Source organism: Moschus berezovskii, chromosome 11 (assembly GCF_049115385.1).
Source record: "Moschus berezovskii isolate FMDL1 chromosome 11, NW_MosBer_1.0, whole genome shotgun sequence".
In the NCBI taxonomy this organism is placed as follows: Eukaryota; Metazoa; Chordata; class Mammalia; order Artiodactyla; family Moschidae; genus Moschus; species Moschus berezovskii.
In genome coordinates this window covers 59,527,648-59,671,346 of record NC_142470.1, presented here as the reverse complement: position 1 = coordinate 59,671,346, position 143,699 = coordinate 59,527,648, and the positions used below count along the sequence as shown (strand labels likewise).

The window sequence follows — 143,699 nt, the reverse complement described above, 5'->3', positions numbered from 1 at the left end:
TGACTAAACGTGCATGCATAGAGCATAGTAATTCAATACTTTTACAGACTATATGCCATTAAAAGTTATTACAAGATAATGACTATAACGCCCTGTGCTTTACAACTTATCCTCACTGTGCATCTGTTTCATACACAGTCGTTTGTACCTCTTAATCCGTATCCCTGATTTTCCCCTCTGCCTTCCCACTCCCCTGTGGCAACCACTCGCTTGTTCCCTGTGTCCGTGATTCTGTTTCTGTTTTGCATATACGTTCATTTGTATCTATTTTTAGATTTCACATGTAAATAATATCAAAGAGTAAATATTCTTGCTGTTCAAGAATTCTTGATCAGTAGTATATTTGTGTGTGTGATTTCATTTGATAATTTTTTAAAGGCAGTTTCTGCACCATCTGTCCGGCCACCTTAAAAGTAAGTCCACACATAATTTTACAGTCTGCATTTGTACCTGTGTTTACAGTTGCAAGCAACAATATCACCTCAATTATCACAAACCAGTAAGGAGAGGCAAACAGATGCAAAGGTTACATGACATCACAACGAACTGTGCTTGGGATGTGTCCCCATGTGTAATACACAAAAAGTGATGGAGGAGAAAGTTATTCCACCGCTAAAGGGAGGTAAATACACTAACGAGTGAGAACAATCATGTCTAAGGAGTGCAGTGCCCCTGTCACAGGACACCAGAGATTTGAGCGCAGTACATGGGAGATCACATACATCAATGGGATTACTTTGAATTTTATTGATTTTGTTTGTAGATTTGTTCTCGTTTAATTGGAATGTTTATTTCTGTTTCTTGTTGTGTGGGCGTTATCAGTATAACAGGTTCATAGGTAGTTTTACCTTTGTATATGTTTTAGTAGCATAATTACAAAACAAAAACTATGTAAGACAATATTGGAAATATATGTGATACACACATTATATACATATTTAACTTTTAAAAGAGGGAGCTCCCAATATTAAATTTGAGAAGCAATGAGCTAAAAATAAAAATCTCTGGGGCCCATCACCCCTCTGACCTTCAGGGGCTCTAATTTCTAGAGAACAAAGTCAGACCTGCATGCCTGTGGGGTGTGGGGGTGGGGCTGGGGCTGGGTGGGGAGATGTCAGTCATCTTTGGAAGGAGAGAGACTTCGGGTGTGTTCTGCTGCCCTCTGCTGGCCATGTGAATAATCGGCTGGACTTGGAGAAGAATTTGGAGGGCTCTTTGGTCCGGAGACGGCGAAGGAAAGGGAAACCTGGCGTGCTGCAGTCCATGAGGTCGCAAAGAGCTGGACGCGACTTAGCAACTGAACAACAAATTGGTCCAGAGGTTGAGGGGGACAGGGGAAGGGGGCGAGAATGCAGCTTGAAAGGACCCGCATTTTCAGGAGCATTGCCCAGAGCTGGGTCTTGACTGTTCTGAACGCTCAAGACCTCAATTGCATGGGTTTTATAAGTTAGCGCTGTCCCTGCCTCGGGATGAGGTCTGACTCGGGGACGGTGGAAGACTGTGATCCCGGCGACCGAGGAGACCAAGGGGAGGCTGGAGAGCGGGCGCTCAGTAGGTCCCCCTAGCGGCCAAATCAAGGAGACTCCGGGGGCTTCACCCTGACCGGACCACCCGGAGCCCGGCCTCAGTTCTTGGCTCTGAACACTCCACAGGACCTTGGCCTTGGTGACTTAGGTTCTGCGCATTCATTCAATGGGAAGGAGGTCCCCTCCCCAAGGAGCAAGTACACAGATTCTTTCGCTGCAACAGGAGGTCCCTTACCTTCTTGTAATCAATCTCTGTGATGGCTGAGGCTTCCCAAGTGGTGCAGTGGTAAAGATCTGCCTGCCAAAGCAGGAGACACAAGAGATGCAGGTTCAATCCCTGGATTGGGAAAAGCCCCTAGAGTAGGAAATGGCAACCCGCTCCAGTATTCTTGCCTGGGAAATACCACGGACAGAGGAGCCTGGTGGGCTACAGTCCATGGGGTCGCAAAGAGTCGGACACGACTGAACAGGCAGGTACTTTGATGGCTAAACCATTGAGGAGAAGGAGATAGTCCTGAGTCTAGGAGCATCAGACGCTTGGAGACCCAGCCCAGCCTTCTTCGCCCTCCCCCACCCTCTCCAGCTTAGTCATCTTTCCTCCTCTCGGCCCTGCAGCGCCCCCTGCCTGTTCTGTTCTATACACTGAGTACGAAGCTCTATTCAGGAGTGGAGGCCGGAGAAGGCAATGGCAACCCACTCCAGTACTCGTGCTTGGAAAATCCCATGGACGGAGGAGCCTGGTAGGCTGCAGTCCATGGGGTCGCACAGAATCAGACATGACTGAAGCGACTTAGCAGCAGCAGCAGCAGGGTGAGTCAGAGATAAAGAATCCACCTGCCCTTGCAGGAGACACAGGTTTAATCCCTGGCTCAGGCAGATCCCCTGGAGGAGGGCATGGCAACCGGCTCCAGTGTTCTTACTTGGAGAATCTCGTGGACAGAGGAGCTTAGCAGGCTATAGCCCATAGGGTCGCACAAAGTCAGACATGACTGAAGCAACTTGGCACACACATGTGACCCCCAACACTGCCCTGAGGGCCTCAGAAATATGGTAGAAGAGAATAAGGAACCACTGTCTCTGGCCACACGCAGCAGGTCCTGGGTGCCGGGATAGGGGTGGGGTGGGGGTTGCTGTAGGCAGAGACCTGGGAAACAGGTTTGCAGAAGCCTGAAACAGGCCTCCTGGAGCAGCACAGCTGTGCTGCTCCCATGTAAGGAAGGGTAGAGGAGGACCCAGCAGAAGGGCCACGGTCTGGGGCAGGATGGAGAATGGCAGACCAGAGCACACTGTGACCAGCTTCTTATGACCTGGGGAGATGAAAAATGCACGCTGAACTTGAAGTCACATGGGGCTCAAGTCCCATCCCTCTGCTTCCTCTTGGTACCATCCTGACAAGTTACTTCAGCTCTGCTGCTGCTAAGTCACTTCAGTCGTGTCCGACTCTGTGTGACCCCATAGACGGAAGCCCACCAGGCTCCCCCGTCCCTGGGATTCTCCAGGCAAGAACGCTGGAGTGGGTTGCCATTTCCTTCTCCAATGTGTGAAAGTGAAAAGTGAAAGTGAAGTCGCTCAGTCGTGTTCGACCCTTAGCGACCCCACGGACTGCAGCCCACCAGGCTCCTCCATCCATGGGATTTTCTAGGCAAGAGTACTGGAGTGGCGTGCCATCGCCTTCTCCGACTTCAGCTCTAAAACCTGGTTAATAGTAACATGCATTTCACAACTTGCCGTCAGGATTAAATTAGTTGACTTGATGAAATATCCCCTGGTGTACAGTAGGTCCTCTCAGGGCTGCATTATGACTTTGGTGGGCCCTGGGCAATTTTGCTTTCAGTGGGCAAAAATATTAAAAAATTTTTGTACTACTGTGTTGGTATAAACACGAATACAATCCAAGCCAGATTATACTCATTTGCTTCCTTTTGTGTGCCGTGCTTAGTCACTCAGAAGTGTCCAGCTCTTTGTGGCCCCCATGGACTGAAGCCCGCCAGGTTCCTCTGTCCATGGGGATCCTTCAGGCAAGAATACTGGAGTGGGTTGCCATGCCCACGTCAGCTTTTAAAAGAAATTAAAATATCTTCATGGACCTCTTAAATATCTCATGACCCTGGAGTATCAGGCCTGTCATGCTTGATGGATAAGTGGGTTCAGGGGGCTCCATCATGTTTGCTCTTAAAGTGTCTCAGAAGCTGTGAAGTGCTGTGGCTGTAAGGATCATGGTCATTCTTTTAGGAGGCTCCCCCATCCTCCTGTGTGTCCAGCATTCCTGCTCTCTCTGCACTGAGTGTCATGCTTCAGTGTCAAGTTTTTCAGTAAGAGGGTGCCCCCTGGCCTCTCTCTTCAAGCCCCTGGACACCACGGAGATGCAGGCCTGGAAGTTCTGATGTGGGATGGCAGGCAGAGATCAGCCTGGGCAACCAGAAGCTCCTGTAGACCTCAGGGCGAAGGAAGGCAGCTTTTTAACTTTGAATTTTATATTGGATTATAGCTGACTAACAATGTTGTAAGTTTCAGGTGGACAGCAAAAGGCCTCAGCCGTACACATACATGTATTCTTTCTCCTCTGAACCCTCCCATCCAGGCTGCCACATAACAATGAGCAGAGTTTTCTGTGCTATACAGTAGGACCGTGTTGGTTATCCACTTTAAATACAGCAGTGTGTACATGTCCATCCCAAACTCCCCTTAACTATGGGGATAAGACAGCTTTGGTGGCTAGATGGCCACTGGGTCCTTTCACAGCAGCCCTCAGAGTAGTTGCAACAGTGCCCTCTAATGGTCAAAATCTCTCCACACTGTGCCTGCCTCACCTGCCATCCAAAGGGGCTCCAGGGTCCAGGGTCTGAGGGTTGTGTTGATATTGGAGTCTTTGTGTTTGTCTAACCCCCTCCCTCAACCCACATGAGATTTGAACCCAATAATATAAGTAAATCCACAACTATCTGTGGTGTGTTCATGTACACACAAAGCCAAGGTTAAGCTCTAGATCACTGCTATCTCTAGAAATACCCTGGGAGCCACAAGGGCAAGCCCCATCTACAACTTTAAATGTCCTTAGAAGAAGAAAAGGAAAAAGATGGAATTAATTTAATATTATATTTTATTTAATGTAATGCATAAAACACCATCCTTTCAACAGATCACTGATATAAAATTACTAATGAGATATTTTAGATTTTGTTCATTAGATGTCTTTGAAATCCAACATGTAATTTACACTTGTGGTACATCTCAATCAGAACACTGAGTCTTCTTGAAAAAGAACAGACACATGTATATGTATAACTGAATCACTTTGCTGTACAGCTGAAACTAACACAACATTAATCAACTATATTCTATATCAAACTGTTTTATGTACTTCATAAGTTTTGTAGCTGAAAAAGCAGATCCACATTACCTACATTTTTCCAGTCATACTTAAAAGTTTTCCAATAACTGAATCAAGTAAGAAAATTTGACATTTAAATGTAAATTAATTAAAAAATTTAAAATTCAGTTCAGACTATTCACATTGCACGGACTCAACAAATGTTTGGTGGTTCCTGAATTGGGCAGTGTAGGCTAGATCATAAAAACAGTAGCAGGAAGAAAGCATGCCCTTGTGGAAACAAAGCATATCTCCCTGTGAAAGACAATTATTTATAAACTTAAAGTACTTAGCCAGGGTTTCCTGAAATTAGAGGGCGGAAACTTAAGTGGGGGCATTTATAAGAACTGAAGACATTCCACCTATGTCCACAGATTTGCTGTGCTCTAGGGTGGGGGCTGGAGTTTGCATTTTGGGGAAACCCAAGGACCACACTTTGAGAGTGATCATACAGTATCTGGTAGATGTGCAATCACAGGGGAGCTATGCCCCTGTTCCTGCCAGTTCCAGAATGCACCAGGCACAGTGCTCAACCAGGACTACCAAAGACAGGGCCACAGGCAATCCACTGGAGAGGGGCGAGAAGAGATAAATATAAGTGCTGTTATTATTTCTTCATGTCTGTTTTAGCACACAGTTTGTGTAGTTTATATATATATCTTTTTTTTGCCATACTATATGAACTTCCCCGACCAGGGATCGAACCTGTGCCTCTGCATTAGAAGCATGGAATCTTAACCACTGGACCACCAGGAAAATTATACATAGTTTAGTACACACATGCTGGGCTTCCCTAGTGGCTCACATAGTAAGAATCCACCTGCCAATGCAGGAGACGCAGGTCCGATCCCTGGGCTGGGAAGATCCCCTGGAGAAGGAAATGGCAACCCACTCTAGTATTCTTGTCCAGAGAATCCCACGGACAGGAGGAGCCTGGCAGGCTACAGTCCATGGGGTTGCAAAGAGCGGAACACAACTTAGCTACTAACCACCACCAACAAAGCCCCTGACAAGGCAGGCCAAGGCCTTTGATCTGGTTGGGGGACCAGACAAAGTAAGACTCAAGCCAGAGCTGTGCTAATGGAGTCAGTGGTCCCCACGTGCATAGGTTTCGGGGCCTGGGGTCCAAAATCTTAGAGCTGAGGGTGACCCTGAACCCCAGACTTTCCTTTCTTTTTTAAATTTTTATTTATGTATGAATGTATTTACTTATTCTTTGCTTCTTTGCTCGGGCTTTCTCTAGTTGCTACCAGCGGGGGCTACTCTTCCTCGCAGTACACAGGCTTCCCAGTGCAGTAGTTTCTCTTGCTGTGGAGCTCGGGCTCCAGGCACCCAGGCGCAGTAGTTGTGGGGCAGGGACTTTGTTGCTCCCTGGCATGTGGGATCTTCCCGGACCAGGGATCAAGCTTGTGTCCCTTGCATTGGCAGGCATATTCTTATCCACTGAAACTTTCACAGGCAGCAGCAATGCTCCTGCACTGTCCGGCGGTGGGAGTGCACTCCCAGCAACATCTACAAGAGCCCTCCCCACCTCCCAGGGGTTCAGGCGCAACACCAGGTGGTAACAGCACAGAGCACCCTGGGAACAGAGCACAGCCCGCAGGCTCCAGGCCCCCCACCCCTAGAGCAGCCCCCTAAGAACCTCCTGCACAGACTCTTAATGGGGAGACAGTGCACCAGGAGGCTCACAGGGGACACCTCCCGGGGCCCGAGGCCTAAAGGAAGCCATCTCCAGCGGGGCTATGCTGGGAGATTCACGAAGCGCCCCTGCCACTGCTGGCTCAGGTCCTCAATCGTGTCCCGGAGCATCCGTGTCCAGTCGTCACCCTTCCGCATTGGGGTGCAGCGTGCCTCCTTGTGCTCCAGGGCGAGGATCTCTGCCGGGGTGTCCAGGGTCAGCCTGGCAGCCAGCACAGCCTCCGGGAACTTGGCTGCAGAGGCGGGAGCCAGACAACAGCGGGGAGGGCTGGGGGGAGATGAAAACAGGGGGTGGCAGACAATAGATAGTGGGGCAGGTGCCGGAAGAAGGTGAGGAGGGAGAAGAAGGAACAGCGGAAGTTTAGAGGTAGGGTGGAGACAGAGAGGAAAAAAAACATGTTTGGTCCCTTGAATTCATCTCTGCAATGACTCTGCTAGCCAACTACTCCTCCTTTTTGGAGTTCCAGCTCCCTCTTCTGGGACCACAGTCTCGGGACTCACCTTCACTCAGCACCCACTATGCTCATCAAACCCATTTTTGGGACTTCTCTGGTGGACCAGTGGTTGAGATTCTGTGCTTCTACTGCAGAGGGCCTGGGTTCGATCCCTAGTCAGGGAACTAAGATCTCACATGCCATGTGGGGCACCCCCCTCCCCAATAAAAGCAAGTTGTTCACATTCCTGTCCCCCCTGCTTGGGGAAGAGGATAGGCCCAGAGAGGTCCCAAGGGGTCCCCCCTCCCCGAAACTCAGGCGCCCACCACCGCTACCTGGGCTGCTGCCTGTCCACCCGCTGGTAATGGCAGCTCACGGCCACAGCCGAGTGAGGGCACAACAGGTACTGGTTCTCCCGCCAGCAGCGGCCCATCGTCTGGGTGATGGCCTCATCTGACACTGATTGAGATGTTGCTGACTCCAAAAGCTGCGGGGAAGTGGGGAAAGGGTGACAAAAAACCCACCACCCAATGCAACCATCCGGATATACATCAGAAACTCAAATGAAATGTTCAGATTGAATGGCTCAGATTCAGCTCAGAGAAAAAGCTAGTTTCCCATGTTTCCCAGTTGTAAACAGATTCACTCAAGTTAGAGGAAGGACACGTTTGAGTTTCAGGTCAATACATTTAGTTAGAATTTGGCTCTGAATCAGCAAAATAGAACATATGCTTGTTCAACAACCAAAGCAAACACAGGCTAAGGGCACTCAAGCATTCCTAGTGCTTTGCTGTTAGTGCGCCCCCTCCCTGTAGGTGTGGGAATAGCTTCCCATCAGTTTCCACCCAGATCTCCAGCTTTCCTTCAGGGAAATTGCCCACTAACTCAGAAAAAGGAAGACTCCCTTTTCAGTCTCCCTCGGTGTAGATGCTTTATTTTATCATTCTCTGAAAATGCACTGCATGTGCCAAAAACCATGAATATAATCAACTTCAATCAATAAAGACCATGTTGCTGCTGTTTAGTTGCTAAGTCATGTCCGACTCTTTGTAACCCCATGGACTGCAGCCCGCCAGGCTCCTCAGTCCATGGGATTTTCCAGGCAAGAATACTGGAACGGGTTGCCATTCCCTTTTCCAGGGGATCTACCCAACCCAGGGATCGAACCCATGTCTCCTGCATTGACAGGTGGATTCTTTACCACTGCGCCACCTGGGAAGCCCAATAGAAACCACAGGGTATCATAAATTGTTTAGAGGTCTTCCTGACCCACTATGGATCCCAGCAGACAATGAGTGCTTTATTTATATTTGTGTCTCTAGCACCAAGCACAGTCCCTGGCTCGTGGTCGGTAAGTAACACGAATGAATGAATGAATGAATGAGTGTTGTTTCAGCAGATGGAGTAACTTCTACATGGACAGCAGGGAGAGAATGAAGAACCAGGCGATATGGTGTCTGTCTTCACATAGCATCTCACTTACATGAGGAAAAGGAATATCAAAACAAACTGTTAAATAAGCTGGACTTCAGTTGTATCATGGTCTTTATAGTCGTGTTCCCACCAAATTTATATGTTAAAGCCCTAATCCCAATATGAGGATATCTGTAGGTGAGGCTTTTGGGAAGTAATCAGGTCATGAGGGCCTTCATGAATGGAATTAGAATCTTTATTAGTGTCTCATATTCCCCCACATGAGGATACAAGAAGGAGGCCTACTACCACCCAGAAGGGGACCCTCCCCAGAATCCAACCACTCCAGCACCTTGACCTCGGCCCTCCAGTTCCTGGAACTGTGAGAAATACATTCGTATTTTTCATAAGTCACCAGTCTGTGGTACTTTGTTATAGCAGTCCAAACTGATTAAAACAGGTTGCATCGAAGAAGCATAGGGAGACTTCCCTGGTGGTCCAGTGGTTAAGACTCTTGGATTCCAATGCAGCGTAGGGGCAGGGTTGATCCCTGGCGGGGAACCACAGGCCATGGCCCCAAAAAAAGAGAGGAAAAGAAGCACAGATTCCAGAAGACAAATTCCACACCAGTCTGTATGAGTGACTGAGTCCACGGAACTGTATCTAGTTCTGGGAACAACTCTTTAAGATGGACATTAACCACTCAAAATTACGCCATGTAATTTATACCATGTAGCTCAAGGAACCAGGAAGGCTTAGCAGGTAAAGGAAGATTCTCTTCAAGTACGGGAATCAGCTCACCAGTACACAAGCTAGAAGGAACAGATTCTGGCTTGACATAAAGAACTTTGTAATGACTACAGCTGATGTGAGGTAGTGAGGTCCTTGTTGTTCAAAGTATACACAGTCTGGATGACCAGTTGGTAGGAATGTGGTAGAGAAAATTAAAGTCAAATTCAATATATGAAATCCTTTTTTGATATTAAATAAGTTTCCATCACCAGGTTATATTAAAATAAAAGCAATCCCTCCCTAGAGGGCTTCCTAGTAGTTCAGATGGTAAAGCATCTACCTGCAATGCAGGAGACCCAGGTTCAATCCCTGGGTCGGCAAGATCCCCTTGGAGACAGAAATGGCAAGCCACTCCAGAATTCTTGCCTGGAGAATACCATGGACAGAGGAACCTGGAGGGCTACAGTCCATGGGGTCGCAAAGAGTCGGACACAACTGAGCAACTGAGCCCTAGATGCCTATCCATCTAGGAGACAAAATTTCTCCTTATTCTTTATTTTTTTAATTTAATTTTTTGGCAGTGCTGTGACTTGCAGGATCTTAGTTCCCTGACCAGGGGTCAAACTCAGGTCCCCTGCAGTGGAAGCAGAGAGCCCCAACCACTGGACTGCCAAGAAACTCCCTCTCCTTCTTTTTTTTTTTTAAAGCTAATTGAACAATAGTCTCTGCATATACTGGATGGAGAAAGTGGCTTCCAGTTGTTATTATTGGAAATCAACGACAATAATGGCTCAAATAATGATAGTTAATATATTAAGCCCTATATTGCCAGGCAGTATACAAAGCGCTTGATGGACTTAAATCTTCAACAATGCCACGAGCAGGCATTCTCATGATTCCCATTTTACAGATAAGGAGACTGAGGCACAGAGTTTAAGAAACTAATCCAAGGTCTCATAACTGGCTTGGAGTTACATGCATCTAACTCTAAACCAACCACCTCTCCCCATTCAAAAAATAAATCCTCATAATTTGACTGCAGAAGTGTGAGGCTCATAGCAGGTACTCAAAAAAATACCCAAGCATCTCCTTTCCTTGAAAAGATTTTCAAACCCCAGGTCTGGTCTCGTGGCTGTACCCTTTCCTTTCTCCATGGTGTGTGAGTGGTAACTGACCTTGCTGTGCAGCTCCTTGGGTAGACACACACTTTTTGTCCTTTCAAACTGCTCCATGAGGGCTCTTATCACCTGGCTGTCAGAGCCAGACAGCAGCCAAAAGATCCTCTCCATGTTGTAGGGAACCTGAGCAGAGAGGCAGGGTCCCAGGGGTCGTGCTGACCTCAGCCCTTGTCCACCTCCACCCAAGCAACACCTGGGGCGGACCTGCACACACATCCCACCTGAATGTCCATGGCTGACGCCAAGGTTGGTTTGACCACTTTGGACAGAGAGAAGTCTCCCCATTGGACGGTCCTGTGGATGATGTCATTGCTGTTCACTGCCACGACCAGGTGAATGGGCAGCCCCATCTTCTGAGCGATGCACCCAGCTTATGAGAGGAGAACAATGGTTTCTTAGATATGACACCAAAATCACAGACAACAAAAGAAAAAATAGATGAACTGAACATCATCAAAATTAAGAAGCTTTCGTGCTTTTTGAAGCTTTTGTGCTTCAAAGGACACTATCGATATATCACTATCATTTATCCCTATAAAAAGACTACCCATAGAATAGGAAAAACCATTTGCAAATCGTATATCTGATAAGAGACTTGAACCAAGAATAGATAAGGAACTCTTACAACTCAACAATAAAAATACAAATAATCTGATTAAAAAATAGGCAAAGGACTTGTGCAGACATTTCTCCAAAAAAGATATACAAATAGCCAATGGACACGTGAAAAGATACTCAACATCACTGTTGCTGTGGTTTAGTCACTAAGTGGTATCCAACTCTTTTGCAACATTTGTAAACCACCAGACTCCTCTGTCCATGGGATTTTTCAGGTGAGAATACTGGAGTGGGGTGCCATTTCCTCCTCCAGGGATCTTTCTGACCCAGAGATTGGCAGGTGGGTTCTTTACCACTGAGCCACCAGGGAAGCCCACTCATCATCATCAGTCATCAGGAAAACACAAAACAAAATCACAATGATACACCACTTCATACCCACTAGGATGGTTAGAATCAAAAAGGCAGATGATAACAAGTCTTGGTCAGGATATGGAGAAATTGGAACCCCCATATACTGTTAGTGGAAATGTAAAATAGTGCAGCTACTTTGGAAACCTGTCCAGCAGTTCCTCAAAAAGTTAAGTACAGAGTTCCAGTACGACCCAGAAATCCACTCCTAGTTTGTATCTACTCAAGATAGCTGAGAACAGATTCACACAAAAACATACACAAATGTTCATAGCAGCATTATTCATAACTAAAAAACCAAAGCAATCCAAATGTCCATTAACTCATAAATGTATAAACAAAATGTGATATGTCTATACAATAAAATAGTATTCAGCCATAAAAAGGAATAAAGCACTAACACGTGCTACAGTATGGGTGAACCCTGAAAATGTTATGCTAAGTGAAAGGAAGCTAGATATAAAAGGTCACATATTGAATGACTCTATTTACATAAAATGTCCAGAATAGGAAAATCTACAAAGATGAAATAGATTAGTGACTGCCTAAAGCTGGAAGAGATGAGGGAATGACTGCTTCATGGGAACAGGGCTTCCTCTTAGGGTGATGAAAATGCTTTAAAACATTACGGTGATGGTTGCACAAATCTGTGCACTAAAAATTATTAAGCTGAATACTTTAAACGGGAGAATTGTATGGTCTGTGAATCATAGAGCAATAAAGCTGCTACCAAAAAAAAAAAAAAAAGGAGGAAAGAGTAGGAGGGGGTTACTGTGCCCTGATGCTGTTCTCCATGCCAAATCCTGCCCCCACCAGGTACTGACACACATCATTTGCAGAAGAGAAAATGGAGGTTCTGAGAAGTTGCAATGACCCACCCAAAGCCTGCTTTGGGCTTCCCTGGTGGCTCAGATGGTAAAGAATCTGCCTGTAATTCGAGAGACCCAGGTTCAATCCCTAGGTCGGGAAGATCCCCTAGAGAAGGGAATAGCAACCTATTCCAGTATTCTTGCCTGGAGAATCCCACGGACAGAGAGTCTGGTGGGCTACAGCCTATGGGGTCGCAAAGAGTCAGATACGACTGAGCTACTTTCACTTTCAGGCCTGCTAAGTGGCAGAGTGAGGATGTGAATTTAGAGGTCTGTCTAAGTCTGGAGCACATGCTGAGTCCCCAGGGTAAGAACCAGTGCTTTCAGGCTGAATCTCCTGGGAAGGGCCTGAGGGAGGACAGAGCAGCAGCCACTGTCCACCCTAACCGCAGCTCCTGTTTGCATGAAACAAATAAGGAATGCCTCACCCCAAGAGATGGAGAGCCCAGAAAGGTAACGAAGTTTAGGAAGGTTCTTATTTCCATGAATAGTTTATGAGTAAGTAAAAGAAGTTAGGGATACCCACACCACCCAAGGTCACTCAATTTTGCAAAGCACTTTCAGTCTTATTTCATGGGATCCTCAGTAAATGCCATGATATCCTTGTATGACAGGGGAACAATGGAGGCTTAGGAGGTCCAGGGGCTTAAAGTCAAGCAGCTAGTTCCCGATGGAGCAGGGCTAGATCGCAGATCCTTCTGCAAACGTTGCTTTTGTGCCAGGCACTGTGGCAGATACAGGGCAGAGGCAGGTAGTACCATTCCCTGGGGGGTGATGCAAATGGGTAATGTGGTGGGCTTCACTCCACGGACGGGGAAGAAGGCTGAGCCATCCTTGTCTAACAGCCAGCTCATTTTTTCCATCCCTGTGTTAGCTGAAGTCAGAAATACTCCTGAGCACTAAGATGCTTTCATGGTCTCACCTAAGCCAATGTGGGCACCCATCAGAAGCAATGCCACTAACAGAACCATCAGAAAAAAGTCACATCCATCAAGAGGCAGCCTCATAAGTTCAAGAGGGCGAAGACTCTGAAGCCAGCTTGCCTGGGCTGCCATCCTGGCCCTGGGACTGACCAGTGCATAACCAAGGACAGGCTGTCCAAGGACTTCTCTGTGCCACAGCCTCCTCGTTGTAAAATGAAAGTAACAGTATTGTGCCCCTCATAGGCCCATGTGAGGATTAAATGAATTTATATGAGGGAAGCATTCAGAGCACTGCCTGACACACAGTCACTGCTTGATCAATGTTTCTAGAAATTATTACAGGAAATGATTTTCATGCCACGCAGCTTTATAGCACTTGACCTTCACAAAGTTCACACACACACAGAATCTAATTTGCACCTCACACTCATTCTGAGAGATATGATAAGCGGTCCAATCTCCCTTTGATAGCCGAGGAGCTGAACCTAAGGGACAGCCATTCAGCTAGTAAAGGACAGAACTGGAGCCAGAAGCCCAAGTCCAGGACTCTTTCCACATCACACGGTCTCTGAGGAGAACACGTTGTGCCAGGCGAGCCCTTATCCTCAGAGCAGGGAGCTGGCCAGGGCTGGGAGGAAAGTCCACGTTCCTGGCAGAGGGCTCTGCTGTCTGGGAACAGCAGCTGGACCTTCACCTCATCTCCCCACGCTCTGCTGAGCGACACATCAGATCAGGCGGCCGAGCACACTGGGGTTAACCCATTACTCTCCCCCTGTGGCAAGAGGCCGGGATGTCCTCCCAGGAAGTCAGGGTGACATTTTCTGGAAGGTTCTTTTGTGTAGTTCCCCATCACCTAGGACCCAACCTGGGCTTCCGTAGTGCCTCAGTGATAAAGAATCCACCTCCCAATGTAGGAGACCGAGGTTCAATCCTGGAATTGAGAAGATTCCCTGGAGAAGGAAATGGCAACCCACTCCAGCATTCTTGCCTGGGGAATCCCATGGACAGAGGAGCCTGGTGGGCTACAGTTGGGGTTGCAAAGAGTTGAACATGACTAAGCGGCTAAACAACAGCAAAGGACCCAACCTAAGTTATAGTCAGAGGGTGGCTGGCAGGACAAGGACCGTGGGCATTTTTCTGGAAAGCCCGTTTCCGTCCAGGGGTCTCCTCACCTGCAAGGTTACCGGCAGCCCCCGTTGGCACTACCACCTCCACAGGGGGCAGGGGGTGTGTGTCTAAGGATGGCGCACACCGGAAATAAGCGAAGAAGTAGTGGGCTATTTGCACGAGGACCCGGGACCAGTTGATTGAATTCAGACTCATCAGGTTGTGCTTCTTGACAAAGGCCGCGTCGGCAAACACTGTCTTGATGGGCTCATCCAGCTCATCACTGTTACCCTCCACTGCCAGGGGAGAGAGGAGAAGGAGCTGTCAGGAGCATGGAGAACCCCCAGATGGTCAGCATGTGCCCACCAGGCCTTTCAGACTGAGCCCGTCCCACTGGGACCGTCACTCAACCCACGGCTCATATTCTTGGGGTCACATTTCCAATGTCTCTACCAGCACCTCAAATTAGATACTGAATGTCAACCCTCTGGGACACTGGGGGAAGAAGCCCTCTTTGCAGTCCATGCCCTCTTCCCCAGGCTCTGGGAACAAGGACAGGATAGTTTATCAGGTTGAAAGACGGTGAGAGCCTGAGCTTTACTCCATGGTCCTCCATCAGGGGCTGAGGGGAAAGAGTTGCTCTTTCTGTGGGGTCTGCCCTTGTTCCCTCATTTAGATCAAAGGGTGGAGGTTCTGCCCTCGGCTCCTATGTGGCAGGGAAGCTGGCACGGGCAGGATTTCTCCTTAAGCTGGGTGTGCGTGCACACTTTAATTTACGGATGAATTATCGGGTAATTGTTGCACAAACTGGCGCCTAGTCCAAGTTGTACCCCTCAACCCAGCCCAACCAGCAATCAAGCCAACAGTAATCTCTTATCTAAAACCTGGGTCTGTTTCTCCACTGAATCCAAACTTGGAGGCCAGAGGGGGATAAGATTATTGGGGGTAAATGCCAGGGTAGGTGTGGAGGTTACCATTCATTTCACCTTTTATCGTGGAGCAGTACGAGACTGCAGGACTAACTCTATATCCAGGTTACAAGGGGGATATTTGCTGGGGTTCAATGAAAAGATTCACTGCTTTCAACAGATAGCCACAGGAAGACAGACTTGGTTACCTTCAGCAACTATCATGAACCACAAAAAGCTTGAGAATTGGGGAAGATGGAACCAAGAATACTTGGCTCCCAGAAGGCAGTGAAACAACCAGTCAGAAGCCCGTTCCACTTCTAGACTTACAGGTACTTGAGCTGGAAAATATCCCTGTTCAAGTCAGTCTGAGTTGGGTTTTCTGTTAATTCCAGGCAAAAACATCCCAAATAATATATAACTAGCACTGGCTGATTATCCTGTGCTTAAGAAGAATAGAGTGTATAATGTACAATGGATAGTAATGACTTCAGAAAACATCAGTGTTCTAAGACACAACAATCCAGGTGACCCATCTCTGCTCCCTGAGCTCCCTAGTCCAGGGGAAAACACACACCCACTGCTAGCTCCCGAACTAACGCATATCCTCCTGGAAACCAAATCAAAAGATTTCAGAAAGGAAAAGAAGAACTTGAACGGTACTGTTTTGAAATAAAAACTAACTTATGCACATTTATGACATACTGTATTCATCACCATCCACATGTCCGCCACATTTTTCTAATGTGCACCGTTCTCCAACTCATGATCAGGAATGATTCTTCTATACATGCTCTTCCTCTATCTATGGAATTTCCCAGGCAAGAATGCTGGACTGGGGTGCCGTTTCCTACTCCAGTGGATCTTGCTGACCCAGGGATCAAACCCACATCTCTTGTATCTCCTGCACTGACAGGTGGATTCTTTACCACTAGCGCCACCTCTGGAGAAGGCAATGGCAACCCACTCCAGTACTCTTGCCGGGAAATTCCCATGGACGGAGGGGCCTAGTGGGCTGCAGTCCATGGGGTTGCTGAGAGTCAGACGTGACTGAGCGACTTCACTTTCACTTTTCACTTTCATGCACTGGAGAAGGAAATGGCAATCCATTCCAGTGTTCTTGCCTGGAGAATCCCAGGGACGGGGGAGCCTAGTGGGCTGCCATCTATGGGATCACACAGAGTCAGACACGACTGAAGTGACTTAGCAGCAGTAGCAGCACCACCTCGGAAGCCCAATATGTGGCCAGATATAGGCAATGAGTTACCAACTCAATGAGTTAATTGAGTAATTGTTGGGCAAGTTGGCGCCTAGTCCAAGTAGCACCCCTCAACCCAGCCCAACCAGCAACCAGGAGCCGAGGGAAGAACCTCCACCCTTTGATCTAAATGAGGGAACAAGGGCAGACCCCACAGAAAGAGGATTCAACTCAATGAGTTAATCCTGCCAACACTTGCCTTAGCTAAACAATAAACTTTTCACTGGAATGTATATGGGTTTGCTAAATAAAAGAGTAGAAGAGGCTTTTTGTTTGCTCTTAAACAAATAAACAAAGAATACTCATGCTACTCCCTTGGGTAATGGTTGCTTTCACTGTGTTTGTGGTCCTTGACAAAATTGGTGTTATGCAGAGACATTACTTTGCCAACCAAGGTCCGTCTAGTCAAGGCTATGGTTTTTCCCATGGTCATGTATGGATGTGAGAGTTGGACTGTGAAGAAGGCTGATCGCCTAAGAATTGATGCTTTTGAACTGTGGTGCTGGAGAAGAATCTTGAGAGTCCCTTGGACTGCAAGGAGATCCAACCAGTCCATTCTAAAGGAGATCAATCCTGGGTGTTCATTGGAAGGACTGATGCTAAAGCTGAAACCGCAATACTTTGGCCACCTCATGCAACGAGTTGACTCACTGGAAAAGACTCTGATGCTGGGAAAGGTTGGGGGTGGGAGGAGAAGGGGACGACAGAGAATGAGATGGCTGGATGGCATCACCGACTCTATGGACATGAGTTTGAGTGAACTCCGGGAGTTGGTGATGGACAGGGAGGCCTGGCGTGCTGTGATTCATGCTGTCGCAGAGAGTCGGACACGACTGAGTGACTGAACTGAACTGAACTGAAAACATCATCTATGGGATTATAACAGGAGGCCAGGTCAGCTATAGAAGGAGGGTTTTGTGTTTCCACATTTGCTGTCCTGCCAGGTGAGTGACTAAACCAAGTCAGGCTACCTAGACAGCTTGCTCCAGGCCACAGTGCACAAAATTTCACCAAGATCTCTATTGCTTATTTTCCTAACCCTTCCTTGGGGCTCGCTGGGGTGCAGTGGGGTGTGACAGGTAGAAATAAAAAAGTATACAAGTGTGTGTTAGTTGCTCAGTCAGATCCAGCTCTTTGAAACCCCATGGACTGTAGCTGGCCAGGCTCCTCTGTACATGGAATTTTCCAGACAAGAATACTGGAGTGGGTTGCCATTCCCTTCTCCAGAGGATCTTACTGACCAAGGGATTGAACCTGGGTCTTCCACATGGCAGGCAGTTTCTTAACTGTCTGAACCACTAGGGAAGCCCACTATAAAAAGTATGGCTCCACTCAAACTCACCCTGCCTTCCTACATTCTTGGGCTTCATAATGATTAAATGCACTCAGAATAGATGGCCAGACATTAAGATTTTTTTGCCTTTCTGCAAGCATAAAATGCTATGATTCATGATGCGTCTCACGAAGTAGGAGTCTCAAGCCATAGGTACCATTGAGTAGCTTCCTATTTTAAATACTTAGACCTGCTAACCAAATGCATCAGTTGATTGAACACTGCAAGGGAGGGTGCGAGCTGCCAACGTGTAACAGCACATTTTCTCAGAGGGCAATGTGTTTTGCCCTCTGAACTTCAATGCCCTGGAAAAAATCCAAGTCATCGGGCGCAGGCTATGGCTCTGGGTGGCTGCCTTGCAGACATGGCACAAACAGGTCGAATGTGCATGGAGGTGGCATTCTTTGGGGTATGGGTTTAAACCTGCACTTCCTTGGATGTACTATTTATTAGTAGTGGTTTATGACCAGTCATCTCCAATAGTTTCTGAGACTGTGTAGCCACGAGCCTACTTAGGGCTAAGTCAGGGCCTATACCAACCTCAAACTATGACTGATGAAGGAAGGGAAGGAGAGAGAACGGAGAGGAGGAAGGAAGCTCAGCTAGACAATTGATTAGTTTGGTTCCAGTCCATCTCCCAACATAGAGCCACTCAAAGCAGGGCCACACTGTCCCCAGAACCTCAGTCCCAACACTCACCTCCGAACACGTGGACATTCTCTCTTAGCACTGTTGTCATCTGGAGCTCCTGAATCTTTGTACAGTGGCCCTTGGGCAGCAGAACAATGATGTCCACATTTTTTGCCCCCTGAACACTCTCAATGGCAGCACTTCCTGTGTCCCCAGAAGTTCCTGGATGCGAAGAAGGAGGAACCCTCCTCTTGAGACAAAGGGAGATGGAAAGAAATTGGCCCCTAAAGCACAGTTGCCAAGTGAAGGGATACCCTGGAGGGTAGGAAGCCAGTACTTAACCTGGGGTCCTTGAAACCCCAAGAGACCCATGGATAGAAATCAAGGCACCTGTGAAGTTGGCACCATATCATCTATGTATTTTATGTATTTAAAATATTATTCTGAGAAGATTCCATAGCCTCCATCAGTCTGTCAAAGGGGTCCATGGCACAAGAGAACGTTAAGAACCCTGCTCTACAAATTAGGAGGTTTGGATTAACATATATATACACATATTTAAAACACGACTTCCCTGATGGCTCAGTGGGTAAAGAATCCACCTGCAATGCAAAAAATACAAGAGATACAGGTTTGAATGTTGGGTTGGGAAGATCCCCTGGAGAAGGGAATGGCAACCCACTCCAGTATTCTTGACTGGGAAATCCCATGGACAGAGGAGCCTGGTGGGCTACAGTCCATGGGGTCGCAAAGAGTCAGGCACAACTGAGCACTTCACATATATAAAATAGACAACCAACAAGGACTAGTGTATATCACAAAGAACTATACTCAATATTTTGTAATACTGAGAAATCCCATGGACAGAGCAGCCTGATGGGCTAGGGTCCATGGGGTCGCAGAACAGTCAGACACAACTTAGCGACTAAACAACAACAATAGATACGTATAACTGAATCACTGTGCTATTGCTGCTGCTGCTAAGTCGCTTCAGTCGTGTCTGACTCTGTGTGACCCCATAGACGGCAGCCCACCAGGCTCCCCCGTCCCTGGGATTCTCCAGGCAAAAACGCTGGAGTGGGTTGCCGTTTCCTTCTCCAATGCATGAAAGTGAAAAGTGAAAGTGAAGTCACTCAGTTGCATCCGACTCTCAGCAACCCCATGGACTGCAGCCCACCAGGCTCCTCCGTCCATGGGATTGTCCGGGCAAGAATACTGGAGTGGGTTGCCATTGCCTTCTCCAGTCACTGTGCTGTATACCTGAAACTCACATTGTATTATAAATCAATTTTTTAAAAAAGCTGCTCTAAAAGAATCAGTAACACACTCCCCAAGAGACATCAGTGGAGGGCATCCCATGGGCGGACACCAGCCAGTCGGGATGCTGTGGGGCTCCAGGGCACATGCCCACGATGCACACCTACAACCACGGTGATGTGCCTTTTCCTCTTCTCCAGGAAGTACTGCAGGAACTGTGCTGTGCAGCACAGGGACAGGTCCTTAAACGCATAGGTGACCCCGTGCCACAGCTCCAGCACGTTCAGCCCGTTCCTCAACCTGGACAGATGCACCACCTCTCTGTGGCGGAATCTGCTGAAGGCACGATCAATCAGATCTGCAAGGGGAAGGAAGGGAAATCCTACAGTGAAAATGGCATTCTCTCGTCCTCCTCCAGGGCTTCCCAGGTAGCACTAGTGGTAAAGAATCTGCCTGTAAATGCAGGAGATGCAAGAGATGTGGGTTCGATCCCTGGGTTGGGAAGATCCCCTGGAGGTAGGAGATGGCAACCCACTCCAGTATTCCTGCCTGAGAAATCACATGGACAGAGGAGCCTGATGGGCTACCTTCCATGGGGTCACAAAGAGTCGGACACAACTGAGCACACATGCGCACGCGTGCATGCACACACACACACTCGTCCCCCAAGTTCATTCTTAGTCTCTTTACACTTTTAAATTTGAATTTTCTATCTTGTTACCAGATTAAAAAGACCTGAAATTTTTATCGTAAAGGATACTGTGTAAGAATATAATTGTATAATCCTAGGGGGAAAAGTTTGGAAAGACATGAACCAAACTGTTCACGGATTCCTCACAGTGATTCTCCCAGACAGCAGAATTGATGCTGTAAGACTTTCATTTTTTACTTTATAGGTTTCTTCACCATTTGGATTTCTTGTGTGCATGTATTCCAGTACAGATTCAATTAAACAATCATGCAACAAACAAATCAAGTAGCTCATCTCTTCTAATTTTCCTTCCTAAAGATAGAGAGTTATTTCTTTGTTTTTGCATTACTTAATCTCACACTTGTGATGTCAGAAACTTGGGATCCTGCCTAAACCTAAGCCCATCTAAAGTAGCATTTCTCAAACTTTAATTGGCAAACCAGTCACCTGGGATCTTCAAATGCAGGTTTTGGATCAGTAAGTCAGAGGAAGTAATGAGAATTCTAACACACACCCAGGCAATGCCATCAGTGCTGGTCACTGAACTACATTTAAAATTTATTTATTTACTTATTTTTATTACACCCAGAGTAGCTGTGGGTGGGCTACTCTCTAGCTGGGGTGAGCGAGCTCGTCTCTAGTTGCACAAGCGAGCTTCTCATTGCAGCGGCTTCTCTTACTGCAGAGCGCGAGCTCTAGGTGAGCCGGTTTCCGTAGTTGTGGCGCACGTGCTTAGTTGCCCTGCAGCATGTGGAATCTTCCCAGGCCAGGGATCGAACCTGTGCCCCTGCTCTAGCAGGCAGATTCTTTACCACTGGATCACCAGGGAAGTCCCAAACTACATTTTGAGTTCTTTTCAGTCTCAAACTCTCACCATTAGGTTATGGACTATATTATACATTTGGTCCATGGACTAGCAGCACTAGTATCATCCAGACGCTTGATGCACGCATGCTCAGTTGCTCAGTCATATCTGACTCTCTGCAACCCTATGGGCTGTAACCCACCAGGCTCCTCTGTCCATGGAATTTTCCATGCAAAAATACTGGAGTGGGTTGCCATTTTCTCCTCCAGGGGATCTTCCCCACCCAGGAATCAAGAACCCACATCTCTTGAGTCTCCTGCATTGGCAGGCAGATTCTTTACCCCTGCACCACCAGGGAAGCCTGGACGCTTGATAGGAATGCAGAATTCTCAGGCCCGCCCCAGATCTACTGAATCAGAATCTGCATTTTAACAAGATTCCCAGGGACAATCTGTAGGCACATAACAGTCTGAAATGAGCTGGTCTAGAACACTCTCAAAGTCCCTTCTGGAATTATCATTTGAGGAAATAAAATAGCAATCTGTGGGTCTGGGTGCTTTATAAACTGTGCTGTGTTATGTGTTATGTATGTGCTATGTTATGCTGTGCTTAGTCGCTCAGTCAAGTCTGACTCTTTGCGACCCCATGGACTGTAGCCCACTAGGCTCCTCTGTCCATGGGGATTCTCTAGGCAAGAATACTGGAATGGGTTGCCATTCCCTCCTCCAGGGGATCTTCCCAACCCAGGGACTGAACCCAGGTTTCTCAAATTGCAGGCAGATTCTTTACCATCTAGCCACCAGGGAAGCCCAGGAACGTTGAAGTATATGCAAGAAGGAAATATTTAAACATTCAAGCATCTCATTCAAGATCAATGGTGAAACCCCTAGTCTTCAAAAGGTTTTTTAAAAACAAATTCTCTGCCGATCACTTTGGCATTCCCCACCCCGGGGGTGGGAGTTGGAATGGATGAAACTCTTTGAGGATATTTCCAATTCTGGGATTTCAGAGTCTAGGAAAAATCCAGTTTGGGAAATATGACTGGGGATTTGTTAGTCATTAAGTCATGTCTGACTTTTTGTGACCCCATGGACTGTAGCCCACCAGGCTCCTCAGGCAAGAATACTGGAGTGGGTAGCCAGTCCCTTCTCCAGGGGATCTTCCCAACCCAGGGATGAAACCTGGGTCTCCTAAAGTGCAGGCAGATTCTTTACCATTTGAGCCACCTGGGAAGCCAAACTTTGGGAAATATGACCAGGGATCTCCTAGGGGTTAAATGATGGATTTGCAACTCTGGGGGCTGGGCTGGCAGAGTAGAAAGGTAGAGGGGTGCTCACCATTCAGGTCATCTCTAGGAATGAGCTCAGGTCCAATGAAGAGGCTGCACAGCTCCTTCACCAAGCTGGGGTAGGAGAGTGTGCTCCACTTATGCAGGGTCTCTCTGTCCAGCTGTGGAAGCTCCTCAGGCATGTAGAGGCCTCCATCTGGAGCATAGCCAGAGAAGAGTGCTCCCTCGAAGTCGATCTGTGGGGCCATCCCCCGAGTGCTGACATACCACATAATCCCAGGGGCCTGCAGAGGGACCAACCCCAGAGACACTTAATCTCCAAGCTCAGTACCCCACGGGGAAAAGCCCAAGTACACCCAGCTCCCTCAGCTAACCCCTGGGCCATCACCCATCAGGCATGCATGTGTGCTAAGTCACTTCATTCGTGTCCAACTCTTTTGCGACCCTATGGACTACAGCCTGCCAGAGTTCTCTATTCATGGTATTCTCCAGGCAAGTATATTGGAGTGGGTTGCCATGCCATACTCCAAGGGATCTTCCCAACCCAAGGATCGAACTTCTAATCTCTTATGTCTCCTACATTGGCAGGCGTTCTTTACCCTTGACGCTACCTGGAAAACTAAGAGTCAAATTGTTGACTTTAACCATTGTTTATGCAGTTAAACGTGTTTAACTATGGTTTTTTAAGTAGTCATGTAGCGATATGAGAGTTGAACCATAAAGAAGGTTGAGGGCCAAAGAATTGATTCTTTTGAACTGAAAGCTGGAGAAGACTCTTGAAAGTCCCTTGGACAGCAAGGAGTTCAAACCAGTCCATCCTAATATCTACCCTGAATATTCACTGGGAGGACTGCTGCTGAAGCTTCAATACTTTGGAAACCGACGTGAAGAGCCAACTCACTGGAAAAGACCCTGATGCTGGAAAGATTGGGGGGGCAGGAGGAGAAGAGGGTAGCATGTGATGAGATGGTTGGATGGCATCACAGACTCAGTGGACATGAGTTTGAGAAAACTAGGAGAGTTTAGGACAGAGGAGCCTGGCCTTCTGCAGTCCATGGGGGTTGCAAAGAGTCCGAACAGCAACAACAAACCAGATAGAGAAGCCCAGAAGCAGAAGCAGCTGCCACAGGACGTGGTGAACTGGTGAAGTTAACCAAGAAAATCAAGCACCTGGGTCGGACTGCTGAACGGACTAATGACCTCTGGCGCATGATTTTGTAATTTGCCCCTGTGACTCCGCTGGGCCCTATTCCAGGGTGGAGACGGGTCAGAAAATATCCAACCAATAATCTGGATGAAGAGCAAAGGAAACAAGAGATGGCCGCAAGGCAGGGAAACATCTTAAGAAGGGCTCCTCCTCCAGGACAGGAGATTTTCTGAGCAAGGATGAGGGCAGGGCGGAGACTTAAACCCGGGCGGCCGAACCCTAGGCGGCGATCGCTGCGCCCCTGGAATGGCGGCCAAGGCAGGGCCACGGCAGGCGCCGCTAGCCTCTCCAGTCACTGGCAGCACCAGTCCTCCGGCTGGCCTGGCCTTGGGCCAAGGCGTTTTTGATCAGGTCTGCGGAATAAAGTTCCACTCCCAGCCTAGGAAAACCCAACAGGCTTCTTAGTGTCGGGGCTCTCCGTGAATTGCAGAAATCCTGCAAAATTTTCGAAGCGTCGGGAACCCTCAACCTTCCCAGCTTTCCTCCGAGTCTCAGCGTCCGAACTAGAGGCTGAAAAAAAGCGGGGCAGGGAGGCCGACCCTGCCACGCTGAAGACAGGGTTGAGCGAAATGGCGAGAAGTTTCGGAGCTCAGAAGTCTCGCTACCGATGAGCTCTGAGAGGGCGCCGCGGTTGCGGGGAGGCGACGCGCGGAGGGGCCGGAGGCTCGGCCGCTGGGACGCCGGCTCGCCTGGGGCGGAACCCCAACCCCCTCCCCGGAACCAGCCGGCTGGGCTGGATGGTGCGAGGGCTGCAGGGGCCGGGGCGGCGCGGTTACCCGGTCCCAGGCTCCGGAAGCGGCGGGGCTCGGCCCGGGAGGCGGATCGAGCGCAGCGGGAGTGCCGGGCTCCGGGCTTGCGGGCGGGACTCGGCGGGCAGCGTCCAGGCTTCGCGTCGGAGGATGAGCGGGGCCTCATGGGTAGGAGGCCGAGGGCGGAATAAGTGGAGGAGGGAGCGGGAGAGATTGAAAATGAGACGGAACCTTGTATTCCACATTTGGCCTTTTTTTAAACCACTTTGCTAAAGGTTTTATTCAGCCTCTTAATCGTCACTGCAGCCCTGGAAGTACCATATCACCGCATGTTTCAGATTAGAAAACTGAGCTCCAGGTGGAAATAAGAAAGGCCTTTAGCTTCGCTGGGCTTCGCGCTTCCCACCTGCAAAAATCTCAAGGTTGACGAGCTCTCTGTTTCTCAAACTAGGGCTCAGTTCAGTTCAGTCGCTCAGTCGTGTCCGACTCTCCGCGACCCCATGAATCACAGCACGCCAGGCCTCCCTGTCCATCACCAACTGCCGGAGCTCACTCAGGCTCATGTCCACAGAGTCGGTGATGCCATCCAGCCATCTCATTCTCTGTCGTCCCCTTCTCCTCCCGCCCCCAACCTTTCCCAGCATCAGAGTCTTTTCCAGTGAGTCAACTCGTCGCATGAGGTGGCCAAAGTATTGAAGTTTCAGCTTCAGCATCAGTCCCTCCAATGAACACCCAGGAACGATCTCCCTTAGAATGGACTGGTTGGATCTCCTTGCGGTACAAGGGACTTTCAAGAGTCTTCTCCAACACCACAGTTCAAAAGCATCAATTCTTCGGCGATCAGCTTTCTTCACAGTCCAACTCTCACATCCATACATGACCACGGGAAAAACCATAGCCTTGACTAGAGGGACCTTTGTTGGCAAAGTAATGTCTCTGCTTTTTAATATATTATCAAGGTTGGTCATAACTTTCCTTCCAAGGAGTAAGCGTCTTTTAATTTCATGGCTGTAATCAGCATCCGCAGTGATTTTGGAGCCCAAAAAAATAAAGTCTGACACTGTTTCCACTGTTTTTCCATCTATTTCCCATGAAGTGATGGGACCAGATGCCATGATCTTTGTTTTCTGAATGTTGAGCTTCAAGCCAACCTTTTCACTCTCCTCTTTCACTTTCATCAAGAGGCCTTTGAGTTCCTCTTCACTTTCTGCCATAAGGGTAGTGTCAACTGCATATCTGAGATTATTGATATTTCTCCCAGCAATCTTGATTCCAGCTTGTGCTTCTTCCAGCCCAGCGTTCCTCATGATGTACTCTGCATATAAGTTAAATAAGCAAGGTGACAATAACAGCCTTGACGCACTCCTTTTCCTATTTGGAACCAGTCTGTTGTTCCATGTACAATTCTAACTGTTGCTTCCTGACCTGTATACAGGTTTCTCAAGAGGCAGGTCAGGTGGTCTGGTATTCCCATCTCCTTCGGAATGTTCCACAGTTTATCGTGATCCACACAGTCAAAGGCTTTGGCATAGTCAATGAAGCAGAAATAGATGCTCTTCTGGAACTCTCTTGTTTTCTCCATGATCCAGCAGATGTTGGCTATTTGATCTGTGGTGACTCTGCCTTTTCTAAAACCTGCTTGAACATCTGGAAGTTCACGGTTCACATATTGCTGAAGCCTGGCTTGGAGAATTTTGAGCATGACTTTACTAGCATGTGAGATGAGTGCAATTGTGCGGTAGTTTGAGCATTCTTTGGCATTCCCTTTCTTTGGGATTGGAATGAAGACTGATCTTTTCCAGTCCTGTGGCCACTGCTGAGTTTTCCAAATCTGCTGGCATATTGAGTGCAGCACTTTCACAGCATCATCTTTCAAGATTTGAAATAGCTCAACTGGAATTCCATCACCTCCACTAGCTTTGTTCGTAGTGATGCTTTCTAAGGCCCACTTGACTTCACATTCCAAGATGTCTGGCTCTAGGTCAGTGATCACGTTATCGTGACTATCTTGGTCGTGAAGATCTTTTTTGTACAGTTCTTCTGTGTATTCTTGCCACCTCTTCTTAATATCTTCTGCTTCTGTTAGGTCCATACCATTTCTGTCCTTTATCGAGCTCATCTTTGCATGAAATGTTCCCTTGGAATCTCTAATCTTCTTGAAGAGATCTCTTGTTTTTCCCATTCTGTTGTTTTCCTCTATTTCTTTGCATTGATCACTGAGGAAGGCTTTCTTATCTCTCCTTGCTATTCTTTGGAACTCTGTATTCAGATGCTTATATCTTTCCTTTTCTCCTTTGCTTTTCGCTTCACTTCTTTTCACAGCTATTTGTAAGGCGTCCTCAGACAGCCATTTTGCTTTTTTGCATTTCTTTTCCATGGGGATGGTCTTGGTCCCTGTCTCCTTTACAATGTCATGAACCTCCGTCCAGAGTTCATCAGGCACTCTATCTATCAGATCTAGCGTCAGGAATTCAGAATCCACGGGGATTCATGACATTGTTTTGTAGGAAAACACTTTTTATTAAGCATCAATCTATTCTATGGGTTTCCCTATAGCTCAAGGGACTAGATCTGATGGAGTGCCTGATGAACTATGGACGGAGGTTCGTGACACTGTACAGGAGAAGGGACCAAGACCATCCCCAAGAAAAAGAAATGCAAAACGCAAAATGGCTGTCTGAGGAGGCCTTACAAATAGCTGTGAAAAGGAGAGGAGCCAAAAGCAAAGGAGAAAAGGAGAGATATACCCATTTGGATGCAGAGTTCCAAAGAGTAACAAGGAGAGATAAGAAAGCCTTCCTCAGTGATCAGTGCTAAGAAATAGAGGAAAACAATAGAATGGGAGAGACTAGAAATCTCTTCAAGAAAATCAGAGATACCGAGGGAATATTTCATGCAAAGATGGGCTCAATAAAGGAAAGAAATGGTATGGACCTAACAGAAGCAGAAGATAGTAAGAAGAGGTGGCAAGAATACACATAAGAACTGTACAAAAAAGATCTTCAGGACCCAGATAACCACGATGGTGTGATCACTCACCTAGAGCCAGACATCCTGGAATGTGAAGTCAAATGGGCCTTAGGAAGCATCACTATGAACAAAGCTAGTGGAGGTGATGGAATTCCAGTTGAGCTATTTCAAATCCTGAAAGGTGATGCTGTGAAAGTGCTGCACTCAATATGCCAGCAAATTTGGAAAACTCAGCAGTAGCCACAGGACTGGAAAAGGTCAGTCTTCATTCCAATCCCAAAGAAAGGCAATGCCAAAGAATGTTCAAACTACCGTACAATTGCACTCATCTCACACGCTAGTAAAGTCATGCTCAAAATTCTCCAAGCCAGGCTTCAGCAATATGTGAATCATGAACTTCCAGATGTTCAAGCAGGTTTTAGAAAAGGCAGAGGCACCAGAGATCAAATTGCCAACATCTGCTGGATCATGGAGAAAGCAAGAGAGTTCCAGAAAAAACATCTATTTCTGCTTCATTGACTATGCCAAAGCCTTTGACTGTGTGGATCACAATAAACTGTGGAAAATTCTGAAGGAGATGGGAATACCAGACCACCTGACCTGCCTCTTGAGAAACCTGTATACAGGTCAGGAAGCAACAGTCAGAACTGTACATGGAACAACAGACTGGTTCCAAATAGGAAAAGGAGTACGTCAAGGCTGCATATTGTCACCCTGCTTATTTAACTTATATGCAGAGTACATCATGAGAAACTCTGGGCTGGAAGAAGCACAAACTGGAATCAAGATTACTGGGAGAAATATCAATAACCTCAGATATGCAGATGACACCACCCTTATGGCAGAAAGTGAAGAGGAACTCAAAGGCCTCTTGATGAAAGTGAAAGAGGAGAGTGAAAAAGTTGGCTTAAAGCTCAACATTCAGAAAACAAAGATCATGGCATCTGGTCCCATCACTTCATGGGAAATAGATGGGGAAACAGTGGAAACAGTGTCAGACTTTATTTTGGGGGGCTCCAAAATCACTGCAGATGCTGATTGCAGCCATGAAATTAAAAGACTCTTACTCCTTGGAAGGAAAGTTATGACCAACCTAGATAGAATATTGAAAAGCAGAGACATTACTTTGCCAACAAAGGTCTGTCTAGTCAAGGCTATGGTTTTTCCAGTGGACATGTTTGGATGTGAGAGTCGGACAGTGAAGAAAGCTGAGCACTGAAGAATTGGTGCTTTTGAACTGTGGTGTTGGAGAAGACTCTTGAAAGTCCCTTGTACCGCAAGGAGATCCAACCAGTCCATTCTAAGGGAGATCGTTCCTGGGTGTTCATTGGAAGGACTGATGCTAAAGCTGAAACTCCAATACTTTGGCCACCTCATGCGAAGAGTTGACTCATTGGAAAAGACTCTGATGCTGGGAGGAATTGGGGGCAGGAGAAGGAGACGACAGAGAATGAGATGGCTGGATGGCATCACCGACTCGATGGACATGAGTTTGAGTGAACTCCGGCAGTTGGTGATGGACAGGGAGGCCTGGCGTGCTGTGATTCATGGGGTCGCAAAGAGTCAGACACAACTGAGTGACTGAACTGAACTGATTCTGAGTGAGGGTTTCCCCAGTGACTCAGCAGTAAGGAATCTGCCTGACAATGTAGGAGATGTAGGTTCAATCCCTGGTTCGGGAAGATTCCCTCGAAAAGGAAATGGCAACCCATTTCAGTATTCTTGCCTGGGAAATCCCATGGATAGAGGAACCTAGTGGGCTACAAAGTTGCAAAGAGTCAGAAATGGCTTAGCAACTAAACAATAACTCTGAGTATGGTTATGTGTGGCTTTCAACAAATTTGGAGAGACGCAAAATAGAGTAAGGTCAATATATAATTTGTTACTTCAGGTGAGTTGAGAAACAATAGGTGACCATCAGGTCAACACAGGTATTGTACACACCATGCAGATGACACAGATCAAGATCACAAGAGAACAAGCCTGAGACAACATGGGACACAAGTCAGGCAGGACTGTCATAGGTCAAGCTAGGCTGGGAGCAGATGTCAGCTGTCTCAGACAGGGGTCAGCAAACTATGACCCACAGGCCAAATCTGGCCCACTGCCTGGTTTCATGGATACAATTTTCCGGGAACTCAGCTATGCCCATTCATCTGAGTACCTTCTATGTCTGCTTTTGCACAGAGTGGAGAAGCTGCACCGTAGACTCTGTGGCCCATGTCCATTGAGAAACAAATGTCCAAAAATTGAGAATCACGTTTTGTTTGGCAGACTTACTGAGAACTTAAGCCTGGGAGGCAGCCTCTCAGATAGCTCTGCTCCAAAGAGGTAAGGGAAGAGCTAGAATATATAGGAATTTTTGTAACAGAAACCAGGTAGTCAGAACATTAGAGATAACTGTCAAAAAGGAAATCAAATATGTCAAGTTAATGAATTTAGCACTTATGTATAGGAAGATGTAAGAGTCTGGCTTCATTGAAATCATTCTTTTGATATGCACCTTAGCTGTCTAGGGCCAGTATCCCGCTTTTCTCTAACGTGAATCCCCTTGGGGTGTATAGTCTTATGGAGGCTGCAGTGGCTGAAGGTTTGATGGCTCCAATATCCTTTGTTTCCCAATAAGGCAGGTGACATTTTTCGTCCACACCTGCCCAGCCTCATATGTTTATTCTCTGGCTTTTTACAGAAGATGTTTGCCCACCCTGTTCTAGCAGCTTCTTCCTAAGTAGAGTTGACAGGGAGAGAGTGAACATGGGAAGTATTTGTCTGAAAACTTTGAGGGAGATTCAGGACTTGTTGACCATCTATCTCACAACGGGATGCCACAAGCAGCATCAAGAAACCATCTGCCAAGGGAAGGCAGGCAGGCACCGAGGTCAGGAAGCTATGTGAGTCACAGAGGGGCACAGGGGCAAGGGGAACAGCTTAAAACATAGTTTTCTTTTTATTCGATTGATTGGTTGGTTGATCTTTTTGGCTGCACCACACAGCATGTGGGATCTCAGGGAATCTTAGTGCCCAGGTCAGGGTTTGAGCCCACTCCCCCTGAGTTGGCAGCAAGGAGTCTTAACCACTGGACCACCTGGGAAGTCCCTAGGCTACATTTTTTAAATCTACGATGCTCAGCGGAGCTTCCTGAAAGGAAGGAGGAGGAGCACTGGAGGTGTATCCCCAGGTAGTAGGAGGGGAGGGGAGAACAGCATGTTTGCCTTGATGGCAGGCTCCAGTTTACGGGGTCGCAAAGAGTCAGACATGACTGAGCACACACAAAGAAATGGGGCAAGTTACCCAGCGTTGGGGGAAGAAGGTCCCTGAGGCCAGACCGGAGACATCACAGTATCTTCAGGAATCAGATATGATGCTGTGAGTCACTCTGACACCTGTCAGTCAATGCATACGGTTGCCCCAGGGGGAGGTGTGACCTTGAATGAAGCTGATACAATCAGTGTCTACAATTTTCCCATTAGCTGATAGAATCTCCAAAGAAGGCTATGGGTTGAAGGTCTTCTCCCAGGGGTTCCTAGCTTCCTGAGTTGAAGGTTTTCTCTCAGGGGTTCCCAGCAGCTGAGGAAAATGCTCTTCCTTCCTGAAGCAGGGTGTGAGCAGAGCATTGCAGCATCCTCATCTAGAAAATGATTTCAGAGGAGTAGAACTCTCATTCTCTGGAGCTGGCATGGTTAAAGTGATAAACATTTACTCTGCCATTCACGCATTGTATTGCATTCCATTCCGTTCCGTTCCGTTCCGTCGCTCAGTCGTGTCCGACTCTTTGCAACCCCGTAGACTGTAGCCTACCAGGCTTCTCCGTCCATGGGATTCTCCAGGCAAGAATACTGGAGTGGGTTACCATTTCCTTCTCCATTTTATTGCATAAATTATGTATAATATATATTATGCATAATTAATGTACAATACATATATATGCACAATTAAATATGTTATATATATATATATATATAGTTGTCCATGGATTCTCCAGGGAAGAATACTGGTAACCATTCCCTTCTCCAGGGGATTTCCCAACCTAGGGATCAAACCTAGGTCTCCTGCACCGCAGGCAGATTCTTTACCATCTGAGCCACCAGGGAAGCCCAATAATTAAATATATATATATATATATATAGTGCACTTTAAAAAGTATCAGGCACTGGACCAGGCTCTGCACGTCATGATCCCATAGTCTGCAGAGCAGAGGAACACAGACAGAAAGACATGCACAGTCCAACCGACAAATGCTCCAAGGGAAGCAAGCACAGGCCTGGCTCACCACATAGATTTGGGTCTCAGGAGATGAGCCAGAGTTTCATGGAAGAGGTGGCTCCTGGTCCAGCCTGGGCGACTCGAGTTTGCAACTTTAAGTGGAGCAGAAGAAGGCATCTTTTACGCAGTCACAACATGCAGAAATGTAAGTGATAGGAGCCTTTGACTCCCTTCTCTCCTGCATGATACCACTACCCTGAATTCCAACTCTTGGTTCCTGATTCCAGCATAAATCAGAGTGTTTACATTCATTGCCACTAGAGGACAGCATTCAGTCAAGCATGCTTGCTGCTGCTGCTGCTGCTGCTGCTGCTGCTGCGTCACTTCAGTCGTGTCCGACTCTGTGTGACCCCATGGACAGAAGCCCACCAGGGTCCCCCGTCCCTGGGATTCTCCAGGCAAGAACACTGGAGTGGGTTGCCATTTCCTTCTCCAGCATGCTTGCTACAGTGGCTTTATTACTGACAACCCTAGTTTCAAGTAGTTTCAATTTTGGTTTATAGGGGGAATGGGGACAAGAGGAGAAATTTTGTGGCAATAGGGTTTTCCATTTCTTTTACTTTAATTCATAAATTTGTATATGACATTTATATCCACCACCCAAAATTACTGAAAAATTAGGCAAATACTAGAGTATGACTCTTCATGGTGATTGGAAATTACTGCCTAATGTTTTCCTAGAAAATTGGTATAACTTCCCTGGTGGTCTAGTGGTTAAGAATCTACCTTCTAATGCCAGAGGTGTAGGTTTGATCACTGGTCAGGGAACTAAGATCCCACATGCTGCGTGCTGTGGCCAAAAAAAGAAAATTGGCAAAACTAGAGTTTTGCTATGAGAATTTTCTTTTTAAAATATTTATTTATCTTCAGGGGTCTTAGTTGCAGCATGTGAGATCTTCGGTCTTCATTGCGGCACGCAGGATCTTTAGTGGCGGCGTGTGATATCTTTTTGAGTTTCCTCATGTAGGGTTTCAGAGAAAGCAATGGCACCCCACTCCAGTACTCTTGCCTGGAAAATTCCATGGACAGAGGAGCCTGGTAGGCTGCAGTCCATGGGGTCGCTAAGAGTCTGACTCTTCACTGAGCAACTTCACTTTCACTTTTCACTTTCATGCATTGGAGAAGGAAATGGCAACCCACTCCATTGTTCTTGCCTGGAGAACCGCAGGGATGGCGGAGCCTGGTGAGCTGCCGTCTATGGGGTCGCACAGAGTTGGACATGACTGAAGCAACTTAGCAGCAGCAGCAGCATGCAGGGTTTTAGTTGCCATACGTGAACACTTCAGTTGCAACATGTGGAATCAAGTTCCTGATCAGGGATTAAACCCTGGCCTTCTGCACTGGGAGCTTAGAATCTTAGCCACTGGACCACCACTGAGAATTATCTTTTCTTACTATGCCCCCTCCCCACCTCCTGGCCAGGGACCTGGTATACACAGGTAACACAGTAATGTTATACTTACTTTTTTTCATGGTCTCCAGTTGGCACCATCTTCTGTCACTTGTGCATGTTCTGCCCACATGCCACAAGGTGAGGAGAGGTTGGACTTTCCATGGCAGGTGCTATGGGGCATGGCCGGGGCATCCTCCGACAGCAAGATGATAGAGGTGTGCCCAGCTGGGCACCTGAAAACCACTAAATAAGCCTCATAATCCTAATCTTCCATGAGAATAAGTCATTGATAGTATCTAAAGCCAGAAAAGAAATGAGAGGAGGAAAAGAAGAAGAAAAAGGAAAGATCGTAAAACATGTTATTTAGAAACATGTAGAAAAGTATTAGAAAAAAAAATAGTTAAAAGTTGAAAGTGGTTGTAATGATCTCGTTACTTTTACCTTTTATTGGGTATGTTTTTTTGAAAAAAGGTTTATTTATTTTATTTTTTGGCTGTGGTAGGTCTTCGTTGCTGTGCATGGGCTTCCTCTAGTTGGTGTGAGTGGGGACTACTCTTCATTTCAGTGTGAAGGCCCCTCTTTGCGACGGCTTCTCTTGTGGAGCACAGGCTCTAGGCACTCACTCTAGGCTTCAGTAGTTCTGGCCTGTGGGTTAGTAGTTGCGGCCCTCAAGCTCTAGAGCGCTGGCTCAGTAGTTGTGGCCCACAGGCTTAACTGTTCCACAGCAAGTGGGATCTTCCCCGATTGGTGTTCCCTGTATCACAAGGCAGATTCTTAACCACTGAACCATCAAGGTAGCCCTAGGTGTGTTTTGATGTACATTTTAAAAATCCTAGGAAAAGTTCTAGATTCTCAACTGTTTTGTGCCCCAAAACACAAGGGGAGATTCCTAAACATCCAGACTCCACCTTCAGAGATCAACTGGTGGGTCTGCAGTTGATCACTTTGGGGGCTTCTATTCTAGGTTTTAAGCTGGGGAAGAGAGTGGGATGGAGCTGCCCCCCAAGTTCTATTCCAGCTCCATTCCTTCCTGGCTGTGGGACTTTGAGCCACTCACTTCATTTCTCTGTTTCCTAAAGTTAACAAAAGATCACTTCTTGCATGTTTTGAGAGGCCAAAGTTGAGATTCAAAGAGCATCTTTTTAGAAAAATGCAATATGATACTTTGTACACAATTTCAGAATGCTCCTAGACCCTTCTGGGTCCCATAGATTCTTGGATACAACCTCTTGGAATGAATGTTTTCAAAGAATGTGTCCTTTGCAGTTCTGATGTTCAAGGTTGATCTGGATTCTGGATGCTGTGGGCAGGCTGGTTGGGGGAGAGGGCTGTATTCAACCTGGAGATCAGCTTTAGAATCTCTGTCTACGAGGCTCTCCTGATATATGCTAATGGGCACTTCATTCTGCATTTTATGGGATCGAAGAGCTGGTCACTAACTTGCAGATACAAACAGGATAGAAATCTCCCCATCGAAGACCTTAGTAGCTAAGCTTCCTGTGAGTCCTGAGGGACCAAGGATGCTTCCTGCTTTTAGTACTAAGCTATGAACTTTTCCTCAAAACTACCACCTGCATCTTTCTATGCCCAGCACCTACAAAGGAATACTTGGCATACTTTTGTGTTAAGATTCACTGAACTCAAATGAAACAGACTGAAGAAAGTGAAGTTTATTGGCTAAAACCTACATCAACCATCACAGGAAAAAAACATGAAAACTTTAAATTAGAAATAAGGCAAGGTGACCTACTATTACCATTATTGTTATCACAGCTCTGGCAGTCCTGGCCAAGATTTTAAGGCAAGAAAAAGAAATAATAGGTATAAGAATTGTATGGGAAGAGATTAGATTGTCATTATTTGAAGATTATATGATTATCAGTAATTAAAAAGAGAGGGGACTTCCCTGATGGTCCAGTGGTTAAGAATCTGCCTTGCAATGCAGGGGCAGGGGTCTGATCCCTGGTTGGGGAACTAAGATCCCACATGCTGCAGGGGACCTAAACCTGTGCACCACAACTACTGAGCCTTTATACCACACAAAAAGATCCTGCATGTCGCAACTAAGGCAAGATGCAGCCAAGTAAATTTTTAAAATGTTGTTTAAATAGAAAGAGAGAAAATAAGAAAACAAACCCAAGACCAAAAAAACTTTTTTAAAGAGAGAGCAAGGACTTCTGTTTCTGGCCACAATTAACCTTTCTGCCTAAAACAACCAAAAAAAAAAAAAAACCTAACAAAATATGTGAAACAACAGTTTTCAGAAGTCTGGGCAGCATACAGTGAAGGAAATTAATCTTGCAGAGACTGAAAGTAAATGATATAAGTCTTATGATTGTCCCAACTTACCGCCTTGAGTTCCTAGACTATGGCACAAGCAGAGGAAACCCAGGCAGACCTTGGTGAACCCCCTAAGTTGAGGAGACAAAACTGAACGTCAAGAAAGACTAAGTCAATGAAAGCTTGCAAAACAGAGGGCTACAGAGGAGAGAGCATCACAGGCAGATAATCCCAGAGATCTCCAAGTGTTACCAGAGAACTGATCAGCAAGGGAACTACTCCAAAGCCAAGGAAAGAACCAAGCCAGAGGGTTAGAGGTAATAGTGCCTGCTTCTACCACATGAATTGTGGGAATTGAATACTTACTTTGAAAGAGTTAATCTCAGTACTGGGGAATAATTATTCCTAGTAAAAGCACTGTTCCAGCCTGCCTATCAAATCTTAAAGATCCAACAGAATCAAATTATTTTGAAACCACATCCCAGAACAAAATTCAAGAGTATTAATGGGAATATAAGAAAGTTATAAGACATTAATGAAAGAAATCAAAGATGACTTAAACAGATGGAGAGAGATTCCATGTTCCTGAGTAGGAAAAATCAATATTGTGAAAATGACTATACTACCAAATGCAATCTACAGATTAAATGTGATTCCTATCAGATTACCAATGGCATTTTTCACAGAACTAGACCAAAAAATTTCACAATTCATATGGAAACACAAAAGACCCTGAATAGCCAAAACAGTCTTGAGAAAGAAAAATAGAGCTGGAGGAATCAACCTTCCTGACTTCAGATTATACTACAAAGCTCCAGTCATCAAGACAGTATGGTACTGGCACAAAAGCAGAAATATAGACCAATGAAACAAGGTAGAAAGCCCAGAGATAAACCCATGTACCTATGGGTACCTTATTTTTGACAAAGGAGGCAAGAACATACAATGGGGCAAAGACAGCCTCTTCAATAAATGGTGATGGGAAAACTGGTCAACTACATGTAAAAGAATGAAATTAGAACATTTCCTAACACCATACACAAAGATAAACTCAAAATGGATTAAAGACCTAAATGTAAAACCAGAAACTACAAAACTCTTAGAGGAAAACATAGGCAGAACACTTGATGATATAAATCAAAGCAAGGTCCTCTATGACCCACCTCCGAGAGTAATGGAAATAAAAACAAAAGTAAACAAGTGAGACTTGATTAAATTTAAAAGCTTTTGCACAACAAAGGAAACTATAAGCAAGGTGAAAAGACAACCATCAGAATGGGAGAAAATGATAGCAAATGAAACACCTGACAAAGGATTAATTTCCAAAATATACAAGCAGCTCATACAACTCAATGCCAGAAAAACAAACAACTTAATCAAAAAGTGGGAAAAAGACCTAAACAGGCATTTCTCCAAAGAAGAAATACAGATGGCTAACAAACACATGAAAAGATTCTCAACACTGCTTATTATTCAGTTCAGTTCAGTTCAGTCGCTCAGTCATGTCTGACTCTTTGTGACCCCATGAATCACAGCACTCCAGGCCTCCCTGTCCATCACCAACTCCCGGAGTCTACCCAAACCCATGTCCATCGAGTTGGTGAGGCCATCCAGCCATCTCATCCTCTGTCATCCCCTTTTCCTCCTGCCCCCAATCCTTCCCAGCATTAGGGTCTTTTCCAATGAGTCAAAATCAAAACTACGATGAGATATCACTTCACATCATGAAAATGTCTACAAACAATAAATGCTGGAGAGGGTGTAGAGAAAAGGGAACGCTCTTGCACTGTTGGTGGGAATGTAAACTGATACAGCCACTATGGAAGATGGTATGGAGATTCCTTAAAAAAAAAACTAGGAATAAAACCACCATATGACCCAGCAATCCTACTCCTAGGCATATACCTTGAGGAAACCAAAATTGAAAAAGACACATGTATCCCATTATTCATTGCAGCACTATTTACAGTAGCTAGAACATGGAAGCAACCTAGATGTCCATCAACAGATAAATGGATAAAGAAGTTGTTGTAGTACATACACACAACGGAATATTACTCAGCCATGAAAAGGAGTGCTTTTGAGTCAGTTCTGATGAGCTGGATGAACCTAGAACCTATTATACAGAGTGAAGTGAGTCAGAAAGAGAAAGAAAAATATCGTATTCTAATGCCTATATACAGAATCTAGAAAAATGGTATGGAAGAATTTATTTACAGGGCAACAATGGAGAAACAGACAGAGAATAGACTTATGGACATGGGGAGAGGGGAGAAGAGGGTGAGATGTATGGAAAGAGTAACATGGAAATTTACATTACCATGTGTAAAATAGATAGCCAATGGGAATTTGCTGTATGCCTCAGGAAACTCAAATAGGGGCTCTGTGTCAGTCTCGAGGGATGGGATGGTGTGGGAGATAGGGGGAGGTTCAAAAGGGAGGGGATTGAAAAAAAAAGGGAGGAGATATATGTATACCTATGGCTGATTCATGTTGAGGTTTGACAGAAAACAACAAAATTCTGTAGAGCAATTAGAAAATATGATACATCTATAATATCAGCCTTTCTGGGAAAATCCCATGGACAGAGGAGCCTCATGGGCTACAGTCCATGAGGTCACAAAGAGTTGGATATGACTAAGGGAGTGAGCACAGAGCATAAGACTAGCAAAACCTCTAAAATATTGAGAAATTAGCTTTATAAAACTTTACATGACACTTCTGTGGGGAAATATATATATATGTGCCATGTAGCTTGAAGGATCCTTGGCAGTGAAAGTGCAGAGTCCTAATAGCTGGACCACCAGCAAATTCCTGATGTGGGGAAATTTTTGAATTCTATTAAAGTAGGCTGAAGGCTGAAGAATTAAAGAGTGCTGAAGAATTTATGCTTTCAAAGTGTGGTGCCGCAGAAGACTCTTAAGAGTTCCTTGGACTGCAAGGAGATCAAACCTGTCAATCCTAAAGGAAATCAACTGTGAATACTCATTAGAAGGAATGATGCTGAAGCTGAAGCTCCAATACTTTGGCAACCTGATGTGAAGAGTCAACTCATTGGAAAAGACCCTGATGCTGGGAAAGATTGAGGGCAAGAGAAAGGGGTGACACAGGATGAGATGGTTGGGTGGCATCACTGACTCAATGGACATCAGTTTGAGCAAACTCCAGGAAATAGTGAAGGACAGGGAAGCCTGGCATGCTGCAGTTCATGGGGTTGCAAAGAGTTAGACGTGACTTAGTGACTGAACAACAGCAAAGAATATAAGAGGATATGCAGATAGGCATTTGATGAGATGACAGTGTTATAAAGATAATGCTTCTCTTTATACTGATATAGACACAGATACAAAAAGTACTTGATTTATCAGACATGCACAGAACTGCAAGTAGGAGAAAATGCAATACCATCTGAACAAGGTTGAGGTTTTGTTAGAAAAGAAGTGGGTGGGGATATACATTAGGAAACCACCACAGTGTCTGCTGCATCAGTAAGCGTGGTGTAGGAAAACAGTCCTGATCAGAAGTCTAGTGAAGTTTGAATATCAGCTTCAACACCAGAACTCTGGAACTTTGGGTGAATCCCTTAACACCTCTGACCCCTTATCATCCTTACGAAAGCCAGGTCTGGACCACTCGCTCTGTATAGCACATTTAGCTCCATGTTTCATCATTGAAGGAACAGGCTTTGGGAAGGTGGAATGAGTTGCCCACCCCCCAGCCTCCCTGCTCCTGCACCTTCAACTTCTGCATAGCAGCTCAGGGAGCAAAGAGGCACCTGTAGCCCCCCAGGTTCCTCAGCCTTTGTTCTTGGGGAAGACACCCTCATGGTTGGTCTCTATTAAAACCCCAAGCAGTGCCAGGAGACAATTTGCCATGCTGGGAAGATCAGTGAGTTCCTCAAGAACAGGGGCTGCAACTTGTTAACATCTTGGGTATTAACAAGCGATGAGCAACATCCCAGCATGAGGTAAAGGCCTCATAAACACTAGTTGCGTGAGGCAATAAATACATTGCTTCTTATTCTGCAAGTGACAGCATTGCTGTTGGGGAAACTGGGATTGTGTAACCAAGACTCTGTGATCTGAGTGAAACACAGCAGGAGCCTACAGTCCTTGCCCCTACTCCAACCCCCCACCATGTCCTCTGCCTACCTTTTGTCTGTGGAAAACTTTAGCCAAATAATAAGTTTAATCAGAGAAGTGAGAAATTCGGAAACAAAGTCATTAAGCATAACTCCAGTTCTTTGTCAAGGGCTATAGATAATATTCTGAGCCACATCCTGTGAGCTGACTTATTGATATTAAAACAGGTGGAGAAGTTAACTACATGATGACCAGACTGTATCCAGAACATGAGCTACCACAATTCCAAGAACTGGCCGCAAAGAAATGGGAACAAATGGACCCTGGAACTGAAGATTAACCGTACCTAAAACAACCAAGATGAGGCTAGTCAGACTACTGATGACCAATTTAGAGATGACTGTTAGAGATGACTGTGCTGTTTTTTGCGTGTATCGCACCCCCCCAACTCTGTCTGTAAAAGCTCTCACTGCCTGCTTGTCGGGGTTGGGGGAAGTAAGCCTTTGGATAGATATCCATCACCTTCCCCCACCCCAGTTGCCAGCATTTGAAATAAAGCAAACTTTCCTTTCCACCAACCTGACCTGTTTATTGGCTTTGGAGCGGCAAGCAGCCAGATACACAGCCTCTTTTGGTATCATGACTACAAATTCTGCACTCTTTCTGATTGATGGCAATGCCTATTTTGTAAACAATTGGGACCCTTTGCAGCTTTCCCAGGACAGATCCCACCCTGGTATACTCTACTTTATCTCCTCTCTGAAGTATCCAGATAATAGTATCTGATGCACGTTTCTTGAATAGTTTTGTAAATGCTAAAAGCCCCAACAAATGAAAGAAATTAACCACGCAATGAGCATGAGCCCTTTACCCCCAGACCTACTGGTCCCTAAGGACTGATAATGCTAAACCCTGTGATACCACCCTATTCCCCACCTCCATCAACCAGTCAGAGAACTGTGCACCAACTGACCACATATACTGTGACTCTCCTCCCTTATTTTGCCTTTAAAAACGTTTTGCTGCATTTTAAAATAATTTTTATTTCTGTATTTATTTATTTTTGGCTGTGCTGGTCTTCATTTCTGCTTGGGCTTTTTTTCTAGTTGAGGTGAGTGAGGGCTACTCTCTAGCTGTGGTGCCTAGGCTTTTCATTGCAGTGGATTCTCTTGTCATGCAGCACGGGCTGTAGGGTGCATGGGCCTCAGTAGTTGTGGCTCACAGACTACTCTAAGGCACGATCTCAATACTTGGGGCACACGGGCTTAGTTGTTCCACAGCACGTAGGATCTTCCTGGACCATGGATCGAACTGGTGTCTCCTGCATTGACAGCAGATTTTCTACCACTGAGCCACCAGGGAAGCCCACTTTGCTGCATTTTTAACCAACAAGGACTTACTGTATAGCACAAGGAACTTTGTTCAATATTATGCAATGACCTAAATGGGAAAATAATTTGAAAAAGAATAGATAATGTACATGTATAACTGAATCATTTTGCTATACACCTGAAACTAACACAATATTGTTGATCAACTACACTCCAATACAAAATAAAAAGTTAAAAAAGGAACTTCCCTGGCAGTCTGCACTTCCAGTGCAAGGGACATCATTCGATCCCTGGTCAGGGAACTAAGATCCCACATGCTGCACAGCGTGGTCAAAAAATAAAAATAAGTAAATTTTTTTTTTAAGTTAAAAAAAATGCTTTGCTGAAACCTATTGGGGAGTTCAGGCCTTTTGAGCATTAACTGTTTCCCAGACTCATTGTATGACACCTTACATTAAACGCTGCACTTTCCTTAACCACAACCCAGTGTCAGTAGATTGGCTTTACTGCAGTCAGGCAAGTGGACCTAAGTTTTGGTTGGGTAACAGTTTCAAGCTCAACATTCAGAAAACAAAGATCATGGCATCTGGTCCCATCACTTCATGGGAAATAGATGGAAAAACAGTGGAAACAGTGTCAGACTTTATTTTTTTGGGCTCCAAAATCACTGCAGATGCTGATTGCAGCCATGAAATTAAAAGGCGCTTGCTCCTTGGAAGGAAAGTTATGACCAACCTTGATAGTATATTAAAAAGCAGAGACATTACTTTGCCAACAAAGGTCCGTCTAGTCAAGGCTATGGTTTTTCCCGTGGTCATGTATGGATGTGAGAGTTGGACTGTGAAGAAAGCTGATCGCTGAAGAATCGATGCTTTTGAACTGTGGTGTTGGAGAAGACTCTTGAGAGTCCCTTGGACTGCAAGGAGATCCAACCAGTCCATTCTAAAGGAGATCAATCCTGGTGTTCATTGGAAGGACTGATGCTGAAGCTGAAACTGCAATACTTTGGCCACCTCATGCGACGAGTTGACTCACTGGAAAAGACTCTGATGCTGGGAAAGGTTGGGGGTGGGAGGAGAAGGGGACGACGGAGAATGAGATGGCTGGATGGCATCACTGACTCTGTGGACATGAGTTTGAGTGTACTCCGGGAGTTGGTGATGGACAGGGAGGCCTGGCGTGCTGTGATTCATGGGGTCGCGGAGAGTCGGACACGACAGAGTGACTGGACTGAACTGAACTGAACTGAACAGTTTCATATGCCCATTGAAGAGATTGAGAGTAGAGGCCAGGACCCTTCCTCCCCAAGAGTCACTGAAGGTGATTGACAGCAATAAACCGTACATGACAGTTGGAGTCTGTGAATGGTTCAAAGCAAAGCAGTCTTATTATGCCCACTTGAGTGCCAGAGGGGTCTCTGGATGCCAGGATGTATGACCACTGATAGACTCGAATAGACAATATAGTGGGCAATTTGCAGGTCTAGTTGGGAGCTTTCCAAAAGGGATGGAGAAATGGGAAAGAGAGCCCCCTGGAGAGATCCCCAAGATACTCAGGGGGACCTCCAGCCACCACATCCCATCTCATCCACAGAACCTTCCCCAGGAGAGCTTCCCTAATGAAGTAACAGAAACCCAAACCTTGTGTTGCATTTAGAATGAAAGTGTAAAGGGAGGCACCCCTGGCATAGTGCAGACAGTTTGAGGACCACTCTCAGAAGGCCTGCCTTCTCGGCTGTTTCCTTGCTGTGTGGCCTCAGGCAAGATGCTTTCCCTACCTGAGTCTCAGTTTTCTCTCTGGAGAAATGGGACTGATAGTGTAAACCGTGTCTGCCCAACGGGTTGTTGGGAATGAACAGGTGTTTGTAAGCTGTGCTGTGCAGAATAACATTTGGCGTTTTATTCTAGCCTTCAGAAATTTGGAGTTTCTTTGAACTGGGCTCCCCAACTATAATGAAAAGCATCAACCGAAACCAGAGTCAAGAGTCTGTCTGATGAACCTACTTGGAAAATGAGTCAAGTGAATGCTCTGAGACACTGACAAGTCCCACCTTGACCCATACATCCTTATGAGGAAAATAAAAAGGTTTGAATCCACTTTTCACGGCTAATCCTGCCTTTTCTCTGGACATCAGGGTTTTCTTGGAAAGCTTTGCACTGACCTTGGAGAACAGTTCCCATCAGAGCTATTTTCAGCAAAGACAGCCAAAGAAGGAGGACAGATTCCAATGCCCTGGGTTACGAGAAGTGGTTCTGTCAAATATTAATAATTAGTTGAAATTTAACCAAATTGTCAAAAGTTTGGTCAAAGGAGAGATTTGGGTCAGAGCTGGACTTGTGATATAAAATGCACCGCACAACCCCAACACACATACCTATCAGCAGATGGGGGACTGGCCTTACCCCTGCTTTCAGTGGACAATGTACATTTTGTGAGCTCTGTCTGCATCATGGAACGGTAGTCTTCCCTGACTGTTTCCTTTTTTTTCTAAAGATTTTTAAAAATTACCTTATTTTATGTTTGCTTGCATTGGGTCTTCATTGCCGCTTGTGGGCTTTCTCTAGTTTCGACAAGCAGGGCTACTCTCTCGTTACAGACTGCAGGCTTAGTCTCTAGGGCACTTGGGCTTCAGTAACAGTCTTAGTTGCCCCAAGGTACATGTGGCAATCTTCCCAGATCAGGGATCAAACCTGTGTCCCCTGCACTGGCAAGCAGTTTCTTAACCACTGAACCACCAGGAAAGCCCCCATCTATTTCCAAAGGTTAGTGAGCTTTACAGTTTCTATGAAATGCTTGTAAGGATATTACTAAGCAGACTCCAAGCCTCTCTCATCTTCACTCAAGGCACAGTTTATTCTTTTATCCTGTGTAATTAAGGATTCTTCAGGATGCAAATGCTAGAAAGAGCTGCCACTGGCAGGCAAAATTTTTAGCATTTGTTGTGTTCTTATATGTTCACTCAGCCATACAACAGACATGTCCTGAGTGGCTTCTACTCTCAGCAACTTTGTTAAGCTCCAAAGATGCACATAAACATACACTCCTGGTCCTCAGTTCAGTTCAGTTCATTTCAGTCGCTCAGTCATGTCCGACTCTTTGCGACCCCATGAATCACAGCACGCCAGGCCTCCCTGTCCATCACCAACTCCCGGAGTTCACTCTAACTCATGTCCATTGAGTCGGTGATGCCATCCAGCCATCTCGTTCTCTGTTGTCCCCTTCTCCTGTCCCCAGTCCCTTCCAGCATCAGAGTCTTTTCCAGTGAGTCAACTCATCTCATGAGGTGGCCAAAGTATTGGAGTTTCAGCTTTAGCATCAGTCCTTTCAATGAACAGCCAGGACTGATCTCCTTTAGAATGGACTGGTTGGATCTCCTTGCAGTCCAAGGGACTCTCAAGAGTCTTCTCCAGCACCACAGTTCAAAAGCATCAATTCTTCGGCGCTCAGCTTTCTTCACAGTCCAACTCTCACATCCATACATGACCACTGGAAAAACCATAGCCTTGACTAGATGGACCTTTGTTGGCTCAAGAAACTTACAAATAATAAACAAAATAAAACAGAAATAGAAGTGTCATTACAAACCCAAAAGTTTTATATCTGGTGTTATCATTGTACCTCTGATTTAATACTATGATTATTATTTCCTGAAAGTTGAAATCCTCCCAGTCATAGTTCAATAGACTGAAAGTAAGAATTTTGCTTTTTGCGGAAACTTTACTGCTTAATCTAAAGCTCACTGGAAAAGACTCTGATGCTGGGAGGGATTGGGGGCAGGAGGAGAAGGGGACGACAGAGAATGAGATGGCTGGATGGCATCACTGACTCAATGGATGTGAGTTTGAGTGAACTCTGGGAGTTGGTGATGGACAAGGAGGCCTGGCATTTCAAAAAGTCGGACACAACTGAGCGACTGAACTGAACTGAACTTTTTGGAACTTACAGCTCTTTGAGATCTTTCTTGGCAGCCTCAAAAACACTACAGACCATTTCGTGGGATATCATTTATTGTGAAGCCATCCCAATTTTTGTACATTTGTGGGAAGCATACTGACGAAGGCATGACAGTGGTTCCTCGTAAGTGGAGTCAGTCCTAGGTCCAGTATCTATAAGGAGATCAGAACGGTTCTCATATTAATGAACCCATCTGCCCTGGTTTCTGTACATGATTCCTATTTATTTGGTGAATATCAATCCCTGTGCTTCTTGATGCACCTGGAAAATCTGATGAGTGGAGTCTGACTTCTCATCTCCAACAGATGTCATTGATGGGGATGGTCCAGACTCTTCCCTTGGCAGGGACGGATCCATGGTTTTGAATCCTGGCTTCTCTCTTTCTCACCTGGGAGAGCTTGAGTAAGTTTCTTTATTCCTCACAGTGCTCATCTCTAAAGTAGGTTTTAACACATTGAATAAATGGGATAATTCATATAAATGAACCAGTAGCAGCGAATGTTCAGTATTAGCCTTGTGTAATGGATAGCTGTCGGAGAAGGCAATGGCAAGCCACTCCAGTACTCTTGCCTAGAAAATCGCATGGACAGAGGAGCCTGGTGGGCTGCAGTCCATGGGGTTGCTACTAGTCGGACACGACTGAGCAACCTCACTTTCACTTTTCACTTTCACACATCGGAGAAGGAAATGGCAACCCACTCCAGTGTTCTTGCCTGGAGGAAAGGCGCAGCCTGGTCAGCTGCTGTCTATGGGGTCACACAGAGTCGGACACGACTGAAGCGACTTAGCAGCAGCAGCAGCAGTGGATAGCTGTAATAGTCAAGGGCATGCTAGAGGAACAGGGTGGCCCTGCAATTTTGAGTATAGGACCGTGGTCTAGATCTGGGAGTTGACTGGTCCCCAGTTGTTCTCATCACCACAGGAAGGAGCCAGAAAGCCCTTATTTAGCAGAAGGAGAGACTGTGCTGAGTATTTCTCACATGGCAATGACTGCCTCATTTTAACCAATTAATTAATTATCAGACAGTAAATACATTGTGGGGAAATGATCGCCGAAGAATTGATGGTTTTGAATTGTGGTGCTGGAGAAGACTCTTGAGAGTCCCTTGGACTGCAAGGAGATCCAACCAGTCCATTCTAGAGGAGATCAATCCTGGGTGTTCATTGGAGGGACTGATGCTAAAGCTGAAACTGCAATACTTTGGCCACCTCATGCGACGAGTTGACTCACTGGAAAAGACTCTGATGCTGGGAAAGGCTGGGGGCAGGAGGAGAAGGGGACGACGGAGAATGAGATGGCTGGATGGCATCACTGACTCTGTGGACATGAGTTTGAATGAACTCCGGGAGTTGGTGATGGACAGGGAGGCCTGGCGTGCTGTGATTCATGGGGTCGCGGAGAGTCGGACACGACTGAGCGACTGAACTGAACTGAACGTAAACAGTGCCTTTCCTTGACTCGTTCCCTTCCAATTGTTCTCTTCACAGGTCACACCTGTGGACTGTCTGGGGTACACACTTCCAGACTTTCTCCACACACGTGGGTGTATGTACATCTATGATCATGGTTATTGGGTTTTAAAATTTTAAATGAAATCATATTATGCATTCTGTTTCTATAACTACCTTTTATTGGGGATTCCCCAGTGGCTCAGTGGGAAAGAATCTGTATGCAATGCATGGCACTCTGGTTCAATCCCTGGGTCAGGAAGATCCCCTGCAGGAGGACATGGCAACCCGCTCTGACATTCTTGCCTGGAAAATCCCCTGGACAGAGGAGCCTAGAAGGCTATGGTCCATGGGGTCGCAAAAGAGTTGGACACAACTTAATGACTAAACAACAACCTTTTATTACCTTAGTAATACATCTTTGGAAATATTTTCAAAACAGGACGCATTCATTCTTGTTCATGGACTATAATCTATGCAAACAATCCTCTACTGGTGGATATTTTAGTCATCCTCTCCCCAACTCCTTTTGGGGGAAATTGTCTTAAATAACACTACAAAGAAAATATCAATGTGGAGGATGTCCATTCATGAACCAAATAAGTTCAAGGTTTAGGGTTAAGGATATTCCAGGTCACAGAGACTTGAAATGAGTGGAGACGACATTTTAAAGTTTAATCAGAATTTGCTGAGCCCATGATACATGTATGAAACCGAGAATCCTATCAGGTAGGGAGGCCTGGCCCAGGGGTCAAGCGACAGGGCAGCCTGAAGGAATTCTGCTAAACAACTTTCATCTGCTTTGACTGTTTCTGTTGAGCTGTTGACACAGATGCTGGATTTTGCCCTTGGGATTTTAAAGGCATCATGGACATGTGACTATGTACAAACAACCTACTAGGAACCGCAGATGAGCGGAGAGCAGAGAAGGGAGGGCACCCGAGTACACAAATAGCTTCAATACATTGTTACAGCCACTGCTATTTTCATCAAATATTTACTGATCCTGACTCTGCGCCAGGGACTATGAAAGCCCAGTAGCAGAGACAAGGATGAATGTTTGTACCCTACTACCGAGCACCTTGCACCAGAGGGAGGGGAAGACATAAAACCAGGAGAGGTTGTAAAATAGAGTTATATAAACAGTGAGAGAGGCACAGCAACTGGAGTCTAGAGTGAGGAGGGAATACTTTCAGCTAGGAGGAGCAGAAAGGGAAAGGGGGAGGAAGACTCTTCGGATGATTTTCTTTGGTGGAGGCAGTCCTGACGCGGGCTGGAAAAGAATTTCCAGACACAGAGCGTTTCAGAAGGGGGTGAGTTTATGAAGAACAGAGAGCAGTGATAACATGAGCACTGCAAACGCAGCGGGCCAGACTCTGACAGACCAGGGCGAGCCAGCGGTCCTCATGGTTTAGTAGCCAATTATTACACCCTCAAGACAGAAAATTCCTGCTGCAAGGCTGGCATTAGGAGATTGCTTAGGGCTTCCCTGGTGGCTCAGATGGTAAAGAATCTGCCTGCAATGTGGGAGACCTGAGTTCAATCCCTGGGTTGGGGAAAACCCCTGGAGTATTCTTGCCTGGATAATCCCGTGGACTGAGGAGCCTGGTGAGCTACAGTCAATGGGACTGCAAAGAGTCAGACATGACTGAGTGACTAAGACACTATAGGGTGATTACTGGAGTGGGTACTTTGCCTAATTTAGGGTCAGGAAGCCTGCTGGTGATGATCACAGGGGCTTTTGGAAATGTTTACAAAGGGGTTCAGTCAACTTTAGAGGTGACCTTGGTTCTGGGCTCCACTTCTGTGGCCTTGGAGCAAAGCCTCGCATCTGTGGCCTTGAAGCAGGACTCAGCATCTTCTCCCTACATCTCCCACCTGAGCAGATGGATGGTGTGAACATCACCATGGTAACCCAGGCTGGAGCTTTCAGGAGCATTTTCAATTCCTCCCATACCTTCCCACCCACCTACAAAAGTGAAAAAGCAAAAGTGTTAGTCACTCAGTCATGTCCAACTCTTTCTGATCCCATGGACTGTAGCCCACCAGGCTCCTCTGTTCATGGGATTTTCCAGGCAAGAACACTGGAGTGGGTAGCCATTTCCTTCTGCATGGGATCTTCCTGACCCAAGAATGGAACCCAGGTCTCCTGCATTGCAAGCAGCTTCTTTACCATCTGAGACGGATCCCCAAATGCTCTCAGTTACAATCACACAATAGCTCTCCAATTCACACCCACTCACCTCTTCCCACATTTAGATCTTCATCCTCTCCTGCCAGAATTTTCACAGGAGTTTCCTAATCTACTTATTCACCTCAAGTTCTCTCTCCATCCAACCCATCTTTAATGCTATCTAAGGGTACCTCATGCAACGAGTTGACTCACTGGAAAAGAGTCTGATGCTGGGAGGGATTGGGGGTGGGAGGAGACAGGGACGACAGAGAATGAGATGGCTGGATGGCATCACCAGCTCGATGGACATGAGTTTGAGTGAACTCCAGGAGTTGGTGATGGACAGGGAGGCCTGACATGCTGTGATTCATGGGGTCGCAAAGAGTCGGACACAACTGAGCGACTGAACTGAACTGAACGGTAACCTATCAAAATCACAAATCTGATTATCATTCCTCTGCTTGAGAACTTTGGCTGACTTTCCATCACCTAGCACAGCAATATCTAAATTTTTTCAGTAGCATATCGGTTTCCCATCTTTTTGTCACATCTCCCTAAGTTCTTGTGCCAGTTCTTTGTGTCTCACCCCCTTCCCCTCGATTCACCACTCTGCTCTGTGTTTTGGGGACTGAAATCTACAAATTATATTTTCTGAACTCCTTTGCCAGCTGCTTTTCTGTTAGGATGTAAGGTATGCCAATCATCCAACCAGAAGGCAATTGGAAGTCAGAAGGAAGAAGCAATCTTCCTTATTTGAAGTTCTCATGGCTTCTATTGTGACAGTAGGAGTACAGTGGCTCTAGATTCCAGCCACCAGGTCAAGGTGGATCCAGAACTGAAGTTGCCAACAACCTCCAACACTGTAGAGGCAAGTTTAGATCTCTGGGTTCCAACCCAGGGTCATCACCAGCTTCGAATCCCCTTCTTCCTTTTGCTCTTACAGCTCCTCCAACACCTTGGTAATCAATATCTTGTATTCAATTCCTGCATTTGAAATACCTAGGATAATATCTGTTTTCCATTCTGGACTCCTGTACTAATAGTTACATACTATTTTTCTCTGAGTGACCCCTTTTAAAAAAGAAGCAAATTGACCTTGTTCAAAGCAATGATATCCATGAGGTTGTACGTTGGTGTACGTTTGTCTAATACATGTTAGACTAAGTGCAGAACTATTAACATTTAAGTTGTTCATCTATCTCCCATCTTTTTGGGGAAAAATTATTTATTTAGTCAGTTATTTGTGTTTTTGGCTGTTCTGGGTCTTTCTTGTTGCACAGGCTTTTCTCTAGTTGCGGTGAGTGGGGGCTACTCTTTAGTTACTGTGCTCTGTCTTCTCATTGTGGTCACTTCTCTTGTTGTGGAGCACAGGCTCTAGGGTGCTCAGGCTTCAGTAGTTGCAGCTTCCAGGCTCTAGAGCACAGGTTCAGTAGTTCTGGTACACGGGTTTAGTTGCTCTCTGCAGCATGCGGGATCTTCCCCCAAGCAGGGATCAAACCCATGACTCCTGCATTGGCAGGTGGATTATTTACCGCTGAGCCACTGGGGAAGCCCTGTGTCCCGTCTTCAATCATATCTTGTGCTGATATACACTCCATTCTGGGAAACCAAGGTCTAGAGGCTACAGGGCAGCCTCCACATCACCGTCTGGTTGTGGCCTCCCTCCCTAGCTTCTGGTTCTCCTACAGACTCTTCCATCCTCTTCTCTGTCTTTCCTCCCCAAACTATATGCCTTTCTTCAGCAACAGCATATTTTGTCACATTGTTGCATGCTTTGTTCTCTATTCATGAAACTATCTTGACTCCTTCCCTGACCAGAAAATTCCTTCTTACTCTTAATTTAATCGTCCCCTACCTTTTGAAGTATCATTTAAACTTCCTGCTAATCAAAGGGCAGCTTTGACCTCTTTCACACTCCCCTGCTCAGTGAATTCCTTTGTAGATTCAAAACATAACCTGTGCAGGAACTTCATATAGTAGTTCAGCGTGTCACTTGTTGAGTGAATAGTCAAGAAGTAGATGAGTTACCTGATGCCTGTGACTTCTGTGGGATCTGAGGCTGGGTAAAGGCCACCCTGGAGGAGGGAGCAGAGTGGTGCACACAATCACCGTGGAGCCCAAGATGAGGGCGTACAGAGGGGCCCAAATAAAATATTCCAGTAAATCTAATACAGGAAGAGCAGCAGATCCTAACTTTGAAGAATTAAAATGCAATAAACTATGATTTGCAGGGCACCTCTTCTGAACAAGGGCTCAGCAGTAACCTCAGGACCTTTCATTTCTTCAAAATCTTGCTTCATGCACATGGACTGTCTGGTTTTTGATCTAGGGCAATAGGGCATTTCTAAACCGACAGTAACCCAGCCATTAGTGACTCAAGAGGTCAATAGCACCTAGCCTGTTGTCTTATCAACATTTTCTAGACTCATGTTCCATGGAAAGTGCAATGCTAATCTCTGGTTTAGAAGAATTTTGGGGGGATTAAACAAGATACTTCTTTTAAAATTACAGCATTGGAGGGCTATTTGAAACATATCTCCTCTTTTTTGGGTTTCCTTCCCATTTAGGTCACCACAGAGCGCTGTGCTGAGTCCCCTGTGCTGTGCAGTGGGTTCTCGTTAGGCATCTATTTTATACACAGCAGTGTATATATGTCAGTCCCCATCTCTTGTTTTATCCCACCCCTCCACTTCTCTCCTTGGTGTCCACACATCTGTTCTCTGTATCTGTGTCTCTGTTTCAGCTTTGCAAATAGGACATCGGTACCATTGTTTTGAGATTCCACACATATGTCTTAATATACAGTATTTGTTTTTGTCTTCCTGACTTACTTCACTCTGTATGGCAGGTTCTAGATCCATTCACAGAGAAAGCATGTACTTAGTCAATTAGTGGAAGGTGCATTTTATCACTGTTAATATGATAGAATGCATGGAACTGAATAGAAATCACTAAAGAAGTTGTCGATCTAGAGGAGCTGAGCCCCCCAGGAGGGCTACACGGAGAGGGACTGTAGAGCTGAACCTTGAGCAATGTCAGCAGAGTGACCATTCTGACTCTAAATGGCTGATGATTCACGGCCCAAAGACACAGAGAATGCAGGGCTGAAGGGTGAGGGTGTTAAGTTGGTCAAGGGTTGCCTGGGGAGAGATTTCTTTTTGAAGTGCCAGGCTGACTGACTTTGAAGCCAACTGAAAGCTTCCAGCACTCAGAGGGCAAGGGACACACGTACACAGGGACACAGGGCAAGCAAACACTATTAGCTTTTACAGCCAACACAGGAGCTCTACAAACCAGGTTTGCAGATAAGTTTTGAGTTCTTCCTTGATTACATCAGCCCTCAAGTTAGTGCTACTGCCTCCTGTGTAATTTACAAGATTTTCTGCTTTACTGTGTCACAGTAAACTCACTGTGGGCCCAAAATGAATCACAGGAAGGACTCACTTTTTATCATAGGGATAGTCCAAAGGGTTATTGTAGAAAAGGAAATTTTATTGAATACATTTTTCAGTATAGTCTGTATAAGTGTGATTTCTCTTACAGGGCAAACTACCACCCACAATTTTTGTGTGGCATATTTGTCCTTGTGGCCCCCTAGTGACTTCTTCAAGCAGGCAAGACCTCTAAAAGGCCAAGGATGTTGAGTGGTTCCCATTCTAGGTACGGGACAGTTGTTATAGGAGGGCATTCTTTTTTTTAACATGTATTTGTGTTACATGTCATTTATTGGACTGCATCAGGTCTTAGCTGTGGCATGTACATCTTTCATGGCAGTGCACAGACTCTCTAGTTGTGGATCACAGGCTCAGTAGTCGCAGCTCGTGGGCCCTCTGGTCGTGTCGTGCCAGCGCTAGAGCATGTAGGTTTCAGTAACTGCAGCGCGTGGGGTTTCTCTACTTGTGGTGCATGGGCTTAGTTGTTCCTCAGCATATGGGATCTTAGTTTCCCAACCAGGGATGGAATCTGCGTCTCCTGAATTGCAAGGTGGATTCTTAACCACTGGACCACCAGGGAAGTCGTAGGATGAGATTCTTTAAGGAATTTACAATGATTGAAGAGACAGAATAGAATATGATCAGCAAGGCTTACGAAGGTGTTTTAAACATTTTTGTCAAAGGATGTACATCCTGAAATCCCACCCAAAGGATCTGAACTAGCACGTGACAGAAACAAGAGACTTGCAGGAGTGATGACATGGCCAACGAAGCTGATACAAAGTCTTCTCTCAGGATGAACCTGCTGCTTGAACCATAACAGTGTTTCCGATGTACAGCTGAGGTTACAAGAAAAGAAAGAAAAATCCCTTGTTGCCAGGAGCTCCGTAGGAACTGAAAGTTGGAGCAGTAAGCAGTGAGCTGAGCCTGGGGCACCTAGAGACATTACCCACTGGCCCAGGGAGATGGGAAGGAAGCTTGTCCTCAAGTTTTGCGTGTGTGTGTATGCTCAGGCACATCCAGCTCTTTGCAACCCCATGGACTATAGCCCGCCAGGCTCCTCTGTCTATGGGATTTCCCAGGGAAGAATACTGGAGTGGGTTCTCATGTCCTTCTCCAGGGGATCTTCCAGACCCAGGGATCGAACTTTCATCATCTCCTGCATTGGCAGCGGGGATTCTTTAACACTGAACCACCTGGGAAGGCCTGTCCTCAAGTCAGATCAACATAAAAGTTGGTCTTGAGCTGAGATACCTCTGGACACTCAGCAGAAGCAGATGCAAAGTGCTGTGACCTCCACCTCTGATAGGAGCTTCGCATTCTTGAAGGTGACACAGGTTGACACAGTGTTTTCAGGAGACAGAGACTGTCAGGATCATTCAACAATAAGTAAATGGAGCCCCAGAGAAGCTCAGTGCTTTTGTTCAGGGTCACACATCTGTTAGCAAGGAGAGCTAGACCCAAACTCAAGTCCTTCTCCTCCTGCAGCCCTGCCTCTAAAGAAGTATGGCTCACGTGGCGTCTCCCAAAACACCCAGGAAATGGGCAAACTGGCTCTGCAGGCATCGTGGGGTCAGATCCAAGTGCAGAGGAGCCTGGCCTCAAATGAACGGTAGTCATATTCTGGCTACCAAGAGGCTGTCCCTGCTCCCATGCCTCCACGCTGCTCATCTGAGTAGGGAAAGTAAGGAGAAAGAATGTCTGGTGGGGCTCGGAGGGGGCTGCAGTCTCTGGACAAAAATCAGAAGCTGAGCCCATGAAATAGGAGTCTTTTATGTTTTTATTCTTGGAAGCCACTTGAACTTTGTCATCTCAATTGGACTTATCTCCTCTTGTGTTTACTTAACTCGTGGGCGAGAAATGTCATTACCCTTTTTGATTTTATGGAAAACCATTTACAAGTGTTAAATTTTGCAATGGCCACTAATCTCTGCGGCTTCAAGACACACATACACACACACACACACACAGTCTAGCCAAGAGCAGGCTATCAAGGTCTGCCTGAGAGTCTCCCTGTCTTGGATCTGGGGGAGGGAAGAAGTCCTTGCTTCATATCTGTAGCCTTGGTCCACATCCCTCTGTCAGGCTGTCCCTTTACGTGGGGGCTGTAGGGTCTCCAGCAGCTAGGCCAGCCCCTTGCGCAGTCTCTGAGCCTGTCATGCTCAGTGCTGCCTGGATGGGGAGGCAGGGAATGCAGGGCAGGTGGAAGGTTTGCAGGGAGTTGGTTCTTAGGCACTGCTCTCCCTCAAACACCAGAAAAGGTAGCCAATCCAGGCTTCCTGAGAGGTCTCTGGGATTGATACCGGCCTGCCCTATGAAGAAACTTTTATGATGCTCTGTCCCCCTCTCCACCTTGGAGCCACTGAGCAGCGCTGTGGGTGTGGCGTTTGACATTCATGGTCAAGGGGAGAGAGTCTAGATGTGGAATTTATGTCAGGTATCCCTTTACCGAAGAAGGAGTATTAGGCAGGCAGGACTGCATACAAGAGTGCGGTGTGTCCAGGGCACGGCCAGTGGTCCTCCCAGACAGAGGGTTGAGATGGGAGGAGCTCTCAGGTATACATGAATTTAGCCCAAGGTTCAACCACAGCACAGTCATTAGACAGACACACGCCAGCTGTTAGCGCATGTAGGCTAATGCCCACAGGCTGACAGCTGCCAATGCAGGAGATTTGGGTTTGATTCCTGAGTTGGGAAGATCCCAGGGAGAAGGAAATGGCAACCCACTCCAGTACTCTTCCCTGGAGAATCCCATGAAGAGAGGAGTTTGGTGGGCTACAGTCCCTGGGATTGCAGAGGGTCAGGTTTGACTGAGCAACTAAACAACAATAGCCTGTGTAACCCAGATGCTGGCAGAGATTGGATGGTCCTCTGGGATTTGAACAAAATTAGCTTGAATTTCTCCTAAACCCAACCTAAAATCTTGGGAGACCCCTGAGGGAATGCATCCCTTGGCCACTCGTCTTCCTGGTACCGTTTTCAGTACCAGATACAGTTCTCAGTATTTCTTGCTTTCAGTACCAGGTACTGTTCTCAGTACTTCTTATTTTCACTGTGCTGTCTCGGCTCCATCACATCAACCCAGAAGTGAAGCTCAGCCCGTCATCATTTTCCTCTTGCACATCTATTGATGCAAGAATTATACTTTACTGAAACATGGAGGTAGCTGGGGAGATAATCAAAGAAGGATGGGGATGCACTTGGCAGCAAACGAGCAGCTTCAGATTCAACATCAGTGCTCCCAGAAACCCCCCTGTGCCTGGGGGTGCCTTAGTGACCTGTCACCGCATACCCTCTTGCTGGCCCCTCTCCTTTCTGCGTGCTGCCCTGCTCTCTCCTCTCTCCAACCATAGGGAGGGAGAAAGAACATGCAACCAGTGTCTCTCTCTCCATCTCCTGATCAGCACAGCCCTGCTTCATCATCTCAGCCTCACCGAATACCTCCCCAGCTCCCTCGCTCTCTCTCCCAAGCAGCTTATCTGATTATTTTCTCTCTTAAACACACACACACACACACACACACAGTCTCCTCTCTGAGATGAATTCTGATTCCAGTTCTTAAGGTAATGGATTTCAAATTGTGTTCGCAGCCGCCGCCGCGCCGCCGTCGCTCTCCAACGCCAGCGCCGACTCTAGCTCGCCGAGCTCCAGCCGAAGGAGAAGGCGGGTAAGTAAGGTCTCTATACCATGGCTCGTACAAAGCAGACTGCCCGCAAATCGACCGGTGGTAAAGCACCGAGGAAGCAACTCGCTACAAAAGCCGCTCGCAAGAGTGCGCCCTCTACTGGAGGGGTGAAGAAACCTCATCGTTACAGGCCTGGTACTGTGGCACTCCGTGAAATTAGACGTTATCAGAAGTCCACTGAACTTCTGATTCGCAAACTTCCCTTCCAGCGTCTGGTGCGGGAAATTGCTCAGGACTTCAAAACAGATCTGCGCTTCCAGAGTGCAGCTATTGGTGCTTTGCAGGAGGCAAGTGAGGCCTATCTGGTTGGCCTTTTTGAAGACACCAACCTGTGTGCTATCCATGCCAAACGTGTAACAATTATGCCGAAAGACATCCAGCTAGCACGCCGCATACGTGGAGAACGTGCTTAAGAATCCACTATGATGGGAAACATTTCATTCTTTAAAAAAAAAAAAATTCTCTTCTTCCTGTTATTGGTAGTTCTGAACGTTAGATATTTTTTTTCCATGGGGTCAAAAGGTACCTAAGTATATGATTGCAAGTGGAAAAATAGGGGACAGAAATCGGGTATTGGCAGTTTTTCCATTTTCATTTGTGTGTGAATTTTTAATATAAATGCGGGGACATAAAGCATTAATGAAAGTCAAAATGTTTCAGTGAACAAGTTTCAGCAGTTCAACTTTATAACAATTATAAATAAACCTGTTAAATTTTTCTGGACAATGCCAACATTTGGATTTTTTTAAAACAAGTAAATTTCTTATTGACTGCAAAAAAAAAAAAAAAGATAATGGATTTCACTTCTTTGTGTGTGTGTGTGTGTCTGTGTGTGTGTGTTCAGTTGCTTCAGTCGTGTCCAACTCTTTAAGACCGCATGGACTGTAGGGCATCAGGCTCCTCTGTCCATGGGATTCTCCAGGCAAGAATACTGGACTGGGTTGCCATGCCTTTCTCCATTTACTTCTTTACATATCCCACCCCCCAAAAAATCATCGTCCCACCTGGTGGAAGCCCTCAGTACAATGAAACATATTTAAAGGGACATAAGGTTTATGTGGTGGCTCAGATGATAAAGGATCTGCCTGTAGTGCAGGAGACCTGGGTTCGGTCCCTGGGTCAGGTTGGGAGGATTCCCTGGAGGAGGGCATAGCAACCCACTCCAGCATTTTTGCCTGGAGGATTCCATGAACAGAGGAGCCTGGCGGGCTACAGTCCATAGGGTGGCAAAGGGTTGGACACAACTAAACGACTCACACAATCAAGGTTCAGAACAAGACAAGAGGAAGCTATGCCGTCATCCTCTCTGAGCCATTTCCCCCACTTCCATCCCAGTGCCAGGGCATTCATGGTGACTAAAAATGGTTGTGAGTTCTCAGCATACAAGTCAGCTGCTTAACGTTTTCCAGGGACCGTCCTGACTCATGGCCTGGAAAGCACGTTGTGTCCCAGGCACTGTCAGAGGGAGAGCAGAGCAGAGCCCGCCTCTGCACTTGGAGGAAAAGGTTTACTGGTGCCAGATCCTCGGGCACATCAGCCACTACCCTCTGCCCACACTGCTCGGTAGGTAGTGACCTCCCCGCGGCAGGATGTATGCTAGTGCACCTGCCAGGAAAGCCAGAGCCAGGCTCTGGCGTGAGCCCGTGGACTTCTAAGGTGCTCTGCTGAATCAACAAGTCTGAACTCTGGAAGTTTGGGAAAGAATTGTGAGGGGGCTGGAGATAAGGGGACGTACCTCTACCATGGGCTGATACACCCTGTTAGTCTTGCTCTGGGGCACCGGTGTCCCCTGTCATGAGTCCTCAGCTACTCACAGGTCCCCTACCTCATGCACAGTCAGAACCTGAGGGCTTCCAGGCTTGCATAGCAGAGGGCCCAATAGCCCAGCAAGATCTGGGGTGCAGAATTCTGGTGGGGAGGGCTGCCAGCTTGGCAGATGAGAAAGTGAGCACCTTGGTGACCGTGCTACAGGTAGGACCGGATAGGATCCCCCAGCAGGGGAGAGAACTATCCAGCAAACAGAGGGAGCTCTGCCTGGAATCTCCCACCATCCACTCAGACTCGAGCTGGAATGGCAGACCAGCACTGCAGGGAAGGAAGAGAGACCGACAGGGCTGGGAAGACTTTCACTGGCTCTTGGACCTGGGGTCCACAGTACCAGCCGTATTCACATCCGCCCATGCTAAACTTTCAGCCAGGAGCAAATCTGTTAGATACACACACACACACACACACACACACCAATCTCCTGGCTGCCCAGCCCCAGCGATTCAGTGGTTTAATAGGGCAGACCAACCTGACTATTCTATCTCTCGTTTTTATTTAACGAGAAACAACATGGCCTCGTTGTCTGCTGACCATTTTTATTTGCTGACTCATCAATCACTGGACGTTGACTACGTGCCTGTGTGCTGGGAATAACAAAGAAAAGGTACAGTGGAAAAAGAAGACTTAGAGAAAAAGAATCCCGGTAGGAATGAGAATATAGATATTTGCAACGTGCTCTCTGAGCCTAGAGGATTCACAGAGAAGATGACCAACGGGAGAAGAAAAGAGAGGCAGAGGGAGCCCCGTGAAAGCCAACAGGGAGGCAGGGATACCCCGATAGGTTCAGTTGATCCAGGAGGTCCTACCCTCTTCTTTCTCCTAACTTGTCTCTGGCTAATTAAATGCATCTCAATTTCCACATGTCCGATTTAAAGGTATCCTTTCGCACTTCCAAAAGGAGACTGTGCACCTGTGGGCTTCAAGGAGGGATTCCCAGAATACAAAGCAGCTCTAGGGGCTGATGACAGGTTTGTGAAAACTAAGCTTGTGTGAAGATAAAGACGGGAAGCCTTTATGGACATAGTGGGGGAAGGAGAGTGGGGATGAACTGAGAGAGTAGCACTGACATACATACACTACCATGGGCAAAACAGAGAGCTAACGGGAAGCTGCTGCATAGCACAGGGAGCTCAGCTCAGGGCTCTGTGATGACCTGGAGGGGTGGGCTTAAGAAAGAGGGGATATGTGTGACCTTACAGCTGATTCATGATGTTGTCCAGCAACATAGTGTGCTGTTAGTGTACGGTATGTAAACTAACATAGTGCTATAAAGCAATTATCCTCTAATAAATTAATTTAAAAAATTATGTTTTAGAGATTGGAAGAGATCGTAAGGTTATGCAACTAAAGTGAGATTTTGAGAATGAAGGGATTCCTTGGTATTTTTCCTGGAGCATCTAGATTTAGACCCCAACACACACACACACACACACCCCTACATGTATGTGTATATACATACATGCGAACATGCACACACATGCAGGTTTGTGTGTTTAGGTATGTATGGGCTTCTCTGGTGGCTCAGTGGTAAAGAATCTGCCTGCCAATACAGGAGACTGGGGTTCGATCCCTGGGTTGGGAAGATCGCCTGGGGAAGGAAATGGCAACCCACTTCAGTATTCTTACCTGGGAAATTCCATGGACAGAGGAAGCTGGTGGGCTACAGTCCATGGGGTCACAAAGAGTTGGAAACAACTGAGCAACTAAACAACAACAACAATAAGAATGTATGCGCGTGCACACACACACACACAAACATTTCACAGGAAAGCAGTGCCTTAAAGGCTGCAGGGCTGCAGGGCTTTGCACCTGATTGACACCAATGTTTGCTGAATTGTAGCAATCCGCTGCCAGGCCCATCCTGTTTTTTTATCGTTGACCATTGCTCTCAAGAGTTAATGTTTGACCCTGGCCATAAAGGAGACGACAGCTGATGACTTGTGACCGACTTTTGGAGGGGAAGGAGCCCCCTATAAATTAGCCCACACCAGCCCACACTGGCAGCCCTGCCAGAAGAGCTGTTGGATCAGCTGTGAAGAGAGCCTCACCGCCACCATGAACTTCTCCGGCAAGTACCAAGTCCAGACCCAGGAGAACTACGAGGCTTTCATGAAGGCAGTTGGTGAGTGCTGGGCCAAGGCTGGGGATCATGGCCGTGAAGGCTTGGCCCTATAGGTGGTGGCCAGCCAGGGTCCTGAAGTCAGACAGGAGGAGCAGTTCAAGCTTCGTACAGATTTGGAATCATGTTCTGCAGGTTCCTTGTGCAGTTTGGGGCTATTCCTCCCTGGACGAGACTATGCCTTAGGCAGGTGGCAATGGCACTGAACTAAGACCTGATCTAGACTGCAGCCACCTCCGTGGTCACCGCACTGAGCGACCATGCTCATTCACTCATTCATTCCTTTTTCATTCCTCTAACAAACTTTGATTCAAGGCAACCACACGCTGAGCACAGTGCTGTGCTGAGCAGATGTCACAGAGACAGATAACAACGAGCCACATGTCCAAGGTCACCGTTTAGAGAGAGAAGAAAGAGAAGAAATGAATGCAACACAGCCTCTCCTAACGTGCCTGGAGTGTTGACTCAGCGCCAGGCCTCATGCTGAAGCCCCAGACAGGCAACTTCCTGTTGTTAGCTTCCTTTCACGCAGTCGTGTCCAACTCTTTTCAACCCCATGGACTGTAGCCCTCCAGGTTCCTCTGTCCATGGGATTCTCCAGGCAAGAATACTGGAAAGGGGTGCCATTCCCTTCTCCAGGGGATCTTCTGGACCCAGGGATCGAACCTGGGTCTCCCACATTGCAGGCAGATTCTTTACTGTATGAGCCACCAGGCTGAGTCCTCACCAAAAACTCTGAGCTCAGCACTATTATTTTTCCCATTTTATAGGCAAGGCCTTGAAAGAGCAACTAATGCCGACCGGGGTCACACAGATCATCATCTCAAACTGAGTTGAGATTTAAAGCCAGCACTAGTTCCCAGGGACCCCACTTTAAATCCCTGTCACCCATCCACCTCACTGAGTCACTTACAGGAGGATGTGGTGGTTGTGGGAGGGTGTCAGAGGAAGGCTTGGTAGGAGTGAAGGTGAGCCTTGGGCCTTGGGAGATGAAAAGGTGTCCCCTGGGGGCTGGAGGAAGAGATTGTGCTCCAGCGGGAGGAAGCAAATGGGGTGGGGAGACAAGGAAGAGTGTTGAGCAGGAGAGGGTGGGAAAGATAGCAAAGGCAGAGATAGGAAGGCTTCCGGGGCAGCTGAGAGCTGGGATCTTCTCCTGTAGGACACAACACAGCACCTCCTGTCCCTGCATCCCTCACCTGGCAACAGGAGCCTCCCCATCACTGTCACTGAACCTGGATTTCCTGAGCCTCAGTTCATATGACAGCATAGCCACACTCTGATATCCATCACACTCTGTCCCCGGAGAAGGGACTCCTGGTCCATCTTCCCTAACAGCCTGATGGCAGAGGTGGAGGTAGGGATGGGGGCCTAGGCTTGCCAGGCACGATCCTGCTGTGTGCCTCTTGTCCCTGAATAATTTTTTAATGAATTAATTTTTTAATTGGAGGATAATTGCTTTACAATGTAGTGTTGGTTTCTGTCATATGTCAGCATGAATCAGCCATAAGTGTATGTATATCCCTTTCCTCTTGAATCTCCCTCCCACCCTGGCATAATTTTTAAGAGCTTCCCTTTCACTCTCAGGAGGGACCTGGCTTGGGAGACAAGCTGATGGTCACCCTGAGTGTGGAGGGAAAAATACTTACTCTCAAAGAGCAAAGTCTCCGAGCTTGAAACAGGGAGGACGGAGGAGGGAGAGTGAGTCAGAAGCAGGTGCTCAGCCGAGGGCAGAAAAGTGATTTTTTCTTTTTTTAACAAACCAAACTGGCAAGATAGTGGTCACCTGAGGTCAGGCCAAGTCAGGCCACTGACCTTCCCTTTCAGAGGTCGAAGCTCAGTTTGCTCACAGGGCTCCAGGAAGTGCCAAGGCCTCAGGGATCTCTCCTCCCCCTTCTCACCGCGGGGTTTCTCTTGTGACTGCCAACCTGCAGGTCCCACCTCTGCTGTTTAGTGGCTCTTTCCATCCCCATGGACTGTAGGCCACCAGGCTCCTCTGTCCATGGGACTCTGCAGGCAAGAATACTGGGGTAGGTAAGCATTTCCTTCTCCAGGCGGTCTTCCCAACCCAGGGATCTAACCTGGGTCTCCTGCATTGCAGGCAGATTCTTTACCGACTGAGCCACCAGGAATGCCCCGCTCCCACTTCTGCCCACCTCTAAACCTTCAATGCTTCCCTCCAGGGATGCCCGACGACATCATCCAGAAGGGGAAGGATATCAAGGGGGTGTCGGAAATCGTGCAGAATGGGAAGCACTTCAAGTTCATCATCACCGCTGGCTCCAAAGTGATCCAGAATGAGTTCACCTTGGGGGAGGAGTGTGAGATGGAGTTCATGACTGGGGAGAAGATCAAGGTAGGAGGCGCCCCCTCCAGCCACCCTCTGCTTCCACAACTTTTCCTGGAGCCTGGCCCCAGGCTTCCTCCCTCAAGGCTCCCAGCTCACAATTCCTACTGCTGAGACCCTATCTCTGAACCCACAGCTGGGGTGGAAAGGCAGAGAGAGAGCAGAAACCAAGACAATACTGTCTCCACATGGTTCAGTGGATAAAGAATCCACCTGCAATGCAGGGGACATAGGAGAAAGGTTTGATCCCTGGGTCAGGAAGATCCCCTAGAGTAAGAAATGGCAACCCACTCCAATATTCATGTCTGGGAAATCCCATGGACAGAGGAGCCTGGCGGGCTACAGTCCATGGTGTTGCAGAGTCAGACACAACTGAGTGACTAAACACACAAGCAGAAAACACAATATTGTAAAGCAATTATCCTCCAATTAAAAATAAATAAATAAACCAGCTCTTAAGAAAGAAGCTCTTGGGGAGGGTGTCAGTTTCCTGGGGCCCACCTGGAGGGACTCTGGCCTGAGAATCTGTTATTGTCGTTCAGTCACGTCCAACTCTCTGTGACCCCCTGGGCTTCAGCACACCCGGCTTCCCTGTCCTTCACTGTCTCCCTGAGTTTGCTCAGACTCATGTCCTTTGAAGTCAGTGATGCCATCCAACCATCTCATCTTCTGTCACCCCCTTCTCCTCTTGCCTTCAATCTTTCCCAGCATCAGGGTCTTTTCCAAAGAGTTGGCTCTTCGCATCAGGTGGCCAAGTATCGGAGCTTCAGCTTCAGCATCAGTCCTTCCAATGAATATTCAGGACTGATTTCCTTTAGGATGGACTGATTGATCTCCTTGCACTCCAAGGAACTCTCAAGAGTCTTCTCCAGCACGACAGTTCAAAAGCATCAATTCTTTGGCACTCAGCCTTCTTTATGGTCCAACTCTAATATCCATACATGACTACTGGAAAAACCATAGCTTTGACTAGAGGAGAATCTGAGCTCTCCCATATGGAGGGTATGGGGGAACCAGGCCCAGAGCAGGAGTGTAAGATTCAGATTCTCCCAGGCCCAGAAATAGGCAAGTGAGAGTCAGTGCAAAACCTTAACAGAGCCCTAAGTTCATTCCTGAGCCTAAGGAAATGGCTTTGCCGAGCCTAGAGCTGGTGGTCATGGGGAGAGACTTCCTGAAAGAGGTTCTGGCTATACCAGAGAACCAAGGCCCCAGGCAGGCCTTCAGCTCAAGCCTTGCAGGTTGGTCAGTGACCCCTGGTCTTTGCTACCTCATCTGTGAAATGGGCACAGTCACTTCCCAGAGCAAAGATAGTGGGTAAGCTAGCATCACCTCTACTGGGCTGTGGATAAGGCATGCGATTCAAGCTGGGGGTAGGATGTGTGAGTGGTGGGCAGGCGGTGGCAGAGAGATTCAGGCAAGGGGGTGCCCCTCACAGAGGGTCTCTATTCCTCCCTCCCAAACCCCACAAGCCAATACTAGCATCACCAATATCCCAGGGGAAGAGATCCTCACTCCTCTCCCCCAGCATCCCCTGACCCCAGAAAACTTTGTGCATCTGTCTCAGCACAACCATTGGTCTTTTTTTTTTTTTTTAACCTTCCAGTGGCTCTTGACTTCTGCTTCCCCAGATAAAACATTACAGGTCAGGAAACCTATGATAAATTTTAAGAGGGAAACTCTCTTGTACACCTACAGTAAGGGGCAAGCTGTCATGGCCCTTTCCAACTCTCCATTTTGGAGGCAAATTTTAACCTTGGCCAGTATCTTCTGCTCCCTGCTGTTACCTCTCCCTGGATGTGTGAAAAGGAGACCACAAGAGGAAAGATGATGGTGCTAGAAGGAATAACATAAGGTAACACAAAACCAAGACAGGTGTTCTCCCAAATGGCCAGTGTTTCGAATCTTACTACTTCCTCTCTCCATTAACTTGGAGAATTGTTACTTGATTTCATTTTAGTGTTTGATCTAGATCACTTAGCCATCCTATGCTGACTCCTGGATCACAGCCCATAAATGAAAAGTCTGACAAAAGAAGCCCTGCAGTTTTCTTCAGTTCTTACATGACCTCACTTCTGTTCAGAGCCAGGGAAGGGGGTTTGGTTGCTGTAAGCAGAGTCCCATCCGGGGGAGCCAACCTCATTAGCGAGAGAGTTACTCCCTCTTGGACCCCTCCTCACAGGCTATTTCTTCTGTCTCCTACAGGCGGTGGTTCAGCTGGAAGGTGATAATAAACTGGTGACAAATTTCAAGGGCATCAAGTCTGTGACTGAATTCAATGGTGATACTGTCACCAGTGTAAGTCTGCACTCTCAGCTTGAGGGTCCTAGTACTTGGGGCTGGGTGGGGAGGTGGGTAGTCGGGGGTCAGGGGAGACATGCAGAGCAGTGACTCTTTCCTGTGGTCAGTCTCTGCTACTACTTCCTGAGCATCCTTGTGCCCCAGGCAGTTTCCGCACATTTTCTTGAATCTTCCCACCAATGCTGAATTTCCTAAATGTGGAACTGAGGCAGCATACAGCCAGGAAATGGCAGGGCTAGGGTTCCTCTGAACTGGATCTATCTCACAAGACTGATATCCATGGTGATACACTGCACCCTAGGAGGAGCCACTCTCATTACAGATGGAGGGGCTTTGTATATTTCTTACCATCTTGCAGTGAATGCCGATAAGGCACCTGTGGAGAAGGAAATGGCAACCCACTCCAGTATTCTTGCCTGGAGAATCCTGTAGACAGAGAAGCCTGGCAGGCTACAGTCCATGGGGTCGCAAAGAGTCAGACACAAGTTAGAGAACGAGCAGGAGCAAGAAGTGTTCAATGAAATGTTGAGAAATTGGATTGGATTGAACTGGTCTTGCTCTAAGTCATTGATGTAGAAAGGAATTCTGTAAAAGGCAGGACAGCTCTGCATGTGAAGAAGTGACAAAAACTTGGCATGGGAGTTTAGAAAAGTTGCCGATCCTTCCTCCTGTCCTATAGAGAACGGAGGCGTCCCTGAGTTGCTGCATATATTAGCATACTGGGAGCTTAACTATCCTTTATAATTCTACATCAGATAAACATTTCATGATTTCTTTTCTGGCTTTCAGACCATGACGAAGGGCGACATTGTCTTCAAGAGAGTCAGCAAGAGAATTTAGACAAAGTCTGCATTTCCTATTCTTTTAGTGTGTACAACTAATGTAATAAAGTGAACTTTGTTTTAAGAAAAAAATGTCTTCTTTTTGCTTAAAGGAGGAAGGGGAGGTAAAGGAGAGAGACTGAGAGAGAAATGGACCTGGTATGGCTCTCTCTTTTTTTTAATATATATATATATATATATATATATATTTTTTTTTTTTTTTTGGCTTCACCAACTTAGTTGAGGCATGCAACTTGTGGGATCCAGTTCCCTGACCACGAATCGAACCTGGGCCCCCTGCATTGGGAGTCTTAGCCACTGGACCACCAGGGAATTACACAAAATGTCCTTTCTTCTTGATGGCTTTTCCTTTTTGGGGTTCTTGAACACTGATAACCTCTAGTTTTGTAAATCTTGATCATCTACATGTTACATCCTGCGGGATTAGGTCTGATTCTCACCCTGAAAGCAGACCCCAGGCTGTCCACTCAGGCAATCCTATAAGGAACACATGATGTGGCTGTATCTGTAGACCAGCCCTGGAATGACATGTCCCGCTGGACAGCCACACAGCAAGGAGCTGGAGCATGAGGCTGTGTGGTGGACTAGGTCACTCCTGTGGGGACAGAGAGAGCAGGATCACTGGACAGGCAAAGGGAAGCCATGCCCACATGTGTGGCCTTAGCAGCTCCACCAGCCCCACCCACCTGGGGACATGAACAAAAGGGGCAGGCCCTGAACCACCCAATGAACAATTCTCCCTCTAAGGAGTGCCAGAAGTGGACAGAGGAACCTCAAGTAGAAAGTCCTTCTCTGCTGTGGGCAGAAGCAGATTAAGGGAGAAGAGGGTGTTTCCCCAAACAGTACCTTGTACCAGGCTCTGGTAACTGTTATGAGTTGAGCTGCACCTCCTCAAAACTCACATGTCAGAGTCCTAACCCTCAGCCTCTGATTGTGACCTGGCTCAGCCATAGCCATTGCAGATGTAACTAGGTAAGTTAAAATGAGGTCATGCTGGAGTTGGGTGGGCCACTAATCCAATATGGCTGGTATCCTTATAAAAATGACAAATGTATGGGGACTTCGAGCGTCCCAGGTGACTCAATGGTAAAGAATCTGCCTACCAATGCAGGAGACATGAGTTTGATCCCTGTGTTGGGAAGATACCCTGGAGGAGGAAAAGGTGAAGTCGCTTAGTCGTGTCCAACTCTTTGCGACCCCAGGGACTGTAGCCTACCAGGCTCCTTGGTCCATGGGATTTTCCAGGCAAGAATACTGGAGTGGGTTGCCATTTCCTTCTCCAGGGGATTGAACCTGGGTCTCCTGCACTGTAGGCAGACACTTTACCATCTGAGCCACCAGGAAAGCCCCGGAGGAGGAAATGCACTCCATTATTCTTGCCTGGAGAATTCCATGGACAGAGGATTGTGGCAGGCTACCGTCCATGGACTTGTAAGGATTTGGACATGATTGAGTGTAGCAGAAGCAAGATGAGGGCTTCCCTGGTGATCTAGTGGTTAAGACTCCATGCTCCCAATGCAAGGGGCCTGGGTTCAATCCCTCGTCAGGGAAGTAGATCTCATACGCCACAAGTAAAGATCTTGCATGCATGCCACAACAAAGATTCCTCGTGCTAAGACCTAGCATGGCTAAATTTAAAAAAAAGAAAAGCAGAAGTTTCTGGAAATGGAAACATGCACACAGGGAGTATGCCGTGTGGAGACTGGAGTTCTGCAACCACAGCTGAGGAACTAGTGGAAACCGGGAGCAAGACGGGGACAAGATCCTTTCCTTCCTTCTGTGGAGGGAGCGTAGCCTTGTTCACCTTGATGTTCGAGTTCTGGCCTCCAGAACTCTGAAATAACACATGTCGACTGTTTGAGCCAGCCAGAGAGCTGCCAAGCTCTGGAATTTCTATCTAACATCCCTCAGCTCTCAGAACTGCACCCGGCCCACAGAAATCTCTCGACAAATGTACCTTGATGAGACTTAGAGAATAGACTTATGGTTGCCAGGAGGAAGAGTGCGGGGAAGGGATATTTAGGGAGTTTGGGAGGGACATGTACCCACTGCTGTATTTAAAATGGATAACCAACAAGGACCTACTGTACAGCACAGGGAACTCTGCTCAATGTTATGTGGAAGCCTGGATGGGAGGGAAGTTCAGGGGAGAATGGGTACATGTGTATGTATGGCTGAGTCCCTCTGCTGTTCACCTAAAATTATCACTTTGTTAACCAGTCATACCCCAATATAAAATATAAAGGTTTTTTTCTTTTTTAATAATACATTTCCAGAAATTCACTTCTAAAAACAATGTACTTTGATGAACAAATGACTCTGTCACCTTTCCCAGCTTCTCTCCTCCCTTTTCTGGAGCTGAAGCCCCATTACTTTTTACTTGCTTAGTATCACAGGCCACAATGGCAACTCCCTGCCTCTCTCTCACCTGTCAACCTTCACCCCATGAACTGTCATCTTCCCTAAAAACAGCACAGATCATAATGCATCCCAATTCACTGACTTATACATGAGAGTCAAACTCCATAAATGACATTCAAGTCTCTATGACAGGGATCAGTAAGCTTCTTTTGTAAAAAGCCAGGAAGTAAATATTTTCAGTTTTGTGGGCCACCCAGTTTCCGCCACAGCCCCCCAATTCTGCTGTGGTTAATACTGAAGCAGCCACAGATGATGCCCAAACAGGTGGGCGTGGCTGTGTTTTACTGAAACTTTATTTTTGAACACTGAAATTTGAATTTCATATCATTTCATGTGTTCTTCTTTTGATTTTTAAAAACTTTTTAAAAATTTAATTTCTTATTTATTTTTAAATGTTGGTTGTGCTGAATCTTTGTTGCAGTGTACAGGATTTCTCCAGCTGCAGTATACGGGCTTAGTTGCCCTGAGGCATGTGGGATCTTAGATCCCAGACAAGGGATCGAACCCATCTTCCCTGCGTTGGAAGGTGGACTCTTAACCACAGGACACCAGAGAAGTCTCTGATTATTTCTTTCCAACCTATTTAAACATGGAGAAATATCCTTAACTGGCACACCACGTAGAAAAAGGTGGTAGCCAGATCTGAGTCATGGACCCTATGATTAAAGTGAAGACCTTGAAATGGGAAGATTATCCTGGATTATTCCACCGGGGCCAATGAAATCACAAGAGTTCTAAGCGAAAGAGGCAGGCAGGAGGGTCAGAGAAGGAGTGATGTGCTGCTGACTGGGGACCACAAACCAAGGAATGTGGGCATTCTAGAAGAAGTATTTAGAAACTGGGAAAGACAAGACACAGATTCTTCCCTAAGGATCTCCTTATTGACTTCTTTCTGCATCCTTAAGAGAAGTAAACCTGAGCCATCCAGGTTAAAGGTTGTATCTGGCCTTTAATATACGTCTGTCAATTCACTTGTGGGGCAGTGGACAAGAGGCTTAGCCTGAAGGGTAGTAATCAGAGGTCTTAAATTTGCTCGGTGTGGCACTGGATGGCAGAGGTTTCAGAATGCAGAGTTCACCCTTGACTCTTTAATGATCTTTCTAACTATCCATTCTGCTGTATCTATGTAGCAAACTCCACTTCTATCGATTGATAACACTACAAATTAATGTGTTCTTCTAAAGTTCAACCGATCACCATGACGCAAGTATTCCCGGCAAGGCCAGTGGCAGGTTATCAGTGTGATCCCGTGCAGAGGTGGGAAGAGGTGTGTGTGGCTGCTGTCTTGAGCTGGTCTTGCACACCACTGCTTGTCTCTGTCCTTCACCTCCACTTTCTCAGTAGGGGAAGGGACACCCCCACAGAAGCATGGGCAGGATGCTCCTGGCCCACTTAGGACGGGACAGGCACTGTGCTAAGAGACCTATATTTTAAAATTCGTATCTCTTATAGTAACACCCCATGGGACATAGAAATAATGAAACTGAAGCATGGATGAAATAACCAGTCCAAGATCATCTAGCTAATATCAGGACCGCTGATATGAACTTAATTTGTGTCAGTGTACATGATCTTAAACACTACACCGAAGAATTCTCTAAAACTGCCCTAATACAGTAGACACCAGCCACATTGGCTATTTTCATTGAAATAAAATAGTTAAAAGTTCAGTTCTTCACTCATACTAGACGTATTTCAAGTTCTCAGTTGTCCCATGTTGCTAGTGGCTACTGTATGGGACACAGATAAAACACACTTCCATCATGACAGAGAGTTCTATTAACACACTCTAAACAGACTGTCAGAAAGAAAGAAGCCACACACATTTGCTTGGAAACATGGAAATTTAATAGCCTCTGTGGACTGCTATAATTAAAAACTCAAGATACACAGTTCTATGTCTCTTGTGCTCTGATCTAAGCAAATTCACTCACTTAATCATTCATTCAATACACATTAACTGAGCACCTACTATATCCCGGGACCTGTGCTAGGTTCTGGGGATAGAAAGACAAATAAAGGGACAAAGCTGCTGCCCTCCAGAGGCTTACAATCTGATGGAGGAGCAGACAAGTAACAAGGCAATATAAGGTCATCAGGAGAATTATGAAGGGAGATTCAAGGGTAATATGACAGACTCAGACAGGCAGCCAGCTGAATCTAAAGCTTTCAGGGAGGGCTTTACAGAAGGAGTGATTTCCAAAGTGGGTGCTGAAAGATGAACAAGAGTTGATAGGTTTTACATATTTTAGACACAATGTTTCAAAACTCAGAGAGGCACAGGAGGACAGGGGTCACCCAAGGACCCATGAATAAGTGGCTCTGACTAAAATCTCAGATGAAGTAGATACTCAGGAAGTAACTAGACCAGTAGTCAGATGTTCTCCTTGGGGGCAACGGGTGTTGAAGAGGAACAGGAGCAGGAGTGGGGAGAAAGGAAAGAAAGAGTTCCCTTTGGGACATGCTGAGTTTGAGGGGCAGAACATTCGACAGGATATGTGGGGCTGATGGTCAAGAACAAGGTTAGAGGGTACAGATTTAAGGACATCAGCCTCAAAAGTATGAAAGTGTTAGTCACTCAGTAGTGTCTGACTCTTGGCGAGTCCATGGGCTTCAGCCTGCCAGGCTCCTCTGTCCATAAGATTCTCCAGGCAAGAATACTGGAGTGGGTTGCCATTCCTTTCTCCAGGGGATCTTCCCAGCCCAGGGATCGAACCGGGGTCTCCCGCATTGCAGGCAGATTCTTTACCGTCTGGGCCGTCAGGGAAGCCCTGAGGCAGTGAGGAAACAAAGGGCCTGGCTGAGCTCCTGGGGGAAGGTGTGCCGAGGCAGATGAGGACCAACCGAGAGTGACCAGAATGCAAAAAATCAGCTCTAGGAAATACCAGCCTGTCAAGGGCAGGAGGGAAACCTCAACAGAGAATCATTACAAGGATGTGGTGCCCAGAAATCAAGGACTGTGATGCCAACTGAAGCAGAGAAGCCAAATAATACGAAGGCTGAAATGGCCCGTGATGAGTGGACCTTGGAAAGAGCCATGCTCATTCTGCAGTGGGTTCAGGAAGAAATGGAAAGTGAAGAAAGCTAAATTCCAGTATACAGTAGGTGCAGACAAATACTGTCTGATTCCACTTCCACAAGGTACCCAGAATAGTCAAATTCATAGAGCCAGAAAGTACATTGGTAGATGCGGGACGGGGCAGGGAGGGGAGTTAGTGTTTAATGGGGACAGAACTTCAGTTTAGGAAAGTGAAAAATTTGGGAGCTGGACAATGGTGAGACTAGCACAACAATGGGAATGTACTTAGTGCCACTGAAATGTACAGTTAAATATGGTTAAAACAGTATGTTTCATATTATGTAACTTTTACCACAATTTAAAAAAAGCATTTTTTTTTTTTTAAAGGGACTTCCCTGGTGGTCCAGTGGCTAAGACTCTGTGCTCCCAATGCAGGGGGCCTGGGTTCGATCCCTGGTCAGGGAAATATATCCCACTTGCTCAAGTAAGAGTTTATGTGCCACAACCAAACAAAAAAAACCCAATGCAGCCAAAATCAATAAATATTTTTTTAAGTTGTTGATAAACATGGGAGACAAAGCCTTTTAAAAAAATAGTTAACCTTGAAGATTATGAGTGCCCCGCATGTCAATTAACTGTTTTAAATAAACCAGAAATGTGAAGAATCCAAGATGAGAGAGAATATAGGGGAAGCGAGGCTCAAAGACCCAGGAGGGGACAGGGGTCCAAGGCACAGGTGGCGAGTTCGGCTCTGGAGGAGAAGGGAGTGTGAGGAGGCGGGGACGGGAAGGACAAGCAGAGATACATGTGTGAACCCAGGTGGGAAGAGGAAACGGGAAATCCCGTCTCCTGGCCCCTCCAGGAAGCAGGCAGTGAGGGCCTGCTGACAGCAGAGAACTCAAGAACAGGAGTGAAGACCTGAAATAACCACTGGGCAAAGGAGAGCCAGCGAGGGGCACAGGGAGCACGTCTGGGCTGCAGCCCAAGGCCAGCTGAGGTTGGAGAGGAGGCTGTGGAGGAACCTGTGATGAAAGGTGCCATTTTCCTGGCTGTGCACAGACCTCCAGGTACAACAGAAAAATAAGACAGCTGAATTAATCTAGGTCAGAACTCTGCTGGACGGGGGCATGGGCCAAAAGGCAGACAGACACCTAATTTGAGGCAGAGGGGATAAAAACAGACCAGGAATATGGGAGAATGACCACCAGGTGGCAGATGAGAGTGACAAAGAAGGAAAGAGATTTGGCGGAAGGTTTTATATGAGGGTAAGTCACTTCAGTCATGTCCAACTCTTTGTTGCCCCACGGACTGTAGCCTGCCAGGTTCCTTTGTCCATGGAATTTCCCAGGCAAGAATACCAGACTGGGTTTCCATTTCCTATTCCAGGGGATCTTCCCAACCCAGGGATCAAACCAGGGTCTCCTGCATTGGCAGGCCAGTTTTTACCACTAGTGCCACCTAGGAAGACTGGGGATAGAAGAGGGAACATTTGAACTGGCACAGTTGGCTCCCTGGGAGAGGGCTGATTCTGTACTTTGCCGTGTAGTATGTGGGCTTAGAAGAACTGTCACTCTCCCAGTGAAAGTTCTAAAGAAGCAGGTGTCCTTAATAAAGAGCCAAGTGCCAGGTACAAGTATTCTGCAGAGAGTTGGCATCTTTGCAGAACTTTTTGGACAAAGATTTTGGCACATTGGCAGAGCTGTTGGGTTCCAAGGGAGGCAGTGGATCGTTCTGAGGATGAAGGGGTATAAGGATGGAGGAAGTGACTCTTTAGGCACAGGTGATAAATATAGGTCCTGGGGGGATCATGTGACTTCAAGATGTTAGTCAGAGCTCTGGGGTCAAGGGTGGCTCCAAAGGATATAGAAGACTTGATGACACTCCCAAAAAGAGGGTTTTGGTCCACGATCCCCCAAAACACTGGTGAGAAGTTTGGGCTCCCAGAAGATCAAGAGCACAATTAGGACAACTGTCCCAGGCCAATGGGACAGCTGGATTGGTTGATTCCCAAGACCCTCACTCTTGAGTGAAAAATCAAGAGCAGCTTCCCAGGAGATGAGGGCAAGTTGATCATACCCCAAAGAGGTCCCAACCTAAGTTTGAAATGTCCAGATTAAACATTCCTTTTGGTAAGAAGAGCAGAAAACCCAGGGTATGGAAAATGAAATAAATTAACCCAAGGAAGTCACACTTATTCATAACTAAAAATAGAGATTTCCTGGGGGTCAGTGATGAAGTCTAAGCTGATATAGACCACCCAGGCACATGTAACCAAATCAAATATCCAAAGGCCAATTCTGCTGGACCCATGATTATCAGGTAGGTAGGTTTCCAAATTTCTCCCTCAGCTTCACCCTAAAGAGACTTGGGCCAGAGGAATCTCAGCTAACGTCCAACTACTCCCACATTATGGGAATCACAAGGCTTGATACAGAGGGTGGGGAAGGCAGCCAACTACCTTTCAGTTCTAAAAGTAGTTTCAGAATAATGCTGGGAATCCAGACTTTAAACTGAGGCCTCAAGTGATTTGAGCAAACCTCCATCTCCTTCTGCATAGTACCCTTATTAAAGAGGTTCTAGTACTCTGAGTAGGACCCACACGGCCCAAACACAGTCCCTCCTTCATAACTCCACAGTCACCTGTGGAAACTGGACAACACCCATTCCAGTCAGCAAATCCTGAATATCCCTGAGACACCTGCTCAGATAGGTGAGCAGACAACTGAGACTCCAGGTACCTGCAACTCTCAGCTCAGAGGTCATCTCCTGCATGACCAACCGCTGCCCACCCACACCCCTCGACGACTACACACACACACACACACACCCTGGACACATATCCCTCTCTCCACAGAGCTTACCATCACATTTATTATCACACTGTGTTTTAACTGTTTATGTTTCCTCTCCCCAGTTACTTTTGGAGCTTCTTTATACCTAAGGTCTAGCACCCAATAAACACTTGTAGGATGAGTTAGACCGGGCTGGGCTGGGATAGAGTTAAACTGAATTGGACTGAGTTGAAGTTAAAGAAAATGACACTGGGGATCACGGAGCAGTATGTTCCCATGGCAACAAAGTTGTGTATTACTCTGATTTCCTCATCAGGGGTCTCCCCAGAAACCCACCACCTCCAGGATGTCTCCCCAGTCCCCCAGCCACGGCGCCTCTCCCCCACCATGCAGGTCCTCATTGCTTCTTGTGGAACAGAGCCGGCGCCGGCTCGTTGCTGGGCTCGGCCATGACCTGCATGGGTTGGTTGTTCAGGGCAGCCTCGCGCATCTTGTGGTACATGAATTCGTTCTGGCGGAACATGCGCAATTCCATCTCCGTCTGCATCCGCATGGCCTGTGGGACGCGGGAACATCGAAAACAGTGATGACAAAGCCCCAGGACATGTCGGTCTCTCACTTACGTTGGCCCTACTGGAAAGGACACACATACACCCTACACACATATGCACACATGTATACTCACACTCATCCACTGGGGGTCGAATGTCTTGACAGTGGGCTCCATTTGTTAGGAAGAGGCAGTCACACGAACCACTGAGAGAGTAGCTTGAGGGACTGTTCTCAGCAGAGATTATTCTTAGGAAGTGCCAGGTGGGGACCTGGGTTTGAACCTTGGCTCCTGCACTGAAGTCCCATCTAACATTGTGGGACTTAATCCCTTCAGCCCTCAGTTTGCTCATACATGAAATGGGTGAGATGCCCTTGCACTTTATAATGTGCCAGGAAGACTACAGCCTGTGACACATAGCAAAACCCTCACCCTCGTAATGTTAATTCAAGAAATATCTATCAAGCGCCAGGCTTCACTGCAAGGCTAAGGTCAGAGCAGTGAATACGGTGACAATGACTTATTTGACAAGCTTAATATACTGACATAAAGTTAGTCTTCTTGTACATTCTATGACTCCAGAGTCTGTCCTCTTTCCCTGCACTGCTGCCTGAGGACAGTCCTTTGGACTCTGTTACTTTCAAATAAATCAGTCTTCGAAGCACAAAGGAAACCAGTAGCTATGAAGAGCATGCCATTCACACACCAACTCATCAAACCCTTGTGCCAACCCTGTCTTTTCCCTCCGTTTCTCTGATGAGGAGACCGAAGCCCATACATTCAGTATTAGCAGCCACAGAGCAGGAAAGTGGTAAAGCGGGAATTGGATCCCAGCAGTCTGATTCTAGAGCCTTGCTCTCTGACTCTGCTCCACATAGCAGCTTTTCCAATGTATGTGTTACACACACATGCACACCATTAGGTTTTCTCAGTCCAGGCTTGGAGCATCCTAGGGTTCAAGTCTGAGTTTTGCCATCCACTCACTTTGTGACTAAGGACAGGTTACTCTCCTTCCCTGGGCCTCAGTTTTTTCAGATGTGAAAGGAGAGGAGGGACTAAGCATGTCTGAATTCCCTCCTGGTCTTTGCAAAGGCAGAATCTAGTACTCAGCTTTCATCTTCAGAGAGCCCAGCCCAGCCCCAAGATGCCACTTGCCTCTAAGTCCTTGGTGATGGGATGAGAGGGTCCGTGTGTGACCAGGAGGATGGCATAAGCTTTGCAGATCATGCCATGCCCCACCTCAATGTTTCCAGCATGCCAGTTGGTCAGCCCTGCCCGCATGATGGCCATGCCCAGCTGGGCATTGTTGGGATGGTACAGCTTCCTGTGGGGACATAGCAAGTCATCATAACACATATTCCCAAGCTGCCTTCCATCTGCACAGCACTTTACAGCTTATAAAGGGACCATGGGACTTTCCTGGTGGTCCAGTGGTTAACAATCTTCCTTCCAGTGCAGGGGACACAGGTTCAATCCCTCACTGGAGAATTAAGATCCCACTTGCTGTGGGGCAACTAGAGAGCCTGTGCGCCACAACTAGAGAAACCTCAGCACACTGCAATGAAGACCCAAGGCAGTCAAAGTAAAACTGATAAATAAAACAAAGTGACCTCACTGATTCAGTCCATCTGCTTTCCCATCAGCCCTGGGAGGTATCCGCCATTAAAGATAGATTGAGGCACACAGAGCCTCAGTCAGATGCCAAACACACCACATGGTGAGGCCATGAGGTGGAGACTCTGACCTGGGCCACTGAGCCAAGTCCTCACAGGGAAATGGGGTCAGGATTGTACTTGGAACTTGAGTACTGGGAGCTGGCAGCCTTCGGGAGCACCCAACCTCTCCTTGGGAAAAAGCTAAGAAGTTTAGAGGAAAAAAATAATTTGAATGTTCTTCATGGACAAAGTGGTATTCCTATCTCCCTGGTACCCTACTTTTGTACCCTCCATGGATTGAAGAGGGTACCCTCCATTCACAAAAATACAACTTTCTTATGCAAAAGTATTCATTTAGCCAGAAATACAAATTCATACACCAATGTGGACACATACGGCAAAAGAAGACATTAGCAGAAGAAAGGCAAGGAAGTTGCCTTTTACAGTTTATAAGCAAGGATGGCCCACACCTCTTTTATTTTCTTTCTTTTTTTCCTTCTCTCTCTCTCTCTCTGTTTTTTGCTTGTTTGCTTGTTGTTTTTTTATCACACTGTGGGGCTTGCAGGATCTTAGTTCCCAAACCAGGGAATGAACCCTCACACTCTGCAGTAGAAGCACAGAGTCTTAACCACTGGACTATCAGGGAAGTCCCTCTCTTTTTCCTTTTGATAAACTCTAAAGCTGCAAGGTTACCTCTGTTGATTGGTTGGGCATGGGGGGAACCTTTTTAGGCACTTAAAATCAAGCCAGATTTAGCCTTAAGGAAACCAAAAGCAGAATATGCCACCCAAATAATAGACAACCTGGAGGTGGGAAAGACAAAGGTTGACACACAGATTTCATCTCAAGTATCAGATCTGATACTTGACATTATTGCTGGGCACACCATGATAAAGAGGTTCAGTCATAAAGAGGATGGTGATCGATTACTAATGCCTGCTGTGGGTGCCAGAGGGAGGGATATAGTGATATGCCTGCCATCTTCTTACCATCCCTGAAATAGACACATTTCTGGAGACTACCTGAGACCCAGGATCGTCACCTACATGTAGCCATCCACCATCCTCCTGGCGTAGTGTGAGGCCTCCTCAAAGGCCTGCAGGTAGGAGAGGACCTCGGAAACAATGCTCAGCAGCCTCAGCGTGTAGATGTTGGTGTCGGCAAACACTGGCTCCTGCTTCTGCAGGCACTCCCGGCATAACTTCACAACCTAGGAGACACAAGCCCTGTCCGTACTCACTGCACCAGAGCACAAGCTTAATTCACATATGGGAGCATCGTGATGCCACTGGACACTCGTGCTTTGAAGACTGAGGAAACTGCTAACAGAGATGGGAAAGCACCAGCTTGAGATTTGAAGAGAAAAATGGTTCCCATTTGGAGGAGATGTAGGGATGGAAAGGGCAGCAGTGGGACACAGCGCTGATGTGGCAGGATGAGGAGTTACCACAGAAGTTATCATGGAGTCTGTTAACAGATGAATGGTGCATATATACAAGGGAATTCTACTCAGTCATAAAAAGGAAACCAATTTGAGTCAGTTGGAGTGAGATGGATGACCCTAGAGCCTGTTATACAGAATGATAAGTCAGAAAGACAAAAACAAATATTGCATATTAATGCATATATATGGAATCTAGAATATTCACTAGAAGGACTGATGCTGAAACTGAAGCTCCAATACTTTGACCACCTGATGCGAAGAGCTGACTCACTGGAAAAAACCCTGACCCTGGGAAAGATTGAGGGTGGGAGGAGAAGGGGACGGCACAGGATGAGATGGTTGGATGGCATCCTCGACTCAATGGACATAAGTCTGAACAAACTCTGGGAGGACAGGGAAGTGAAGGACAGGGAAGACTGGGGCAGTCCATGGGGTTGCAAAGAGTGGGACATGGCTGAACAACAACAAATGGAATCTAGAAAAATAGTACTGATGAACCTATTCGCAGAGAAGAGATGGAGATGCAGACATCTTTCTCTGTGTCCATACCTCTGCCATGTGAGGATGCAGTGAGATGATATGCATGGAAGGAGGCCAGACAAACATGAACTAAGCTTCCTATCTGCTGAATGTATGTGTATTAGTCAGGAGTTTCCTTAGCTATTGACAGAAACCTAAATAAAACGGGTTAAAAATAACGGAATGACACAATGGTGTATTAAAAGGAACTCAGCCATTAAATGGGACAAAACTGGGTCATTTGTAGATATGGATGGACCTAGAGCTGTCATACAGAGTGAAATGAAGTAAGTCAAAAAGAGAAAAATAAATATCGTATATTAATGCATATATGTGGAATATGGAAAATGGTATTGATGAACCTATTTGCAAGGAAGGAACGGAGATGCACATATAAAGAATGGACACATCGGGGGAAAGAGAGGGAAGGACGAACTGAGAAGGTAACATTGACATATATACACCATCATGTGTAAAATAGATAACTAGCGGGAAGCTGCTATGTAACACAGGGAGTCCAGCCTGGCACTCCATGACAACCTAGAAGGGTGGAAGGTGTCAGGGAGGGAGGCTCAAGGGGGAAGAGATACATATATAATTATGACTGATTGGCATTGATGAATGTCAGAGGCCTCCACAGCCTTGTAATTATCCTCCAATTTAAAAAGAAGTCAGTAAGGAGTTATGAAAGCTATATTCATACATTATTTCCTCTCACAACAGCACGATGAGAGAGGTGCTTCTAATATCCTCCTTTTCCCAGAAGAGGAGACAGAAGCACAAAGAGGGTAAGTGCTTTGCTGAAGTTACACAGAGAGTGAGCGATGGAGCGCAGATTCAAACCAAGCAATGGAGCTTTATCTTAACCTTCATGTCCATGACTCTCCATCGTGGCCGTGCTTTGGAATCATCTGGAGAGCTTTTTTTTTACACCTTGAACAAGTAAAATTTCTACTTCTTAACTATGCTTTAATAAAGCTGGAAAAACATCAAGAGTATACCACATGCTGGAAGATATGGCCCCTTCTCATGAAGTATTGCTTATAAAGCAGTGCTTCACCTGAGCCTTTGACAGCCTTATAAAACTTTTTATTAGGCTAGGAGGACATGTGTAGCATGGTAGGTGATGTAACCTGTAGAATCCAAGCTATGGATCCATTTCCACACCTCCATGGCTATAAAATGCATCATTTGAACTAGTGATACCAATGTGTACTCAGGTACCACTGGGACAGAAATCTCTGTAAGTCCCTGGAGAGCTTTTTAAAATCTCAGTGTCTGAGTCCTACCCCAGACGTAAGAAACTAAATATCTAGGGGAGGGACTCTGGCATCTGTAGCTCGTATCTGCCCCCGGGTGGCCCTTATGCAGAGTGACATTGGACAGTCATGACCTGCTAGAGGTGTACAGGATGGATTGGCAGAGAGAGGGTCCAGGAGACTGACTAGAAGGAGGCCACATTGGTCCTGGTGAGGAAGAAGATGGACTCAATCCCAAGGGACTTGGAGTCAGGCTTTCCTGAATAACTCAGGTGTAGACATAGCTTCAGTGATGCCCTACAAAGTCAGATGGTTTCTAGATTTTAGTGGTTCATAGCTCTCCTCTCTTTCCCTTGCCAATCTCATGGGAGAAATGTCACACAATTCTTTCCATTTCTAATGAGTAGAAATTAGTTTTCTCTGAGATTCTGCCAGAGATCCCTGGGGCAACTGGGTGGGGGTGTGACGGAGTGTGAGCTAACAAAGAATCCATCCTGGAAACAATCATGAACTCATAGGCAGTGTCCAGCCCTACATCTGGCCCTGCCCAGCTTGAGTGCAGAAGAGGAGAAACGAAAAAGAGAAGACAGAGGAATGGAATCAGGAGCTGAAGCTCCTACCTCAAACCTCTAGATTTTCTATGTTGTACAGCAACAGTTTGTTCGTGGGACTCTCCCTGAGACTTGACAGACTCCTGGGAGGCAAGCAGCATGTCCTGTGTTGGTCACCTCAATAAGGGCTCAAAAATGGGCAATGAATGAGTGAGGAAAGAAGAATGAAGACAATGGAAAAGCTGATGGAAATGAACAGAAATGAATCTCCCACACTGCCACACCCTAGTGGCATCCAAACCCAGCCACACAAGTTGTTTAAAGAGCTTGGAGGGGGAAAAATAAAATACTGTGATGATCCGTGTGTTCTGTTGCAGACTGGGTGAATCATATCTCAGGGGGTGAGACACAGGAATCTGTATTTCCAACAAACTGCCTGAGAGAATTCAATGCAAGTAAGTTCTCTGCAGGTCAGTGCTGGTGGCGAGTCTCAACTTTCGGTGCACATTGAAATCACGCGGGAGCTTTAAAAATCTTGATGTCTGGGTCCCACTCTAAGCGATTCTCGAAGGACTGTCCTGAGCATCAGTATTTTTCAATGATTCTAGTGTACAGCCTGGCTCTAGTGTAGAGCCAGGGTTGAATGCACAGTTAGAAGAGCCTGGAAACTGTAGGCAGGACACACGTTCAGTTACCAGAAAGCAAGCCATCCACTGCCACTTCCATTCCTCCATCCCTGATGCCAACCTAAAATATTACAGGCCATCCCCCAGACCCAAGGGACATTTGTCAGGCTGCCTGTGCTTTCCTCAAACCCAGTTTTAGTGAGTTGAACCATCAGTGAGCACACACCCCTAAAAGAGGCTGCATGGCTTAAGGGCAAGAAGAGTCATGGTCTCAACCATGGGACATCTTCCAGAAAAAAAAACCTGCTTGGTAGCCTCCCCATCTTGACTGCCCCCCACCATTTCCCTCCTTCACTAGAGAATCTTTCTGCCCTCTTCCCACCCCTATCCCCTATAAAAATGGATTTTTACCTCGTGATACAAACCCTCGGAGCGAGCCTTGTCGATTTTTTCCAGTGTATCCTTGGAGAATTGTATCATCTCCTTCACCACCTCCTGAGAGGGCTGGGAAAGGAAGGGACACTGAGTTGGAGGCCTGTTCGTGAGGCAACCCACCGCATCTCTGAACAGCCAACATTTTTTTTATTGGAGTATAAATGCTTTACAATGTTGTGTTAGTTTCTGCTGTTCAACAAAGTGAATCAGCCTAACTGTACACATATCCCCCTCCCTCTGGGACCTTCCTCCCTCCCCCCCACCCCCCCACCCCAGAGAACCGAAGTGAACTCCCTGTGCTATGGAGGAGGCTTCCACTAGTTCTCTGTTTATACATGGCAGAGTATATATGTCAATCCCAATCTCCCAGTTTGTCCCACCCTCCCATTCCCCACCACCATGTCTACATTTTAGTTCTCCATGTCAGCGTCTCATTCCTGCCCTGCAAATAGGTTCAGTTGCTCTTGTTGACATTTACTGTAGTATGAGATTAATGCCTTCCTCCTTGTAAATGCTTCATTTCTGTAAATGCAGCTCAGGTTCCCTATAGCTTTTCCAGCTCCCTCATTATGCTTCTGATGCACATTGCATTTTCCAGTGACCAAATCCCAGAACTTTGCGGCTGGGTTGTGTTCCCCAACCCAGCTCGTGCCTGGGTTTATAGACCCCAGTGAAGAATCTGACATTAATCCCTGTTGTGTTTTCTCTGGCATTTGAATTCTTATTGTATTCTATCACTCAAAATGTTTGCCCTTCTTCCTCTTGACTTCAAATCAACCACATATTCTGTAGGTATACCCCTGAATTTTTGTTTTCACCCAAATACTGGTCAGCACAGGGCTGAGGACAGAGGCTGAGGGTTTGACAAAAAAAAATCATACTCCAGTTTGTCCTTAAACAGGGCCCTGCGGCCATGGGCTGTCAACCCTTTCACGTGTCTCTGCATCCAGCTCATAGTTCCTAGGATGATCAAAATGATATCATGGAACATCCTTGGTGATCTGGCGGTTAAGAATCCACCCTACAAAGCAGGGACACAGGTTTGATCTCTGGTCAGTGAACTAAGATCCCACATGCCCAGGAGCAGCCCAGTCTGCATGACACAACTATTGAAACAGGAGTGCCACAACTAGAGTCAGTGCACTGCAACAAAAGGCCCAGTGTGCCTCAATGAAGATCTGACGCAACAAAATAAATAAATGCATGATTTAAAAAAAAAAGGCTATCACGAGAGAACTTGTTAGCTGTGAAATCTAGACTAATTAGGCTTTCTATGCTTGCCTAAGCAGTCTAGTGATCTTGTAAAACAAAAATGACGTTTTGATAGTCGAGGTACCATAATTAAGAAGCCAGTTCCCATGAAAGCATAATTTTGAAGAAAAAGTGCCAGATTTCCCAAAGACCAAAGAAAGAGTTTGCCTGCAATTCTTACCAATATCAGAAGCTCTTTTCTGGGGGAAAAAAAAGTTTTTTGCTTAGGCAAATCTGATATAATTTTTTCCAAAATAAAAATACCTTTATTATTTATTCTGACTGTAAAATTAATATATGAAAACTGTTAAAAAATATATGAAAAAAATATGGAGAAAAAAGCGGAAATCCCCAGAACTCACCCAAAGATGGACACAGTATGTTGAGGAGTATTTTCTAATTCGTATACACAGGAATACTATTTTAAATATTTAACAACTAGTATAGGAAAAGCGTCCTTTTAGAACTAACACCCAAAAAAGATGTCCTTTTCATTATAGGGGACTGGAATGCAAAAGTAGGAAGTCAAGAAACACCTGGAGTAACAGGAAAATTTGGCCTTGCAGCACGAAATGAAGCAGGGCAAAGGCTAATAGAGTTTTGCCAAGAGAACACACTGGTCATAGCAAACACCCTCTTCCAACAACACAAGAGAAGACTCTACACATGGACATCACCAGATGGTCAACACCAAAATCAGATTGATTATATTCTTTGCAGACAAAGATGGAGAAGCTGTATACAGTTAGCAAAAACAAGACCAGGAGCTGATTGTGGCTCAGATCATGAACTCCTTTTTGCCAAATTCAGACTGAAATTGAAGAAAGTAGGGAAAACCACTAGACCATTCAGATATGACCTAAATCAAATCCCTTATGATTATACAGTGGAAGTGAGGAATAGATTTAAGGGACTAGATCTGATAGATAGAGTGCCTGATGAACTCTGGACGGAGGTTCGTGACATTGTACAGGAGACAGGGACCAAGACCATCCCCATGGAAAAGAAATGCAAAAAAGCAAAATGGCTGTCTGAGGACGCCTTACAAATAGCTGTGAAAAGAAGAGAAGCGAAAAGCAAAGAAGAAAAGGAAAGATATAAGCATCTGAATGCAGAGTTCCAAAGAATAGGAAGGAGAGATAAGAAAGCCTTCCTCAGTGATCAATGCAAAGAAATAGAGGAAAACAACAGAATAGGAAAAACAAGAGATCTTTTCAAGAAAATTAGAGATATCAAGGGAATATTTCATGCAAAGATGGGCTCGATAAAGGACAGAAGTGGTATGGACCTAACAGAAGCAGAAAATATTAAGAAGAGGTGGCAAGAATACACAGAAGAACTGTACAAAAAAGATCTTCATGACGAAGATAATCACGATGGTGTGATCACTCACCTGGAACGAGACATCTTAGAATGTGAAGTCAAGTGGGCCTTAGAGAGCATCACGACGAACAAAGCTAGTGGAGGTGATGGAATTCCAATTGAGCTATTTCAAATCCTGAAAGATGATGCTGTGAAAGTGCTGCACTCAATATGCCAACAAATTTGGAAAACTCAGCAATGGCCACAGGACTGGAAAAGGTCAGTCTTCATTCCAATCCCAAAGAAAGGGAATGCCAAAGAATGCTCAAACTACCACACAATTGCACTCATCTCCCATGCTAGTAAAGTCATGCTCAAAATTCTCCAAGCCAGGCTTCAGCAATATGTGAACCGTGAACTTCCAGATGTTCAAGCTGGTTTTAGAAAAGGCAGAGGCACCAGAGATCAAATTGCCAACATCCACTGGATCATGGAGAAAGCAAGAGAGTTCCAGAAGAGCATCTATTTCTGCTTCATTGACTATGCCAAAGCCTTTGACTGTGTGGATCACAATAAACTGTGGAAAATTCTGAAAGAGATGGGAATACCAGACCACCTGACCTGCCTCTTGAGAAACCTGTATGCAAGTCGAGAAGCAACAGTTAGAAATGGTCATGGAACAACAGACTGGTTCCAAATAGGAAAAGGAGTACGTCAAGGTTGTATATTGTCACCTTGCTTATTTAACTTATATGCAGAGTACATCATGAAGAACGCTAGGCTGGAAGAAACACAAGCTGGAATCAAGATTGCTGGGAGAAATATCAATAACCTCAGATATGCAGTTGACACCACCCTTATGGCAGAAAGTGAAGAGGAACTCAAAAGCCTCTTGATGAAAGTGAAAGAGGAGAGTGAAAAAGTTGGCTTGAAGCTCAACATTCAGAAAACGAAGATCATGGCATCTGGTCCCATCACTTCATGGGAAATAGATGGGGAACCGTGGAGACAGTGTCAGACTTTATTTTTCTGGGCTCCAAAATCACTGTGGATGCTGATTACAGCCATAAAATTAAAAGACGATTACTCCTTGGAAGGAAAGTTATGACCAACCTAGATAGCATATTGAAAAGCAGAGACATTACTTTGCCAACCAAGGTCCTTCTAGTCAAGGCTATGGTTTTTCCCATGGTCATGTATGGATGTGAGAGTTGGACTGTGAAGAAAGCTGATTGCCGAAGAATTGATGCTTTTGAACTGTGGTGTTGGAGAAGACTCTTGAGCGTCCCTTGGACTGCAAGGAGATCCAACCAGTCCATTCTAAAGGAGATCAATCCTGGGTGTTCATTGGAAGGACTGATGCTAAAGCTGAAACTGCAATACTTTGGCCACCTCATGCGACGAGTTGACTCACTGGAAAAGACTCTGATGCTGGGAAAGGTTGGGGGCAGGAGGAGAAGGGGACGACAGAGAATGAGATGGCTGGATGGCATCACCGACTCGATGGACATGAGTTTGAGTGAACTCCGGGAGTTGGTGATGGACAGGCTGGCCTGGCGTGCTGTGATTCATGGGGTCGCAAAGAGTCAGACACGACTGAGTGACTGAACTGATAGGAAAAGCACTGACAGATCAAAGGCACAGACACATCAATAGTATGTCTACATGATCATATCACCTTACACTGGCTGAACTTCGGTCCTGCATGTTCACACATGCATGAGTGTGTCTACATCAATAGCATCATGTTTTTCTAACTGATATAGTAACATATTTCTCTCTATTGCCTGTTTTGTTTTGTTTTTTTTCACTCATTATAGTCAAAGCTATGGTTTTTCTGGTAGTCATGTATGGATGTGAGAGTTGGACCATAAAGAAGGCTGAATGCCAAAGGTTGATGCTTTTGAACTGCGGTGCTGAAGAAGACTCTTGAAAGTCCCTTGGAGTGCGAGGAGATCAAACCAGTCAATCCTAAAGGAAATCAGTCCTGAATATTCATTGGAAGGACTGTTGCTGAATCTGAAGCTCCAGTACTTTGGCCATCTGATGTGGAGAGCCGACTCATTGGAAGAGACCCTAGTGCTGGGAAATATTGAAGCAAAAGAAGGGGGTGGCAGAAGATGAGATGGTTAGATAGCATTATTGACTCCATGGACAGGAATCTGAGCAAACGCAGGGAGACAGTGAAGGACAGGGGCCCTGGAATGCTGCATTCCATGGGTTTGCACAGAGTTGGACACAACTTAGTAACTGAACAGTAGATATTTCCCCATATAAATATGAAAACAAAACTACCAAGCATTTTAAAGAATTTTACAGACATTATCATGCTTCCCACATGAAGATCTTATTAATTCTGTGTTATAAGCATAACAGTCTGGAGGGAAAGGAGCATGAGACCAATTTTCTAAGGAAAATGTCTATCCCAGGCAATAAAAGCCCTGTAACTGCTTTCTAAAATAAAAAAAAAAAAACCTATATTGCTTTTTTAATAACTAGAATTTTCTACTGTATGAAGCTAGACTAATTTAATCAGGTCTCCAAGTATCCAGTATTTTTTACCATAAGGAATTGGGGTCAACAACTCTGCTTAGATTTTCTGCTTAAATTGTTTTGTGGAGTCACCTTCCCTAAACTATCAAAAACTAAAAAGAGAATGGGCATCTGTTCCCTTAAAAACAACCCTCCTCCATAAATGGAGATCAGGGTCTTCCCTCAGGCTCCCAGCTGTCTTGAGCCAGCTCTGCTGTGTTCACCTTGCAGTAGGAGAGCTGCCAACCAAGAAAAGCTTGCTTCAACATCAGGATCACTTAAAGAAATGGGATTATGTTTCTTTTTCTCCACTCCCTCCCACTTACTTTGACTTCGGAATTCTTCATTATCCCTACAATTCTAACTACCTTCATTTATCCTTCTGTACCTGAAAAGTGAAAATGTCAGTCACTTAGTCATGACCAACTCTTTGTGACTCCTTAGACTGTAGTTTGCCAGGCTCCTCTGTCTATGGAATTCTACAGGCAAGAATATCGGAGTGGGTTGCCATTCCTTTCTTCAAGGGATCTACCCAACCCAGGGATGGAACTCAGGCCTCCTGCATTGCAGGAAGATTGTTTATTGTCTGAGCTACCAGGGAAGCCTGGGCTTCTCCACAATTTTGTGTTTGTTTCTGTACTTGCCTCACAGCCTGACCCCAACAATTGATGCAAACATCAGTGCTCTGCCTTCTTCTATTGGGTCTCACTACTGGGTTAACCTTCACCTTGACCTTTGATTTGGCTGAGATTTCTGGCTGCCTTCCTGCTTGAAGACACAAATGTTGACTTCCCACCTGAGTGCTACTCAGCCCCCTGTTAGTTAACTGGTCATGTCACACTGACACACACATTTCAGTGTGTGTCTGCTTCCCGAAGCCCGTTTGAATCAACCACATTAGTGACAGGAGTCCACGTCTTGCCTGGTGTACAGAGTCCTATGAGTAGGATCCAGAGGTGTATTGTATCATCCATCCATCAAACCTACATCTTCAATTTCACCTATCATTTGTTGTCCAAGTGTTGGCTCATAAAATCCCATCTAGTTGATGACTACTAGTCTCCAAGCTACTGTAAGTTCCATCAGATTCAAAATTCTTAGTGAATCTTTTCGAGTAATCAATAACTTGCAGGATAGACTCAGAGAATACCAAGCTGTTAGATGTAAGAAAAATGGTACTGATGAACCTATCTGCAGGGCAGGAATAGAGACGCAGACATAGAGAACAGACCTTGGACATAGCAGGGGCAGGACAGGGTGGCGAGAATTGAGAGGGTAGCAATGAAATATATATATTACCATAAGGAAAACAGATAGTTAATGGGAAATTGCTGTATAGTGCAGGGAGGTCAACACGGTGCTCTGTGACAACCTAGAGGGGTGGGATGGGGAGATGGAGAGAGATTCAAGAGGGAGAGACATCTGCATACTTACAGCTGAATCACATTGTTGAATGGCAGAAGTCATCATAATGTCATAAAGCGATTATCCTCCAATTAAAAACAAATTTAAAAAAATAAGTGCATCTCTTATAGAACACATTTAAAAAAAATCTTCAATTTGATGCTGTAAGAAAAAGTGCTACTTTAAGCTCTTGAAGGGAGTTAAATTTTTTCAAGGAGGCAACTGCCAAGGTTCTCAAAACAACCTGGCTGAAAGGTTGTTAACTGACCCATGCAACATGTGATAAAGCTATTCTGAGAAGGGAAATGGGCTGTTCCACTTGGCTCTCTTTTCAGAGTAAAGGCAGGAAAACCTGATCTGAGATAGGATTTAAGGAACCCCACAGAGAGAGGTTCCACTCTCCAGGAGCACCAAGATTAATAGAAAATAGGCAGGAAGAGAGAGGAGCCAGAGGAGAAGGGGAGGAGCTAGTGGCAAAGAGGGAGGAACCAAAAGAAGAGGAGGGGAGGGAAAGGGAGACACTGGCTCTCCAAACTTGAAAAACTGAAACATTCCCATTGTGAAAACCACAGGTGAAGGCTGGGGAAAGAGGGAAAAAATAAAAAATTTAAAAAACAGCAACCTAAACAAGGACGATCCAAAGCTACAACTGAGGGAAATTGGTGCTATTTTCTCATTTTAACAATATTCAGTTTTTATTTTTATCCAGCTCTATATGTATATATATATATATATATATATAAGTCAGAAACAATTTGATGCCAACTGAAAGTTTGAAGTTGAGTCACAAAGGCTGGTGTACAGAGAGGAGCTTATCAGGCTGTGATAAAGCATTATTTAAATAAAAGCAATTGTTATGACATCATAGAAAAGCCTGAAGGAACTGTTAATAAGTTAGTCCAATGCCCCACTTCACAGATGAGGAAACTGAAACCCACAAGGAAGAACCTTACCCAAGCTTAGACATTCAGGGTCACAGCCAGAATGAGAACATAGGCCTCCTAATTTTTTCTCCAGTGTCCTTCCCACTACAATATTTAGGGGCAAGGGGAGTGAAAGTGTTAGTCACTCAGTCGCATCTGACTCTTTGTGACCCCATGGACTACAGCCTGCCAGCCTCCTCTGTCCATGGAATTCTCCATGCAAGAATACTGGAGTGGGTAGCCATTCCCTTCTCCAGTATGCTATAATAGCCTTTTATTATGTCTTCAAATGCACTTGCTTTTAAAAAATTACACTCAAAAATTTTTTTCTGCTCACTTGTTTTGGTTGAGTCATTGTTATTCCTTTATTTTAATATAGAAACCAAATTCATGTCTGACTCTTTGCGACCCCATAGACTGTAGCCCACCAGGCTCCTCTGTCCATGGAATTCTCCAGGCAAGAATACTGGAGTGGGTAGCCATTCCCTTCTCCAGGGGATCTTTCCAACCCAGGGATCGAACCCAGGTCTTCCGCATTGCAGGCAGATTCTTTACTGTCTGAGCCACCATGAAAACCCAAGTTATTGTTATTTCTTTATTTTAATAGAGAAACCATTTTGATATAAAAATAATAAAAAGCTTTTGCTTTAAATCCAGGTCGGTTCAAGCAGAAATCACTGATGTTTTTTCTCAAGAGAGATGTCAGCTCTTCAATTCAGAAAGGAAGATGTGGACATATGGGCACCATCTGGTGGCAGCTTATCTAAAGTGAAGGGGCAGGAACTAACAGCCACACATCACCTACTTAATTATTGGTATTGCCAGGTAAATATCAAAAAATTCAAAAGCCTGTGTGGGAGGGGAGTTTGGAGGAGAATGGATACATGTATATGTATAGCTGGCTTGCTCTGCTATGCACCTGAAACTAACACAACATTGCTAATTGGCTCTATTCCCATAAAAAATAAAAAGATTAAATGGAAAAAAGAAAAAACAACATATCTGATTTCAGAATCTTAAAATGTAACTATAGATTTTTGGGTGTGTGTAAAGATATTCTCCTAAAAACGTATAAAATATACAAAAATATTAAAATCTACATGTACAGTGTATTATATGAGCATAGATGGGTCCTTTCAGGGCAAGTAAATGGGAAATAAATTAATTAGTACTAATGAACTCAAAGGGGCTTCCCAGGTGGCACTAGTGGTAAGGAGTCAGCCTGCCAATACAGAAGACATAAAGAGACACAGGTTCGATCCCTGGATCAGGGACACTCCCTGGAGGAGGGCATGGCAACCTACTCCAGTATTCTTGCCTGGGAAATCCCATGGACAGTGGAGCCTGGCAGGCTACAGTTCACAGGGTTGTAAAGAGTCAGACACAACTGAGCAACTTAGCATGCCTGCAATGAACTAAAAATAAATTAGGTAAGAAACAGATATTCCATGTCATAATAAGTAATACCTGTTTCTTATCTAATTTATTTTGAGTTCATTTGTACTAATTAGTATATAGTTAAACTAATACCTTAACTTGGTTTCTATAAAAAGAAATTTCAAAAGATTCAAAGAAATAACTACAATTATTTCATTTAATTTCAGAAGGGAGAAAAGAAGGTCTTGCCTCTTAAAAATTAGGTAGTGGTAGAAGCAAGTTCTGTATATTGTCACCCTGCTTATTTAACTTATATGCAGAGTACATCATGAGGAACGCTGGGCTGGAAGAAGCACAAGCTGGAATCAAGATTGCCGGGAGAAATATCAATAACCTCAGATATGCAGATGACACTACCCTTATGGCAGAAAGTGAAGAGGAACTCAAAAGCCTCTTGATGAAAGTGAAAGAGGAGAGTTAAAAGGTTGGCTTGAAGCTCAACATTCAGAAAACAAAGATCATGGCATCTGGTCCCATCATTTCATGGGAAATAGATGGAAAAACAGTGGAAACAGTGTCAGACTTTATTTTTTTTGGGCTCCAAAATCACTGCAGATGCTGATTGAAGCCATAAAATTAAAAGACGCTTACTCCTTGGAAGGAAAGTTATGACCAACCTAGACAGTATATTAAAAAGCAGAGACATTACTTTGCCAACAAAGGTCTGTCTAGTCAAGGCTATGGTTTTTCCCGTGGTCATGTATGGATGTGAGAGTTGGACTGTGAAGAAAACTTATTGACGAAGAATTGATGCTTTTGAACTGTGGTGTTGGAGAAGACTCTTGAGAGTCTCTTGGCCTGCAAGGAGATCCAACCAGTCCATTCTAAAGGAGATCAATCCTGGATGTTCATTGGAAGGACTGATGCTAAAGCTGAAACTGCAATACTTTGGCCACCTCATGCGACGAGTTGACTCACTGGAAAAGACTCTGATGCTGGGAAAGGTTGGGGGCAGGAGGAGAAGGGGACGACAGAGAATGAGATGGCTGGATGGCATCACCGACTCGATGGACATGAGTTTGAGTGAACTCCTGGAGTTGGTGATGGACAGGGAGGCCTGGCGTGCTGTGATTCATGGGGTCGCAAAGAGTCGGACACGACTGAGCGACTGAACTGAACTGAACTGAGAAGCAAGTTATGCAAAAATTACTCAGGTCCAGGCAGCAGGCGGGAAGGCTGGCTGGCTTGCAGATAAGATACACGTTAACCTGCAGGTTCTGGAAGGTCAGGGTAAGGGTGGACACAGTAGCTTATTCCTTTCTGTACCTCCTGTGGTACTGAGCTCAGTGCCCCATACATTCAAGCCAATACACATTTCCTGGAATATAGAACCTTAGATTCTGTGAAAATGGGTTTGTTCCTATAAAGAACACCTTCCTGGGGCTTCCCTGGTGGTGCAGTGGATAAGAGTTTGCCCGCCAATGTAGGGAACATGGGTTCAGTCCCTGGTCTGGGAAGATTCCACACGCCACTGAGCAACAGCCTGTGCGCCACTACTGAGTCTGCGTGCTGCAACTACTGACACCCGAGTGCCCTAGAGGCAGCGCACCGCAACGAAGAGTAGCCCCTACTCACCGCAACTCAACGAGAGAAAGCCCACACGCAGTGATGAAGACCCAGCATAATCAAAAATAAATAAATAAACAATTTTTTAAAAAGAACACATCCCAGAGTGTTTTGTATCCTGCCCTGTATCGAGATTGACTTCTGCTTGCACACACATGTGGGTATGCGTATCTGTGTGAGTGCATATGTCCCTTCTAATTTTAATAATTAAATAAATTTAATTTTAATTTGCATACACTGTTACATTCCCCTCCCAAATTCAATTCATGTTTCAGTTCTAACCCCTAGTACCTCAAATTGTGACCTTATTTAGAAATAGGGTCAGTGCAGATGTAATTAATTACGATGGGGTCATACTTAATTAAGGGTGGCCCCTTCATCCAGTGGCACTGGTGTTCTCATAAACAGAATGCCAGGTAAAGAGAAAGATACACGCATGAGGGGAAGACCATGGAAAGAGGCCCAGGGCCATCTACCATCTAAGGAAAGAGGCCTAGAGCAGATCCTTCCTTCATAGCCCTCAATAGGAACCAGTCCAGCCAAGACCTTGATTTCAAATTTTAGCCTCCAGAACTGGGAAACAATACATTTCTATTGTAAGTCACCCAATTTGGGGTTCTGGGTGTTATGGCAGCCCTAGAAAACAAATTCATATGTCAATGTTTGGCCCCTTAACTCTTTTCCCTTAAGAAATAGAGCTCAGACTTCCCTGGTGGCACAGTGGATAAGAATCCACCTGCCAGTGCAGGGGACACGGGTTTGATCCCTGGTCCAAGAAGATCCCATATGCCACACAGCAGCTAAAGCCCATGTGCCACAACTACTAAGCCTGCACTCTAGAGCGCACAAGCCACAACTACTGAGCTTGTGGGTCACAACTACAAAAGCAACCGGAGCATGTGCTCTGAAACAAGAGACGCCACCACAATGAGAAGCCTGAGCACTGCAACGAAGGGTTGCCCCTGCTCACCACGACTAGAGAATGCCTGTGCGCTGCAAGGAAGACCCAGCCCAACCAAATATAAGTAAGATTAAAAAAAAAGAAATAGAGCTCAGCTAATCACAATAGCTAAAATGCGGGAACAACCTAAATGCCCATCAACAGATGAATGAATAAAGAAGATGTGGCACATAAACACAATGAAATATTACACAGAGATTAAAAAAGAATGAAATAATGCCATTTGCAGCTCCATGGATGGACCTAGAGATTATCATACTGAGTGACGTAAGCCAGAAAGAGAAAGACAAATACCATATGGTACCTCTTACATGTGGAATCTAAAATATGAGATGAACGAACTTGTCTACAAAATAGAAACAGACTCACAGACAGAGAGAACAGAGTTATGGTTGCCAAGGCGGCGGGGAGGGAAAGATTGGGAGTTTGAGGCTGGCAGATGCAAACTATTATCTAGTGAATGAATAAACAACAAAGTCCTCCTATGTAGCACCGGAAACTATATTCAGTATCCTATGATAAACCATAATGGGCAAAAACATGAAAAAGAATCATGCGTGTGTGTGTATAGGCTTCCCAGGTGGCACTAGTGGTAAAGAACCTGCCTGCCAATCCAGGAGACATAGGAGATACAGGTTCTATCCCTGGATCGGGAAGATCCCCTAGAGGAGGGCATGGCAACCCACTCCAGTATTCTTGCCTGGAAAATCTTATGGACAGAGAACTTTGGCAGGCAGCAGTCCAGAGGGTCACACAGAGTTGGACATGACTGAAGCAACTTAGCATGCACACATACATGTATAACTGAATCATTTTGCTGTATACCAGAGACTAACACAATACTGTAAATTAATTATGCTTCAATTAAAAAATAATAAATGGGAAAAAAGAAATATAGCTCCTTTCATATTTGTACATAAAGATATACCTAATCAGTTTTAGTGACTTTGAGGTATTGCCTTAACTTAAATATTTCCCTGTCGGTGGTTATTTAGGTATTATTCAATATTTTGTTGTTTCCAACAATGCCACAGTGTCCTATCTCTTCATACATATACCCATGCATGTATGCAAGTATATCTGCAGGGTAATTCTTAGAACAGCTTGGCCAAAGGGTAAAAAATATTATCTATTAAAAATAAAAATAAGCTAGTGGCAAAAAAAAAAGTCTAGAACAGCCTGGGGATGAGAGAGAGATGAGTGGGGGACAGTAGCACTGATGCCATAAGGAATTGAGTGGGGTCCCACCATCTGAACCTAGAAGTCAATTTTGTTTGTAGCCTTTGCTCTAACCAGAGACAAGTTTCTGCCAACCCACAGGAGGCAGTGTATGTGTGTGTGCTCAGTCACTTCAGTCATGTCCGACTCTTTGAGACCCTATGGACTACAGTCCGCCAGGCTCCTCTGTCCAGGGGGTTCTCCAGACAAGAATACTGGAGTGGGTTGCCATGCCCTCCTCCAAGGGATCTTCCCAACCCAGGGATCAAACCTGAGTCCCTTATGTCTCCTGCTTTGGCAGGTGGGTTCTTTACACTAGTGCAACCTGGGAAGCCCAATAGGATACAGAAGTTAAGTTAATTCACAATTATATCTGTGTCTTCAAATGCACTGATGGATTGTGCATTATACAGAAGTACTGAGTTAGTCTCTCCAAGGAGTCTGGCGCCCGGTTAAAAACCTATATATACTTTTTCAGATCTGACTATAAGCTGTACCTGGCAGACCACACAGGTAGGAGGGAAAGCTGCCCTCCCCACAAGAGACTTGGTGCAATGCCAGTGCACCAGTCTCTGAAGGGAGATGCAGCCAAGGGCTCAGGCCCACCCTGGCAGGTCACACTCTCACCCAGGTGCCTTCATTCTTAAGTCTCTCTGTCTCTCTTTTTAATTGAAGTATAGTTGATTGATTGAGGTCTTGAGATCTTATTCAGGAGCCTCTACTGAGGCCTGCTTATTGTGAAAGTAGAGTTGGGGGATATTTTCTTTTTTTTCTTTTTTTTTTTTAGTATTTTCTTGGCCTCACCACATAGCATGTAGGATCTTAGCTCCTGGACTGAGGATGGAACCCATACCCCATGCATTGGAAGCATGGAGTCTTAACCACTGGACCACCAGGGAAGTCCCTGGGGGATTTTAAGACATGCTTGCTCATTCTGACTCTGTATCCAGGACTTTTCCACTCCTAACTCTTCCCCTACCTCCCACTCCCTCACTCACATGCCTCAGGGTCCATAAAACTGCAGAGCCTTCAGTTCTGGGTCCCTCAGCAGTGAGCCAACCCTCACATCTGTGCTGATCTACCTGACTCTCCACCTGTGTACCTTCCCATGGGTGGGAAATGGACTGGGGGAATCGGCGCCCACTCCAGTTTCAGCCTCATGCTTTACCATTACAGGAATCAATTACTTGCTGCTTTAATTGGCTATCCTGACACCTAGCAGCCTAGCTCTCCCAATTCAGCAAGCCCCTGACCTCCTCGTCGATAAGACTTTCAATGCTCAGTGGTCTCACTATTGATGAGCAAAGAGCTACTCAGGAGGTAAACATTTTAACCAATCTAAATATCCCCTGGTCTGCACATTGCCCATTTCCATGAGACTAGGAACATATTTGTGATGATCTGACAACAAATCTCTTTGCCCATCTGGTCTCTTGATGAGAAACTCTCTGCATCACTTAATGTGCAAGGGGGCAAGAAGAGGAATTTAAATTTATTGTGTCTACTCTCTAAGCCATTTCCCTTACATAGAGCATCCTGTTTAATCCTCATAACAGCCCCTCACATGTCATGTTCCTATTTGACAATTGAGAAAATTGTCCCCAAACTCAAAAACCTGGCAAGCAGAGGCACCAAGACACCAGCCAGGACCCATCTGTGATGCTCTGCCCACCCATCAGCAAGGCAAGGGCACCCTGGTTAGCTGGGGAATCCACCCTTGCCCCGCTCTTGAGGAAGATGCCCCAAAGCACCCCAGTAGTGGGGCTGCGTGTACCTTCGGGTCGTCTTTCACCCCCAGGAAGAGGTCGTCCTTCAGCCCCTTCTGGCAGTGCTCACACGTGCACTCAAAGTAGTACTGTCTCTTCAGCTGCTTCTTGCGTTCTTCACTGATGTTAAGGAAGTCGATATAGGACACCGTCAGCTCCTCTCCTTCTGAGATTTTGCCCAGGGCTCGGAGCTCAATTCTGGACCAAGGTAAAAGAGAAGAGTCAATCAAATCCAGGGTGGGATATATACTTTTCAAGGTTTCAAGGAGTTGTACCTCAAAGACAACTTCCACTAACACTCTGAGAAAACATTTCTCCAAAAGGGGGAATTGTGACATAAAGGACAGTTTTCTGAATAGGTCTGCTCTACTTGTCCTAACAATAAAATCTGCCCCATTCAGTCTGTTGCTGTGGAATCAGCTCAAATAGACTCCCAGTAGAGAGCTGGGCTTGGTCATAAAAGCATATGACGCTTCCATGTCTGCAATTATCCCTGTGCATTTAGCCACTGATTGTAACAAAGGAAGGGAGAAATCATAAGGTACAAACTTCAAACAAGAGAAGACTTAATAGTCATGTCTGGTTAGTCAGGGACTGCTTCTCTCAGAAACACACATATTCAGGTACCCACAATCTTAGCCCATTTTGTGTCTAATTATAAGCCCTGGCTTATCTAAACTTTTGGTCCAGTGGTTCAAGCCAGCATTAAATGGGGAGAGTTATGCTTGGAGATCTCTGAAGGCAACTAAAGGCTGGCTCTTTAGTAGCCCACTGCATTTTTCACTTTTTTGTTTACTTGGGGACATGGATTTGGGGTTGAAGGTGGGTTAGAGAGAGCAGATGACATTTCAACCACCTTCCAGCCTAGACCTGAGCCTCCAGTTACCTACAGCACTACACACCTACCATGTAATAGAGACAGAACATGCTGAAGACAAAAGGCCGCTGCACGACTGACACGCAGCTAAGCCAAACCAGCAGAGAGCAGCCCATGGGCCTCTCAGGCATGCATCTTCTACCCCCAAGGCCAGAAGCTACAGAAAGAGTAGTGAGCCCAGCAAACTTCTCTATCTAAGCTGTGCTCCTGTATCTCCCCAAGATCCTGGCACCTTCCTTCCCAGAGAGAACCCATCACCTAAAGAGTGAGTGGCAGGATGTGGAGGGCTAGGAAAGCATCTGCAGGGAGGTCCACGGTCATTCCCTTCACCTCCCAAAGAGGCTGAGTCAGATGCCATGTGAAAGGCAGGAGATGGTCTCAGTCAGAGACAACCCCTTCCACATGTTATGAGGTGACGGCCCAGCAAGGAACAGCTGAATCGCAGTGACACGTGTGTCCAGGCATCTGAGGTGACTACTTCTCTCAAAGTGGGGTACACTGCCATGCCCAATATGTGTGATCATATATATATATACATACATACATATACATATATATATATACACACACACACACACACACACTCAATTTATATGGAGACCGGCAAAACTGTCATCTTTAGTCCCTTGTTTCCTTTCATCTCCACTACAATTTTTGACTATTACTGAAGGAGCGAAAAGCAAAAGGAGAGAAGGGCAAGATAACCTAATTGCAGCTCTGCTTATAATTCTAATATGTCCCAGCTACAGGGCATTGACCTCCTCATTTCACAGATGAGGATGCTGATACCCAGAGAGGTGAAGTAACTTCCCTGAAGGTCCCATAGCACTGTGGCAATGGGGCCAAAATTTTGAACTCAAGAGCTTTATCATATCATACTGGCCATTAATTCATAGTTGACCCAGAAGCTGTAAAGAGAATACATGAATAAATACTTACCAAAAACATCACAACTACAGATACCAGTTTTGGAACTATTCTGAGTGAGAAATTGGAGGTTATGAACAAACACAGTCCTTTAGTAGGTCAGTAATATCAACAGTCCTCATTTCATGGGAAACAGAATTTAGAGGAATCATGTGTGTTTTTCTAAGATGATGTGGACTGGAAGGGACCGTCATACTTCGGGGTTGGAGGAGAGAAAGGAATGAGGAGTAAAAGAGAAGGAAGAAAGGGAGCAAAAGAAAGCACAGCACAGAAGGTAGTGGTGGGTGAGGAACAAGATGATTAGCACAAATGCATTAAACACACAGCATTCAGCAAAGATGAGATTTGGGGGAGCGGACAGGCATTACAGACAGCAACCAAGGGGTCTCAGGAAGGGGCAGTCCCAGCAAATCAGGCAAGTGAGGGAGATGGGTCAGAGGAACAGGGAGATTTTCGAAGACTGACCCACCTCATCTGGGTGTGAAACATGGATTTCACTGCCTCATGACTGAAAAACAAAACAGACACCCAAATGGAAATCATTACCATTGGCTCGTCCCGTACAGCTAGCAACAGTGCACAGCATTCCAGGTTATGCCATCAAAGCTTTGGCCGGCACGACCACCTCTCTCCCAACCCCTTCTAGCTGAGTTCCCTTGCCAAGATGTAGCCTGGTGTAATAGAAAGTACATTTGATATGGAATGAGAAGTTCTGGGTTCAAAAGGACTCAGCCTTGGACAAGTTACTTTCCTTCCCTGGGCCTTGGTATTTTCATCTGTAAGCTGGCAATGAGACTGTCATAAGACAATGAATTCAAAAGTAGAGGGCTACCATATTTTTCAACGGCAGGGCAAAAAAAAGCATGTGAACCATTCATGAAAGATGCTCCTGGTTGCCCAGACAAGTTTGAACACCAAATCATGGGCAAATTGGGCTTGGAGTAGCCCTTCAAAGCTTTAGGGTCTTCTGAGTGGTAGGCCAATAGGGCTTCAATTTCAAGTCACCAGCTGCATTGCCACCAAGAAGCAGAATCAAACAGTCCTTGGATGGTTTACTCTGGCTAATTTCTCTTTAAATTGAAAATTGAGGGCAAGAGGAGAAGGGGGCAACAGAGAATGAGATGGTTGGATGGCATCATCAACTCAATGGACATGAGTTTGAGCAAACTCTGGGAGATAGAAAAGAACAGGGAACCTGGCGTGCTGCAGTCCATGGTGTCACAAAGAGTTGGACACGACTAAGCAACTGAACAACATCAATTTCTTGCTAATGAAATAAATGTTCCTGCAGGCATTCTTTTCCATAAATAAGTAAGGTAGAATGCTAAAAAACCATATGGGAAGCTACATATTATTATCCCTCTAAACAAGCATCTTGGGCATAAGGGTGGCCTCTTTTGATGTCTGTCTTGGGAAGAGTTTGAATGTGTCTGGAGATCAGTCACATAGGTAGTATGTAAAAATTTCTGGGACTAGAATTGGACTCCTAACACCACAACCAATATTCTTTCCACTATGGCAGACACCTAGGCTGTTACTGCAAAGTCACCTTCTCTCACACAACAGCCAAGAAGCTCGGGTACCACGTGCCTGTTCAAAATTAGTGGATGCATTGAAGCCAGAGTGGACACCAGTGATGATCTGAAGAAAGGGCCCCCCAGGTTTCTGTGGTAGTGACAAGAAGGGCACTGGGTCACCATCACTTATGGGAGGGGTACCCAGAAAGACCAGCCCCACTTGTGAATTTGATTCTCTCTGCCTCCCAGGGTAACTCCAGACACCAGTCCTTCTCAGGAGGATTCCATGAGGTCCAGGCCAGGGACCTCAAGAGGTTTAGGAAGGGAAACACAAATATACTGGGAAAAGAATGTCATCTGGGTCCAAAATAAACTTTTCTGTCTTGAGGGACTTTCTCGAGTGCTCAAAAGCATAGTGTCAGGCATGCCCTTGCTTCCAGAATTAGGAAGGAAAAGTGAAATTAGAGTCCAGGCTCCACTGGAGCATAAGCTTGTTTCTTGGCTGAGAACCAGAAACCATTATCTTTGGGGGGAAACCTGCTCATTTTTGATGGCTTATAGTCAACTTGCATCATCATAAGAGCTCATCTCTAAGAGTAAAAGAAATATTTCTTAGGCCTTATATCCCCGGTAGCTCAGACAGTAAAGAATCTGCCTACAAAGCAGGAGACCCGGGTTCCATCCCTGGGTCAGGAAGACACCCTGGAGAAGGGAATGGCTACCCACTCCAATATTCTTGCCTGAAGAAGCCCATGGATAGAGGATATGAGGTCACAAAGAGTCAGACACCAACTGAGTGACTAACACTTTTCTTCATATCCCCAAAGCTCCCTCAGTCTGAACCATGGACAACCTGGATTTATCATGTTTTCTGACTCTTCTCCATTTGCACCCCACCCCAAATTCTGTTCTCTGCTCTTCAGTCCCCTGATCTGTGCCTTCCAGGGGGCGAGGCTGACCTCTGAAGTTTTCATCACCAGATTCCTTGGTCACCTGGCTTCTGGTTTAGCCAATGGGAGGAGATAAGAAGGTGGGAGGGGAGAGAAATTGGGGTATTTAGTCTCTTGGCTCCCTCTCTGCCTGACCATGGTTCCAGCTGCGGCTGGTTTCTCTACAGGCACAGGTGAGCTGTTGGGCTGGGGGACAAAGGGCCCCCTCCCATGGCTACAACTCTCATCAGCCACAGGAACAGCACTTCGTCCATCACCCCTCTAGGTCTAGAGGAGGTCATGATTTCATGTTGCTGCCCAGATTCTGGACACCTCACCATTCTTTTGTCAGTTTCTTCAGCTTTACCCACACTTCTATCAATTGCCCTTTTATTAAATTCTCTTAGGGTAACCCTTGAGTGTGTCTTCTGATTTCTGCTGGGAACTTGACTAACACATGCTCCTGACAAGTGCCTTCTCGGCCGATGATGCTCTGCAATGACCCCTAGATAGAAAATCTCAGGCTTCAGGTTCGAAATTACATAGTAGTTAGAGATTTATTTAACATATCTCAGCAACCTCGAGAAATATACAAAGACTCAGAAATCACTTTGCTACTTTCCTCATTACATTTGTCCTCTCTACACTTATTCTGGAATAAAATTTCAAGTTTCTATCCAGATGAAATCCATGCTAGTTCAGGTCCAGCAGTTTACTTTTGGTTTAAGTCAAGTGTAGAGATGATACCCTACTGTCTCCCCATCCCCAGCACACCAACCCAAGTTAAAGACATACTCACTTGCCATTGTTAAATATGACAGTGCAGTTGGGCCAGCAGTCATGGTTCACCAGGGCCAGGTTGGGGAAGACACCCACGCCCACAGCCTGCAGGCCTCGCTGGTCACTGAGTGTGAAGCCATTGCAATTAATCTGCCCAGAAGAAAAGATGAGAGTCGGATAACAGACCAGACACAGACTTGGTGCAGAACACTAACCAGCTGTTGAAGGTTTTTTAAAAATAGAAAACCTGGTCTCATTCTGGAAATGCTTAGAGAGTTTGAAAACAAAACAGTTAGTCTCCTGATCTCTATGTGATTCCAAATGACCCTCAAGATTAGTACCATGCAAGAGTCTCAATTTGCACCATTACCTTGAAAGTCTGGGGTTGCTATATTCTAAAAAAGTCCAAGATGGGAATTCTCTTGTGGCCCAGTGATTAAGATTCATTGCTTTTACTGCCATGGGCAGGAGTTCAGTCCCTGGTTGGGGATATAGGATCTCACAAGCTACACAGCAGTGCCAGAAAAAACCCCGAACTTCCTCTTGTGTTGCAGAGATTGCGTACAATAATAAAATAATATCTGGGACACTGGGATGGTTAATTTTATGTCAATTTGGCTGGGCTGTGGTGACCAGTTATTTGGTTAAACATGATTCTGTATTTTTCTAAAAGGTGTTCTTTGGTCGAGGTGAACATTTAAATTGGGAAGCTTAGAGCAAAGCAGGTTAGCCTGCACAATGGAGGTGGGCCTCATATAATCAGTCGAAGGCCTTCATAGAGCCAGACTGATTCCCCAAGTAAGAAGGAATTCTTTCAGCAGACTGCCTTTGTACTTGAAACACAATTCTTCTTTTTGGGTCTTCAGCCTGGTGGCCTACCAGCAGCCCGTACAGTCACAAGAGACAGTTCATTAAATCTCTTTTTCACTCGCTCGCTCTCTTTCTACACACACACACGTCCTTATGGTTCTGTTTCTCTGGACAACTTTATTACAGAAGCACTGGCACATGGGGAGGACTCAGAGGTGCTGCGCATGATCATACTATTTTACTATAAGAACTCCCTCCTCAGCCCACTCACCAGCAGCCCAGAAGGCACTCAGCCTGCCAGATGGGAGACAAGCCCCCATAGCACACAGCCTGAGTCTGCTGACCCACTGGGCTCCCATCCCCTCCTCACTCATGGCTTCAGGAGGCCTGGATTTGTGGCTCAAGACAGCACCCTCCAGAAAGCCCCTACTCTCCTCTCCCTGGGTCCCCATGATCAGCCCATTAGATCTGGAAAAAGGAAGAATCTTATTTCCAAAGTGCCTGGTTGGCAAGAAGAAATAGTGATTGGATCTTCATTTTCTTTTCTTTCAAGATTTGGGGGGGAGGGGAGGGGTGTGGACCATGTTTAGTCTTTAATGAATTTGTTACAATGTTGCTTCTGTTGTTTTGGTTTTTTTGGCCATGAGGCATGTGGGGGTTTTAGCTCCCTGACCATGGATGGAACCTACGCCCCCTGCATTGAAAGACAAAGTCTCAAGCACTGGACCACCAGGGAAGTACCCCTGGGTCTTCATTTGTGGAGTAGAGAAAGTATACGAAGTACAGATGAACAAGAAAGTAAATCAACATCTGAATATGCGGTGGGAGATAAAGAGTAGCTTTTGTGTGGGATGTTGATTTCAGACCCCACAGGAATGACCTCATAGCAAAGCAAGACCAGAGAGAGAACAGTGAGAGCTCCTCATCTAAGGCCTCCTTTGCCCTCCAGAGCTTTGCTTGGCCTCCCCAGTCCACACGTTCTTTCAATGCAGATCATTTTTAAAGTATTCATTGGATTTGCTACAACATTGCCTCTGTTTTGTTTTTGGTTTTTTTGTCATGTGTGATCTTAGATCCACAACCAGGGATTGAACCTGCATCCCCTGCTTTGGAAGGGCAAGTATTGACCACCGGACCACGAGAGAAGTCCCTCCCCTTCCTCTCTGACCTGGCAGCGCTGGGGTCGCTGCCCACCTCCACCCCACCCTACCCCCACGTTGGGCGAACTCTTACGCACCACGCCGAAGATATGGGAGATGTACTGCATGCTGAACTGCTGGCTCTGCGGCGGCCAGTACTGCAGGAACGTGTCCACGTCCAACCGCAGCTCCTTCTGCTCCTCCTCCCCGAAGTGTTCCACGTGGTTCTGCAGGTCGTCCACGGAGACCAGGCAGCCCTCGGTGAGCCCGCTACCCTCTCTCTCCACCCGCCACATGATGCGTGCCGCCAGCCTGTGCAGAAGGGTGCAGTGAGTGAAGCCTTGCTGCGATCGTTCTTTCTACAACCGCTTGCGGAGTGCCTCCTGCTGCCTGGCGCGGTGTCGGGCTCAAGATAACAGTTCTGAACTAGATGTGTGGAATTCCTTGTGTCGTGAAGCGTCTTAGAGTGGTGGTTGGTGGTTTAGTCACTAAGTCCTGTCTTACTCTTGCGATCCTGTGGACTGTAGCCTGCCAGACTCCTCTGTCCATGGGATTTCCCAGGAAAGAATACTGGAGTGGATTGCCATTTCCTTCTCCAGGGTATCTTCCCCACCCAGGGATCAAACTCACGTCTCCTGCATTGCAGGTGGATTCTTTACTGACTGAACTACTAGGGAAGCCCTCTTAGAGTCGAGGAGACCTAAGTTGAAAAGATAATCTAAACTAGTGCTAAGTGCTATGCCCAAAATCAAACAGGGTGACCGGAGGGGGAGGGGGAGGGGAAGCCAAGGTGCTCAAGGGAGGCTGGAGGAGGCACACGGGGCTGCCAGTGGAGTGAACAGGAGCCAACCCTGTGCAGATGGGGAAAGAGCAGCGAGTACAATGGCCTTAAAGAGAGAGAGAGAGCTTGGCATGATTAGAAGCAGCAAAGTGGGGACTTCCCTAGTGGTCCAGTGGTTAAGACTCTGAACTTCCACAACAGGGGACATGGGTTCAGTCCCTTGTTGGGGAGCTAAGATCCCACATGCTGCAGGGTCCAGTGAAAAGAAGCAGGGGAAAAAAGAAACAGCAAGGTGCTGGAGCTAGGGAGCAAGGAGAGGAAAGCAAATAAAGGTGAAGACGGAAGTGGAAGCCATGTTTTGTGGGTCTGGGAAGCCATGAGAGGGGTCTGGGGACACAGTGAGGTCCAGTTACCTGTGTCTCTCCTGACCCTGCGGCTAACTGAGATGAGCACTGGAGAAGAAGTCTGATGACTCCACTTCTTACTGTGTGACTCTGGGCAAGTTGCTTGCCCTCTCTGAACCTCTTCAATGGCAAGTAAAGTGAGGGTAATACACATTCCCTGCCATGCTAACCTCCAGAGTGCTGGTTCTCATACCACCCTCCCTTTACAGAAGGCAGGAAGAGACGAAAAGGAAAAGGCTCACCACTCCAGATTGGTGGTGGCATTCTGAACCTGCAGGGCACTCACTTAGAAAGCTTGTCTTGGGTGACCGTGGATAAATAGATCTTTCATGATAGACATGTATAGCAAATCAACACAATGTATATAATACATTTTAAATATCAATATCTTACGACTTAATCAATTACACCTCAATGAAATTCATAAATAAATAAAATTACACATGAAATTACAAAAAGAAGGAGTAGGGGAAAAGAAGAAGTAAGATTTGAACAGATGGAACCAAGGGGGACGGGGATGGGGAGGCTGACTAAGAAATTTCATTTTGTAGTTTCCCATAAGTTACCAGGATATGATGATTCCAGTCTGGGCTTTAACTTCACAGTTAAAATGCTCAGTTCAAATGCTCCAGCATCACCATCCCCATCTCCTCCACTCTCCATTGCCAGCTTCATAAACACCTACCTGCAATCTAGCATCAGGTCCTATCCTGGCAGCGCCTCCTGGACTTGGTAGCTCTGGAATGAAGGTATTGGCGCAGAGATTTTTGCAAATGCAAATGTCTTTCAGGTGTAATGAGTCTAGAGGGCTAGTGTACAACCATGGGAACAAGTGGAGTTGTGATAATTTGAAAAGTTCTATTTTTTTAAAGAAGTTAGTTGCTATTGAGCTCTCATTTTGCCAAATCTTCACGTTTTTTTTAAGAGAAGCCAGAAATCTTAATTTTTTTAATGTGCAACTTCCCAATTTTTTGACACAGCAGGTCAGTTTTTAATTAATTTTTATTAGCATATATTTGATTTACAGCATTGTGTTAGCTTCAGTTGCTAACCATACGTTTGTTTTCTACATTTGTGACTCAATTTCTATTTGGTAAATATGTTCATTTGAACCTTTTTTTTTTTTTAGATTCCTCATATAAGCCATATTATATGATGGTCAGATAAATTTTTAAAAATTAAACATTGAGGAGCCACATAGAACAAATCTGCAGCCAGCTCCACCCAGTGGAGATTCCCTCATAAATGGGTTTCCCGGACCAAGTGGCGCGGGGCTTCCCTGATAGCTCAGACGGTAAAGAATCCACTGGCAATGCGGGAGACCTGGGTTCGATTCCTGGGTTGGGAAGAGCCCCTGGAGGCGGGCATGGCAACCCGCAGCCAGTATTCTCATCTGGAGAATCCCTGTGGACAGAGAAGCCTGGCAGGCTATGGACCACGGAGTCGCAAAGAGTCAGACACAACTGAGTGACTAAGCACAGCCCGGACCAAGGGATAGCACAGAAGAAGCAATCAGTCTCTTTGGGGCTTTCTCTTGATGTGCTCTTAGCCCAGCTTGCTTGGACCAAGGCGTGGTGCCCCGCTGCCGCCCCACTCCTCACCTGACATTCGGGAATCCAAAGCCCCACCCCAGGGCCCAGCTCTCACCTGATGTTCTCATTGGGCACCTTGCCATATCTCTTGATGGCTGAACATTCGTTCTTGTGGTTCAACCAAGCATCCTTCTGGCAGGTGCGGTCACAGTAGTGGGCAAACTTGCACTGCCCACATCGGTGGAGCTTCTCCTGCCTCTTGAAGCAGGTGTGGCACACAACATTCACAAGGCTGGAAATAGAGGGAGAAAGCTGTGACCATGGGGTACCACACCAGCTGTTGGGAGACTGGCATTTGGGTATGGGTTCAGTGGGTTGTCCTTGTCTTTCTCAGCTTCAGAGTCCCACCTTTCAAAATGAGGGGCTTGGGTTTCCAAAGGTCCCTTCCAGCTGTAACCATTCTTTTTTATAATTTTATTTATTTATCTTTGGCTCTTCTGGGTCTTCATTGCTGCGAGGGCTTTCTCTAGTTGCAGCAAGAAGGGGCTACTTTTTAGTTGCAGTCCCAGGGCTTCTCATTGTGGTGGCTTCTCTTGTTGCAGAGCACAGGCTCTAGGGCTCCAGTAGCTGTGGGTCTCAGACTCTAGAGCACAGACCCAACAGTTATGGCACATGGGATTTGCTGCTCCACAGCATGAGGGCTCTTCCCAGATCAGGGATTGAACCCATGTCTCCTGGATTGGCAGGTGGATTCCTTACCACCGAGCCACCAAGGAAGCCCTGTAACTATTCTTTTGGCAGATATTTTTCAGTGAAACTAATGAAGGGGACACTGTTGAACTCTGCATATAAACCTTTCAGTTTAATTCAGTAAGTATAGATTTATGACCTGTATGCGTTAGACACTGGGAATATCACAAGTTGCTGGAAGAACAATTGAACCTGGGGTCACCAGGCAGCATGAGCAGCACTAAGAAGGACACAGGGTGTTCCTGGATCACAGCATAGGAGTTCCCCTTTAGGAACCGGGGAAGTCTTCTAAGCCAAGGGAGTGGGTGGAAATTCCTCATAGTCCTCTTGCTGAAAGGCACAGGTCATTAGCACCATGGCATGGGAGAGACCGTCTGTGTCACGTGTCCTTCTCGTTGTTGAACTAAACTGTCCTTTTCCCCAAAGAATAAAAAAGTCATAATTATCTACAGTATAATGGGACATGACCTGTTTTACCCAAAATGACATCTACACATTTATGTCATAGTTCTGTGTGTTTGGCAAGAGTAAGAAGGACAGAGTTACTGATGTCACCAGTGTTATGTGATGTGTTCTCTTGGCTCAGAGAGAAAGTGGAAGTGATGGGTGGCCAACTCCACAAACTGCTGTGAGGTGCAATGCCAGTAATCAATCATAAAGTGCTCAAGGGTTTGAAAGGTTAGTGCTTACTTACAGGTTAGGTTATTCCCATAGTAATGTCTTCCTCACTCCCTTGTATTCCCTGAAGTTTTCCCAGCGAGAAAGGAAGAGTAGAATTACTTACAATTGCACAGAATCGCAGCCCATTAATTACTATGTCACTGTTACTACTTGGACCAGGAGAAAGCTAGGGACAGAGCCCCAAGATACTACAGTATAGACCTCACCCCATACTGGGTGATGGAGATACCTTTCAGTTCGGTTCAGTTCGGTCACTCAGTCATGTCTGACTCTTTGCGACCCCATGAATCACAGCACGCCAGGCCTCCCTGTCCATCACCAACACCTGGAGTTCACTCAAACTCATGTCCATCGAGTCGGTGATGCCATCCAGCCATCTCATTCTCTGTCGTCCCCGTCTCTTCCCATCCCCAATTCTTCCTACCTTTACAACAATGTATATAATCCCTTATCAGGCCTTGACTCAATTCGGCCACCAGTTCAACAATATCTTGCCTTTATTTTGTCTCATCAGAGTCTTTACAATCACCTTGTTATAATAAATGTTTAATTACTATTCATAAGTAGAAAACATCATCAGTCTGAAATGATCTTCCTCCTAGTGAACTCATGGTGGGTCCCAAGTGTTAACCACCAAATCATTGTCTACAGGCTCCCAATCTGTTTTAGATTCCATTCTACAATTTTTAAAGTTTGGGGAAAAAAAGCTACAAGGATATACTGTACAACACAGGGAATATAGCCAATATTTTGTCATAGCTATAAATGGAGTATAACCTTTAAAATTTGTGAATCACTACATTGTACACCTGTGACATATAATACCATACATCAACTATAATTAAATAAAGTTCTAAGACCACTTTCTGACTTATTTATCTTATTGAAGTATAGTTGACTTACAATGTTTCAGGTATACAGTAATGTTGTTCAGTTATACATATATATATATATATATCCTTTTTCAGATTCTTTTCCATTGGGAGAAATGTGGCTTGGTGAAGGTTATCAACTAAGCTGGCTGTCAGAAGCAGTCTTTCTCCTGGAATCTAAGATGTGATTTTAAGTGGGAAGGGATAAACTGGGAATGTGGGATTAACAGATACACACTGCTAAAATCACATCTTAGATTCCAGGAGAAAGACTGCTTCTGACAGCCAGCTTAGCTGATAACCTTAACCAAGTCACATTTCTCCTCCTTAGTCTCATTTTTTCAGTCCCCACAAGAGTCCCATTTACACAGTGCTTTGCAATTTTCAGAGATATTTTTAAGCAATTCTGTTTTGTTAAACCGTCACAGCAACCCTTTAGGGTATAGGTCATCACTGTCTTCCCAGGGATATTATTCTCATAGGGGTCCCTGGTGCCTGACACTGTTCCCAGCACAGAAGGCAGAGGAAGCTCCCAAACCTACCTGCTTTGTGTACAGCCCTGAGTGTGCCCTGCCCCAGCCAGCAGGTCCCTGTTCACGCTTTCCTCTGCAGCCCTGGGTTGTATCATCTGTCAGAGTCAAGAGGGATGGAAAGGCAGCTGCTGCTCAGCTCCTTGTATGGAAATAACCGGTTCCTGGACAGATAAACGCAAATAGAAGGCGCCTACAAGGTGGACGAGCCCTCTAAAAACACAGCCAGAGAGGACTGGACCAGCTGTTCTGGCTTCCTGGGCTACCTAAAAACTTGTAGCCTGAGAGGAGGTCTCCCCTCAAAAATTGGGGGGGAGAGCATCTGTCTTAAAGAAATCACATCCGGGAGTGGGGTTCAGGTTGGGGGTACACATGTATATCTATGGCCAATTCATGTTGATGTATGCAAAAACCATCACAATATTGTAAAATAATTATCCTCCTATTAATTAATTTTAAAAAAGAACATTGCATCCCTAAAGTACCCAGAGAACTTTACAATATTTTGAATTCCTTCTTCCTTCCTTGTTCCTTCTCATTTTTCTTCTTTTTACAAGTTTTTTTGGGCATCATTTGCAACAATGTGGATGGACCTGGAGGGCACTATGCTTTGTGAAATAAGTCAGAAAGAGAAAGATAAGTAATGTTTGTTATCACGTATATGTGGACTGTAAAAAGTAAAATCAACAGATGAGTATAATAAAAAAAAGAAACAGACTTACAGATATAGAGAACAACTAGTGGTTACTAGTGGGGAGAGGAAAGGTGGAAGGGTCGTGATAGGGGATTAAGAGACACAAACTACTGGGATTTTCCTTGCAGTCACTTGATTAAGACTCTGTGCTTCCAATGCTGGGGGATGCAGTTTCAATCCCTGGTTGGGGAACTAAGATCCCACATGCTGTAATGCAGCCAAAAGATAAAAAAAAAAAATAAAAATTTTTAAAAAGAAGGTATTGCTTTAAAAAAAAAAAAGTCTCATCATAATTGATAATGATTCCAGGATCCTACCACCTCCTTCTGTAAAGACATATTTAAAAAAAAAAAGAATTACAAACTACTATGCATAAAATAAACAGGCTGTAAGGAAATAAGCTATAAGGATACAACACAGGGAAACGCAGGAAGTGTTTTGTAATAACTTTAGATGGAGTCTAATCTATAAAAATATTGGATCAGTGTGTTGTACACTTGAAACTAATATTGTAAATTAACTATACTTCAATGTTTGAATTTTTTGTTTGTTTTCTTTATATTTTTTACTGTACTTCCATTTTTAAAAGTAAATTAAAAATTCTAAGTTTATTAAAAAGCATTTATTGAGCATCTATTATGTGCCTTGCCTTGAGCTAGCTGACAGAGATAAAGAAGATACAGACTTTGCCTTCAAGCAGTCCCCAGTTTGGGCTGGGGCATAAACACATATAAAGAAGATGAGGCATGCCACCCCACCCCCCGGGAATCCTGCTGCAGGATTCAAGGTCAAGGAAGGAGGAATCTGGGAAGGCGATCACCAAGGAGGCCAGGAGGCATGGTTCTGACCGTCTGAAGATGAGCCGAGTTATACATAGGTCAAGTGCTCTGCCACGGAGAGGCACGGGCATGAGTCAAGGGCTTCCCTGGGGGAAGCAGTCAGGGCAGGTGTGTCTAGGAGACAGGAGGAACTGTTTGACAAGATCACATTATTGGGAAATAATGCTGGAAAAATGACTGAACTGTGGGAGACCTTGAATGCGTCTTTCAGTAATAAGACTTTATTCTGCAGGCAGGGGGAGCTGGGGTGGAGAGGACAGCAGGGGTCCAAGTGGAGGCTTCTGCAGAGAGGAGAAACATGGCCAGAGTTGGGACACTCAGTTTCTTTTTGCTACGGCATCTACCTAATGTCAGTTTTTAAAAATTTTTATTTATTTGTTTCTGGCTTTGCTGGGTCTTTGCTGCTGCTCAGGCTTTTCTCTAGTTGTGATGGGGGATAGTCTCTAGTTGCAGTCTCAGGCTTTTCTCTAGTTGTGATGGGGGAGAGTCTCTAGTTGCAGTCTCGGGCTTTTCTCTAGTTGCGATGGGGGACAGTCTCTAGTTGCAGTCTCGGGCTTTTCTCTAGTTGCGATGGGGGACAGTCTCTAGTTGCAGTCTCGGGCTTTTCTCTAGTTGTGATGGGGGAGAGTCTCTAGTTGCAGTCTCGGGCTTTTCTCTAGTTGTGATGGGGGAGAGTCTCTAGTTGCAGTGTGTAGCCTTCTCATTGCAGTGCCTTCTCTTGTTGCAGTGCATGGGCTCTAGGCGAGTGGGCTTCAGTAGTGCTGTACATAGGCTCTAGAGCTCAGTCAGTTCAGTTCAGTTCAGTTCAGGCGCTCAGTCGTGTCCGACTCTTTGCGACCCCATGAATCACAGCACGCCAGGCCTCCCTGTCCATCACCAACTCCCAGAGTTTAGTCACACTCACGTCCATCGAGTCAGTGATGCCATCCAGCCATCTCATTCTCTGTCATCCCCTTCTCCTCCTGCCCCCAATCCCTCCCAGCATCAGAGTTTTTTCCAGTGAGTCAACTCTTCCCATGAGGTAGCCAAAGTATTGGAGTTTCAGCTTTAGCATCAGTCCTTCCAATGAACACCCAAGACTGATCTCCTTTAGAATGGACAGGTTGGATCTCCTTGAAGTCCAAGGGACTCTCAAGAGTCTTCTCCAACACCACAGTTCAAAAGCATTTGTGGCATTTGGGCTTTGTTGCTCCACAGCATGTGGGATCTTCCCAGATCAGGGGTCAAACCCTGTATCTCCTGCATTGGCAGGTGGATTCTTCACCACTGAGCCACCAGGGAAGACCCCCTAATCTTGTTTTTAAATGGCCCATGTCAATCCTTAAGGGATTCACATTTGCACAGTTATTTACCTTAGCAGAAGTTAGGTGGTGCTACATCCCTAAACCAGACCTAGAGATTTTTAACATTTCTTTGATTAAAATAGCAACTTTCAAGATTTTTCTCCTCCACAGCTCCCAGGACAAGGCTCACACACCTCACTCAGACCTGGATGCACCTCCCACACTCTACCAAAACCCTCTTCCCAGACTCAGAACACATCTTCAGATGCAAATGAGAGAAGGTGACATTGTTTGGAGGAAAACTTGGCATTTGACCTAATCTATGCTAGAGTACATCATGAGGAACGCTGGACTGGATGAAGCACAAGCTGGAATTAAGATTGCCGGGAGAAATATCAATAACCTCAGACATGCAGATGACACCACCCTTATGGTAGAAAGTGAAGAGGAACTAAAAAGCCTCTTGCTGAAAGTGAAAGAGGAGAGTGAAAAGGTTGGCTTGAAGCTCAACATTCAGAAAACAAAGATCATGGCATCTGGTCCCATCACTTCATGGGAAATAGATGGGGAAACAGTGGAAGCAATGTCAGACTTTATTTTTTTGGGCTCCAAAATCACTGCAGATGCTGATTGCAGCCAGGAAATTAAAAGACGCTTACTCCTTGGAAGGAAAGTTATGACCAACCTAGATAGCATATTAAAAAGCAGAGACATTACTTTGCCAACCAAGGTCCATCTAGTCAAGGCTATGGTTTTTCCCATGGTCATGTATGGATGTAAGAGTTGGACTGTGAAGAAAACTGATCGCCAAAGAATTGATGCTTTTGAATTGTGGTGTTGGAGAAGACTCTTGAGAGTCCCTTGGACTGCAAGGAGATCCAACCAGTCCATTCTAGAGGAGATCAATCCTGGGTGTTCATTGGAAGGACTGATGCTAAAGCTGAAACTCCAATACTTTGGCCACCTCATGGGAAGAGTTGACTCACTGGAAAAGACTCTGATGCTGGGAGGGATTAGGGGTGGGAGGAGAGACGGGGATGACAGAGAATGAGATGGATGGATGGCATCACCAACTCGATGGACATGAGTTTGAGTGAACTCTGGGAGTTGGTGATGGACAGAGAGGCCTGGCGTGCTGTGATTCATGGGATCTCAAAGAGTCGGACACGACTGAGCGACTGAACTGAACTGAACTGATGCTTAAAAGGCTATTCCAAACTTCTGCATTTAAGGATTAGTTAATAGTTTAGCAACACAGCTCACTATGGGTCATGTGACATATCAACACATCTGACCTCTGCATGAATGAAAGTGCCAAATTAAAGATATATGTCTAAATCTACTCTGTTCTTATCCTTAACATCAAATGCAAATGTTGAAGACTGTAACCCGAATACTTTCACAGTTACTCATTTTCTGAACTATTTGTTCAGGAATTTCTCTAATCCCTTTATTAAATTATTTCCATTTATAGCATCATTTATATCCCACCACCTACCCACCAGCTGTTACCAGATTAAGGCCACACATGTATTTGTGCATATGCCATGGTTAATTCTGGTGTTCCCATGGGTCCACATAGAATTACATGGGCTGAAAGCCCAGCCCTGTCTGCTGGACCTGAAGAAACTCATAGCTGGTTTAATTTTCAGAAAAGCCCAGCTGACAGTAATTTGTTCTAAAATATCTTTCTTTTCAAACTCTCAGACTTAGAGAATGAACTTATGTTGTCGGGGGAAAGGATGGGGAGAAGGGACAATTAGGGAGTTTGGGATGGACATGTACACGTTGCTATATTTAAAATGGATAAGCCACAAGGACCATATTTTAAGCCATATTTTAAATGGATAAGGATATAGCACAGGGAGTTCTGCTCAGTGTCATATGCAGCCTGGATGGGAGGGAGTTTGAGGGAGAATGGATACATGTATGTGTATGGCCAAGTCCCTTCGCTGTTCACCTGAAACTATCACAACTTTGCTTGTTAATTGACTATACTCTAATACAAAATAAAAAGGTTTTAAAAAATCTTTCTTTTTCTCATATTTTCATCTTTGATTTTCCCTGCTCAGATAGATAGATAGGTTCTCTTGGGCACTTCCAACTCTTTAAACAGAATTATTTAGGAATTGGTCAAGAACTTTAAAAAAAAAATTCACTGTCCTTTTCACTTCTTAACATCATGTGTGACAAATTGGATTAATAGGAAATGCATATTATTGGTTGAAGTAAGTTGAAAAATAGCCCCCCGAAAATGTCAATGTCCTACTCCTGGAAACTACATGAATTACCTTACATGGCAAAAGGGACTTTGCAGATGAAATTAAGATTAAGAACCTTGAGATGGGGAGGTAATCCTGAATCATCTGGCTGAGTCTAATGTAATCAGTTCAGTTCAGTTCAGTTCAGTCGCTCAGTCGTGTCCGACTCTCCGCGACCCCATGAATCACAGCACGCCAGGCCTCCCTGTCCATCACCAACTCCCGGAGTTCACTCAAACTCATGTCCACAGAGTCGGTGATGCCATCCAGCCATCTCATTTTCCGTCGTCCCCTTCTCCTCCCTCCCCCAACCTTTCCCAGCATCAGAGTCTTTTCCAGTGAGTCAACTCGTCGCATGAGGTGGCCAACGTAATCACTAGGGTCCTAACTAAGAAGGATGCAGGAGGTCAGAGGAAAAGATGCTACACAACTGCTTTAAAGATAAAGCCCAGAGATGCAGGCAGCCTATAGAAGCTAAAAAAATCTTGGAAACGTAGTCCTGTTTTATTTCAGATAATAAATTTGTGTTGTTTAAACCACTTAATTTGTGATAATATTTTATACCAAGAGTAGAAAACTAACTGGGGCTTTCCAGGTGGTTCAGTGGTAAAGAATCCACCTGCCAATGCAGGAGACATGAGTTTGTTCTCTGGGTCAGGAAGATACCCTAGAGAAGGAAATGGCAACCCACTCCAGTATTCTTGCCTGGGAAATTCCATGGATAGAGGAACTTGGCAGTCTACAGTCCATGAAGTTGCAAGAGTCAGACACAACTTAGTGACTAAATAACAACAAAGGAAACTAATACATTGGTTTAGTATTATAAACATTTTTTTCCTGTATCAAAGTGAAAGTGTTAGTCACTCAGACGTGTCCAACTCTTTGCAACCCTGTTGACAGTAGCCCTCCAGGCTCCTCCGTCCATGAATTTCCTCAGGCAAGAATACTGGAGTGGGTTGCCATTTCCTTCTCCAGGGGATCTTCCCAACTCAGGGATTTAACCCAGGTTTTCTGCATTGCAGGCAAATTCTTTACCATCTGAGCCACCAGGGAAGCCCTTTTTCCTGTATAGTCACATGTATATTTCTGTTTCTTACCTACAAGTCTCTGGATCTAAGCTTTCTCAGGCCCCAGAACCAGATCTTGATTCTTCTCTAATTAATAGATGCATATTCTTTCTTTTATTACAACTAAATATTAATAATTTAATATTTAGAAAAAAAGAAAATTAGGTAGGCAATGGTAGGCCCACTTGTAGGGGGTGGGTGGTTGGGGAGGATAGTGAAAAGCGATGACCGACAAGATCCTGGGAGACTCAACCCCTGCCCTGCCCTGTGTGACCTGGGAAAGCCTCACTAAGCCTCAGTTTCCCCATCTGTAAGAGAGAGGACTTGCATGAATTCAATGGGTCTCAACCTTCTTCTGGGTTGAGGACCATTTTGAAAGTAATAACTTTCTCCCCAGAAATAAAAAGCATGCATGCACATCCACATACATTTTGATCCTCACGTTACAGGTGCTTCCCCAGCTAAGGATCCAAGGACCCAGGTCAGGAACCCGTAAGCTAGAGATACTTTAAATGTAAGACATCTGGGACTTTATCAAATAAAAAAAAGAAAAAATCGAATGGTATTTTTGGCTTCTAGAACTGCCCATGGCCACTTTCCTTATGAAAAGTATATTTGTTGTATTTGATGCTAAATTAAATCAAAACAAGTTTTATTCTTATATTAGCCTAACACCCCTGTCTTGCCACATTGTAGTCCCTTGCATGTACTGAAAAAAAAATGGTAAAACTCAGAAAATCTCAGACTGGAAGAGATCTTCAGGGCCCTATGATCCAATTCCCTCTACGGCCCAACTCGTACTCTACATCATCTCTGTTGTCATCAAGAAATACACACTTTCCACCTCCCGACTGCCAACAGCCCTGTTCTACCTAGAAGGCAACAGAAGCTCAGTGTCGGGGGCTTACAAGCTTCCAGATGCTCCAGGGAAAAATTTGGAACTGATAACATCTTTTTTGTTGTTCAGTCCCTCAGTCATATCTGCCTCTTTGTGACCCCATTGACTATAGCATGCCAGGACTTCACAGGGAAACCCTGTAGTAATGAACAAATGAGCTACAATATAATTTTTAAGTGAGGGCTTCGATAGAAAATAGACAAATTGCAGAAGAAGAAACGTAATGACCAACGGGCATATTTAAAAGACCTTTCACCTCCTTAATAATAAGAAGAAATTCAAACAAAATAATGCTGGGCTTCGCTGGTGGCTCAGTGGTAAAGAATCTACCCGTCAATGCAGGGGATACAGGTTCAATCCCTGGTCTAGGAGGATCCCACATGCAGCAGAGCAGCTAAGCCCTCGGGTCACTACTTTTGAGCCTGTGCTCTAGAGCCTGGGAATTGTAACTACTGAGCCTACATAAGCCCTCAAGCCTGTGCTCTACAACAAGAGAAGCCACCGAATTGAGAAACCTGAGTACAACACTAGGGAGTAGCCCCTGCTCGCCCCAACTAGAGAAAAGCCCACAACAAAAACCCAACACAGTCAAAATAAATAAAATTATATTAAAAAATAATAATAATTCTAAGATAAGTTTTAAAGGTTAGTGTCAGTCACTCAATCACGTCCGACTCTTTGTGACCCAGTGGACTGTAGCCCGCCAGGCTCCTCTGTCCATGGAATTCTCCAGGCAAGAATACTAGAGTGGGTTGCCATTTCCTTCTTCGGGGGATCTTCTCCCAGGGATCAAATCGGGTCTCCTGCATTGAAGGCAGATTCTTTACCATCCAAGCCACCAGGGAAGCTCCTAAAACTGAATCCGTCTGCCATTACAGGAAGACACAGGTTCAATCCCTGGTCTGGGAAGATTCCCACATGCCGCGGGACAACTAAGCCTATGTAAAGTGAAGTACAGAGCAAAAGGAGAAGAGAGAAACCTTGAACAACTCAAACTCGTCCACAATGCTTGGGGTCTCACCCACTTTCAAAGACCAAATCCATGAAAGACGACTCCTTGGTAAATTGACCTTATCCACCTACTTTGCCTTCATCCCCTTCCAGCATGAAACTCAGAATCCCCAAAAAGCATGACACACAGGCTCCCTTCTAAATGTCAGTTTTGGTTGATTCGCAGTGGCTGCCTGGAGTACCCTGTTAGAAAGAACAGTGAAGCCAAGTTGGAGTTCAGGAAGAAGGTGTTGCCTGATTGATTAGCCATGTCTACCGGGGATCCTGGTGCCCAAGTGTGCGCATTTGCCAGGTCTCAATGGATTATCTCTGTTTTATTCTTGGCCTTCTGTGTTTAAGCAGATGACCTGTTTTTCCAACCAACCAAATTAAAGAGATTCTAACCAGACTAAGGGGTATATAATAAGAGCCTGAAGAGCTGCTCTGAATTCTAAGCCCAGTCTATCCTAGCAAAGACATAATTCAACTTGCAAGTCAACATGACACAGTGCAGCATTATATTTTAAAGCTAAATATTTCATGCATTATGAACCAGAAATTCCACTCCTAGGATATACACCCCATGTATCTGTTCACTAAGAGATATAAACAAAAATGTCCAAAGCAACTACTTGCAGGAGGGTGGAAACATAAATTGTGGTACATACGCATACAGAGCTTACTCATTTTGTTAGTTACACAAAACCATATGGATAAATAATAGAAGAACATTTGAATGAAAGAAGCAAGAACATAAAGCCACCTATAACTGTATACCTCGGTTTAAAAGATGAAAAACAAGCTATAAAAACTAAATTATATATTGTTTAGGAATATGTACATATATGGCAAAACTATCATTGAAAACACAGGGGAATAAGTAACACGAAATTCAGGATACTACTGTAGTTATTTTTAGGGCAAGTATGGGACAGGGTAGGGAAAGATAGGCAAGATGAATGTAATAGAATGTTCTAGTTAAGTAGGATGGTGGTTTCACAGGGGTTCATTTACTGTGACGCTTCATGTATGTTCGTGTGTGTACTCAGTCCCTCAGTTGTGTCTGACTCCACAATCCCCTGGACTTTAGCTGTCCAGACTCCTCTGTCCACGGAATTTTTTAAGCAAGAATACTGGAATGGGTTGCCATTTCCTACTCCAGGGCATCTTCCTGATGCAGGGGTCGAACGCTCGTCGATTGCATCTCCTGCATTAAGCAGGCAGATTCTTTACCACTGTGCCACCTGGGAAGCCCTGGAATGATTCACAGAATATATACATATACATACATATATATTTCATGTATTGTTTGCAAGAAGAGATTTTCATTTAATGCACTACTCAACTAAAGATAAAATCTTCATTTTGGAAGGTAATGCAGAGAGCCTGGTCTGCAGTAACACAGTGTTAGAAAATGCTTCTTTCATATGGTGACTTTTGTGGGTCACCTGGTCCTACCTCCCCAGTCAGGCTTCTCCCTTACAGTGGCTGAATCTCACTAGGAGCCTAAAATTGGAGTGAGGATAGGATGAGCAAAGCTTTCCTCTGATGCTTCTCCAGGCTATCTCAGGTACACCCGAGCAGTTCCCTCATCTTTGCAGTGATAAGTTTGATTATATCTCTTATTTTTTAATTACGAAGCAGTCATTTCAATTTCTATATTTCTTTCTTTTTTATTGAAATATAGTTGACTTGAAATGTTGTATTAGTTTCAGGTGTACTGGGTAAATCACTTTTAAAAATAATCTTTTCGATTTTTAAAATCATTTTAAAGATCATTTACTCTAATCATCCTAATCTTTATTACTATTATAACAATAAGATTTTATTAACATTTTATCTGCAACATGCACTAAAGTTGTTTTTACATAGTTATTACTTCATATGAATGATGAACTTTTTATAACAAGAAAAACATGTAAACAATCCGATTGTCTAGTTATAAAGGAATGGTCAGAAAGTATGCAGTCTTAAACTCTACAAAGAGAGTATAGTAACACAGAAGATACCTAAATCATTAAATGAAAACCTTCCCAGGTTGGGAAGTGGTAAAAAATCTGCCTGCCAGCACAAGAGACACAAGAGGGGGTGGTTTGATCCCTGTCCAGGAAGATCCCCTGGAGTTAGAAATGGCAATTCACTCCAGTATTCTTGTCTGGAAGATTCTGCAGATAGTAGCCTCGTGGGCTATAGTCCATGGGGTCCCAAAGAGTCAGACATGACTGGGCATGCTAGAAGTTTAGATAAGATCCCAGCTAATAGTACAAATAAATGAAACCTATGTTTTAAAATGGGTTTCCCTGGTGGCTCAGTGGTAAAGAACCCGCCTGCCAATGCAGGAGACTCAGGTTCAATCCTTAGTTTAGGAAGATCCCTTGGAGAAGGGAATGGCAACACACTCCAGTATCCTTGCCTGGGAAATCCCATGGATAGAGGAGCCTGTGGGGTCACAAAGAGTCAGACACAACTTAGTGACTAAACAACAACAACATTTATGTTTTAAAATAAGCTGGAAGGAAATAGACAATCATGTCAATGTTAGCTTCATGTGAAGATACATTTTTTTCTTCCTAAGTTTTACTCTTGTAATGGAAGGAAAATCCACTCAACTTCAGACACTCTTGAAAGGGAAACTGGTTGACAATATTGGTTTTTATGGAGTTGAAGACACCCATGGATGTTCTATAAAAGGCAAGATGGCGACTCAGTGGTAGTACTAAGATCATTGTTCAGAGTTTCTGTGTTTCTAGCTTTTTCTGTCTTTACAAAGAAAAAGATTTGATTCCTCAACTGCCCCCAACACACCCACACAAGTAAATAAAGTAAGACACACTCCCCTTGAAGAAGTATTACTGTCATCTCAGCCTCTCTAAATTCTTCAGCTGTAGCTAGCCAAATACTCCATTTACAGCCTTTTCCCTGAAGGTCTTGGTGGGCAGGAAGAAATAAGAATTTGAAAGCTACTTAAATTATCTCTGAAAAGCTGTGCTTATTCTCAGGATGGTCATATTGTGAGTCAACCACCAAATCTAGGTTATCAGAGGCCATCTTAATTTAGACCATATCAGTGTCAGTCAGGTCACCCCAATTTGGGGGCTCAAAGAATACTGTCATAATGTTATCACAGTGGAGGTTTTTTTTTTTTTTAATAAAGATTATTACTACTGGTTCGAGAAGATCCGCTGAAGGAGGGTATGGCGACACACTCCAGTATTCTTGCCTGGAGAATCCCATGGACAGAGGAGCCTGACAAGCTACAGACCATGGGGTCACTAAGAGTCAGACACAACTAAAGCAACTGAGCACGCACGCATGCAAAAGTGTGGTGGTCAAGTATGGACAGGACTGTAGGGGAAACAGGAATGTAAATTTAATAGATTCTCTTTGGAGGGCCGATTAAAATGGAAAACAGCGCACCCCAAGGCACAGTGATTTCTCTCCTAGCCAGTTTGCCCAGAGAATAATCACACATGTGTGCAAGTGGACATGGTCAAGGATTTCAATCACAGAAACATGTTTTTATGAAAAATTGGAAACCACCAAATGTCTCTCAACAGGGCAATAGATTTTCAAAAGTTCATATATTCATGTGGCAAAATACCCACAGCAGTTAAAATCAGTGGTCCATATAGAATATGGATCAACATGGATACATCTGAATGTGGGCAAAAAAAAAAAAAAAAAAAACCCACAGATCTCTGAGGATTTAAAAGAAGTGGCTATAGACTTAATGGTTCCCATGAGGATAAATATCAAAACATGTTGCTTAGTGAAAGGAGCAAGTTCAAGGATAGCATGGAAAGTATGATATTATTGGGAGTTCCCTGGTGACCTAATAGGATTCTGTGCTTTCACTGCCATGTCCCAGGTTCAATCCCAAGTCAGGGAACTGAGATTCCCCCAAACCACACAGTGTGGCCAGGAAAAAAAAGAAAAAGTATTGTACCATTTCTGTTAAAAAGAAAAAACAAACTACAGCTATGCATTTTGATAAGTACATATATATATATATATATATGTATGTAGAGAAATGTAATAGTATAAGAACATTCTAGAAGGAAACACATTAAAATCAAAACAAGGATTAACTCTGAGGAAAGACAGAGGGAACTGGGACCTGGGGTGGGAAAGGTGAAACAGGATTACAGGTCATTGGTGATATTCTAATTTTCAAAGGTAAATGGAGTCCAGTGTTACTTGTGTGTTTGCAATTACTTTTTAAAAGTCTCAACAATTACTTAATCTTCTAATATATTTATTACACCTCAGAAGCAAAAAATATGGAGCCTTCCATAGAAGAATATCTCCTGGACACCACACCCCCTTTCCTTTCCCTTTCCCTCCACCATCTCCACACACAGCATTCCCACTCGGGCAAGTTCACTTATGTTCTGAGTGCTTGTGTTGTGCTTAGTGAAGTCACTCAGTCGTGTCCAACTCTTTGTGACCCCATGGACGGTAGCCTACCAGGTTACACCATCCATGGGATTTTCCAGGCAAGAATACTGGAGTGGGTTGCAATTTCCTTCTCCAGGAGATCTTGTCACTCAGTAATGTCCAACTCTGTGCGACCCCATGGACTGTAGCCCGTGAGGCTCCTCTGTCTGTGGGATTCTCCAGGGAAGAAAACTGGAGTGGGTAACCATTTCCTTCTCCAAGTGATCCTCCCCACCCAGGGATTGAACCCAGGTAACCTGCATTGCAGGCAGATTCTTTACTGTCTGAACCACCAGGGAAGCCCAGTGTCCTGAGAGCATGTTCTAAAGCCTTCAGTCACCTTTGCAACCCTCCTAGGTACCAGAGCAAATCCCATTGACTGTGACTCTTTGCAGAAAAAATAATACCAGCAAACAGCTGTGCATGTACCCTTCATTATCAACAGCCACATGAATTGCTTCCCTTTCCGTGATTATTTTTTATTAATTGGAGGATAATTGCTTTACAATGTTGTGTTAGCTTCTGCTGTACAACAATACGAATCAGCTAAATGTATACATATACCCTCTCCCTCTTGAGTCTCCCTCCCACCCCAACCCTATCCCACCCCTCTAGGTCATCATAGATCACCAGGCTGAGCTCCCTGTTTTAGACAGCAGCTTCCCACTACCTACCTATTTTACACACAGTAGTGTATATATGTCAGTATATATGTCAGTGCTACTCTCCCTCAGTTTTGAGAGCAAAGTATTTGAGAGTGTGGCACTGGCCAAATCACCAGGAGGAAAGAAGGCAACAACCCACATTCCATACCTGTCAAAAACCACAGCGGAATAAGCCCTCTCGGCAAAGATGATGTCAGCAGCCCAGAACTCCTTTGTGGCCTTCAGACCTCGGCCTTTGCCCTCAGCAGTGAAGACCTCCACATTCTCCATTTCCCCTATTGTCATCTCAGAGTCTTCGGGCAGCTTGGCAGATATTTAACACTGAGCCAAGTCCCTTGTCCTCGCAGCTATTTCAGCACCTTCAGCATCCCAAAGAGCAAGTCTATAAATGGACAAGCACCTCCCCTTCCCTACCCCCTTCAGCCCCTGGGCCCTCTCTCACTCCCCCTTCTGCTTCTTTTCCTGGAGACCGGGATGGGGCAGGCCAGATGACAGTGACCCAGGAAGGATCCCCTCAACCGCCCAGCTAAGCTGACAAAGTAGAAAAAGACCATGGGTTGGTGTGCTTCTCAAATTGGGCCTGAAAACTTTAGAAAAGTTCCTTTACAAGGAGTAGTTAAGTCCTGGATTGCAGTCGTGCTCAGCTTTAGTTGGAATGGGCAGCACTTGGTCAGTAGGGTATTTTTAGCAACCAGATGCCTCTGTCAATCCAAACCAGAGACAGCTGAAGTGGTCCAAGAGAAGAGGTGAGGTGATGCTTGCTGCTCTGGGACCCTTCAGCTGTCAGGCTTGGACTTTCTCAAGTGAGATGGGCCCCTTCTTTCCTCCATGGGTAGACTATTGGCAGAAAGTAACAGATGCTAAATTGACCCTTTGCCGTATATATAACCTCTCTCCTCCCTGGTGGCTCAAACAGTAAAGAATCTATCTGCAATGCAGGACAGTCGGGTTCAATCCCTGGCTGGGGAAGATCCCATGGAGTAAGGAATGGCAACCCATTCCAGTATTCTATGCCTGGAGAATCCCATGGACAGAGGAGCCCAGTGGGTTACAGTCCGTGGTGTCGCAAAGAGTCAGACATGACTGAGTGACTAAGTACTCTCTAGGCTCCAAGGGGCCTCCCTCTTCTCTAATACTCCTTGGCTCTCCCACAGTGCCCCACCCAGGGCATGGAGGTCTGAGCATTCTCTGATGAATATAGGTATGTTGGACCACAGGATGTGTTATGAAAGGAGGCCGGATTTGAAGATGAAAGCCCTCATGTCTATCATTCTGTCAAATCTCCCTTAAACATTATGTCTGCTATCAGAAAAGCACCAAAACCTTCTTTCCCAGGAATGAGGACATAGGAAGGATTAGTCTAAAATCCCAGCTATTGAACTGGATGCCGCTCATCTTGATCACCAGACAGCTCTCACTGAGGTTGAAAAGAAAGACACTTGCAGATCTGCAGCTATGGCTTATCTTCCAGGTAATATTTTTAGTTTCTGGGATACATCTGTTTATGGATTTCTATGCTCTGGGTTTCTGTAAGTGTACTAGTTTATAAGCACTGACTTCTGAGTTAGACAGGTCTGCATTTGAATTTTGAGCCTTCTAGGACCTTGGGCTTCCCAGGTGGCACTAGTGGTAAAGAACCTGTCTGCCAATACAGGAGACATAAGAGACCCAAGTTTGATCCCCTGGAGATCCCCTGAAGAAGGGAATGGCAACCCACTCCAGTATTCTTGCCTAGAGAATCCCATGGACAGAAGAGCCTGGCAGGCTACAGTCCATAGGATTGCAAAGAGTCGGACATGACTGAAGCAACTTAGCGGGACAACTTTGAGATAATACCTGTAAAACAAGGGTGATAATTTCTATCTCACTGGTAATGAGATGATAGGTACAATGGACATGGCATAGCACTTGGCTGTGTTCATACAGAACTTATTAAATGATAGTAAATTTATTTTATTTATTCTGTCCATTTTCCTCCCCAAAACTATCAAGATACATTCAAAATTCTAATGTGTCTTCAACCAAATTGCATTTTCTGATGCTTCTTTGCTCTTGGAAGCAGCTGGAGAATCGTCTGTCAGACCTTGAAAGCGTGATACGTCACTTCAGTCATGTCTGACTCTTTGCGACCCCATGGATGGTAGCTCACTAGGCTCCTCTGTCCATGGGATTCTCCATGCAAGGATACAGAGTGGGTTGCCATGCCCTTCTCCAGGGGATCTTCCTGACACAGGGATCAAACTCAATTCTCTTGTGTCTCTTGCACTGGCAGGTAGCTAGCACCACCTGGGAAGCCCTCTCCATATATCCCAGTTTTTAGGTCATAACACATAGTGCCTGGAACTAGAGAATAGTTCAGCGAACTCTGATCTATCCCAAAGGGCTAAACACATTAAGACATTTAAAATTGAGTGCCCCCCAAAATAAACATCACATGCTCTTGGGGGGAAAAAAGCGAGTTCTTCAAGTTAGTCTCAAATGAATGTCTGCACCCACGTAGCCTGGCAACAGCCAGGGTCCACCCTTGGGAGCCAGCAGCTCTGCCTGGTAGAGATTACTTTATTCTTCTTTAGACACAGGTTCAACCCAACCCAAGGCCAAGGAATACATCTACCTGCCCGAAGTCAGAAAGAGAGAAGGAGCATCAAGCTTGGTGCTTTAGTTTCAATGATGAGTCTCAACCTTCTCAGAACAACAAGATCATATTATTAAACCATGGTAAAGGGCACAGTGGATGAGAATGCAGGGAACAGGAGTTCAGTTCCCTGAATAAATAAATAATTTTTAAAACATGGTAGACAGAATAATGGTTCCCCAAAGATACTCAGGTCCTACTCCACAGCCCTGTGAATATATTATCTTACATGGCAAAAGGGACTTTGCAAGTGTGATTAAATTAAACCTCTTGAGAGAGGGAGGTTATCCCTGGATTGTCCAGTTGGCCCAATGAAATCATAAGAATCCTTATAAGAGGGAGTTGGGGGTGGTCAATGTCAGGTGGAGATGTAACAATGGAAGCAAGAAGGTCAGAGACAGAGAGACATTTGAAGATGCTATATGGTTGGCTTTGAAGTAGGAGGAAGGAGCTATGAGCAAAGAAATGCAGGTGCCCTCTAGAAACTGGAAAAGGCAAGGGTATAGCTGCTCCTCCAAGAGCCCCCAGGGGGAGCATGGCCCTGATGACACTTTGATTTAAACCCAGCTCGGTGCTGGCATGCTGGGATGACCCAGAGGGAGGATAAAGGGAGGAGGGAGGTGGGAGGGGGGTTCAGGAGGGGGAACTTATGTAAACCCGGGGCAAATTCATGTCAATGTATGGCAAAACCAACCAATATAATATTGTAAAATAATTTGCCTCCAATAAAAAATAAATTAACTACAAAAAAAAATAAATAAATAAACCCAGTGAACCCTCTGTTTCTGGCTTCTGACAACTGAATTCTAATATAATAAGTTTATGTTATTTTAAATCACTAAATAATTTGTTAAAAAAGCAGCAATAGGAAGCTAACACATATAGTATTATACTTTGTTTTAGATTAGAGTAAATATTATATAAAATCCTTTTCCATGTATGAAATTAAATTTATAGAGAATATAATGTGTTAGTTCTTGAACCTAACTTACTAACTCCTCTGGGGCTTCCCTGGTGGCTCAGATGATAAAGAATCCACCTGCAGTGCAGGAGACCCAGATTCAATCCCTGGGTCAGGAAAATCCCCTAGAGAAGGGTATGGCAACCCACTCCAGTATTGTTGCCTGGAGAATTCCATGGACAGAGAAGCCTGGCAGGCTACAGTCCATGCAGTCACAAAAGAGAAACGACTGAGCAACCAACAGGTTCACTTCACAAAGTCTGAATATTTGTCCCTTCCACCTCCAAATTCATACGTAGAAATCCTTACCCTCAAAGGTGATGGTATTAATCTGTGGGGGCTTGGGTAGATCCTTAAATCATGAAGGTGAAACCCTCATGAATGAGATTCATGCCTTATATATAGAAGAGGCTCCAGAGATTGCCTCGACCCTTCTCTTCTGCCATGTGAGGATACAAGGAGAATTCTGTGACTTGAAAAGGAACCTTCATCCAAACATGCTGTCACCCTGATCTAGGACTTCAAGTTTCCAGAACTGTAAGAAATAAATTTCTGGTGTTTATAAACTACCAAGGCTTTGGTATTTTGTTATTGCAATTCAAATGGACTAAGACTCTGATCTAACCTAGTAAAGGAAAAGGAAAAATGACAGTTAAATTATAAGAAAATAACATATATTCATTGTAAACTCCAGGGGATATTGAAGGACAGGGAACCCTGGCATGCTGCAGTCCATGGGGTCTCAAAGAGTTGGACACAACTTGGCAACTGAACAACAACATTAAAAAAAAAAAAAACTAGCTTATATAATGTTAATACTATTTTAAAAATAAAAGGACCTAGCTTTTTAAAAAAAATTTACAGAAACTGATCAATGATTACATAAGACAGTTTTGTAGACTCAGATAATTATAAATAAGATTTTACATAAGTGAAATGACTATCCGGATATTTGAAGTGCAAGGCTGTCGCTTACTTCCTGGGACATCCGGCATCTCTGGCCAGGACCAGTGAGACAGGGGATGTTGACTCTAGTTATCAGGCTGGTGATGGAGAAGGGAGCACAGGGCCCTGTGGTATCAAACACCAACACAAATCCTATGCAAAGGCTTTTTGCCCATCTACCTACCTCCAGTTTTTTTTCCCCACTGGGACCCCAACCTTTCTTGCTGGCCCTAGCCCTACTTCTGCCAGCAATATACCAGTGCTTGCATGTGCGTGCTCAGTTGTGTCCAACTCTTTGCGACCCCATGGACTGTAGCCCGCCAGGCTCCTCTGTCCATGGGATTTAACAGGCAAGAATACTGGAGCGAGTTGCCATTTCCTCCTCCGGAGAATTTTCCCAACCCAGGGATCAAACCCATGTCTCCTGCCTTGGCAAGTGGATTTTTTACCACTGTGCCACCTGGGAAGCCCACATTATGCCAGTTGCACCCCACAATCATCATAACAATCAGAACATCCCCCCCCCACATTTCTAAGATGGCCCCTAACTAGTGGAACTGCCTCCATTGAAAACTGCTGCTCTTCATCAGCAGAAAAAGCACACCTAGAGTTTTTTGTGGATTTCTTATTGCTGTACTAGAAATGTTTCGCCAGAAAAGATTCAAGAAGGACATGAAAGCTTTCTTCAGCGTCACTCATCAAAGCATGGAAGAAGCATTCCACGTTTCTTAAGAGAGCAAATGAGGGTCCAGAGTGGACATAACCATTTGGCAATGTGGGGTCAAGGTTAAGATCATAAACTTGAGCTTCACAGACCCTCACAATCCTATCTCTCTTGAGCACTTTTCTGCTCCAAGAAGATGGAAACATTCCCATTGTTAATGATTTTAATAGCCCCTTTTCTGATGTATCTATTAACAGATGAGGGTGGTAAGAAAGAAAGAAAAATGAGATTGTGCAAGTCAAAGGACCCCTGGTCCCACAAGTACCAGCTGAGTTAGGAGATTGCAGACTAGGGGATGATGAGAATGACTACAGTGGTTCTGTAACTGAAAGTGGGATCCAGCTGCTCACAACTCAAAAACCATTAAAGAGGCCAGGCTGGTGGAAAGAAAAGTTTGCATTATTTTGCTGCTGGCAACCGGGGTTCAGGAAGGCTGATGCTTGTCCAAAGGTCAACTACTCCCCAACTCCTGACAATTAGGGCACAAGAGCTTTTATAGACAGAGAGAGGGGCTGCATGCAGAAACAACAAAAACAGCAGTAAACTCCGACAGTCACCTTGAAGATCTGACCAGCGTCATCTTGATTAAGTACAGTTAATCTTCAGTTCCAGGGTGGGTTTGTTCCCATTTCCTTGAGGCCAGTTCTTGGAATTGTGGCAGCTTATGTCATGGTTACAGTCTGGTCATTATATAGTTAAATTCTCCACCTGGTGGGGGTTTTGGTATCTATAAGAAAGCTCACAGGATATGGCTCAGATTTTAATCTATAGCTCTTGAGAAGGAACTAAAGGTCCTTAGCTGTGCTTAACGACTACATTATTATTATTTGGTCTCCTTTGGTTTCCTTTGTTTCTGCATTTTCTTACTTTTCTGACTAGATTTATTCTTTTTTAAAAAAATTATTTTATGTATTTATTTATTTTTGGCTGCATTGGCTCTTCCTTGCTGCACTCAGGCTTTTTTCTCTCGTTGAGAAGAGCTGGGGCTACTCTCTAATAGTGGTGCATGGACTTACCCTTGCAGCGGCTTGTCACTGCATGGACTCTAGAGTGAGAGGGCTTCAGTAGTTGTAGCACACGGGCTTATTTGTCCCACGGCATGTGGAATCTTCCCAGACCAGACATTGTCCCTTGCATTGGTGGGCAGATTCTTAACCAACAGACCTCCAGGGAAGCCCCTGGACATATTCTTTGGCTGAAGTTTTTCCACATAAAAAGATCAGCAGAGAACATGGGTGGGACAGTGGAGGGGAAAAAGGTGGCAAGGACCCTAGGGTCCTGCTCCATTTCGGTTCCATGTACCTCAATTTTAGCTGAACTCCCCTCCCCACTCAGGCTACACACACATACCAAAGACATTACTATAGCTATTGAGCACCCTAAAGAAGTGTGGGCAACCATTGCTGGGTCCCCAGTCTTGCACCTCAATGGTAAAAGAAGCTAACATGAAGTGGCCCAGACTGGGGCTTATTTTGGAAAGAATTATCAGCATAACATCACAAGCCTAAACATGGGCTTCAAGTAACCCTTACTATAAGCTCCACTGGTTAACACTTTTTTTTAATTTATGTATTTTGGGGGGGCTTCCCTGGTGGCGCAGATGGTAAAGAATCCGCTTGCAATGTGGGAGACCCAGGTTCAATCCACGGGTTCAGAACATCTCCTGGAGAAGAAAATGGCTTCCCACTCCAGTATTCTTGAGACTTTCTCTCTTTTTTTTTCTAATTTATGTATGTATGTATTTATTTATGGTATAGATTCTCAGATCTTATTTCATTCAATACGTTGTAAGACATTGTTATTATTTTTTCTTTTTCATTTTTTATTTACCCCTGTATTTTACTTTATTTTTTTCAGCTTTATTGAGATATAATGACGTATAACATTGCATAAGTTTAAGGTGTGCAATATGTTAATTTGCCACTGGTTAACTTTCATCTTGGGTAGAATCTGTTCCCAGATTCTACATCGCAGCCCCCAAATCTTTTATTTTAGCCCCCAAATCTTTAACCATATTCTGTTTTCATATTATTATCCTGGATTTTTGAGCAAATAATCTCAGAGGCCTTGAGAGTGATTGCATTCCCTTCAGTTGGATATGCAGCAATTCAAGGAATATGTAGAAATAAGTGTGAAGGTGATGTCAGTGAAACGCAAAGTAACGATTTTGAACCACTGAGACAGTTTGTGTGTCTGTGTTAATATCATGGTAGCTGATTGACCACGCTCAATCCTTCCTTTTGGTGAGATTCAGTCACACAACTGCAGGGATCACCACCTAGTGGCAAATCAAGACAGCTGCAAGATTTTAAATCTTTTCTGAAGGCCTTTTTTTTTTTCCAGGCAAGTCTTTACTGGGGCCCCTGCTGTAGCAGAGCGGAGCAAGAATAACAACAGGTTCCCTTGCTTGCTTGCTCCCCTAGGGAGGGGACAAGCTTGTTCCTTATTTGGGGTGAGGGTAAAGATGTATCCAGAGGTTGGGCTGGAGGGGTGGCTTAGGTGATTTGCCCAGAAGTTGGGCTGGAGGGATAGCTTAGGTATTGTGGGCAGAGGGCATGTACCCTGCTTTTGTTCCTGACACCCAGTTTTTGCTCCCGGCTCTTCAAAAGTGGCAGTTGGGTTTTTTGGTCCTTCTGTATCTTTTGTCCAGAGTTCACCCCAACCGCGCATTCAGGCAGTTAATTTTAGTCCCATGTAGTTTCTTTCGTATTTTGCTGTTTGGAGGAGAGGTGTGTCCAGGCGCAAGCATTTTAGCAAAGGTTCCCAGGTCTCCCAACCTGTCTCATTCCCCACTGTGAAATTCTGTGCTCAGTCGCTCAGTCATATCTGAATCTTTGTGACCCCATGGACTGTATCCCACCAGGCTTCTCTGTCCATTGGATTTTTCAGGCAAGAATACTGGAGTGGGTTGCATTTCCTACTCCAGGGGAGAAACTCTACACCCTTATCATTTTAGTAAAAGTACAGCACTTTATAATTGGATTCAACCTTCCTTTGTACCCAAAGATAAGATTCATTTAGGCCAGGGGTCGAAAAGTTTCCTTTAGGCCTGTGAACTAAGAACAGTTTGTACATTCTTTAATGATTGGCACTGGGGTAGAGTGGGGGAAATCAAAAGAAGAATATTTTGTGACACTTGAAAACTATGTGAAACTCAAATTTCAGTAACGATAAATCATATTTTTAAAAAACCATACTCATATGTTTACATATTTTCTATGGCTTCTTTCACACTATAGCCCCAGAGTTGAATATCTGCAACAAAGACCACATGGCCCACAAAGTCAAAAATATTTACTGTCAGGCCTTTTACAGAAAATGTTTGCCAATCCTGCTTTAGACTAATAGTAGCTAACGCCTAGCAGTGTTAAATAAGCCAGGAGTTGCTCACTGTTTTCAAGTGCATTCACTGGCTGATTTATTATCATTTCATAATCACAGGATCAAAGAGGTTTGTGAGCACACCTAGCCCTCACATTCCAGAATGAGAGGAGCAGGTTCCCTTCTGAATAGTCCATTATATCCTGTGTAATCGGGGTTCCCAGGTGGCACAGTGGTAAAAAATACACTTGCCAATGCAGGAGACCCAGGAGACGTATGTCGGATCCCTGGGCCGGGAGGATCCCCTGGGGAAGGAAATGGCAACCCACTCCAGTGTTCTTGCCTGGGGAAGCCTATGGACAGAGGAGCCTGGCGGGCTATAGTCCATGGGGTCGCAATAGAGTTGGACATGACCTAGTGACTATACAACAACAATCCTATAAAATTACATCATTGACAAAACTTCACACTCTCTGGTCCGTGTGTTCTTACTAAAGTAGCATTCCTGCTTCCATCTTTCTTCCTTCAGCTCCTAGAAATTCTCAGTTCAAATTGCTTTCCTCTCGAGAGTTCCTAAAGGCACTCATTCCACATGCATTTATCAGCACTTTTACCAGGCACTATACTCAGTGCCCCCATACAAAGATGATTAAAATGTAGGCCCTTATGATATATAAAATAGATAATGAGAACCCACTGTATTTCACAGGGGACCCTACTCAATGCTTTGTGGTGACCTAAGTGGGACAGAAATAAAAAATAGAGTGGATATAAGTATGCATGCTAAATCACTTCAGTCATGTCTGACTCTTTGTGATCCCATGGACTGTAGCCCACCAGGATCCTCTGTCCATGGAATTCTCCAGGCAAGAATACTGGTGTGGGTTGCTGTGCCCTCCTGCAGGGGATCTTCCCCACCCAGGGATCAAACCCGAGTCTCAAATCTAACCTGCATCAGCAGGCGGGTCTTTACCACTAGCGCCACCCGAGAAGCCCAAATATATGTATACTTAGAGCTGTTTCACTTTGCTGTACAGCTGAAACTAATGCAACACTGTAAAGCAACTCTACTCCAACAAAAACTTTTTTTGAAATATAGGTATCTAAGACATTGGCCATTTAGAGAGTATTATAGGAAATGGCGGCTTCCCTGGTCGCTCAGTGATAAAGAATCTGCCTGAAATGCAGGAGCCAAAAGAGACGAGGGTTCAATCCCTGGGCTGGGAAGATCTGCTGGAGCAGGGCATGGCAACCCACTCCAGTATTCTTGCCTGGAGAATCCCATGGACAGAGGAGCCTGGTGGGCTACAGTCCAGGGGGTTGCAAAGAGTCAGACACTGAAATGACTTAGCACACACGCATGCATATGGAGATGTACAAGGCAAAGGGGAAAGAGTAGTAATGGCAGCCTCAGAAATCAGGGAAGGCTTCAGAGAAGTAGCAGACAAAGATAAGTGTGGGGGAGGGGTGTACCATTTCAGGCCCAAGGACAGAGCAGTATGAGCAGAGATATGGAGGTAAAGAAACAGCATGATATTGTGTAGACAATCACAATCAGTTGGTATTCTGGGAGCTAAAGAAGCACACACACTTTATCCTCTGTCACCAGACTATCTCACCCTTTATGTCCCAGTGTTTCATATACAGCAGAAATAAGTGTTTGAATGCTTGAAACTCTGCTTTATTTTCATTACTTCATACTGCTTTCACAACATCCTTTGAGGTGGGGATTACTGAGACTTCCTAGTCAAAAAGTAGATCCCTCTCCTAAGTATAACCCCCCAGAGAAACTCTCACATATGTACATAAGGAGACTGAATAAGAAAGTTAAAGCAGCAGCATCTGTAAAATTAGAAATGGGAAATAAGCTCAAAGTCTTAAGACAGGAGAATGGATAGCTCATGTGTATTCATAAAATGGATGTTACAGAGCTGTGAAAGGGAATCAGTTATAACCTCACAGCTCAACAGAGGTTAATATCAGAAAATAGTAAGTGAAAAAAGGAACCTGCAGGGGAATAAATAGCAGGCAAAATAACATTTATGTAAAGTTTTAAATCATGCAAAGTAATACTTCATGTTACTTAGGGATACATATCTACATAGTAAAAATATAAAGAACCAGGCTACCTCGCCCCTTGCTGGCATCCAAAATAAAGAAAATTTTCCTTTCCACCAACCTGGCCTCTTTATTGACTTTAGAGTATGAGAATAAGAAATGCTGAATTCAGGATATTGTTTACTTCTGAGGAGAAGAGGAATTCATTCAGAAGTAGGGAGAGGGTGTTTCAGGAAGAAGTGGCAGATGCAATAAACTGAGTTATGCGTAGTGTTTATGGGAATCAGTAAAGTTTAATGTTGCTGAATCATAAAGTGAAAGCAGGGTGGGGAGGTGAGAACAGTGGGAAGATAATGAGATCAGGGAGGTGCACAGAAACCCAGTAGTACAGTGTTCATGTTTGACTGAATGAAGAGCCAGTAATGATTTCCAGGTAGTACCCTTTGGCAGTACCGAGAGTAGACTGGAGGGTGAAATTGAAATGTAGCAGTACCCTATGGTCCTTGCCATACCCCTCCACCCAGGTCCTCAGCCTGCCTTTTGTCTGTGGAATAACTCTTGTTGTTGTTCAGTCACTCAGTCCTATCCAACTCTTTTCGACGCCACAGACTGCAGCACACCAGGCTTCCCTGTCCTTCACTATGTCCTGGAGTTTGCTCAAACTCATGTCCATTAAGTCAGTAATGCCACCCAACCATCTCGTCCTCTGTCATCCCCTTCTCCTCCTGGCTTCAATCTTTCCCAGCAGAGTCTTTCCCAATGAGTTGGCTCCTTGCATTGGGTGGCCAAAGTACTAGAGTTTCAGCTTCAGCATCAGTCCTTCCAAAGAATACTCAGAATTAATTTCCTTTAGGATTGCCTCGTTTGATCTTCTTGCAATCCAAGGGATTCTCAAGAGTCTTCTTCAGCACCATAGTTCAAAAGCATCAATTCTTTGAAAGAAGGCACTGAGCTTTCTTTATGATCCAGCTCTCACATCCATACATGACTACTAGAAAAACTTCAGCTTTAACTACATGGACCTTTGTGGGCAAAATAATGGAACAACTGTAGCTGAAGAATAAGTTTAATCAGAGAAGTGAGAAAATGCATAAACAAAGGAAAACAGTCAAAGGAGACCAAATGATAATGATGCAGTCATTAAGCAAAGTCAAGGGCCTTTAGTTCCTCCTCAAGAGGTATAGATAATATTCTGAGCTATATCCTGTGAGCTGTCTTATAGATACTTCTCCCCCCAGGTGAAGTTAACTACATGATGACCAGACTGTAGGCCATGACATAAGCTGCCACAGTTCCAAGAACTGGCCTCAAGGAAATGGGAACAAACCCATCCTGAAGATTAACTGTACCTAAAACAATCAGGGGCTTCCCTGGTAGCTCAGCTGGTAAAGAATCTGACTGCAATGCAGGAAACCCTGGTTCAATTCCTGAATCAGAAAGACTCCCTGCAGAAGAAGTAGGTTACCCACTCCAATATTCATGGGCTTCCCTGGTGGCTCAGATAGTAAAGAATCCACCTGCAAAGCGGAGACCTGGGTTCGATCCTTGGGTTGGGAAGATCCCCTGGAGGAGGGCATGGCAACCCACTCCAGTGTTCTTGCCTGGAGAATCCCCATGGACAGAGGAGCCTGGCTACAGTCCATGGGATCACAAAAAGTCAGACACGATTGAGCAAACAAAGCACAGCACACAAAACAATCAAGATGACACTGGTCAGACTACTGATGACCAATTTCAAGGTGATTATCAGAGCTGACTGTGCTGTTTCTGCCTGGAGCCGCTCCCTCTGTCTATAAAAGCTCTTGTCCACTGATTGTCAAGCGTAGGAGTTAGTCTTTGCACAGATTCCACCCTATCTCTCCCTTGCTGGCTTCCGAAATAAAGAAAACTTTCCTTCCCACCAAACTGACCTCTTTATTGACTTCTGAGCAGTGAGCAGCCCAGAACCCATTTTCAGTAACAAAATCAGGAATGATGATAAGTAAGGCTGGATGGCATCACCGACTCGATGGACATGAGTTTGAGTGAACTCTGGGAGTTGGTGATGGACAGGGAGGCCTGGTGTGCTGTGATTCATGGGGTCGCAAAGAGTCGGACACAACTGAGCAACTGAACTGAACTGAACTGAACTGAAGGCAGATATTGTCCCGACTCTAAGAAAAGATAATGAGAACCTGAAATTAGGCAATGCTAGTTTGACAGCAAAGGAGAACATACAAAAAGAAACTTTTGCACAGTGCACCAGGGGGTGTGCCCATCAACTGGGAGATGGGTGGAATATTGCACAGCAATGAAACGAGTAAATTACACATATATGCAACAGCTTGGCTATACCTTAAAACAGCAAGTGAAACAAGTCCCAGAATACTGCTAGAGAAAGACATAAATCTTATGAAATTCAAAAATAATCGAAACTTTTTTCCCCAGTCACACATATATTCCTTTCAAATGAGTATATCTTTATCACATATATTATATTCATATGAAAGGAAATAACCACATATTAATTTCCTTGGGAGATAGGGAATTAGAGGATGAAATGAACCGGTGTATATGTATATATGCATACACTGAGGGTGTCAGAAGGAGAGAGAAAGAGATCATTTACAGAGCAATGATGACAACATATTGAGACCAAGGGTTTTCCACCCTGTATTAAAGGCTCTAACAAAGAAAACCCTTAAGGGAGGAAGGCATGTATTTTCCTGATTTTTTAAAAATTTTATTTATTTGGCTATGTCTGGTCTTAGTTGCAGAACTCAGGGTCTGTTTTGTGCCATGCAGGATCTTTCCTTGTTGCACGTGGACTCTCTGCAGCCAGCAGGCTTAGTTGTTCCTCAGCATGTGGGATCTTAGATTGAACCCAAGTCCCCTGCTTTGCAAAGTGGATTCTTAACTACAGAACCAGTAAAGTCCTAGGTTGTTTTTTTTTCCAATTAATTTAATTGGAAGATAATTACTTTACAATATTGTGATGGTTTTTGCCATACAGCAACATGAATCGGCCACAAGGATGTCCCCCCACATCCTAAATCCTCCTCCCACCTTCCTCCTCACCCTATCTCTCTGGGTTGTCCCAGAGCACCAGTTTTGGGTGCCCTGACTCATGTATTGAACTTGCATTGTGCATATGGTAATGCACACGATTTAGTGCTAGTCTCTCAAAACCCCGGTGGCTCAGATGGTAAAAGCATCTGCCTACAATGCGGGAGACCTGGGTCCGATCCCTGGGTGGGGAAGATCCCTGGAGAAGGAAATGGCAATCCACTCTAGTACTCTTGCCTGGAAAATCACATGGACGGAGGAGCCTGATAGGCTACAGTCCATGGGGTCGCAAAGAGTCATACACGATTGAGCGACTTCACTTCACTTCTCAAAACCTCGCCTTTTCCCACTGAGTCCAAAAGTCTGTTCTTTACATCTGTGTCTCCTTTGCTGCCCTGCATGTAGGATCGTCGGGTACAGGTCTCCTAATTGGTTTCAGACTCACTCTCCCAAGGAGAGCTGCCTCAGGAGTTTTTCCTCTCTTCCAATGGTGGGTGCGTGCTAAGTCGCTTCAGTCCTGTCGGACTCTTTGTGACCCCATGGACTGTAGCCCACCAGGCTCCCCTGTCCATGGGATTCTCCAGACAAGAATACTGCAGTGGGTTGTCCTTTCCTTCTCCAGGGAATCTTCCCGACCCAGGGATCGAACCCAGGTATCCCACATTGCAGGCAGACTCTTTACCGACTGAGCCATCAGGGAAATCACCAAAGAACAGCAAAAGACCAAGGCTCAGCAAGTAACACCAAAGAACAGCAAAAGAAAGGCTAATGCAAGCCAGGGTAGACGAGAACTCCCGAAGTGGAGGCCTGAGCCGGTAGGTCAACCGGGGGGGCGGGGCTTACGTGGAGCCGGGGCTTCCGTGGAGCCGGGAGACTGCGCAAGCGCAGTAGCGCGCCTCGCCGCCATGGTCCCCGGTTCCGTCCCGTCAGCCGCTGGTGGTGGCGGCGACTTCCCCTCAGGAAGTCCTGTCTCCGCCTCCTCCTCCTCCCCTTACCCCGCCTGTTCGGCAGCGGCGGAGGCGGCGGTGTGGCAGCGGTTGTCCCTGCCTCTCCGCCACCTCCACCTCGGCCTATCCCCGGGCTGGCGGCGCTGGCGGGGAGGGGGACAGTAGTTGTAGACGCTGCCCTGCCTCAGAGAAGGTGAGTTCCCGCCCCGGCGGCGGGGGCGGCCCGGGCCTTCAGCCCCTCCATCCTGCGACCCGGTAAAGGCCCGGCGCGCCCGGAGAGTGCGAAATGGCGGACCGGACAGGACCTGAGGCTCTCCGCTCCCCTCCCCACCCGTTCCCCCGGGGAAACGGGCGCCGGGCTCCCACGTGGGTCGCGGAGGGAGAAGGGACGTCTCCGCTGCCGGGGGCGCTGAGGTTGGAGCGGGAGAGAGGCGACCCGGCCGAGGCTGTAGATCTAGAGTGTCAGGGCGAGGGAAGGGGAGGATGTGACGGGGACAGAGGCAAGCAGAGAAAAGGCCCCAGACGCGGAAGGGCGTAGACCTGCGCTGGGTGAAATTCAACATCCCGGAAAGCAGCGACCTCACTCACACGGAGGGAGAAGTGGAATCAGGGTTTGGGGAGAATAGGAAGTAAACACGCGAGCCCAAAGTTCCTGGGGTCCTGGAGAAAGAGAAGAGGGGGTGAAGTTTTTGAGGGACCACTTGGCAGAGTTTCCCCGGGTTTTTTGAGGATAACACCCTTTAAAACAAGCCTCCAAGATGTACAAGCTCATCTTGATAGTGGTGTGAGTTTAAATAGGTACCTGCCAGTGTTGGAGAAGGAAATGGCAACCCACTCCAGTACTCTTGCCTGGAAAATTCCATGGACAGCCTTCAGTCCGTTCAGTCGCTCAGTCGTTTCCGACTCTTTGCGACCCCGTGGACTGTAGCCTACCAGGCTTCTCCATTCATGGGATTCTCCAGGCAAGAATACTGGAGTGGGTTACCATCTCCTTCTCCAGGGGAATCTTCCCGACCCAGGGATCGAACCTGGGTCTCCCGCATTGGAGGCAGACGCTTTAATCTCTGAGCCACCAGGGAAGCCCAAATGGGGTCGCAAAGAATCGGACACGAATGAGCGACTTCACTTTTTTTTTTGCCAGTGTCAATGCAGGACTTCAGTTAGGGCAGCGAAAACAACTTTTATTCAGTAACTGCTGATAGTAGGAAAAATACTGAGCTCCATTCCGACTTTTCGCAGAAGTGACTGGGAGTCTTAAATGAAGGAATGGGGAAAGTTGGGGTTCAAGTAGAGTCGGGAAAGTGCAGAATTGCAAAGGGTTGGACAGTGTCAGCTTGCTGGCAATTACGGAAGTGAAAATTCTGTTTTCCCACAGAAACTGGGAGACAGAGGCTCTGAAATACATGATCATCACATTTCAAAGGAATGACTTTCAGATCCGTGAGACTCAGACACTCCCGAGCTGTAGGAGACAGAAATACATTTCAGAGAGACAGAGGAAGGGTTCGCAATTGTAAACCCTTTAGTAAGAACTGTGTAAAAGAGAGGCCAGGGACCTCATCAAGTGTTGGCTAGAACAAACAGTAAATATTTTTTGACACCCTTGAGCCTTTCCAGACGAGTTCAACGATGGGGCTGGTTCATTCAAACTTGACCATGTTAAAATTTAGTCAGTTCAGTTCAGTTCAGTCAAGTCTCTGCAGACTTGACTAGAGTTTTTAACAGTTTTCACCAATTCATTTTCCCTAAAACAAAGAGCTACTTATTGACCGTTTCGATCTAAGAGATGTTTGAGTTCTTGCAAGTACTGTATACCTGCAAACAAACTGCTGGTTCCAAACCATGAGTTTAGGCTTTAAGGCAGTTTTCAAAATGATTTTGGATGGTGGAGCTTGATCCCACTGCAGAAGATTCTAGTAGAACATTCAGCCATCTTCAGTTTCATAGTTAATTTGTAGTGTTGCCTCATGTTGCTTTTTGTCTCCAGAGAGACAAAACCAGAACATTATTTTTGGTGGAAGCCAGAACATTGTTGGATAATTTAATTTTCCTTTTTCCTGAGGGACAGCAGTAAATATAAATTCATTAAAATAATTTTTATTTTCATCTTTTACAGTATACTCTATTTTTGTGTACTCTTAGATAATCTTTTATAACTTTCACTTGGAGGAATGACAAAGCAGTAAAATATTATAAATTTCTTATAACATTTTTTAATATTTTATGTAAATTCCATTCACTGAAAATGGAAATCAGAAACTGCAACCAAATGATGTTTCATTAAGTACCTTAGTGACAGCAACTTTTAGAAGACTAGGTTTAGTGTCTTCAATAAGCCTGGGTTAGTATTACTGTTCTGAGATTAAAAAAATAAAATCTGAATTTTCTGCTTTCATACCAAACTTCCTGCCTTTCACTAACAAGCCTGAGCTGTTTAAGATGTCAAGACTACAATTCAGTTTAGCTTCCATAGCCACATCACAGACATTTGGAAACAGTTTCTCATAGGGGAAAAAAAAACCAGCTTTTTGCCAGAGAGAGTTTTTTTGTTTTTTGCAATTACTTTGAATATGTGCAGTTACTAAAGACTATAAACAAAATCAGTTCAAAACAAAGTGTTGGCAGGCAGTTACCTTTCTGTTCTGCTTCAAGGTGGTTATGAGGGCATAGGAGTCTTGACTGAATAGATTCTAGTGCCAATTTCTCAACTATCTGTATGACACTAAGTCCCAAACTTTCTGAAGTTGTTTTGCCATCTGTGAGGAGGGGAGTTGGACTAGCCCAGTTGAGTGACTTTTACACACACAAGCTTTTGCCCCACCCCTACCTTAGAGGACAGTTAGCAGTGTTTGGAGACATTTTTCCTTGGTTTTTGCCACTGGACAAGGAACGGGTTGGTGAGCAGAGGTACTACTGGTGTCTGCTAGATGCCAGAGATGCCCCTCACAACATGAAACGCACAGGGCACCAGCATAGACACACCACAGCCTCCACAAAGGATTATCCTACGCAAGATGTCAGTGTCAAGGTTGAGGAAGTCTGTACTTACCAAATTGAGGACCTCACCAGCTTTAAAATTATGAACTGGTTTGCCTTGGCTGTGTACTAGAACAGCAATTCATAAAACGTGAAACTTTGACTTACAATGGCCATCAAATGATGTTCAAAGTGTAGTGAAATATTTTGAGTTACAGCTGAGATTTGTTAGGATTTGGAAAATAGAATTTACTACCTAAAAATTACCTCTTGTCACTTTTAAGTAAATATCCTTATTAATTGTTCAGTTAACTGCTACTTAACAAATGGCAAATATTTGATATGCTATTTAAAACACTCCTAGGACCCAGTATATTTTTAGTTTAGATATTTATAAACGCCTAATGTAATTTCCAATTGTACATGAGCCAGAAGAGAAAAAAAATTTGTCTAGTACTTAGCCAGTGTCTTTTTTTCTTAAGATTCTTCCAAAAGGTGTCAAAGAATTGTCATCCTTTCAATTATTAAATTCTACCCTCCTTTTCAAGATCCTGAAAGGACTATTAAAACTCCTGATCCATTTTCATCTGTAGCTGTAATACTTATGAAGGAGCTTCTCTTAAACTGGACTTGATAATAAAGGTCAGTAAGGATTAAAAATTTGCAAGCAGGGAATATATAGAAGGTGTAAATTACAAATAGGAAATTGAGAAATTAGACTCAATTACAAAAACTTAAATACCACATGACCAGAGTTACATGAAAAGAAATACGCATCACATTTATGGTGAAAGTGTAGTAAGATTTTCCAGGACACTTTGTAATTCATTAAAAGAAGTTTCTCAAATATTTTTGACAGTTAAAAACTTTTTTCAGAATAATAATATTCCTAAGAAATCAGTAGAAACAAAACCACAGCAAACAGTTCCTTCTTATCTGGCTTTTTAAAAGAAAAGAAAATTAGACTCATTTTGAGAATGAAGAACATTTCTAACTGCTTATTGAATCTTACCCATTTACATAGCAGTTGTCTGAAGTGTTCCTTTGTTTTTTCACAGAGATTTGAGACAGATATAGAAAATCAAGCTAATAAGCCCTTATATTTATTCAGAAACCATTTAGAGCCCCTCCCATGAACCAGGTTCTTATGTTAGGACATGATCATTCTTACTGACCTATTCACATTTACTGACCTTTTGGAAGGACTGGCACATATTTGATGACATTCTGATTCAGAATGTCTGCCTTGGGCCCAAGTAAAGCTAATTTCTTAGTTGATCTTGTCAAGATCCTTGAGCTAGCTAGCCATAGGTCACTTAGAGTGATTGATATTCAAAGCATTTGTGTGTGCTCAGTCACTCAGTCATGTCCAACTCTTTGTGACCCCGTGGACTATAGCCCACCAGGCTCTTCTAGCCATGAAATTTTCCAGGCAAGAAGACTGGAGTGGGTTGCCATTTCCTTCTCCAGGGTTTCTTCCCAACCTACAAGTCGAGTCCAGGTCTTCTGCACTGCAGGTGGATTCCTTACCAAAGGCTTAGTTTAAATAAAGATAGGAAATTCCCTGACCAGCTAATGGTTAGGAATCAGCGCTTTTCCTGCTGGGGCCTAGGTTAGAGAACTAAGATCCCATAAACTGTACAGCACAACCAAAATAAATATAGACATAAATTTTATATAACGTGTAACCTGTAATCCCAATTAATGATTTTGTTAATTCCTTTATGTTTTGTCATTGGAAATGTGCCATAGCAAATCCTGTTACTTTTGTGATTGTATTAGTGTAAAATAACTACAAGTTATCCAGTTCTATGGCAAACTCATAGGTCACATGCTTATCTCATTTCCTGAAAAGGCAAGGTTAATAACTAACTCAGTTAAGAATATTCATAATGCTAGAAAGTATATGCAGCATCTCTCAAAACTTCTTAAATGGAATTTGACCCTCTGGTAAAAAGGAATAAAGCAGCATACTTTGGTTAAGAGAACAGAATCAGTTACCTAGTCTCCTAAAACAGTGGTCCCCAACTGTTTTGGCACCAGGGACCGGTTCCATGGAAGACAATTTTTACACAGATTAGGGGATGCAAGCGATGAAGCTTTGCTTGGTCGCCGGTCACTTACCTTCCACTTTATAGCCCCGTTCCTAAGAGGCCGCGGCAGTTAACTGTCCATGGCTCAGGGGTTGGGAACCCCTTTCCTGATACATGCTGTGCTCTAGTCTTTCCTAAGTTTATAATGGTATTAAAAGATTGCCAATCTCAAGAGCCAGGAGCAAGGCAGGGATGTCTGTCCTCACCAATTCTTTTTAGTATTGTCCTGGACGTCCTAACCAGTATAGTCAGGCAAGGAAGAAAGGTTTACAGATTGGAGAGGAAGAAATCACACTTTGTTGGCTGATACTAATGATCTGAATATCTGTGGGCTCCCTGGTGGCTCAGTGGTAAAGAATCTGCCTGCAATGCTGGAGAATCAAGTTCAGTCCCTGGGTTGGGAAGATTCCCTGGAGAAGGAAGAGGCAACCCACTCCAGTGTGAAATTTCATGGACAGAGGAGCCTGGCAGTTCAGTCCATGGGGTCACAAAGAATCAGACACGACTTAGTAACTAGACAACAACAAATGATCATCTGTGTAGAAAACCCCAAGGAATTTTGGAAAAACTATTAGAGTAAGTGAGTTTAGCAAGGACACAAAGTACAAGGTTAATATACAAAACCAATACTATCTGTAAATGTTAGTAGCAAACAATTAGACGTTGAGATTTTTTAAAAATGCTATTAACTATTGCATGAAAAAATACTTTTGGGTAACTTTAACAAAGTACAGTGAATGGTACATAACATTGCTGAGAGAAGACGCAAATGGTGGGGGAAATGTCCTTTAATGCTTCTTAGTGAACTCGATTTAAAAGTGTAGTACCGTGTCATTAATTTGGTATATTTAAAGAAGAGTTTATTAAAGGGAAACTAATTACACCTAAAACTTGCCAAGTTAACATTCTAAGTTTGCTCAAACATTTTTTCTTCGGTGATTAAAGATACTTAATAAGTATTTTTAAAAACTTAGTTTTAATGTCATGTCACAACATAAATCAGGCAGTGTCCTGTGGGCATGAAAATTTTTAGTAAATTTTTCACTCAAATTGAGTTGATTTACTCATGAAACCTATTAAATGTTTTGTGGCATATTAAAAACGTACAATGCGAAAGTTAAATTCAGGTTTTGCAATTTCTAAAAGGGTGATTGTATGCTTGCTTAGTGGTATCCAACTCTGTGACCGGATGGACTGTAGCCTCCGAGGCTCCTCTGTCCATGGAATTCTCCAAACAAAAATACTGAAGTAGGTAGCCATTCCCTTCCTCAGGAGATCTTCGCGACCCAGGGATCAAACCTGGTCTCCTGCATTGCAGGCAGGTTCTTTACCATTTGAGCTGCCAGGGAAGCCCCTGAAAGGGTGATTGGGGTGTAACAGATTTTCTGACAAGACTAGAATTAGGAAAAGTGGAGTGGTTCTTACTATATTATTAAATAGTAAGTCTTTTTAGACAGTTTTGAATTGCAAGTAACTCATACTCTTCATTTTTCATATTTAACTCAGTAGTTCACGTGCAGTGTTTTTATTACTTTAGCTTTTGCAATGGCTTTACCTACTAATACTGAAATAAGACCAAGCTTTGTACAGATATTGAATAACAAGGTGGATAGTTTCATTTCTCCAAATAAAAGATTTCATTTTCTTTCTATTTGCACTATATCTTTCCTGGAAGTGAATGACATTGTGGATAGTCATCTATAACTAGACTTGTGATGTACAAATAGGAACATCAAGTTTTCAGAATTTTGCCAGCTTTTTTACAAAAATTAACCCTAATCTGAGAAAAATACTCCAAATGAGTTTCAGAAGAAACAAACTATTTCTTGCTTGAGACCTAATACCAACTTGTAAATAGACTGGGTGTTTCTGCTTGACATTGCATTATTCTTTTAGACATCAAAGTACATATAGCAAACATTAACACAGGACATAAACTGAAATCTTAGTTGATTTAAAATCAGCAATCAGAAAAGATAGTAAGAATCAAGTTGAACTTTGACCTTTCATTTAAAAAAAAAAAAACAAGGTCCTTCTGAAACATGAGTTAGCTTCAAATGCAAAGAATTAGGTACTCTTGTCAGGCACTCCTGACCTATATAGCCATAATCTTTTCTTTATTTGGCTTTCTGTAGTTACTGGAATGGTCTTTTAGATGACTCTGGGTAAAGAATCTGTCTGCAGTGCAGGAGACAAAGGAGACACAGGTTCCATCCTTAGGCTGGGAAGACCCCTGGAGGAGGGCATGGCAACCCACTCCAGTATTCTTGTCTGGAGAGTCCCATGGACAAAGGAGCCTAGCGGGCTACAGTCCTTAGTGTCCCAAACAGTAAGACACAACAAGCAACTGAGCACACAGTTACTGGAATAATTGGTTGGAAAAACATTTCAGTTGGATGGATGAAATCCCAAATAACAATAAAAACAGCCCAGTTGTACAGCATTTACTATGTGCCATATACTCTTCTAAGTACTTTACATTTTTTAATTTCCTTAAGATTCACAATACCTGAGAAACTTGACCAAGTCTATATAATAAGTGCCAGAACTGACTCCAGAGTCCCTATGTCTAGCTCCTAGAAACAGTGAGAAAATTAACATTGTGTGGCAACCAGTAGTTCTACATAGTTGCCTTAAGCTATGTTAATCTTCCTGGAAACAAAGCCAACATTTAAAGATCCAGTTTAGGGACTTCCCTAAAGTTCAGTGGTTAACTCTCTGCTTCTGCTGCAGGGGGCACACAGGTGGGTTCCATCCCTGGTCGGGGAACTAAGATCCCACTTGTTGCTTGGCCAAATATCTGTGTGTGTGTGTATATGGTGGCTCAGACAGTAAACAATCTGCCTTCAATGCAGGAGACCTGGGTTCAATCACTGGGTCCGAGAGATCCCCTGGAGAAGGGAATGGTAACCCACTCCAGTATTCGTGGCTGGATAATTCCACGGACAGAGGAGCTTGTCAGGTTGCAGTCAATGGGATCACAAAGAGTCAGACACGACCGAGCAACTAACACAGTTACGTATCCAGTTTAACAAATTAAGGTAGACTTTTTTTTCCAAAACATTCAGTTTAGATCTTTAAGCTCCTCTCATACACTTTCCTGAGGTTTACTTATAGTAAACAGCACTTATTAAAAGCGTACAATGAGTTTTTGGCAGGTATTTGACATGAAACTACTTTCATAAACAAAATGTCAGGTATTTCCACCAGCTTGAACACTTTCCTCCTGCTCCTTTACAATTTATCCCTCCCTCCATCCTTGTGCCTGGCAACCTCTAATCTGCTTTCTGTCACTACAGATTAATTTGTGTTTCTAGAACTTTTATAAGTAGAGTCATAGTAGGTACTCTTATGTCTTTTACTCAGCATGATTATTTTGTGATTTATCCATGTTGTATGTATTGATATTTTGTTCCTTTTCACTGCTGTATAATTCTTTTGTATGGATATACCACACTTTGCTTACCCATTCCCCTGCTGATAGAGTTGTTTCTGTTTTTGGCTATAAGAAATAAAGCTGCTATGAATATTCATGTACAGGTCTTTGCATGGACATGTTTTCATGTCTCTTGGGCAAATACATATGAGTGAAATGACTGGGTCCTATAGTAGGTGTTTAACTTTTAAAGAAATTGTCAAAACTATGTACCATTTTAGATTATAACTAGTATTGTAACAAATGCCAAAATTAAAAGAATCTGAATTTTGAGGATCGTCAGAGATGAGAATGGTGGCCTAAACCTATAACAGGATAAAGTGTAAAGTCCTGCATTTAGAAAAGTAAATCAATTACATTAAGTCCCAGATGGGAAAAGTCAGCCAATATGGGGAGAGAGATGCTACCGCTGGGATTTTAACAATTACGAAGGTCAGAAATCAGAAACATGCTTGCTCTAAGACACAAAGTACTA

General features: G+C 45.1%; 5 protein-coding genes across 14 annotated transcripts in view; 3 read left to right on the top strand and 2 right to left on the bottom strand.

Moving 5' to 3' along the window:
• Nucleotides 1-4,634: 4,634 nt before the first annotated feature.
• Nucleotides 4,635-24,496, bottom strand: THNSL2 (threonine synthase like 2). The gene is made up of 9 exons (XM_088841374.1): nt 24,373-24,496; nt 22,439-22,673; nt 19,769-19,963; nt 18,418-18,570; nt 14,285-14,515; nt 10,573-10,721; nt 10,349-10,474; nt 7,364-7,515; nt 4,635-6,862 (listed from the first exon to the last, which is right to left on the bottom strand). Exons 2-9 carry the CDS (start codon nt 22,659-22,661, stop codon nt 6,637-6,639), a joined length of 1,455 nt encoding a protein of 484 aa, XP_088697500.1. The 5' UTR covers nt 22,662-22,673; nt 24,373-24,496; the 3' UTR covers nt 4,635-6,636.
• Nucleotides 24,497-55,331: 30,835 nt separating this feature from the next.
• On the top strand, nt 55,332-56,153 carry LOC148776153 (histone H3.3A). The gene has a single exon (XM_088841373.1). It carries the CDS (start codon nt 55,362-55,364, stop codon nt 55,770-55,772), a length of 411 nt encoding a protein of 136 aa, XP_088697499.1. The 5' UTR covers nt 55,332-55,361; the 3' UTR covers nt 55,773-56,153.
• Nucleotides 56,154-59,135: 2,982 nt separating this feature from the next.
• FABP1 (fatty acid binding protein 1) lies at nt 59,136-64,822 on the top strand. Its single transcript, XM_055400871.2, has 4 exons — nt 59,136-59,308; nt 61,486-61,658; nt 63,852-63,944; nt 64,737-64,822. Exons 1-4 carry the CDS (start codon nt 59,242-59,244, stop codon nt 64,785-64,787), a joined length of 384 nt encoding a protein of 127 aa, XP_055256846.1. The 5' UTR covers nt 59,136-59,241; the 3' UTR covers nt 64,788-64,822.
• Nucleotides 64,823-69,035: 4,213 nt separating this feature from the next.
• On the bottom strand, nt 69,036-120,462 carry SMYD1 (SET and MYND domain containing 1). 3 transcript variants are annotated; one of them, XM_088841372.1, is made up of 10 exons: nt 120,232-120,462; nt 104,232-104,408; nt 101,498-101,711; nt 99,470-99,600; nt 96,694-96,732; nt 94,429-94,618; nt 80,037-80,129; nt 76,273-76,436; nt 74,723-74,895; nt 69,036-73,577 (listed from the first exon to the last, which is right to left on the bottom strand). In XM_088841372.1, exons 1-10 carry the CDS (start codon nt 120,366-120,368, stop codon nt 73,204-73,206), a joined length of 1,692 nt encoding a protein of 563 aa, XP_088697498.1. In that variant the 5' UTR covers nt 120,369-120,462; the 3' UTR covers nt 69,036-73,203. The 3 variants fall into 3 exon arrangements, with proteins under 3 accessions (XP_088697498.1, XP_055255947.1, XP_055255948.1); XM_055399972.2 differs by having other exon boundaries at nt 73,277-73,577; nt 74,727-74,895; nt 120,232-120,459; XM_055399973.2 differs by lacking the exon at nt 96,694-96,732 and having other exon boundaries at nt 73,277-73,577; nt 74,727-74,895; nt 120,232-120,459.
• A 14,295-nt stretch (nt 120,463-134,757) lies between these two features.
• The window catches only part of LOC129539743 (lysine-rich coiled-coil protein 1-like), a 15,254-nt gene continuing 6,312 nt past the window's right edge, over nt 134,758-143,699 (top strand). For 2 of the 8 annotated variants that reach the window (XM_088841366.1, XM_088841370.1), the window contains exons 1-2: nt 134,762-134,912; nt 142,644-142,802. The gene's annotated coding sequence lies outside the window, so the exon portion shown is untranslated. Of the gene's footprint in view, nt 134,913-136,759; nt 138,338-142,643; nt 142,830-143,699 lie in introns of those variants that run through there. The other 6 variants (XM_088841365.1, XM_088841369.1, XM_088841364.1 and 3 more) reach the window with 4 other exon arrangements.

Coding starts and splice junctions, on each gene's coding strand:
- THNSL2 (XM_088841374.1), bottom strand. CDS start 22,661: ATGTGGTATGTCAGCACTCGGGGGATGGCCCCACAGATCGACTTCGAG. Junction 19,964..22,438: donor TCCTAGAGATGACCTGAATG/GTGAGCACCCCT, acceptor TTCCCCTTGCAG/ATCTGATTGATCGTGCCTTC. Junction 14,516..18,417: donor GAATGTCCACGTGTTCGGAG/GTGAGTGTTGGG, acceptor CTCCCCTGGCAG/TGGAGGGTAACAGTGATGAG.
- LOC148776153 (XM_088841373.1), top strand. CDS start 55,362: ATGGCTCGTACAAAGCAGACTGCCCGCAAATCGACCGGTGGTAAAGCA.
- FABP1 (XM_055400871.2), top strand. CDS start 59,242: ATGAACTTCTCCGGCAAGTACCAAGTCCAGACCCAGGAGAACTACGAG. Junction 61,659..63,851: donor TGACTGGGGAGAAGATCAAG/GTAGGAGGCGCC, acceptor TGTCTCCTACAG/GCGGTGGTTCAGCTGGAAGG. Junction 63,945..64,736: donor ATGGTGATACTGTCACCAGT/GTAAGTCTGCAC, acceptor TCTGGCTTTCAG/ACCATGACGAAGGGCGACAT.
- SMYD1 (XM_088841372.1), bottom strand. CDS start 120,368: ATGACAATAGGGGAAATGGAGAATGTGGAGGTCTTCACTGCTGAGGGC. Junction 96,733..99,469: donor GTCATATTTAACAATGGCAA/GTGAGTATGTCT, acceptor TTTGTTTTTCAG/TCATGAGGCAGTGAAATCCA. Junction 73,578..74,722: donor CACCAAGGACTTAGAGGCAA/GTGGCATCTTGG, acceptor CGCGTCCCACAG/GCCATGCGGATGCAGACGGA.